Source organism: Stegostoma tigrinum, chromosome 22, assembly GCF_030684315.1.
Source record: "Stegostoma tigrinum isolate sSteTig4 chromosome 22, sSteTig4.hap1, whole genome shotgun sequence".
Lineage (NCBI taxonomy): Eukaryota > Metazoa > Chordata > Chondrichthyes > Orectolobiformes > Stegostomatidae > Stegostoma > Stegostoma tigrinum.
The window spans coordinates 53,780,989-53,906,584 of NC_081375.1; the positions used below are offsets into that span (position 1 = coordinate 53,780,989).

The 125,596-nt window shown below is 45.0% G+C and overlaps 5 protein-coding genes across 18 annotated transcripts; 2 read left to right on the top strand and 3 right to left on the bottom strand.

The window, feature by feature from the left end:
* Positions 1 to 2,877: 2,877 nt before the first annotated feature.
* Positions 2,878 to 15,613, bottom strand: LOC125463605 (BTB/POZ domain-containing protein KCTD2-like). Its single transcript, XM_048555087.1, has 6 exons — positions 15,381 to 15,613; positions 14,424 to 14,532; positions 7,924 to 8,015; positions 6,378 to 6,473; positions 3,794 to 3,919; positions 2,878 to 3,496 (listed from the first exon to the last, which is right to left on the bottom strand). Exons 1-6 carry the CDS (start codon positions 15,579 to 15,581, stop codon positions 3,467 to 3,469), a joined length of 654 nt encoding a protein of 217 aa, XP_048411044.1. The 5' UTR covers positions 15,582 to 15,613; the 3' UTR covers positions 2,878 to 3,466.
* Positions 15,614 to 15,636: 23 nt separating this feature from the next.
* Positions 15,637 to 25,109, top strand: atp5pd (ATP synthase peripheral stalk subunit d). Of its 2 annotated transcripts, none has more exons than XM_048555085.2 (6): positions 15,637 to 15,731; positions 17,379 to 17,509; positions 18,780 to 18,876; positions 20,115 to 20,186; positions 21,322 to 21,384; positions 24,899 to 25,109. In XM_048555085.2, exons 2-6 carry the CDS (start codon positions 17,388 to 17,390, stop codon positions 25,028 to 25,030), a joined length of 486 nt encoding a protein of 161 aa, XP_048411042.1. In that variant the 5' UTR covers positions 15,637 to 15,731; positions 17,379 to 17,387; the 3' UTR covers positions 25,031 to 25,109. The 2 variants fall into 2 exon arrangements, with proteins under 2 accessions (XP_048411042.1, XP_048411043.1); XM_048555086.2 differs by having other exon boundaries at positions 15,688 to 15,803.
* Positions 25,110 to 27,217: 2,108 nt separating this feature from the next.
* LOC125463829 (WW domain-binding protein 2-like) lies at positions 27,218 to 67,974 on the top strand. Of its 9 annotated transcripts, XR_009447090.1 has the most exons (7): positions 27,316 to 27,405; positions 31,662 to 31,718; positions 38,946 to 39,054; positions 39,615 to 39,753; positions 47,773 to 47,911; positions 52,260 to 57,020; positions 67,749 to 67,784. XR_009447090.1 is itself a non-coding variant. In XM_059653843.1 (6 exons), the coding sequence occupies exons 3-6, from the start codon at positions 38,953 to 38,955 to the stop codon at positions 67,856 to 67,858; spliced, it is 438 nt and encodes a 145-aa protein (XP_059509826.1). In that variant the 5' UTR covers positions 27,218 to 27,241; positions 31,662 to 31,718; positions 38,946 to 38,952; the 3' UTR covers positions 67,859 to 67,974. The 9 variants fall into 9 exon arrangements, 3 of the variants coding, with proteins under 3 accessions (XP_059509826.1, XP_059509825.1, XP_059509824.1); XM_059653843.1 differs by lacking the exons at positions 27,316 to 27,405; positions 39,615 to 39,753 and adding an exon at positions 27,218 to 27,241 and having other exon boundaries at positions 56,934 to 57,020; positions 67,749 to 67,974; XM_059653842.1 differs by lacking the exon at positions 39,615 to 39,753 and having other exon boundaries at positions 56,934 to 57,020; positions 67,749 to 67,974.
* Positions 51,438 to 85,295, bottom strand: LOC132210880 (proton channel OTOP3-like). Of its 5 annotated transcripts, XR_009447083.1 has the most exons (5): positions 85,217 to 85,295; positions 85,061 to 85,115; positions 82,447 to 82,815; positions 81,522 to 81,657; positions 51,438 to 51,581 (listed from the first exon to the last, which is right to left on the bottom strand). XR_009447083.1 is itself a non-coding variant. In XM_059653839.1 (4 exons), the coding sequence occupies exons 1-3, from the start codon at positions 85,263 to 85,265 to the stop codon at positions 81,566 to 81,568; spliced, it is 510 nt and encodes a 169-aa protein (XP_059509822.1). In that variant the 5' UTR covers positions 85,266 to 85,292; the 3' UTR covers positions 51,438 to 51,581; positions 81,522 to 81,565. The 5 variants fall into 5 exon arrangements, 2 of the variants coding, with proteins under 2 accessions (XP_059509822.1, XP_059509823.1); XR_009447082.1 differs by lacking the exon at positions 85,217 to 85,295 and having other exon boundaries at positions 85,061 to 85,210; XR_009447084.1 differs by lacking the exons at positions 85,061 to 85,115; positions 85,217 to 85,295 and adding an exon at positions 84,483 to 84,627.
* Positions 85,296 to 102,011: 16,716 nt separating this feature from the next.
* On the bottom strand, positions 102,012 to 116,732 carry LOC132210863 (proton channel OTOP2-like). Its single transcript, XM_059653561.1, has 2 exons — positions 116,073 to 116,732; positions 102,012 to 102,182 (listed from the first exon to the last, which is right to left on the bottom strand). The coding sequence occupies exons 1-2, from the start codon at positions 116,730 to 116,732 to the stop codon at positions 102,012 to 102,014; spliced, it is 831 nt and encodes a 276-aa protein (XP_059509544.1).
* Positions 116,733 to 125,596: the final 8,864 nt, after the last annotated feature.

The following is a 125,596-nucleotide window of genomic DNA, read 5'->3' on the forward strand; positions in this document are numbered from 1 at the left end:
AGGGTTTATGGAGAAATCGCAGAAGAGTTGAGGGTTGTCAGATCAGCAGTGATCTCAGGTAATGGCAGAACGGACTGTGGGCTGAATAGCTGAATTCTGCTCCTACTTCTTAAGGTATTATGGTCTTAAATTCTGAGCATTACTAACTCTTCCACCATTTATTGCCCCTAATTGCCTCTGGAGAAGGTGGTGATGAGCTGCCTCGGGAGCCAGGAGAATACGAAGGCCTATTCCTTGGTTGAGGGGTCCATTACCAGGGAACATAGATTTTGGCTAGGCGGTTTGAAGGCGAGTAATTTCACCTAGTGGATGGTGGGGATCTGAAACTTTCTGCCTGAAAGGGAGGGACAGAAACACTCAACATTTTAAAGCATTTATCACTTACTGGAGGTGCTGTAATATACAGGATGCAGACCAAGAGCTTAAAAAGTGGGTTTAAATGGTTTGACTGCTAGTTGGCTAATGTGGACAGTATGTTGTGTGCCAACAAGTGTTTTGTAGCTGTTCAGCATATTCTCTACTGTTGGAATCTAGGCCTCAGCTACTAAGGGAGAATGCCCTGTATGCTTCAGGTTATTCCATCACACTACTGTCTTGAACCATGTAGATGGGAAAGTTTTGGAAGTGAGTTAATTGCCAGAATTCCCAGACTCTGACGTGCTGTTGTAGCCACAATATTTATAGGGTTAGTTCAGTGAAGTGTTTGCTCAGTGGTTAACCCCCAAGACGTTGACGATAGAAATTTGTGGACACTGATATTGTTGAAAGTGACTTTCAAGAGAAAATGATGGCCAACACTAATGATGTCCAGAGGTAATCAGTTCAAATTGCAGCATGGTGACCTCTGACATGTTTAATTAAATTTAGTAACTTCTGGGGTCTTGGAAAGTGCTGGGTTGTACTTAAGGCAGTTTGATATTTAAAAATATCTGAATTTCATTTAAAAATGAAGGCTGCTGCCCCTGCATGGTCTCAGCCCACACATGCCTGGAGAGTCACACCAGCTGTGATTTAGGATTTTAATGTCTTCAGCAATGAGGTATGTGTTAAGGACAAAGTTTTGAAATGGCTCATCATGACCAGCACTGTCGAGCATTATTTTGTGTTAAACAGGCACAGTTTCTTCCCAGATATTGAAGAGATTCGTGCCAAAGAACGTGACAAATATAATGAAAAGCTGCAGGTGATCTTGGAACGGAGAGAAAAACAACTGCTGGAATTGGAGAAGAGGAAAACGCCATGATGAACTTGGGAAAGAGGAGTAAATTTTCCCAACTGAGTAGCCAGACGCAGTGCTCTAATCCGAGACACTGTAATCAGGCATCATGCTCAAGCATGACACTCAGATCGAGCAAAACAAAGGAAAACATTTGTCCAATTTACATATGCTTCTGAAATGCTTTTTGAAAGAATGAATTAAGGCTAAGGTCACACAACAATTTAAAAAATGTATATATGCTTGTGTTTATAATAAAAGTAAACTGTAGACATCAGATTATTTCTTTGTTGATACAGGATTTTTAATTGTTAACCCCAAAGGATTTAGTGACTTATTCAAATGCAGTATATAGGAACTGCAAACTCACAGGACATCAGCACCACTGTCAATAGCTGAGACACATACCGAAATGGGTCTGGTTTCAGCACATTTCGTTAGCAATGAGGAGTACTGGGAAAGATGGGTGATGCAGCTGGGCTCAGCACCATGCATCAAGGTTAAAGGGCAAAGAAAAACTCTTGATATTACCAAGGACCCACCAGGGGAAATAAGGTAACTTCTCTAGAGCTGAGTGGAATTTTTATTTATGCAGAGTGCTCATACTAGCAGATGTAGGAAACTGCCCAGCAAATTCAGAAACAATGAAGAAAGAACAAAAACATCTGACTTGAATGAGTTCCCTTTTGCTACATACTGTTTGGACCACATCATAGCTTACAGACATAGATACGGGATGAATCTTAGCTGGGTGTTTTCAAAGCATCAAATAATAGCGAGGCACTTAATACTCCATTTAAAACCAAAAACTTCCCCGAGTACAGTCAGTGACGTGGTAAAGCCAGCATTTATTGCTTATCCCGAATTGCCCTGAAGGTGGTGTGAAGACCTGATTTCTTGAACTGCTGTGGTCCATTTGGTGCAGGTACACCTGCAACGCTATTAGGAATGGATGTTTGACCTAGAAACAGTGAATGAACGTAATACTGTTCCAATTTAGGATGGTGTGTGGCTTTGAGAAGAGCTCTCATGCATCCGCTGCTCTTGTCCTTAAAAGTGGTGGAAGACGGGTTTGGAAGGTGCCTGTGGGAGGAAGCTTGACCAGTTGCTGCAGTGCATCTTACAGACAGTACGCACTATAGAGAGAAAGAGCTTTGCCCAGTAGTACTGTATTTGGATTATACCATGATATCTGTACCCATCAGCTATTGACCCATTGTACAGGGAGAGTGACCCATGGCCACCTGTGCAGAATTTCCATGTTGTCCAGTGATAAACCTGAACCCAACTGTGATAGACAGGCCTGTATCACCAAGTACTGTACCCATGCTATCTAGTGAGAACTGTCCCCACCCCTCCTGTGCCTTGGTATTATCCAGTGAAATACCCATACCTAACAATACTAGCTCCAAGTTATACAATGAGAAAACTGTACTGTACCTGTTTAGTGGCAGACCTGACCCAACTAGTACAGTATCCCAGTTTTGTACACTGACAGATCTGTCCTCACTCTGTATAGGTGTTATACATAGATAAACCTGTTCCTACCAGTGTTAACTTCAATAAAACCTACACTTTGAAGGATACGATCTAAAATTGTTGCTAGATAGTTTGAACAGTTTAAATTGTCAGAATTTAAAAATTCTATAAATGCAGCACACTTCAATGACAATACTGTGTGGTTTAATAATCCCATCATCATCTCATAAAAGTACAGTGATGAAAGAGGAAAAAAGATTAACAAGAATTGTGGAATTTCACAGAACTGTTTACTCAATAATTACTATATTGCATCATTCACCTCCCCTCAAAAGTCACTGAGTGAAATCCATGCACACAATGATCCATAGGAAGAACAGAAAGGAATTCTCACAAAGCAGATACAATGATACACTGGCTCTGCTTCCTAGTCGTCAAGGAATGAGCAACATCACAGGTCCATTAAAGGCAATTAAATGCATTAGTTGAATATATATTTATCACGCAACAACGAAAAAAAACCAAAACATGGGGAGATTTGGCAGCTTTACAATTAATTCTTGAGTACTGCTGTAAGCCTCTCACAGGCTTCAAGCGAAAGGCAGAGAGGTTGAGTTCTTCAGTAAAATGAGCCCACAGATCAAGGAGGCCCATGTGAATCAAAAGCATCAAGAGGCCGGTGTCTGAGTGTGGCAAAGGTTTGATGCCCCCAACTAGTGGAGGCTTCCTCCTCAAGGTTCAGAATTGAAACAGCAATTCCGATTCAGTAAGTCACATTCTTGAGCCTCGCTCTTGCAGAATCTGTTTCCAGAAAATAATATCGGGAGACAAGTTCATTAGAGGTTTTAAAGGGGTGGGAAAATTTGGTCAAGTAAACCCAAGTTGGTAGATCTCAACCCCACCGTGTCAAAATAGCCCCCATCCCTTTCGTCCAGCTGTCCAACCGTCTCCACTTTAGCACGTTCCACATTCTAACCAGTAACAACAAAATGCAAAGAATATCTCAAACTGTCGTAACTTGCCAGCATGAGGTCGGCATGTCTTGTGGCAGCGAGAGAGTGAGAGAGAATTAGAGGTGAATGGATGGCAGAGCAGTACCTTGGCTTTTTCACTGGGCTCTATGACAATTCCATTAGTCGAGTTATTTAGCTCCCTGGAGACAACACAAAGGAACTCAGCCTGATCTTCACTGCCATAGTTATATGAGGATCCAATGCTAATGAGCTGAAAGAACATGGAATTTAAATTAGGTGTAATACATTTATTGGTACACTAGGTATATAATTACACATACCTCCTGCTGCATGGAAGTTTTTTCCTGCAATGAGATACTGAAAACATCAGGAGAGATCTCCAGATGTATGTGCCTTCAGAGTTAAAGAATCAAGTTGCCTTTGTAGGTTTCTTTTTTAAGAACATTTCTTACAAAATTTAAACACTGCTAAAAGGAGACAAGTCAAAACTTGAGAAGAGTGCGCTGATTGGGCCATCATTGGCATGGAGATGCAGCAGGATCTATGAAAAGTTAACCTTAACTCTCTGACCACAGAGGTAGATTTTCTTTTATTCTTTATTTTGTCATGGGATGGGGAAGTCATCAGTAAAGCTAGCACTAGTTGCATATCTCTAAGTGCCCTTGAACTGAGTGGAATTTTGGGCCATCGCAGGTGGCCTGTTTAGGCTTATGTCAATCTGCACATGCAAGGGAGATACCTGTGCATACTTGTGTACAGAAGGGCCCATACGTGTGTATTCCTGCACTGGTGAGAAAGGGCCTGCATGCATGTCAGTGTGGGCACACAAAGGGAATTTGTGCATGCCTGTGCCTTGCAGATGGCTGTGCACACATACCAAAGAGGATGAAAGCATGTGTGCGCACCTGACAGAATGGGTAAATGCGAGTGAAAGGTTGTGTGTAAGTTTGGTATGGTGTGAATGAGGAAAAGATTTATGCAATGCAGTCTCCCCATGCGTTCCACACGTGTAATCTGCACACATGTGTGACCCTCCATCAAATGAGCCCATGTGGGGTGCACACTGGGAGGGTTGCCAGCAACAGTCGTACATGCACAGGAAAAGTTAAGTGCTGGTGGGAATTGGGTGGGTAGTTTGCAGATGTGAATGCGAGGGACAGTGGGTACATAGGTGCTTGTAATGAGGGACAGTATTCACATGAGTGACCGTATTATGGAGGGAGCAGGAATGCATATGCCTACGAGGGAGAGTGCATGAGATACGTGCTCTTGTGTGACAGGGAAAGTTTGTGAGCACTGTGCATGTAAGTGGCGGCACAGGAAAAAAGGAGGAAAGGGCGCAAATGTGCACATAGGAATGGGAGATCTTGGTACTGTGTGAGTCGAACACTGACCAACCAATCCCCTCAGACTCCGAAAAGAGAATTTCCCAAAAGTCCAGCTGGGAGAGGAATCCAATGCAGAAAGGCAACCTCCTTCTGACCTGATGCTTGAGGTGCCAGACGGCCTTCTCCTGATCCGAGTTTGTGTGTTCATATGACTTCACATGCCTACAAATTCTATTCAGGTCAGAATGTGCATCACCTGAGGTGAATAGCAGGTCAGTGCTAGTTTAACCCAAATTAGCTCAGTCCTGAGCCCCACCCACTTCTCCAGTGATCAGGATTTTGGAGGCTACCTGTCTCTATCTAGACCTGATTTTTTTTTAAAACTAAAAACACAGGAAAAAAGTTTGATTAGTTTGACCTGCTGCCTGGCACTTTTAACAGTCTCTTACTCATTACTTAAATTACCAATTTATATCTTCAGAATTGCTTATAATCTGAAATTCTGCTAAATGTTGTTACAAACCATCTCCCACAACCCAATGATTAAGAGATACAAATGAGCAATGCTGTACCACCACCCCCCCGCCCCCCCCCCCCGCAACCAAACCCCAGCCCCAAATGCTCCATGGGAACTAGGATGGGCAATGGGGCTTTATACTAAACCAATCCTCTTTGTTTAAAATAGCTTGGAAGAATTCCTCAGCACACCTGCAAGTTAATATTACATTGCAGAGCTATATTGTGACAGTTATCCTCTTCATATGGTGGTAAACTGAGTGCAGAACATTATTCAAAAGTTTATACAAATATTATTTCAAAAGGTCTACAAAGTAGACACAACAACTACCATCCTAGCTATGTTTGGAATGTAGAGGGATAAAGGAAAATTTTATACTTTAAAAAACACAGGACAACAGAGGCAGTCCTCCCTGATGCTTCAAACAAACTCAGACAATGCTCTGCCTTACACAACCCTCAACTGCCCTCATGACCAAACAAATTGACTTTATTTCAACTGAGATATGCTGACTGTCGACCTTGCATCACCTACCTGGCATTCTGCTGCATATATTCCCCACCCTTTTTTTTTTTCACTCCATTCTGCTTACCTTTTGAAATTAACCTGGGTTATTGTTAGTCCTACCTAAGGTTTGTGCTTATTTCCACTTTTTACTGTTTAGGTCCAACTGTTTTCTTTAAAATCCTGACACTCATTAACAGCTATCCTCAGAGTTAATATCTTCTTTAATTCAAATTCTGATTATGACTTCAGTTACCTTCAAAGACCTCTTGCAACTACAGTTGCAGTGTCTGTTAATGATTTCAATCTTGCCAAAACTGTAAATCCTATTTAACAATAACTGATAATTAAGGTGGTACCTGCTCAAACTTCCAGCCATCTGACATTGTTGAAACCATCTGGGTGAGCTCCTCCTCTTGACACTGCAGGACACGGTAAACATGTTTAACTGGACCCTGTGGAACATATATCAAACAATTAGAAATGCTAGCAAAGCAATCTTTACTAATTCATAAAGCAGTCAAAGGCAAAAGGAGACAAACCACCACCTTCTTTCCCTCTAAGGCAATCCTTAATGTTTTCCTATTTCTTTTTAGTTCACTTAAGGGACTGCTGGCTGGGCCAGCATTTATTTTGCATCCCTAGCTTCTCCTTGAGGTAGCATTGGTGAGCTGTGTTCTTGAACCACTGCAGTCCGTGAGACCAAATCTTCAGACATCCATTCTAATTACATGGCTGCATGTCAAATTTTATTTGATAACATTTCTATGAAGCATTTTGAGGAGTTTTCTGATATTAATGGTGTTGTATAAATTCAAGAGTGTTACTGCTGTCACCACTACCAATCACAACAAGTCTGAATGATACCCATGTCTTGCTGCATGAAGGCGAAGACTATTTTGTTATTTGACAAGTTCCAAATGAAACTGAACACTGGAACATCATTAGTAAATAACCACGTCAGAACATAAAATGGAGGGAAGGGAGATAAATCTGCTGAGGGTACGAGAGGGAACACCGGAATTCCTAAAGTGATTGGCCTCCAACAATCATAATCATTTTCCTTTGTTTTTAAGGGTGATCCAAGTCAATGGTGTGTTTTTCTCTGAGCCCTTGACCTCAATTTTGCTAAGAATCCTTGATGTCACACTTGGTCAAATGTATCTTAATGTCATTTTCACCTCACATACAGCACTCAGCTGTGTCCATTTATAGCCAAGACCATTTCCATACTGGCTGAGATAACCATTAAGGTCTTGCCTTTCCAACCTCTCCCGAGGCACAATAACCATCAAGTTAAACTCATCGCTAGTCATCTCTCTCTTATGAGAGAATAGGCTTACAGTTCTCCGGGACTTGGTGACTTAAATATAAGGCAATGTAGGAAATTTTAACGCCAACTGAGACACGGAGTCTATCTGATTACGGAGTCATACAGTCACACAATACAGAAACAGACTCTTTGGTCCGAATCATCCATGCTGACCTGGTTTCCCAAACTGAATTAGTCCCAATTGTCTGTGTTTGGCCCATATTCCTCTAAATCTTTTCTATTCCACTTTCAAGCAACGATTCATCTGAACCCTTAGGTGTCTCTGTCGACAACAATCCCCAGGGCCCTGTGAAACTAAAACAAATCTCTGATAGATCACCCAACGTGCTGACTACACATTTTGTGCCAAATTCCTGAGGAAGCTGCCAATTAGAAAAAAAGTAGACAAATTACTTCAGAATTCCCATTCCCAACTTCACTCTATGTCCAGGGTCCTGTAAAGTGGGCGATCCCCACATTCATGCTCTGCTTTTGTGAGTAAACAGAGACTGTTTTCAGAGAGCCTTGGCTGGAGCCATCTGGTTTCCAGTGAAATAAATGATCAAATGGTTAATCCTAGGGCAGGTTCTCACCTGTGAGGTCCTATTCTCCAGGTCCCTAATGCGTTCTTTGACCAACCGAACAAGTAATGCAATGTTATAAAACTCTGCCTCCTCCAGCACCCCTGGGAAAATAAAGTAGAGATTAGAAAGCACTCAAGCAGGGCCTGGATCATCAGAAGTAGTGTCATTAGTTCAAACGTTGCCTCAAGCTTAAAATTTGACCAGCCAGACAGTTTTCATGAACTCAATTGCACCATGAACATTCAGACATTTCAACAACTAAATGGCAACACAGTACCATACAAGTACACAAGTACCTGTTCAAACAAAATACTCAACATCTAACCCATCCCATGTCCTACAGCCAAACCCACACCTTGTTCAATTTTACTCAGTACCTGTGGTACTTTTCACTGTAACACAGGGAAGCACAAGGAAAATGTAGAAACATCACCACCCATCTGGAGGTGAGCTAATACAGCATCCAAATGAAACCTAGGAGTCTCTGCTTTGCATGGCTACAGGCTATTCAAAATGTACACTTAACACACGATTATTGGGCAGGGCCCATTGGTACAGTTGTAACCAGGGTCATGTTTTGCTCAGGAATGGGAGAAGGGTATAATAAATTGTAATTTGTTTTTCATTCAATCTCTACAGAGCGGAAGTAGGCCATTCGGCCCATCAATCAACACCGACCCTCTGAACAGCATCCCGCCCAACCAAAGCCCTTCCCTATCTCTGTAACCCAGCATTTCCCATGGCTAATCCACCCAACCTACACATCCCTGGACACCATGGGCATTTTACCACAGCTAATCCATCTAGCCTGCACATCTTTGGACTGTGGGAGGAAACCGGAGCACCCGGAGGAGATCCACGCAGACACGGGGAGAATGCGCAAACTCTACACAGGCAGTTGCCAGAGGGTGGAAATGAGACAGCAAGTGCTAACCAACGAGCCACCGTGTCTGAATGAAATCCATCTGCTATGGTCAAAGTGTAGCCTTCACCTTTCACTGTCTTATCAGCAGGAGAACTGACCAGCCTTCGTACTCAACTGTGACTCAGCTCTTTAATTCAGGCATTGGGCTTGGGAAAAATCTGACCTGTACACTTTTGTGACTTGCACAATATATGCTCAACCAAGGTATCATAAGGAATGTTCACGTTTTCACATAAGGGTTGGACTCTCAGTACATTTTGTGGTTGTACTGGCTCAGGCTGGTTAGAAGGCCCATCTCTATTCTTCAACACAGCAGCCCAGCTCCCAACATAATTTGAAAGGCCCCTGAACCTCAAGCTAGCCCACATTCCCCTCATTCTCACCCCATGCATTTTCCTATGAATTCTCGGTCTTCCATAGTCACTCTGCCAATGTGTAAAATGTACAGATCTCAAGAGCTATGTATAAACAGTAGAAATTATATTAAAATCATTGGACAACCATTAAACCTTGACCAATCTAAGAAATCGTTGAATTCAGGATCACCATTAAAGATACAAGGGAAAAATGTTGTCATCCTTTCATTGCCAATGAACGTGAACAAGAAAATATAACTAATAGACTCATAAAAGTTTCAATTATTCTTAGATCAATAAGACAACTTTCTGAGTTACAGCTGTTGAAACCCAGACAAGCATTCCTAGTAGAATAATTGCCTTAACAAAAGCTCGTAGCTCCTCTGTCAGAGCAGGCACCCTTTCTATGTTGAAGGAAAGTGTCTGACAATTAATGGAAGAGCATGGGAGGAGAGTAGGCGCTGATCATCTTTTATACTTTCCGATCCAAGCTTTTTAACCAGATTTGGCAGTCTAATTCAGAGAACAAATAGACAATGGCAGACAACATGTCTTAATACATATGCTCGTCAATCTGAGAGTCAACTTACCTTTTCAGGACACCTCTCACTCATGAATCACTGCATTAAACATCGGTAAAGTGCCATACTGTCAGAAGACCACAGGGCTGCTCTCTTACTGGAGAATGTTTTTTGGTGAAGTTTAAACCGATGGTCGCTACATCTCAGGCAAGGGGCAAGCAGGTAAGATTGTCATAACCTGTCAGTGCAGAATTTGAGCTAAACCGACCCCCAATAAATGTATTAAAATACACCTGTACTGTAACTGACATCTGAAGGTCTCACAACGTTTAAGATTTCTCAGCATGCCTTCGACTTTCTTCACAAACTCTCCAACCTGAAATGGTTTTGCTCAGTTTCTAAAACCCACATAGCCAGACAAAAATGCGCAAAGGATGGAACAGAATTTAAAACGGACACAGAATCTCAGCGGAAAGTGTATTTTGCCCACTAAGTATTCATGACTCGCAAAAAGGTGTGGGGTCGAGATTGCGTAGGAAAATCATATATCCTCTGAAAAACAAACCGAAGTGTGAGTCATTCACATATTGAAATGCACCTCTGCACTCAGATAGAATGTTTGGCTCTTTGTTTGCTGCAGCAATCTTCTATCTGTTCATCACGGGTGATACATTTTAGCTATTCCATATCATCCTCTTCAGCAATTTAGGCAAAGTTTCGTCAGCCCTAACAAATTAGAAACTCAGAAACCCAAAAACTCAAATCAAGCTCCACACTTTATCAGTGAAACTGCCACCTTCAATGTGCAAGCAATAATGACATCTCAATCTGGATCATTTGCCTTGTCTATTGGAATAGAGAATTTTAACTCAATTGTTCAAATCGTGCACATATTTTAGCTAAATATGTAACACAAATGGCAACAGCTATTATAGTGTTTAAAATAACATTTCCAGAGCACTTGCTTTTTCTATGATACTCATGCAACAGAGTCTTGACCTAATTAGTAAACAAATTCCTAGATTCTATCTCATGACACAACCAATCTCCTCGAGAACTGGACATATATTAATCATACCTCAAAATCAACTTGCTGCTCCGGATCCCTCCTTGTTCAGTATTTTGAGCATTTATCAATGCAAGGTTATTAGCGTTAGTTGATACATAATTTTTCATTTCAGGCACTCAGTGTTAGCATTACTGAATCAGCAACTGTCTACTTCTGGTCTACCAAATCAACCAATTTTATTCAGCATAACAATACTAATCATTGTGACCTATCTTTTCTCTCAACTCAGTCTTAAAAGCTCTACACTCATTCCTCCACCTACACCAGATTAACAGGTCCTTTTCTGCATGTGGGATGATGGAACATGATATGCATCAACCATAGCTCAGTGCTTGCACTCTCCTTTATTTTAAAGATTCAGAGTTCAAACTCCACTTGAGTGATTCAAGCCATGATTGAGGCACACACTCCAGCATCGTTCTGGGGATCCATCTACATTCTCAAGTGGATATAAAAAGGATCAAATCTTGACTAATATTTACCCCATAACTAAGACAAATTTATCTAATCATTAACATACTGTTTGTAGGAATTTTTTGTACACAATGAACATATGAATAAGAAACAAGAGTAGGGCACTTGGCCTTTCAAGCCATATTCAATAAGATCATATAAGATCATTTTATTTTAACCTCAACTCTCCATTCCTGCACATCCCCAATAATATTTCATCCCCTAGGTAATCAAGAATCTATCTAATTCTGCCTTAAAAGTATTGAAAGATCCTGCATGCAGTGCCTTTTGCGAAAGGCAGTTAAAAGACACTCAACCCTCCGACAGAACAAAATGTAATAAATGGGCATTCCTTCATTTTTAAATATTCTATAACTCCTTGTTCCAGATTCACGCACAATAGGAAACATCCTTTCAACATTCACCTGGTCAAGTCAACTTAGAGTCGTTACATGTTTCAATTAAGTCACCTCTGATTCTTCTAAACCCCAGATGACACAGGCCTGGCCTTTCACGATAAGGCAGTCTGCTCATTTCAGGTTTAGTCTAGCAAACCTTATCTGAATTGCTTCTCGTGCATTAACATCCTTCCATAAATATGGCAACCAATACCGTACATAGTACTCCAGATGTTGTCTCACCAATGCCCTGTACAGTTGAAGCATTACCTCCCTGATCTCGTATTTAATTCCCCTAATAATAAACCATAGCATTCTATCAGCCTTCCTGATTACTTGCTGTACCTGCATACCTTAGTTAGGCCACAGCTGAATTACACAGTACTATGATTGCCACACCATAGGAAGGATGTGATTACACTGGAGGGGGTGCAGGGGAGATTCACCATGATGTTGCCTTGGATGGAGCAGTTTAACTACAAAGAGAGACAGGATAGGCTTGGGTTGTTTTCTTTAGAGCACAGAAAGCTGAGGGAGGACCTGAGTGAGATGATGAGGGGCATGGACAGGGTGAATATGATGTGGAGGTGCCAGTGTTGGACTGGGGTGGACAAAGTTAGAAGTCCCACGACACTGGGTTATAGCCCAACAGATTTATTTGAAAATACAAGCTTTCGTGGCCTTGCTCCTCCTTCATGGTGGATAGGAAGCAGCTGTTCCCCTCAGTTAAAGAATCAATAACAAAAGTACATAATTTTAAGGTGAAAGGCAAAAGCTTTAGAGGAGATTTGAGAAAGAGTAATTTCATTCAGTGGGTGGTGGGAATATGGAATGCACTACTTGGTAGTGTAGTTGAGACTAGAAACTTTGCAACCTTTAATAATGTGTGGATGAGCACTTGACATAACATTCAAGAATATTGGTTGGTGCAGACTCAATGGGCCTCTTCTGTGCCATATCCCTCTGTGACTTACTTTGTGTGATTCATGCGCTAGGTCTCCCAGATCGCTATGCATCTCAGAGCTTTGCAACGTCTCACACTTGGACAATAATGCTTTTTAAACTCTGACGCCAAAATGGACAATTTCACACTTTCCCACATTGTACTTCCATTTGCCAGATCTCTGCCCAGTCACCTAACATATCTACATTTCTTGTGGGCTCCTTATGTGCTCTCCACTGCCCACTTCACTTATTTTTGTGTCATCGGCAAAATCATACCTTCAGTCTCTTCATTCAAATCATTCTGTAAATTATAAAGAGTTGAGGTCCTAGCACCAACCTTTGAGGCAGACCACTTGCGATATCGTGCCAGCCTATAAAAGATCCACTTAGTCTTACTCTCTGCTTCCTGTTAGCGAGCCAATCTTCTATCCTAGCCAATATATGTCATCCCTGCACCATCAACTTCTTTGTTCCACAGCAACCTTTGATGTGGCAACTTGTCAAATGCCTTCTAGAAATCTAAACAATAAAATTGCTGGTTTCCCTTTATTTACAGCATATGTTGCATCTTCAAAGAACTCCAATAAATTAACTGAACAGATTTCCCTTTGACAAAACACACTGACACTTATCCAAGTGGTCTGTTACAACATCTTTGGTAGAAGCTTCTAACAGTTTCCCAATGACAAATGTTAAGCTAACTTTCCCAGAATTTCCCATTTTCCACCCCACCCTCTTTTTGAATAAAACAGTTACATTACCTATTTTATAACTATTGAAACCTTCTCTGAATCTAACAAGACTTGGAAAAATTAAAGCCATGCACCAACCATTTCACTGACTACTTCTTTTAAGACCCTAGGTCAAAATCCATCAGCACCTGGGGACTTGTCACCTCGCAGTTCCAACAAGTAACTGTCCCTTCTTGAAAGATTTATGTAGAAAAACATATTTGACCACAAACCTATGAGTAATGGTCTGCAAAGAATGTCTATAACACCCTGCTTGAAAAGGAGATGACTACTCCTGTCACATGGTTCCCCAAGCAGCATTGCCTGAAGTTTTTTAAAAAATACCATGATATAACTTGGCTTGTGGTGACAAATTCTCTCCCTGCCAGGTCCTTCCTGTACACCTGGAGTCTCACTCTCTCTACACAATGCCTTCAAGAGGCAAAGGCATGGAAGAAGCTGTTGTTCACCTCCTTTGGATGCTCCTTTGCAGAGAAGGTCTAGAGAGAGATGCAATTGTCAAGGTCCAACTTGAGAAACACTGTAGGTGGTGACTGTGCACTCTTATGGGCTGTTCTCGAGAATGTGCTCAAAAACAAGCATGAACTTGTGTAGTAGAACATCAACTCAATGATTGACACGTTAGTTTTCTGAAATACGTTGGTCTTACAATGGATGGAGTGGTCCACGACTAAATGTTGCAGACCAGCGCATTACAAGGTCCAAGACTGTGAACTGAGGGATGTACTGAAGCTTGAGACAGGCACAGGAAGAGTTAATGGGAAAAAAAAACACTGTCTAAGGTTCTCCTTCCATGGAAACTGTGTGAAATCCTTGCATGGTATCTTTGTTAGGGAATGTATATTATAAACATCAAGTATAACTGAACATATATTGAAGCAATTCAGATTGGCACATGCCATATAGAAAGTATTTTCTCTAATGTCCATCTTGAACTACTATCAAGCATAATTGTACATTTGTTTAATAAATAATATATTAAGTTGGAGGGAAAAACGTCTGATTACACCCATATCCAGTCAACACCCTTGACATTACGTTAATGTCAGTCAGTATGGTAAGTCATATTTCAGCAGGTTTCAATGCTCACCCTCCTCTGCCAAGTCCTTGTTAATGATCAGTTTGCCATGTCGTAGGTAGTTGAGGATTGGGCCAAAGTAACTTGGGTCTCTGTCTATCAGATAGGCTCCAGTTTCATCCTGTAAAACATCAAGAAAAAGCAAAACATAACATAAACCGTAACATGAATTGATCCGACACAATGCAAAGTCAGACTCTGAATGTAGTAATAAAGTTTTGGTTTCCTATTTTTTTCATACAAACTGTATAACTTCAATTAAGACAGTGTTTGGTGAAAACCTGGCTGGGACTGGAGGCAGTTGGTGAGGATGAAGACTGCGGCGCCTTTGGCTCCCGTTCGTGATCTTTTTACCAAGATCAGATGATGATCAAGAATGCAGATATCGTCTGCGAGTCAGCGCTTACTCCATCAGGAGTGGTAGGTTATCCTGAGGAAGTCACTGCTAAGGAAATGTTCCTATGTCCAAGATAACATGGTGTGGAGCTGGAGGAACACAGCAGGCCAGGCAGCATCAGAGCAGCAGGAAAGTTGATGCTTCGAGTTGGGACGCTTCTTCAGAAATGGGGCCCTGAAGAAGGGTCCAGACCCGAAACGTCAGCTTTCCTGCTCCTCTGATGCTGCCTGGCCTGCTGTGGTCCTCCAGCTCCACACTGTGTTGTGTCTAACTCCAGCATCGTCAATTCTTACTCATTCTTCCCACGTCCAAGTAGAGGTAGAGGTGGTTAACGGGAGGACGGTTGGCTGCTGACCGGGAGAGGGGAGTGGGAACGGGCTGGATCTAGGTGTTTGGTCGGCGGGCAGAGCCACGCAGACAGTCAAGATGGTATTTGGCCCTGACTCCACCTTGTATGGAGGGTCTCTCATGTGAACTGACCCCAGAGCCAGGGGAGGTTACACACCGAACACCATGGAGATAATGGGATGGGGCGAGGGAAACAGGGAGGTCACCATGGAGACAACCATTACCTTATCCGAGTCTAGGTCCGGGTCCTCCTGACACAGGCGGCACAGGAAGGATTTGGGGTCCCGACACAGGGTTTGCTTGGTGCTGACAAAATACGTCCCTCCCACGTTCAGGCGAACCCATTTGTTGGCGGTTTTGTCCCCGGACCCCGGAGCGCTGGCGCCGTTACCGCCCAGAAGCCCCGAGTTCTGCAGCTCCGCCATCAGGCCGCCATTTCCGGAAGCGCCGGGTTAACCCCCACCCCGCCTCCGGAACCCCTCCAGGGGTTACCATGACGCAGTTCCGTTTCCGTTTCGCCATCTTGCTGTCCTTGGTAAATTAAGGAGTCGCCGTGGAGCTGTTTCGGGAGGCAGGTGAGTGGGAGAGAGTGAGGGGAAAGGAAGGGAGGACAGGTTGCAGTCAGCTGGAGAGAGTCAACTTTTCAGGTGGGTCAAGAGGTTGAAGAGCATCGACTATTTATAATTTATATCATAATTTAAACAAACTTGTGGTAACATGTCCGGGTTTGCTGACGAGACAATGCTAAGTAGGATTGTAAACTGCAAGGACCCAATAGACTGTCTGTGTAGATAGTTCAATTGAGTATATATAATGTGGGGGAGGGGTCAGGTTATTCATAAGAATAGAAATGCAGAATATTTTTCAAAGGTGTAATAATTCCTTCAATGGGAAGCATATTATTAAATTGGAAAGGATGCAGAACAAATTTACAAGGATATTATTGGGACTGAAGGGTTTGAGTTGCAAGGAGAGGCTGGGACTTTTCTCTCTGGAGTGTAGGAGGCTGAGGTGGTGACCTTAGAGGCTTATAAAGTCATTGAAGAGCATAGATAAGGTGAATAACAAAGGTCTTTTCCCCAGGGTAGGGGCATTCAAAACTAGAGGACATTAATTTTAAAGTGAGAGGGGAAAGATTTAAAAGGGACCTGAGGGGCAACTTTTTCCACACAGAGCATGGTATGGGATACGATAATGGAATGAGCTGCCAGATGATGTGATAGATGCAGTACAGTTACAACATTTAAAAGGCATTTGGACAGGTATGTGACTGTGAAAGATTTAGACAGATATGGGCCAAACCCAGGCAAACAGGGCTAGTTTAGTTGGGGAGGCCTGGTCAACCTGGATGAATTGAACCAGAGTGTCTGTTTCAGTGCTTTTGATTCTGTTTCCAAGTGTTGATATTCAGAGAGGGTTTTTTCCAAGAAGGACAATGATTTTCAGTGGGTTGGGGTGTAGGCAGCAAGGCAAGAATCGAGGATTAGGTGAAGAGGCCACTTAGGGAATGAAGTTTACAAAGGATGTGATTGGGTAAATTGTAGAGTTGTACATTTATACATTTCCTGTATAGTTCCCCTTAGCCATGTAAAATGTAGTGTTTCAAGTCAGGATGCTAGAAGGGTGAGCTGAGGATGACACAGTTTAAATTTAAACACAGGTTTTGAAACATTTGTGTTGTATTTGGCTTGTGGTCTCATTCCCAATAAGGTTTTTCAAAAAATTCATTTGTGAATATCGGTATCACTGGCTAGGCAAGCATTTATTGACCATTTCTACTTGCCCAGGTGCCAGTTGAGTCAATTACATTGCTGTGAATCTGCAATCACATGTAGACCAGACTTGGTAAGAATGGCACATTTCTTTGCTTCAAGGACGTTTGTGAACCAGGGGTTTTTACGTTATTTGACAATTGTAGGATATCCAGATTTTAGAGAGACATTAAGTGCAGATCCATAAGTTGATAGGTATAGGGGAGAAAGAAGGCAAAAGGTGATGCTTCAAACATCTTGAAAGCTGTAAATCAAGCTTATGCTACATGCTTGTGATATACGTAATTGTAGGGGATGTTTCAACAGACTGATTTATTATTCTATGCGATACAGTTCAAATTTTTTGTGCTATTGGGACAAATTGTACCTGAGATAAATACGTCAGGGTAATAGAACATAATGCAGAATATAGTGCTCCGTATCTCAGTCTCTGACACTCCGCTTTTCTAGACTGCAAAAATGTCGGGTCGGCGAGTCGCTATGAAAGCTGTTGACTGGTTGGCATTTGGCGAATGCGTCCCACCCAACCAGAGAGCTATGTTTAATGCATTGAAAACCCGAAGTGATGCTCTGGCTGGCAGGTCAGTGTTTTCCATACCTCAGTTCCTGAGTACTTGTCGGAACAGAAATGTGATTTGTTGTAAATCTGATTTGCCAACAAAGACTGTTTATGCTTTCTCAGTCAGTACACCCAGTTCACATTGCTGTTATTGCTACACCTGAACCTCTTCCTAACCTTCCTCATCTAGCTCCATCAACATGATGCTCTATTCCCTTGTCCCGCAGATGAATATTTAGTTTTCCCTTAAATGTATATATAAAATGCATCTCAGCTGATCTCTCTTGTGGTGAGTTCCATGTTCTCACTGCTCACTGGGGAAAGAAGTTTCTTTTGAATTCTGTTAATAACTATTGATTTCTAGATTTGCTAGAAAAACAGAATAAAGCTCCCTTTGATCTTATCCCTATTGACTGCTCCTGAGACACTCAGTACAGGATTAGACAGGCAATAAAGCTCCCTCCACATTGTCGCTTTTTTTTGTAAGTGTTTGATGGGGACTGTCCGGTGTTAGGTACAGAGTGAAGTTGCCTCTCGTCTTTAAACCGCAATTAAAACTTCATCTGTACTGCCTGCATCAAATACTCCCAGGACAGGGACATCAAGGGTTTAGATATGCATTAAGGCTCCCTTGCAACAGTCCCATTAAATGGTTGTAGGGCAGGTGTTTGAAACTGTACATAAGAATAGAAAAACTAGGAGTAGGCAATTCAGTCCCTAGAGCTTGCTGCACCATCTCATACAATCATGGCTGATCTCGTCTCAATCTCAACTGCACTTTCCTGTCCACGCTCGATAAATCTTCAAACCATTGCTGTTTATATAAAAAAAATCTGCCTATCTCTTCCTCAAATTTACTCAATGTCCCAGCATCCACCATGCTCGGGTAGTAAATTCCACAGATGTACAGTCCTCTGAGAGAAGTAATTTCTCCCCAGTTCAGTTTTAAATCTCCTACCCCTTATCCTAAATGGGGGGAAGCATTTTACATTTTTTGAGCTCCTGCAGTATTTGGGCCAAATGCTGACACTGCTTATAAATGGAAAGAAAGTGACAATGTGGAGGCAGTGTTCTAAAATCTAAGATTGTCAATATAACAATAGAAAGCACTAAAACCTTAGTATGATCAGGCAGCATCTGTGGGGAAAGAAAGAGGTCAGATTTTAGACTGATCCATATTGTTGAGCGCACAATTTTCAAAAAGGAAATGGATTTTCTCCCAGTGAACGTGCCTTCTTAAAATATGTCTATTTATAGGTCATAGCCAGCTGACTGTTTCTACTTCTCCACAGGCTGACTTCGCTTCATGAGAAGCCTCCAGCTATTGACTGGGCCTATTACCGGAAAGTGATTATGAAGGCTGGTATGGTGGACGAGTTTGAAAAGAAGGTGATGGAACAGCCCCACACGTGTTTTGCTGTGGGGGGACTTTGAACAGGCAGGAAAACCCAAAAAAAGGCTTTTGTGTGTGTTCTTTCAACCTGACCAACTTAACTTTTGAAAATGAATTAGACAGTTGCTTAAAGTAGAGTAATTTTACAGAGAATAGGAAGGATTAAAATGCGACTTAAAGGGGATGGATAGTAAGCTTGATATTAAGGGGAATCAGAAGTTGAGGGTGAGGGGTGAAGAAATTGTCAACTATTCCTGAGTTGAAGAAAAAGATTGGCCCAATAATTTGTTTTTGTGCTTGAACGCTGTCTGCTCTGAGACTTGTTGAGAGTCTGTATCTCCATCTCTATATAGGAAAGAAAATGTTCAGGTCAGCATCACTTGAGGGTATGCCAAGAGCAGCAGGACCACAAACCTGTTTGAGGACAATTAGACACGAACAACAGTGCTGTCCTCCCCGTGCTTCTAGTTAGTGTTCAGCATGAAGGAGGACTGATTCTTCAGTGCTGGCCTTATGAGGTAGTCAGTGATAATCAGTGATTTTATTGTCTGTATTTTTCTTGATAGCATGAGGCTTTATGGGCTCCAGAGTCAAAACTCTCAAGGCTGCTCCCTCAACTATATGACTGTGCCTCCACCATTGATGAGTCTGTCTTGCTAGTAGATGGGCAAGTGTTTGGAGCGTTGTCTTCAAGCCATGGTCCTATGATTCAAGCAGTTGTGTGACTAGTCCTTGGGATATCTTTCCCAATTTTGCAGTAGCCTCCAGATGTTAAAATGGAGGATTTTGCGGGGTCATCAGGGCTGAGTTTGCTGTTTTAATTTCTGGCACATATATTCATGCAAGTTCACCCTCCATTCTCATTCCTCAGCCCACAATCTGGTTTGACAAAATTGATGAGCTAGACCACCTCAGGTGTTGGATGTATCATAATTGTGGGCCTGGAGTCACCTTAGGTCAGACGAGATGAGGATGTTGGTAAGCCAGATGCATTATTACAACAGCTGTCCATGGTTTCATGGTCACAACTAGACAAAAGTTATTCACTGAATTCAAATTCCAATGGTGGATTACTATTCCTGTTATATTACCACAACATCATCACCTTCTCTTGTAAATCGGGTAATCTGTTAGGGGGGAGAAAAACTGCTGTGGGTTGCAGGAAGTATTTAGATTTAAATTTTAATATTATTATTTCTCTCACCTATTCCTCTATTCGTATGCTCCAAAATAGTACAATGCTGTGAAGATTCCAGAACCCATTGACACCCAGATGGAGAAGATCAATGCCCAGGAGCAAGAAGCTGTGAGTAGCAGACCCTTCTTGTGTTGACACTGGCTGATTGTCTTGTACAGACAAATGAACTGATCAAATACTGGGTAATAAAATGAGAGGCTGGATGAACACAGCAGGCCCAGCAGCATCTCAGGAGCACAAAAGCTGACGTTTCGGGCCTAGACCCTTCATCAGAGAGGGAACCCCGCCCACGGCCGACGACCTCACCGCTCCGCCCACAACCTCCACAGCCAGCAACCCCAGAGGAGACAGCCACACTGAGCCCTGCCGCATCTTCACCTCTACCCCCCCCCCCCCCCCCCCCCCTCCTCCCCAGACCTCCCACTGACTGAGGACTAACGGTCAGCCCTAAGTAAGGGGCTCACCTTTGTTCCCCTACAACCACACATCAACGAATACCAGTCACGGTTGGACGTAGAGCAGTTTTTCCGCCGTCTTCGCCTCCATGCTTACTACTTCAACCGGGAACCTAACCCTCCCTCCACTGACCCCTTCACCTGCTTCCAACACAAGTCCTCCTCCTGGACACCACCCCCAGGCCTCCTACCCTCCCTCGACCTCTTCATCTCCAACTGCCGGCGAGACATTAACCGCCTCAACCTCTCCACCCCTCTCACCCACTCCAACCTCTCCCCTGCAGAACGGGCAGACCTCCGCTCCAACCCCAACCTCACCATCTAACCCGCAGACAAGGGTGGCGCACTGGCCTCTACATCGCTGAGGCCAAACGCCAACTCTCCGACACCACCTCCTACCGCCCCCTCGATCATGACCCGAGCACCAAACCATCATCTCCAACACCATTCATGACCTCATCACCTCAGGGGACCTCCCACTCACAGCCTCCAACCTCATTGTTCCCCAACCCCGCACGGCCCGTTTGTATCTCCTTCCCAAAATCCACAAACCTGCCTGCCCTGGTCGACCCATTGTCTCAGCCTGTTCCTGCCCCACCGAACTCCCTCTCTGATGAAGGATCTAGGCCTGAAACGTCAGCTTTTGTGCTCCTGAGATGCTGCTGGGCCTGCTGTGTTCATCTAGCCTCACATTTTATTATCTTGGATTCTCCAGCATCTGCAGTTCCCATTATCACTGATCAAATACTGGGTCTGTATTCAGTTAATGGTTTCTTTTTATTCAACAGGACAAGAGCGCTAAGTCCTATGCCCAGGCTTCTAAGGATCGGATTTCCAAATATGAGAAAGAGGTAATGGACAGGGAGGAGAAGTAACCACCATTTGACAGATTTCCAACTTTTGAATCACAGAATCCCTTTAATTTGTTTCCCAGCTCTACCAGGCCCAAGACAGCCATGCTGTATATAATCTGCTGCCTTCTGAAACTCTGTTCCTGACAAAGCAATCTGTGCCTAATCCCCCACTCACCTTTAGACTCACGTTCCGACTCCAACTGTAGGGGAAGGAATGGGTGGTGGGAAGAAGGCAAAAGGTTCCAGCCAGCCACGGCTTCTGATCTGTTCTGTTCTCCACAGCAGCTGTGGCTGTGCACCATCTCTGGTTTGGTCTACTTAAGACTTTGCTGTCCAAGTGTCCAATGGCCACTACCTCCCCCTGCATTGGTGAGTGTGTGTCACTGGACAATATGGAGAGTTTGCCTGAAATCTGCATGAGTACATAAAAGTACTTTCCAAATGTTTTGGACCATACCCCTTCAAGACATGTCAAGGAGATAGCCTAGACCTGAAGATGTTTTTTAGTGGCAAATGCCCAGCATTGCATTCCAGATGCAGTTCGACTGGTCAAGCCATCAGGTTTGGAGCAAAACATGCCTTATTCATACACTGTAGTTAAAATACAGACAAAATAAAAATAACTGAAGCTATCTAGGTATACTCCAAAATAAACTACTCATTAACTGTTCCAATACAGTAGCATCCCAAAAGCATAATTTTGGAAAAAGTACATCCACGTTGATTGTCTCACATACAATTCTAGCAGCAGGATCAGAGCCCAAGCTTTTAGCTACAGCATAGAGAGAGAGATTTAGCAACTTTCATAACCTCAACAGCTACTGAAAGCTGAAACTAAAATCCTGGTTATATGGGAGCTTGACCCCGACCATTCAGGCTGCTTCTATTTTTCCAACTTTAAAAATAACTCTAGGTCTTACAAGCTGTTCACGTTATTGGCTTTGAGCAGACCACTTAGTGCCTCTGTCTCAACCTTTCCATGAAAAATACCAGGAAAAAATATGCCTCTTAAAGCCGTAGCATCATCACCCAAGTACTTGGAAAAACTCAGACTTAAGAGGGTTTTGTTTTTCTCACATCTGGGGTCAAGTTCTTTTTCTTAAGAGCTTTTTTAAATGTATGCAGGCCTTGGATAGGTGTCACTAGAAAAGCTAGCCTTTGTTACCCATCCCTAATTGCCCTTGAAGCTGGGAGAATAAACAGGGTGTCACATTGAAAATAGTTTGCAAAGCATGACTGTAGTCTTTCACTTGACTTTTATAATCTCGTGTGTTCATGTTTCTGTTGTTAATGCGAGCTTCAATCTGTATTACACACTTACTACATTCCATACTATGATCACTTTGGTGATTTGATACAGTTTTGATGGTAATCGAAGGTAAGCCAAGAAAACACAAATGAAGTCTGAATATTCCATCATATGAAGTGACTGAGAGTCATTTGCATTTCACTCCATGCTGTTAAAAGTGCTGTAGTTATATCATTTCTGGTAATAAACAGACTTCTTCTGTTCACCTAATAACTTTTAGACCTCAGCCAATCTCACCCAAATGTAACTGTATCTACCTTGGGTGCTCAACCTAGTTTTCATAAGGTCCCTCAGCTATAAGTGCTGTGACGCATTGTGGCTTTGGCCGTCATTACATGAATACCCATGGGCTACTCAGGTTTGGGGGCTTTACTGTAGTGACTGATCCATGTCCTCACTTAATGGTTGCAAATCATTTTTCCACCTGGGGTCACTGGATGGTTTGAACTCCTGTCTAATTCTGCTTTATGTAGAACTGGATTTAGGAAAATGTCTACTCCTGAGACATACGATGGTGAAAACAGGATCTGAAATGGGTGTCAAGTGTGCTGCTAATGCCTAGACTATAATCCAGTCAAATTGTTATCCAGGAGGCTGAGGGAGCAAAAGCCAGTGGGGTAAGGGTGTCAGTGGTACAGCCAGCATGTATTAATACCCAGCAGAATGGAAGGAGTCAAACCTGCAGAAATGTCCCATTTTGATGCAACAAACCAGTAAGACCTATTCAGTTAATGGTACGCCCTTGGGTTGCCCTTTCACACAGAAGGCGTTGCATGTATGGAATGAGCTGTCAGTGGAAGTGCTGGAAGCTGGTACGATTACAACATTTGAAAGGCATCTGGATAGGTATATTAAGAGGAAGGGTTTAGAAGGAGGGTCTAGGCCCAAAATGTCAGCTTTCCTGCTCCTCTGCTCCTTGGCCTGCTGTGTTCATCCAGCTCTACCCCTTGTTATCTCACGGTTTAGAAGGATATGGGCTAAATGCTGGCAAATGGGACTAGATTTATGTAAGATATCTGGTCAGCATGGATGAGTTGGACTGAAGGGTCTGTTTCTATGTTGTATACCTCAATGACATAGTCATACAGCCAAGGACAGATCTTCACTCCATGCCAGACATAATTCCAGATTGAACTGGTCTCACCTACCTGCTGCTGGCCCATATCTCTCCAGACCTTTTCTAGTCATATACTTATCCAAATGCCTTTTAAACATTGTACCCACATCCCACACTTCCTCGGGAAGTTTATTCCACACGCGATACACCCTCTGAAAAATTTGCCCCTCATGTCTTTAAGTGTCTATCCTCATTAAGTGTGCCCCGTCATCTTACAATCCTCCATCCTAGAGAAAAGACACCTATCATTAATCCTATCTATACCCCTCATTATTTTATAAACCTCTATAAAGTCACCTCTCAACCTCCTACCCGCCAGTGGAAAAAGAGCAAACTATCCACCTGTTCTTGATAATGCAAACCTTCCATATGTGGCAACATCCTGGTTAATCTCTTCTGAACCTCTTCCAGCTTAATATCCTTCCCATAACTGGATGACCAGAACTGGACACAGTACTCCAGAAGAGGCCTCACAAATGTCCTTAACGTGACTTCCCAACTCTATACTCAAAAAAAAACTGAGCATTGAAGGCAATCTACCCTGGCTGCATGTGATGCAAACTTCAAACTTGAGTACCTGAACTTGGTTCTTTCTGTTGTACAACACAACCCAAGGCCCTACCATTAATTGAGTAGGTCCTACCCCTATTTCTTGTCACATTTTGATACAATTCTACAGAGTCAAACTTTGGCTCCTTTTGTTCTGTTGGGTATTAATACATGCTGGCGGTACCATTGACACCCTTACCCCGCTCTCCCTCCTTTCCCCAGCTTCCTGGAGAACATAACCAGGTTTGATTGGATTATAGTCTAAGTATCAGCTGCACGCTCAATCCTGAATTTTAGATCCTGTTTTCACCATTGTATGCCTCCTGGACAAAGTGGAAAGTAGCCACAATGTGGCTCCAGTGCTCATGAGCACTGAGGAGGTTAGGTGGGTTATTTGGTGGCTGCTATGAAGAAACTTTTCTGGAGGGAGGAATGAGGGAGAAAATGGGTGTGGATTCCCAGATAGCAAACTTTCTGGTTATCTCAAGTGTGTTTGATCATGTGAATTTTCTCATTTCTCTCTTGCTGTTTTCCAGTTGACGAAATTCAAAAACATGATTCCATTTGACCAGATGACCATTGACGATCTGAATGAAGCTTTCCCTGAGACTAAACTGGACAAGGAGAAGTATCCATTCTGGCCACACAAGCCCATCAGTGAGCTGTAAATGTCCCCTGCTCCCCACTGTTTGTGCTTTCTACAGCTGTAACTATCTCTTGTAAAATAAAGCTCAAGTTCAGTGTTGAGTGAGTGCTCCCTTTGTGTTACTGTGTGTACAGCTAGCAACCTCTCTCCTCAAGCTAAATGAAGTACTTCTCGCGTCTCGAACGTGCTGACCCACGCAATAGCACAGATCTGTAGGGATTGTATGTTCTCCACTATGTCATCTAACTGGCTATGTCTGTAGTCTATATGAGAGTCAACAAAATATTCTGTTCCAGGCTGCCACAGCTGATCACCTGATATATCTCAATGAGTTCTAGAGAGTTGAGTGGGCAATCTAGTTGAGTTATATCTCCTTCTGTCTGTTGTTAATTGATATCAACAGTTTCCTAGTCCAGTTTCAGTTAAGATAATGTTTAGACTTCTCCATTTGTGCCTTTGTACTGTGAGAAATCCTTTCAAGGTGAAGAATTGTTTTGTTAGTATCATCTAAGATCAAAAACATAAGAGCAGATTATCTGGTCACTTTCTGATTTTGTGCATGTGCTCCCATGAACAGTAATGGCTGAACCTTTCCAACATCACCTGTGACACATCCAAAAGTGCTTTCAAAAAATCCTAAACTTGGAAAGGGCATGGAAATAAATAGAATTATTGCTGGCTGATTACTGAAGCTTCTCATCTTGCAGTCATCAGAACAAATACAAGAATGCCAATTTTCAAACAGCCCCAATTCATACTAAAGAAAAGGGTGCTAATCGTTTAGCAAGTTGTTTCTGAGACTGGATGCTGATCATTCTTTATTCCAGGGCAGTGGAATAGCAACCTCCTCGGTGTTAGGGACCAAAGGTAAACCCCTTCCCTGAGTCAGATCAGCTCACATTGCAAAAGATGGAAGTTGAATTTAATTTGAACTTCACAGTTTATCTTGCTTTTGCTTCTGCCCAGTCAGTTGATTCACTGGTGATGTCTTTTGAACATTTGGACAGGTAATAACTGGTCTCATTTTGTGAGGTTGTCTTGAGGTACAGGAAAAACATTTTTCTGGCTGAGAATGAAGTGTAAATGTGTTTCTAAATCCAACTTATTCTCTGGCTTCCTTGCTGCAAAATTGTGGGTATGTTTGGTTATCCTCCATTTGAAATGGGTTGTGCAAGGAAAAAATGAAAAAGGGTGAGATTAATTATGCCCAGTCAATAAAAAAACAAATGGTAGTGCTAAAGTAGTACAGGTTAGTAACCAGTGAATGAGGTCAAATCCCAGAACAGGATTATAAGAATTGGAATTTTGGTGAAAATAATGAATTATAAAGCTTGTATCAGTAAAAGTGATTATGGTAGTTAGATTCTTCTAAATTTATCTAATGTGCTTTTGGAAAAGAAATCTTGCCATTCTTGTGTGACTTCATTGTCATCATTAATGTGCTTGATTTACTTGGCTTCTGAAGTAGCATTGTAAACCAGCTAGTAATAGCACACACTGTATTTTGTCAGGGCAAGGGGTAGGTGGACATTATGTGCTGATAATGCCAGTGATACCCACCTCCTGAGAATGAATAAGGCTTATGAATAATGTTGGGCAGGCCAAAAGATATACCTTATTCCTGGGTTGGTGTTAAAGGGTTCGAGGGATAGAACATAGAACAGTACAGCACAGAACAGGCCCTTCAGCCCACGATGTTGTGCCGACCATTGATCCTCATAATGACTTTGGAGAGCCAAGAGCTAGAAGAATTGGTCATGTTTTCAAGTAGAAAGTAAGAATTAGAGAAGGCCCCCAAGGTGGTGGTTGTAGGGTCAGGAGTTGTGTCCCGCTAGTGAATTTATTGTAGATGTACTGTGGTTGAGAAATCAGACCCAGATGTGACAGTCGAGGGGAACCTAGCAAATGCTGTACTTGAGATGGGAGTATTGTACTGTGTTGGACCAGGGAGCTTTCACTTTGTATATAACTAGCGCTTTGCTTGAGGTAGGTCTGTTTTATGGCGTACTGAAGAGAGAGTTTTAATTTCTAATCTATGTGCTCTGGGAGCTTTTAATTAGATATTGAATGTTTGGTTTGGGAATTATTTCGTAATGTCAAAGATGTGCAAAATGTGAACGTTTCTGAGCTTTGAACTGGGGAGGCTTATCAAACCTTTTATACAGTTGAAGCAGAAGGTGCGCTGTTTCCTGAGTCCCACGTGTGAGGTGTATTCCGGTGGAGCCTGGGGGCGGTGAGTGTCCCTTTAAGAAGCTGCGGCCGCGGCTGAGGGGGAGCCTGTCCCTTTAAGGGGAGGGAGGGGGCGGTGCCCGGTGTCGCTCCGTTTCCAGACATTTCTGTCCGTCAGCCCGGTGGGGAGATGGCGATCAATAAACCGGGGCAGCCCGGTCACCAGAGGTACCGGGAGGAGAGCACCAGTACTCACAGGGTCTACCACCGCGGGTTGGGGGGGAAGGGACCGGTAACCGGAGGGTGTGATGCCCGGGGTGAGGGGTGATGGGGGGGGTGGGTGTAAGGAGCCCGGTAACCGGACGTACCCAGTAACCGGGAACGGGCAGCAATCCAGGCTCCGGCAGGGAGTTTTACTTTATTTATTCCTCGTGTCGGTTACACACAATAGCTGCGTTTCTGTTAACGGTTATTTGTTATCGGCACCGATTCTATTTTATCAATGACACAGAAACGACACGGCCCAGGGGGAGGCCATTCGGCCTATCGTATCCTTGCCGGCGTTGAAAGAGTCCACTTGCCCCGCCGTTTTCCCATCTCCCTGTGACTTTTCAACATTCAAATATTTATGCAGTTTCCCCTCTGAAAGCTAACGTCAAGTGATACTGGGCTCGCCCGCCTTAAACAAAATAAAAACTGGGTCTTCTTCCCAGTGGCCTGGCTGATGTTTATCTCTTCATCAACATCGCCGAAAGTACTAGTCCTGTCGCTATCCCGTTCCTGTTTGAGATAATATCGAAATAGGCATCCATGTACTCCCCTGAAGCCTGTTACAGTTTTCCCACTGTTTACTGCACTTCTGAGTCGTATGGCACCAGCAAACTGAATTATTAACTCAATAGTCTGCTCACTAACTCACAGAATACATTGGACAGTAAGATCCAGCATAAGACAAACGTTAAAATATGGATGTAAGTGATGCAATACACACGCTCTGAGGGAGTTGATGGTGCATTAATTATATTGCTGGGCTAACAATTCAGAAGGCCAGGCTGCTATGCTGAGACAGGGGTTTGAATCTTACTGCTCCGAAAGGTGAGATTTTTAATTTAGTTTATCATAAAAACCCAACTGGTTGATTAATGTCTTTTAGAGAAGATCTACCATCCTTATCTGACCTGGCCTATTTGTGACTCCGGACCACCGTAATGTGGCTGACTTTTAAATACTGTCTAAAATAGCCTGGCTAGCCACTCAATAATATAAAATTCTACAAAACCTCGAAGGGTCAGCCAGCATAGATGTTGACCCTGGAAATTATTTGGCAAACAAATATTGTTGAAGCATGGTGACTCACTGGGTGGCACTGCTGCCTCACAGCGCTAGGGACCTGGATTGGATTCCAGCCTGGGTAACAATCTTGTGGTTGGTTCGCTCACTGAGCTGGTTTGTTGTTTTTCCACAGACGTTTCGTTACCCTGCTGGGAACATCGTTAGTACAGCCTCCAATGAAGCACTGTTGTGTTTTCCCACCTGTTATTTAAACTCTGGAGTCCGTTAAGCTGGATTATCTCACTTCCGGTTTTCCTTTGCAATGGAGTGTGTATGGGGTCGATCTTTGTGTTTGTTGATGGCTTCTAGGAACTCCCATGCTTGTCTCTGCTTTGCTTGTCCCAGAATCTGTCTCTGCTTTGCTTGTCCCAGAATCTTGGTGTTGCCGCAGTCAAATTGGTGGTTCTCCTTATCCATTTGGATAGAGATGAGTGAGTATTGGTTGTGTCTTTTTGCAGCCAATTGATGTCCATGTACTCTTGTTAATATCCTTCCTGTTTGTCTGATGTAGTGTTTGTCACAGTCTCTGCAGGGAATCTTGTATATGACGTTGGTCCTGTCCGTAGTCGGTGTTTGGTTTGGGTGAGTAGTTGTCGTAGGGTTGATGTGTATTTGTGTGCTAATCTGATGCCCGGTGGTTGTTGGAGTCTTGTAGTCAGTTCAGATGTGTTCCTGATGTAAAGTAGAGTGATGAGTGTGTCGGCAGCCAACCTAACACACAAACAAAGTTGCATGAGAATACGATTTAAACAGGCAACAACACACTGCTACGGCATAGAGCTACGCCAAGAAGAAGAAGAGCACCTCTTCCAGGTATTCAAAGACAACGGATACCGAAAAACTGGGCCAAAAGATGTATTTTACATGAACAACACCAGGAAGATACTACACGCCCTGACACACTCATCACGCTCATCAATTGGCTGCAAAAAGATGTGACCAATACTCACTCATCTCTATCCACATGGATAAGGAGAACCACCAATTCGACAGGGACAAGCAAAGCAGAGACAAGCGTGGGAATTCCTAGAAGCCTGGTACTCCACAAAGAAAGCTATCAACAAACACACAGAGATTGACCCGAGATACACTCCACTGCAAAGGAAAACCGGAAGTGAGGTAATCCAGCTCAATGAACTCCAGAGTTTAAATAAGAGGTGGGAAAACACAACAGCTTTTCATTGGAGGCTACAATGATGATGTTACCCAGTAGGGCAATGAAACGTTTGCTGAAAAACAATGAACCAGCTCGGCGAGCCAATCAACCACAACATCCACAACCCAAGCTACAAATCTACTCTAAAACCTTGGGTAACAATCTGCGTGGTTTGCACATTCTCCCCACGTCTGCGTGGGTTTCTGCCGAGTGTTATGGTTTCATCCCTCAGTCCAAGGATGTGTTGGCTAGGTGTGTTTAGGCATGGTAAATGCAGGGTTATGGGGATAGGCTGGGAGGCTGTTCTTTGGAGGATTGATGCAAACTTGATGGGCTGAAAGGCCTGTTTCCACACTGTAGGGATTCTATGAAAGCCAGACCTGTCAATCCTGTAAAGCCCTCCTTACTAACATCTGGGGCTTGTGCCAAAATTGGGAGGGCTGTCCCACAGACTAATTAAGCAACAGTCAGTTGACCCTGGTTGAGGCGCAACTCTTCCAACAATAATCTGTTCATTTTGAAGCTATGGAACTGGAGTCAACTTACTTTGACCATAAGACATAAGAGCAGAAGTGGGTCATTTGGCCCATTATGTTCACTTAGATCATGATTAATGTGATAATCTTCAATTCCACTTTTCTGCCTTTTCTCATAACTCTTGAAACCCTCACGGATTAATGTCTATCTCCGCCTTGTATACACTATACAATCCAGCCGCTACAGTCTTCTATAGTAATGAATTTTACAGATTTATTACTATCTAAGAGAAGCAGTTCTCCCCTCTGGCCTAACTTGGTGACCCCATGCTTTGAGATTATGGCCTCCAGTCTCAGACTATCCCACAAGTGGAAACAACCTGTCAGCATCTACGCTGTTGAGTTCCTTAAGAATATTTTATGTTTTGATAAGGCCTTGCCCCATTCTTCTAAACTCCAATGAGTACAGGCCCAACCTACTCAGTCTCTCATTCAAAGAAATTTTTTCCATACCTGGAGACCAGCTAGTGAGCATTCTCTGGACTGCCTCCAATGCCAATATAGCTTTCTTCAGATGTGGAGCCTAAAACTATTCACACTATTCCAGATATAGTCCAACCAGAGCCTTGTGTAGCTTTAATGAGATTTCTCTACTTAATTCCATTCCCTTTCAAATTAAGGCCAATGTTCCATTTGCTTTCCCAATTACCTGCTGAACTTGGATACTAGCGTTTTTATGATTCATGCACGTGGATCCCCAAATCCCATTGTTCTGTAGCTTTCATATTTCTCCATTTAAATGTTATTCAGCTGTTAAATTCTTCCTGCCAAAGTGCACGACCCTCTTCACGTTTTCCCACATTATATTCCATGTGCCAAGTTTTTGCATGCTGAATTAACCTGCCTATATCCCTCTGCAGATTCTCCCATTCTCACCATATGCTTTCAAACCTATTTGTGTGTGACTGTCATTCGCCACAATACAAATTCACTTCTGCCATCCCAGTTATTAACATACATTTTATAAATAATTGTGGTTCCAGCACTAATCTCTGTGACATTCTCCACTAGTTATAGGTTACCATCTGAAAATGGATTCCTTGTCCCAACTTTCTGCCTTGTTAATAACCTACCCCCCAATATCATTGGCTCTTCATAGGTAGCCTTATGTGTAGTACCTTATGGAATGCCTTTTGGAAATCCAAAACTATTACACCTACTGCTTCCCCGTTATCCTGCTTTTTTGCCTTCTCAATGAATTGTTGTTGAGACATGGATTGGACTGGAAGACCGTAGTTCTGAACTTTTTATTTCTCCATTTTACAATTTATTCCTAAAATCAGCAGTGCTGGATATTTTAATTCTCTGTTTTTCTAAGAACTGTAACTGAAGAAGCTGTACGTAGGGACTTTTATATCTCAGATGGTGCTCTGCGTGATGACTTGTATACCTTTCACCATACTCATTTGAGTACTTGTGATAGTAAAGCTAATTGTAATTTGTATGATTCAAACCCACAGGTGAGGTGCCAGACGACAGGAGGTTGGCTAAGATGGTGCCATTCTTTAAGGAAAGTGGTAAGGAAAAGCCAGGAAACTATAGACTGGTGAAACTGACATCAGTGGTGGGCAAGTTGTTGGAGGTGATTCTGAGGGACAGATTTATACGTATTTGGAAAGGCAAGGACTGATTAGGGAGAGTCAACATGGCTTTGTGTGTGGGAAATCATGTCTGACTAAATTAATTGAGTTATTTTGAAGAAGTTCGATGAAGGCAGAGCAATGGACGTTGTCTATATGCATTTCAGTAAGATATTCAACAAGGTTCCACATGATATACTGGTTAGTAAGGTTAGATCACATGGAATACAGGGACACCTAGCTAATTGGGTACAAACTTGACTTGTAGGTAGGAAACAGAATGTGGTGGAGGGTTGCTTTTCAGACTGGAGGCCTGTGGCCAACAGTGTGCCGCAAGGATCGGTGCTGGGTCCACTGCTTTTGTCATTCACAGAAATGCTTTAGATGTGAATGTAGAAAGAATGGTTAATAAGTTTGAAGATGACACCAAAATTGGTGGTGTAGTGGGCAGCAAAGATTATCTCAGTGTACAAGGGGACCTTGATCAAATGGGCTAAGGAGTAGCTGTTGGAGTTTAATTTAGATAAACGTGAGGTGCTGCATTTTGGTAGGTCAAATCAAGGCCCTGGGGAGAGTTGCTGCACAAAGAGACTTTGGGGTGCGAGTTCATATTACCTTGAAAAACAGGGTGGTGAAGAAGATGTTTGGTATGCTTGCCTTTATTGGTCAGTGCACTTTGTACAGGGGTTGGAATGTCATGTTGCAGCTGTACAGGACATTGGTTAGGCCACTTTTGGAATACTGTTGCTAGACGATTAATTTGGAAACTCAGCTAACAATCTGAGTTCAAATCCTCCCAAGGCAGATGGTGGAATTTGAATGCAATAAAAAATATCTGAAATTAAGAATCTACCGATGACCATAAAACCATTGTTGATTTTTTTCGTAAACACCCACTGGCTCATTAATATTCTTCAGGGAAGGAAATCTGCCATCCTTACCTGGTATGATCTACATGTAATTCCAGACCCACAACACTGAGGTTACTTTCAGCTGCCCTCTGAAATGGTTGAGCAAGCCACTCAGTTATATCAATTACTACAAAGTCTCGACGAAGAAATGAAACAGGACGAATCAGAGGGCCTTGACCTAGGCTCTGAGAAAGATGATTGCAGAAACAGCCCTGTCGACCCTGCAGAGTCTTCCTTACTAACATCTGTGAGCTAGTGCCAAAATTGAGAACGTTGCCTCACGGACTTGTCAAGCATCTGCCTGACACAGTCGTACTCATGGAATCAAGCCTTAAGTCAATGTCCTGACACCACCGTCACAGACTGGCAGGTCAGACCCAGCAGAGGTGGCACAACAGTGGTATCCAGTTGGGAGGGAGTTTCCTTGGGAGTCCTCAACATGGAGTCTGGACTCCATGAACAGGTTAAACATGGGCAAGGAAACTTCCTGCTGATTACCGCATACTATCCTCCCTCAGCTGATGATTTAGTGCTCCTCTTGGAGGAGGAACAACACTTGGAGGAAGCACTAAGGATGGCTAGGGCACAAAACTACTCTGGGTGTGGGATTTCAATGCCCACCGCCAACAGTGGCTTAGCTGCAACACTACTGATGGAACTGGTTGGCTCTGAAAATAACATAGCTTCTAGACTGGGTTTGCGGCAGGTGGTGATGGAACTAACAAGAAGGAAAAAAAAACTTGACCTCACCCTTGCCAATCTACTGGCTGCAGATGCACCTGTCTTTGATTGTACAAGTGACCACTGCACTGTCTTTGTGGAGACAATACTCTACATTGAGAATGCTGTCCATTGTGTTGATGCTGTGATTCTGATTATCACTGTGCTAAGTAGCACAGACTTCAAATGGTCTAGCAACTCAAGATTGTGCATCTGAAGTGCTGTGGGCCATCAACAGCAGGAGAATTGTACTCCAGCACAATCCAGCTCAACCATTACCATCAAGCCAGGGGATCAACTGTGGTTCAATGGAACATGCTGGAGGGCTTGTGAGGAGCAGCTCCAGGCATAGCTAAAGATGAGGTGTCAAACTAGTGAAGCTACTGAATTGGACTATATGTATGCCAAACAGCATTGGCAGCAAGTGATAGATAAGCAATCCGACAGCTAATGGATCAGACCTAAACGCTACAGTTCTGCTACATCTCGTTGTAAATGGTGGTGGACAATTAAAAAACTCACAGGAGGAGAAGACTGCAGGAACGTTCCTAATCCTCAATGAAGGAAGAGCCTAACACAGCAGAGCAAAAGATAAGTTTGAAGCATTCACTGTAATCTTCAGCTAAAAGTGTTGAGTGGATGATCCATCCTGGCCTCCTCCAGTAGTTCCGAGCATCACAGATAACAGTCTTCAGCCAATTCGATTCACTCCATGTGATATCAAGAAACAGTTGGAGGCCCTGGATTGTGCAAAAGCTATGGACTCTGACAACACTCGGGCAATCGTATTGAAGACTTGTGCTTCAGAACTTGCCACTCCCCTATTCACGCTCTCCCAGTGCAGATACAACACTGGCATCTACCTGACAATGTACCCAAAAGTTGCCCAGGCACATCTTAGACATAAAAAGCAGGGAACATCCAACCTGGCCAATTATCACTCCCCCTATCAGTCCACTCTTGATCATGAGTAAAAGTAATAGAAATGTCTTGCAGAGTGCTATCAAGCAGCATCTGCTCAACATTTACCTGCTCAGTGATGCCCAGTTTGGGTTCTGCCAGGGCCATTCAGCTCCAGACCTCACTGCAGCCTTGATTCAAACATAGACAAAAGAGTCGAATTCCAGAGGTGAGGTGAGAGTGACAACTCCACATCAATGTCACATTTAATAGTGTGTGGTCAAGGAGCCCTAGCAAAACTGGACTCGATAGATAGTGGGAAGAGTAAAAGAGTGGGACTAACTGAGTCCCTATCCAAAACGTCAGCATAGACATTATGGTCCCTGAATTGGTTCTTTATATATTCTAATTATCTTATGATTCTGTATCATATAAATAAAAAGCCATGATATTCACCTTGATAATCCCCACATCAGTGCTGCCCTCATTTTGCTTTGAGGCTGTCGTTGTGGCTGCAGCAGCAGATGCCAGATTTTAGTTATTTTGTGAAGTGAAGATATCTCAAATGTTGGCTTCTGTTAAGGTTGAGGTAAAAGAATTGCTCCCTGAAAGCCCTGGGTGGACAAACATAGAAATATAGGAAATAGATGCAAGAGTAGGCCATTCGACCCTTTGAATCTGCACCACAATTCAATATGATCATGGCTGATCATGCAAGCTCAGTATCCCATTCCCACCCTCTTTCCATACCCCTTGATCCCTTTAGCTACAAGGGCTACGTCAAGATCCCTCTTGAATGATCTAATGAACTGACCCCAACAGCCTCCTGTGGGAGATAATTTCACAGGTTCACAACCCTGAGTGAAGAAATTCTTTCTCCTCAGTACTGAATGGCTTACCCCTCATTCTTAGACTGTGATGCCTTGTTCTGGACCTTCCCGATATTGGGAATAATTTTCCCACATCTAGCCTGTCCAGTCCCCTCAGAATTTCTTATGTTTCTATCAGATTCCACTTCATTCATCTAAATTTCAGCAAATACAAGCCCAGTTGACCCAGTCTTTCCTCATACATCAGTCCTTCCATCCTGGGAATCAGTCTGGTGAACCTTTGCTGGACTTCCTCAGTTGCAAGAATGTCCTTCTTCAGACTAAGAGACCAAAACTGTACATAATACTTAAGATTTGGCCTCACCAAGGCCCTCTATAACTGCAGCAAGACATCCTTACTCCGATACTCAAATTCTCTCACTATGAAGGAGAGCATGCCATTAGATTTCCTCACCGCCTGTTGCACCTGTATGCCAACTTTCAGCGACTTCTCCACCGTGACACCCATGTCTCGTTGCACTTCACCTTTTCCTAAACTGCCTCATTCAGATAATAATTTATCTTTCTGTTTTTGCAACCAAAGTGGATAACTTCACATTTATCCACATTATATTGCATTTGCCCATTCAGCCAGTCTGTCCAAATCACGCTGCAGCCTCTTAGCATCCTCCTTACAGCACACACTGCCACCCAGCTTAGTGTCATCTGCAAATTTGGAGATATGGCATTCAATTCCTTCATCCAAATCATTAATGTATATTGTGAACAGCCGAGGTCCCAGCACTGAACCCTGTGGCACCCCGCTTATCACTGTTTGCCACTCTGAAAAGGACCTGTTTATTCCAACTTTCTGCTTTCTGAGTGCCAACCCATTCTCTATCCATGTCAATGCATTACCTCCTATACCATAGGCTTTCATCTTTCTTACTGATTTTTGTGTGGAACCTTATTAAAAGCTTTTGAAAGCCCAGATTCGCAACATCCGCTGATTCGCCATTTTCTACTCCACTGGTCACATCCTCAAAAAATTCCAAAAGACTTGTGAAGCATGATTTCCCTTTAGTGAGTCCATGTTGACTAGGACCGATTCTGTTACTGCTTTCCAGATGCTCACTTATTACATCCCCAATGATTGACTCCAGCATTTTCCCCTCTACCCCAATGTCAGGCTAAATGGCCTATAATTCGCCATTTTCTTTTTTTTTAAAGAATGGAGTTACATTAGCTACCAGTCCATTGTAACTCTTCCAGAGTCTACAGAATGCTGGAAAATGATCACTGATGCATCTATTTCTAGGGCCACTTCCTTAAGTACTCTGGATGCAGAGCATCAGGCCTGAGGGACTTACCGTGTTTTAATCCCATCAATTTCCTCAGTACCATTTCCTGACTAATAAGGATTTCCTTCCGTTCCTCCTTCATGCTTGAATCTCTGTCCTCTGGCATTTCCTGAAGATTATTTGTGCCCTCCTAAATGAATTCAGATCTGTAGCATTTGTTCAACTGGTTTGCCATCTCTTTGTTGTCCATTCTGAATTCTGCTTCTAACTGGAAATGATCTGCACCTGTCTTCACTAGTCTTGTTCTCGTCACATATCTATAAAAGCTTTTGCAATCAGTTTTTATGTTTTCTGCAAGCTTACTTTCATATTCTATTTCCCTTTGTCCTCTGCAGAAGTTTACATTTCTCCCAGTCCTCTGATTTGCTGCTTTTTCTGGCCATTTTCTATGCCTCCTCTTTAGCTTTAACATAGTTTCTGATTTCCCATGTTAGCTATGGTTGCAGGTACAATTTTTGAAGTTCATTCATATGTTCTTTACATGTCTTTAAATAAATCCTCCTGGTAAGACCTGTTCTCTCCCTCCTCTTCCCCCTTTTCTAACAGTTTGCCATGCTTTGTGTGGCCTCTTTTTGTTCCTCTAGTTATGCTCAGTTCCCAGAGGAAGACACCGATATGTGCAAGCAGTTTGATTCAACACAGGGTTTTAAACAAATAAATATTTCAGCATCACTTAGACCACTTTTCCGCATCATCCAGACTTAGTCAAATACAGGAAAGTTGCAAAATTGCATGAACAGCTACAGGATTTAATCCACCAGCTAACGTATAAGTAGTTCATGATCCCTTTAACTAGCATTGGTGGGAATTTCTTCATGCCATTTAACATGTCTTCAGCTATATATGATTACAACACAGTCAAAAATCACACAATACCAGGTTATAGTCCAACAGTTACTGTTTTCAATAAACCTGTTGGACTATAACTTGTGTCGTGTGATTTTTGACCTTGTCCACCTCAGCCCCGCACCAGCACCTCCACATCATGATTGTAACACAGAATAGGTTGGAGACTAGAAAACAAAATTTCATCCTTCTGCTTTTGGTATGATATGGTGCACTCAACATTTTTGTTCTGATGTGGGTATCACTGGCAAAGAGAGAATTTATTACAGACTTCTAATTTATTTTGCAAAGGTAGTGGTGAGGAGCCTCCTTTAACCATTGGCATCCAACGATGTTGTTGGGGAGGAAATTCCAAGATGTTGATGTAGTGACACTAGCGATATTGTTTCATGTTAGCACGATGTGCAGCTTGGAGGGGAACATGTAGATGGTGGTGTAACCATATATTTGCTGCCCTTGTCCTTCAAAATAGTACACTGTGCTTGTATCAGTGGTGGACGGGACAATGATCAACTGGGCTACTCTGGTAGGATGGTGTGAGCACCTTGATTATTGTCGGAGCTGGACCCATCCAGGAAAGTGGAAAGTATTCAGTTATACTTCTGACTTGTGACTTTTAAATGGCAGAGACATTTTGGAGAGTCAATATATAAGCTACTCACTGCAAAAAGCCTTGATCTGCTGTCATAGCCACAATATTTATTTGCCTGTTATGTTTTTGTTAGGAACATGAGTAGGCCATTCAGCCCAGTGAGCCATTCAGTAGGATCATGGTGATCTGTGGCCTAATTCCATATTGCCTGCCATGAGTCCAGAGCTCTTGAGCCAGCCAGCCAGCCAGCCAGCCAGCCAGCCAGCCAGCCAGCCAGCCAGCCAGCCAGCCAGCCAGCCAGCCAGCCAGCCAGCCAGCCAGCCAGCCAGCCAGCCAGCCAGCCAGCCAGCCAGCCAGCCAGCCAGCCAGCCAGCCAGCATATGGACTCTGACCAGCCAATGCAGGGCCAATCTCACGAGTAAGGCGAGTCCTTGAGACCCCTTATTATATCTGTCAGCCAGCACTGCCTGATTGGCCCACATTAACAGCCCCAATCAGGAACTCATACTCAATGAGATCCACCTGGCCAACCTCATAACAATCACTACAGCAACATAAAACTGTTTAACCTCAAGTTGCCAGTGTAGTCGTTCATTCTCTTATGTCCCTCTACCCTCCTTTCCTACAACCTTTTTGTCTATTTATAACTAATCTGCCTCAGTAATCGAAACGAATTGCATATTCCAAAGCCTTTCAATCATCTTGAGTTGAAAGAATTCTCCTAAATTCTGACCTAAATCCAAAATGTAATGTCTCTGCCTACTAACTGTGGACTCCTCAATCATTCCTGGTTGCTTTCTAGCAATCTTTGCCAGAAAGCACATGTGTGGAGATCAGGTAATCCATAAACTACACAGCATTCATTGTCTACACTGTAAACCTGAATGAGATAGTGGAGAAGTTTATTGTGAAGCTGCCTTCTAAACCTAGCTATCTAGGGTGATCAACTTGGTCAAAGGAGGTAAGAGGTAGGAAGCCCTGCTTGTGTGTGGCATGGCATTACATTCTGTTTCTTGTGCTTGCAGTTTTCTGATGTTTTATGACTATGTGGAGCTGTCAGTCAAGAACAAGAGTGCAACATTGGAGATTTTCAACAGTTCAAGGAAGGGAACTCTTTACCTGTTGCCACATCAAGTAAGTAATGTTGCACCTTCCACACCTGAGAAATGCTGAGAAGAAGTCCTGTCTATTTCTACATTAAATAAACACACAGGCTGTGAGCTTCATATTACATTAACGGCAGTCATCACTTATGGGCATTAAAATCAGAATAGAAAAGCCTATTTCATTGACCAGAGTTCATGTCCAGTTAAGAATAATATCATGAAACTCTTCTATGCCTCAATACTGGCTGCTCATTGCTCAGACTATACAAAATAAAACTTCCTTCCTACACTGACTATTTGATGGAAGTGCAAAAGAAGATTACATATGTAAATAATCTATGCTTTGCGAGCCTCACAAACATTTAATAAGATAACATAACATTTTGCTGTACTGCATCAAAACTCTGTGATACTTGACTTGGAATATTGGATAATTTATTCCTCAGCAATAATGTTTCTTAATTGAGAATTGGTGGGATGGGGAATGATGCACCATTTTGTATAGTTTTAACCTAGTGAGGAAAATTTGTAATTCCATTAAAATGATTTTATTGCTTTTGAGTATGTTTAATTTTCCTGGTTATTAAGAAATACTGGACAAGTAGGGGTGACGACACTTGAAATGAAAGCAGTACCAACAGAAGCAAAGTTAAGACACAGACACTATGTGATCAAACACAGTGAAGAGCTGCAGATATAATGTACTTGATCCTGTTGTGCAGCTGAGGTAAGGAAAACATTAACTTTATTGAAAAAGAAATATTACTGTGGCTTCATTCTTGTCACAAGGTTGCAAGTGAGATAAAAGATTATGTGATGTTCCATCACTTCTGTGATCATGTATACTCTTTTTCATTTGCATATCTCACAGTCATACCTAACCATTTACACCAATTCACATCCACATGTATCATTCCATCCATTGTATTACACCTTTTCTGCATGTCTATAACTTCAATTTCTTTTTTGCAGGAATATCAAATACGATGGTTTCGCTAGTCAACCCAAAAACATTCTCAGTTCCTCTAGAAAAGGTTGTGTGGCACATATGCTGGCCATGTGTTGAAGCAGTATTCAATGACTTGGGCACATTTTCCTCATGTTTTTTGTGCATCTTTGATTTTGTTTAGTTGATGAGTTGCTGGTTGAGTTGTGGTTCTTATTAAAAGTTTTCACCTTTTCAATGAAACTTTTTGCCGCAAGGGCTGAAAACAAAGTATCTTCTATTGTCTATTGTTTTCCCAGACATACTCTGTCTTTGCATTAAGCCATATCATTCTGAGTCTGAATTGTTGTAGTTGTGGTGGCTTTTTTCCTAAGTCCTTTGAATTTGAATGTCTTTAAGGATTTGTGGTTTGACTGTGTCTTGAAGACCAAGAAGATAGGGTGGCATGGTGGCTCAGTGGTTAGCATTGCTGCCTCACAGCACCAGGAATCAAGTTCAGTTCTACCATTTGGCGACAGTCTGTGTGGAGTTTGCAAATTCTCCTCATGTCTGCATGGATTTCCTCCAGGGGCTCCGGTTTCCTCCCGCAGTCCAAAGATGTGCAGGCTAGGTGGATTGGCCGTGCTAAATTTCCCATAGTGTTCAGGGATATGTAGATTAGGTCGAGTATAGGGGGAAAGGACCTGTTTCCCTTTGGCCCAACAAGTTTTCTAGTTTTAAGTCTGATCTTCTTGTTTTTTCAGACTTTCTACTCTGCAAGTCAGATGTAAATTAGTACAGGTTTTCCTGGTTTGGAGTGAAACAACTCGGGTTAGGATAAAATGTATGGTTTCAGAGATTTTTCTCTGGAGATATATTGAAATGTTAGATGCTATTGACCCATGGACTGAGTTCTATGACTCCTGCCCATACAGTTTTTAAAGCATGATGGCTGAAGAGAACATTTCTTCAAGTATACTTTCTTAAGTATCAGAAAGAATTGAAACTGCTGCATCTCTGTCTAACTTAAAGCATGTGTTTTATCTGTCTACATGGTTATCAGCATCACAGTGGATTCTGCTTAGTTCCTTGAACTTGCCAAAATAAAAGACATCTCCACAACATTTACGTCTTCTATTCATGGATCTTACCATGTTTTGATGGTTTCCCTTTAGTTTGATCTCTACAAGCTTCTTGCTGTGATACAGAAATTGTAAGTGATCCTACTTGCAAAAATGGCATTCGATCTTTGTTTCGATTTATTACTGTCACATGTACCTAGGTACAGTGAAAAGTTTTGTTTTGCGTGCAATACAGACAAATCATATCATACAAGTTCTTAGGGTGATAGAAGAGGACAAGGAATACAATGTTATGGTTGCAGGGAAGGTTCACAGAAAGCATGATCAACATTAGATTTGAAATTTGAGAGGCCCTTTCAGAAGCTTAATAACAGTGGGGATGAAGCTGTTCATGAACCTGTTGGTACATGTGTTTAAGCTGTAGTATCTTCTGGAGGAGATTATAACCGGGGTGGGAGGGGTCTTTGATGACGTTGGCTGCCTTTCCAAGGCAGTGAGAAGTGTAGATGGAGTCAATAAATGGAAGGTTAGCTTACTTGATGGACTTGGTTGTGTTCACAATTCTCTGTAGTTTCCTACGATACTGGGCAGAGCAATAGCCATACCAAGTCGGGATGCATGTGGATAGAATACTTTCTATGGTGCATCTATTAAAGTTGGTGAGAGTCCTTATGGACATGTCGAATTTCCTTAGCCTCCTGAGGAAGAAGAACCGTTATTGTGCTTTCTTGACCGTCGCATCAATATGGGTCCTCCAGGACAGATTGTTGGACATTGTCACTCCCAGGAACTTGATGCTTTCGACCATCTCCACCTCAGCTCTGATGTGGATAGGAACATACCCTCCACCTTGCTTCTTGAAGTCGGTTTTGTTCAATTTTGCTGATGTTGAAGGAGAGTTTGTTATCTTTATACTATGCCAGCAATGTTTGAGATGTGGCCTGCAATGGTGGTGTCATCTGGAGACTTATAGATGGAGTTATGACCGTGTGGCCAAATTTCGTCCTAAGTGTACAGGGAGTAAGAAAATTGCAAGAAAAGGAGTTTGTGGAATATCTATGAGATGGCTTTTTGGAGCAGCTCGTGGTGGAGCCCACGAGGGAACAGGCAATACTGGATTTAGTGTTGTGCAGTGAGGCAGACTTGATGAGGGAGCTTAAGGTAAAGGAACCCTTAGGAGGCAGTGATCATAATATGATCGAATTTACCAGCAATTTGAGAGGGAGAAAATATAATCAGAGGTAACAGTATTATAGCTGAATAAAGGTGACTACAGAGGTATGAGGGAGGAACTGGGCAGAATTGACTGGAAGAGGAGCCTAGCAGGAAAGAGAGTGGAACAGCAATGGCAGCAGTTTCTAGGAGTAATTTAGGAGACTCAGCAAAAATTCATTCCGAGGTAAAAGCAGCATGGTACAGGGAGGATGAGGCAACCATGGCTGACTGAGGAAGTCAGGGATAGCATAATGGCAAAAGAGAAAGCATATAACGTGGCGAAGGGCAGTGTGAAACAGAGGTCTGGGAAGCATACAAAGACCAACAGAGGGCAATAAAAAAAGAAATAAGGAGGGAGAAGATTAAATATAAGGGTAAGCTAGCCAGTAATATAAACGAAGACTGTAAAAGTTTCCTAAGGTATATAAAGGGCAAAAGAGAGGCAAAAGTGGACATTGGACCACTGAGAAATGACACTGGAGAGATATTAGTGGGGAACAAGCAAATGGCTGAGGAACTGAGTAATTATTTTGCGTCAGTCTTCACGAGTAATCTCCCAAAAATTTCAAGAGAGTCAGGGGGCAGAGCAGAGTACGGTGATCATCACCAAGGAAAGAGTACTAGTAAAACTGATTGGCCTAAAGGTGGATGTCGCCTGGACCAGATGGACTACACCTCAGAGTTTTTAAGGAGATAGCTGAAGAGATAATGAAAGCTTTAATGGTGACCTTTTAGGAATCACTAGAGTCAGGGAGGGTCCCAGAGGACTGGAAAATGGCTAATGTGACACCTCTGTTTAAAAAGGGAGTGAGGCAAAAGACAGAAAATTACAGGCTGATTAACCTAACCTCAGTTGTGGGTAAGATTTTGGAATCCATTGTGAAGGATGAGATTTCTGAGTATTTGGAAGTGTATAGTAAAATAGGGCAAAGTCAGCATGGTTTCACCAAGGGGAGGTCATGCCTGACAAATCTGATAGAATTCTTTGAGGATGTAACGAGCAGGGTAGATCAAGGAGATCTAATGGATGGTATCTACCTGGACTTCAAGAAGGCCTTCGACAAGGTGCTGTATAGGAGGCAGCTTTGTAAGAAAAGGACCCATGGTGTTAGGGGCAAGGTGCTAACATGGATAGAAGATTGGTTGTCCGGCAGAAAGCAGAGAGTGGAGGTAAAAGGGTCTTTCACAGGATGGCGGCTGGTGACAAATGATGTTCCACAAGGGTCAGTGTTGGAACCACAACTTTTCACTTTATACATTAATGATCTAGATGAACGAACTGTGGGCATTCTGGCAAAGTTTGCAGACACTACAAAGATAGGTAGAGGGACAGGTAGTATTGAGGAGGTGGGGAGACTGCAGAAATATTTGGACAGGTGAGGAGAGTGGGTAGAGGAGAGGTAGATGGAGTACAATGTGGGAAAGTGTGAGGCCATGCATTTTGGCAAGAGGAATAAAAGCATGGACTGTTTTCTAAATTGAGAGAAATTTCAGAAGGCTGAGGTACAAAGAGACTTGGGAGTTCTAGTCCAGGATTCTCTCAATGTAAATTTGCAGGTTGAGTCAGTAGTCAGGAAGGCAAATGCAATGTTAGCATTTATTTTGAGAGGACTTGAACATATACGCAGGGAAGTACTATTGAGGCTTATTAAGGCCCTGGTCAGACCACATTTAGAGTATTGTATGCAGTTTTGGGCCCTATATTTCAGGAAGGACGTACTGGCCCTGGAGCAGGTTCAGAGGAGGTTCACAAGAATGGTCCCAGGAATTAAAAGCTTAACATATGAATGTTTGAGGACTCTGGGAGTTTAGAAGGATGAGGGGGTCCTAATTGAAACTTACAGAATACTGAATGGCTTGGACAGAAAGGATGTTGGGAATATGCTTCCATTGGTAGGAGAGACTAGGACCCGAAGGCACAGCCTTAGAGTAAAGGGAAGATCTTTTAGAATGGAGATAAGAAGAAACGTCTTCAGCCAGAGAGTGGTGAATCTATGAAATTCACTGCCACAGAAGGCTGTGGAGGCCAGGTCATTGAGTGCATTTAAGATTGACATAGATAGGTTCTTGATTATCAAGGGGATCAAGGATTGTGGAGGAAGGAGGGAGAATGGAGTTGAGGAACTTATCAGCCACGAGTGAGCAGACTTGATGAGCCAAATGGTCTAATTTCTACTCCTATATCTTATGGTCTTATGGAGTACAGTAAGACGCTGAGTATGTTTCCTTGTGGGGTGTTGGTACTGTTGTCTATTCTCACTGATTGTGGTCTGTTGGTCATGAAGTTGAGGATCCAGTTGCAAAGAGCGGAACAGAGACCGAGGTCTCTGACCCTGGTGTGACAGTTTTTGCACCTGTGATTTTTATCTCCTGCTGTACTATTAACAGTTAGCTGGAGCTGTTAATGCACACACTTCCTGCTTCCAGTGTATTTTGTTCAATGAGCTTTCTGCTTTTAAACTTAACATACTCTACTGAGTCAGCTGTTTTGGGATTTTGATATCTGTCATGCCATATTATAAATAATCTTGCTTCCTGACCTCTGCTTGGCTGCTCCTTTGAATTGTCTTTGCTAAGGTTAAATTATTCACTGACTGCAAGTGATCAGGCAATGCTTCCTGCGAGATATTGACAGTTCAGCCCCTTTTTTTAAGGAGCTGTACTCACAGCTGTCTGCAAGTCTGGAACGGGTATTGATACTTTCTCCCTGTTGCTGCGAATATTGATTAAATTTAGTGTGCTTGACAATGGGTTTTTCTCCTGCAGATTTTGTTTATTGATTCATGCAATGTGGGTGTCACTGACTGGCCAGTATTTATTGAAAAAGGCATCAAATGTTTACTTACTTCTAGGTTTTATGTTCAGCAATCTCTTGCCTGACTAGGACATCAGATGCACAGACAACCATTGGGTGGAGGTGCTGACACAATGGTAATGTGACTGTGCTGGTAATTGAGATATTCAATGTAATGGTTGAGAAATATGGCTTTGAATGCTACCAGGGTGTATTGCGAAATTTGAATTCGGTAAATATTTGGAATCAAAAACTAGCTGAAGGGAGACCATTTAACCACAGTTGGTTGGTTGCTGGTTCATTAATGTGCTGTAGGAAAGAAAATTGCTATATCTACCTGGCCTGGCCTACATTTGACTCCAAATCTCCACAATGTGGTTGGCTCTTAAGTGCCCTTCAGAATCGCCCTAGCATGATGCACAGTTCAAGAGATAACAAAGGATGAGCAACAAATACTCATTGAGTATTTACAGAGTCTGATCAGGTCAGGAAAACTTTAACTTTATTTAGGCAATATTTTACCATGGCTTCATGTTGCCACGAGACTGCAGAAGAGGTCAAATTCATGAAATATCACAACACTTCCTGGGATGATGTATACCGTCTTTCATTAGCATATCACAAAATCAGACTTAATCTTTTAGACTACAGTAGATACAGAGGAGAGACATAGGCAGAGTGATGGAGAGTAAAAGTTGAGATGTAGATACAAACAGAAAGCAGATATAGACTGAAAGAGGAATGCTGAGAATTCTTGAAGAATACAATAACTCAACATGAGGTCAGCTTTTCTATTTGACAAAAAAGACAAGAGGTACTGTGCAAACGGGCTAAAGTCTAAAACTCAGAAAGCTACATGAGATGCTAACTAACTGAGCAATTTCCCCAAAGTAGCCAAACTTTGAATTGGGATGCCAATTGAAAGGGATCCAGAAAGCTACACCATCAGGCTTGTTGTGAACTGAGAGAGAGAAAGATGGTTTGTAGAGATGTTTTTTGCAGGAGATATAATCACACCCATGAAATTCAAGAATGTAGGCTATCGACTGATTGAACTGATTACCCGGCATAGATAAAGACAGCATATAGTGAATCTGCATACAAACTCTTGCGGTTGTGTATCTATTTCTGTATTGACTGTTTAATGTTATCTCTTACATTTGAGATATCATTTGTCTGTTTCACATGTAGTTTGTTTTGGTCTTGATTGGTGTTTAAGTAAAAGCTGCAGAAAGTGGAGTCTGTTTATAATTTCTTCCTCTTTGGACATCAGTCATTAAGTAAATTTGATAAATTTTATATACAGTTTTACCATCTGCTTCATTAGTTCATAAGAAATCGAAGTAGGAGTAGGCCATTTGGCCTGTCGAGTATGCTCCACCATTCAATAAGGTCATGGCTGATCTATCTGGTCTCAGCTCCTCCCACCTGCATTATCCCCATAATCCTTAATCCCCCATGCATGCAAAAATCTATCCAACAATGTCTTAAATATATTTAATGAAGCTGCCTCTACTGCTTCCTTGGGCAGAGAATTCCAGAGATTCACCACTTTCTGGGAAAAGCAGTTCCTCCTCATCTCTGTCCTAAATTTACTCCCCCTAATCTTGAGTCTATGTCCCCTAGTCCTAGTCTCTCCCACCAGTGGAAACAACATGCCTGTCTTTATCTCATCTATTCCTTTCATACTTTTATAAGTTTCTATAAGATTCCCCAGTTTCAAATAGTTCCATACTCCAGCATACTGTATACCAGGGTTATACAATGACTGATCTGTTCCCACCAGTACTGTAGCCCAGTGTTATACAGTGACAGACTTGACCTCACCAGTACTGTGCCCCAGTGTTATACAATGACAGACCTGTCCCTACCAGTACCGCAACACAGTGTTATACAGTGACAGATGTTTCCCCACCAATACTGTATCAAAGAACAACAAAGAACTGTACAGTACAGGAACAGGCCCATTGACCCAACAAGACTGCACTGACACATGATATCTTTCTAAACTAAAATCATTTTGCATCTATGTTGTCTATCTCTCTTACTGCCTATTCACATGTTCACATATTAGTCAGGATGCCTCTTAAAACATTGCTATCATAACTGCCTCCACCACCACCTCTGGCAGTGCACTTACAACCCTCTGTGCCAACTGGCCTCTCTCGACTGCTTTTAAGCTTAACCCTCTTTACCATTAACCTATGGCCCCTAGTGATTGACATTTCTGCCCTGGGAAAAGACTCTGACGACCCATTCTACACATGCTTCTCACAATTTCGTTAACTTCTGTTAGGGTGCTCGTCATTCATTGACATTCAATGAAAACAAACCAGGTTTGTCCAATCTCTCCTCATAGCTAATACCCTTCAAACCAGGCAACATCTTGGTAAACTCCAAAGACCCCGCATCTTTCAGGTAGTGTGTAACGACCAGAGCTGTACACAATATTTCAAATTCCTCATCGTGTATTCAGCAAATGACTTATGCCCGCCAGTGCTTACCCAATGTTATACAGTGACAGACCTGTTCTCATCAGTACTGCTCCACAGTGTTATACAATCACAGATGCATCCTGTCCAGCTCTGCAGTCCTTAGTTACCCCAGGACTAACATATACTGTGTTAAATTATTTCTTCATCCAGAAGTGATGATGATGTACAGATGGAACTGGATTGACTTGTTTCATATATTCTATGTCATGAATCTCATTGTTTCTGTGCTTCCCAGGTTCTCTTTTTGTCAAAAGATCTCAAACAGGCGCTGAAATCCTTCACAATGCCCCTTTCTCTGATGAAAGACTGTAAAATCAAGCAGCCAAAGTTCAGGCCAGGCTACATCAAAGGACATATCGAAGCTGCACCAAATGGTAGGTGGGAGTAAAGAATGTTCCAGTGTCCTCCAATGTGTGTTACAACAAGGCAGAAATTGGTAATGATTAACAGCTGATCACAGAATTGCTTTGTTGGGTAAAGAAATTTGAGGTCCTGCTTCTTAAGTTCTTTCTCAAAATCAACGCTCCTCCCTGAGTCGTTGGTTTTGACATGGTACATGACTTCTGACTGTTCATCTGCAGAAAGTTCTGCTTCTTTTCCATGATGTCCTTTATGCTGGCATCAGGAGGCAACAGTATGGGGTGACGTCAACAGTGAGGGATGATGAATCACTGGTTAGTACCGCTGCCTCGCAGTGCCAGGGACCCAGGTTTGATTCCAGCCTTGTGTGACTGTCAGAGTGGAGTTTGCATTGTTCTCTCCATGCTGGCGTGGGTTTCTGCTTCGTGCTCTTATTTCCTCCCACAGTGCAAAGATGTGCAGGGTAGGTGGGTTGGCCATGCTAAATTGTCCATAGTGTCTAGGGATGTGCAGGCTGGGTGGGTTAATCATGGTAAATGCAGGCTTATGGGGATAGGATAGGAGTTTAAGTGGGATGCTCTTCAGAAGGTCACTGTAGACTTGGTGGGCCAAATGGCCTCTTTCTACACTGTAGAGATTCTATAACTCTGTATTCTATAACGTTATCCCACTGATTGTTAAATATCCGTTTACTGTTGAATTCTGACAGCTTTGTAGTGTGCCCTGCCCAGACTTTCGTCTCATCATTCCAGGATCCTTCAATGTGTCATCATTCTCAACATTGTTTAATATTGGTGAATATTGGTTTGAAAATTCTGCACTTTCAGGGAATCCTGTTCTGCTTGCCTCTTTCAAGCCTTCCAGGAGGCCACCCACTTGTAATTCTGAAATGTTTCTGGTCATGGGGCAACTACTTCCTGAAACAAAAAACAAAAAGAAGCGCGGATGCTGTAAATCAGGAACAAAAGTAAAGTTGCTGGAAAAGCTCAGCAGGTCAACAGGAATCTCCTGTAGCTCTTCCCCTGCAAACCAGATGTACTGTTTTGGATACTGTTGAGGGGAATGACCTCTCAGGGGATAACAGCAGCAGCCAAACTCATGGCCAAATTTGGCTCTGCTGCAGAAGGATGGAGAGAAAGGAATAGAATTTCTATAGTTGTAGGGGATTCAATTGAAAGGGGAATCAGTAAGGCATTTCCATGGCCACAAATGAGAGTCCAGGAAGGTGTGTTATCCCCCTGGTGCTAGGGTCCTGGATGTCAGAGCGGTTGCAGAGAATTATTGGAGGGAGAGGGTGAACAGTCAGTGGGAGCATTTCAGGATAGTGACCATAATACTGTGAGTTTGAATATACTCATGGAGAGGGAGAACAGCAGTCCACAGGTGAATTGGGGAAGGCGAACTGCAACGATATTAGACAGGAACTAGAGAATTTTAATTGGAGGTAGCTGTTTGAGGGTAAATCCACATCAGACACGTGAGAGTATTTCAATTGGAAGGAGCATCATGTTCCTGCGAGAATGAAGGATAGGTATGGCAAGTTACATGAACCTTGGATTATCAGGGATGTTATGACCTTGGTCAGAAAGAAAAAGGAAGTGTACATAAGGGCCAGGAGCATGGGAACTGACAAAGGCCTTGATGTATACAAGGAAAGTCGGAAAGAATTTAATCAAGGAATTAGAAGGGGTAATGAAAAGTAGTTAGCAAACAGGATTAAGGAGAACCCAAGGCTCTCCATCCTTGTATAAAAAGCAAGAGTGTAGCCAGGGAAAAGGTTGGCCCACATAAGGACAAAGGAGGGAATCTGTGTGTAGAGCCAGAGAAGACAGGTGAGGTCCTAAACAAATTTGGGATGGTATTCATCAAAGAGGAAGAATTGGTAGACGACGGTCTCAGAGGGGAGTGTTGAGTTTCTCATCCAAGTTGCAATTAAAAAGGAAGAGGTGTTGTGCATCTTAAAAAGTATTAAGGTCTTGATGGAATTGATTTCAGAATATTGAGGGAGGCAAGAGAACAAATTGCTGTTGCATTAACAGGCATCTTTGTGTCCTCTTTGGCCACAGGTAAGGTCACAGACGACTGGAGAATAGCCAATGTTGTCCCATTGTTTAAGAAGGATAATCCTGGAAATTAATGCTCAGTGAACCTCGCAATGGTGGTCAGGAAATTGGTGGAAAAGATTCTCAGGGATAAGATCTGTGTGCATTTCAAGTCTGTTAGCGATAGATAGCATGGTTTTGTGCGGGAGCGATCATGCCTTATTAACTTGATCGAGTTTTTTGAGGAGGCGATGAAGATGATTGATGAGGGAAGAGTGGTTAATGTTGTTTGCATGGACTTCAGTAAAGCCTTGACAAGGTCCCTCTTGGCAGACTGGTAGAAAAGGTAAAGTCACATGGTATCGGGTGAGCTCACAAGAGGGATACAAAACTGGCTTGGTCATAGGAGACAGGGCAGTGATGGAAGGAAGCTTTTCGGAATGGAGGGCTGTGATTAGTGGTGCTCCACAGGGATCAGTGCTGGGACCTCTGCTGTTTGTGATCTACGTAAATGACCTAGAGGAAAACGTAACAGGTCTAACTAGTAAGTTTGTAGACAATGCAAAGGTTGGTGGAATTGCAGATAGTGAGGAGGATTGTCAGAGGATACAGCAGGATGGAGATCAGTTGGAGGCGTGGGCAGAAAAATAACAGATGGAGTTTAATCTAGACAAATGTGAGGCATTTTGGAAGGTCCAGTACAGGTGGAATGGCAGAACCCTTAGGAGCATTGATATGCAGATGGATCTGGGTGTTTAAAAAAGCCATGGCATGCTTTTCTTCAGTAGAAGGGGCATTGAGTATAAGGATAGATAAGTTATCCTTCAATAAGAGATAGCAAGGTGTAGAGCTGGATGAACACAGCAGGCCAAGCAGCATCAGTGGAGCAGGAAGGCTGACGTTTCGGGCCTAGACCCTTCTTCAGAAATGGCCCGAAACGTCAGCCTTCCTGCTCCTCTGATGCTGCTTGGCCTGCTGTGTTCATCCAGCCCTACACCTTGTTATCTCAGATTCTCCAGCATCTGCAGTTCATGTTATCTAAGTTATCCTGCAGTTTATTTAACTTTAGTTAGGCCACACTTGGGATATTGTGCACAGTTCTGGTCAGCACGCTGCCAGAAGGATATGGATGCTTTGGAGAGGGTATTGGAAAGGCTTACCAGGATGTTGCCTGGTATGGGGGAATTTTAGCTATCAATAGACAGGTTTGTTTTCACTGGAATGTTGAGGGGTGACCTAATAGAAGTTTATAAGATTGTGAATGGCATGGACAGAGTGGAAAGTATGAGGCTTTTTCCCAGGATGAACGGGTCAAGGCGCATGGAGGGAAGTTTAAAAGAGATGTGCAAGGCAAGATTTTCACACAATGGGTGGTGAGTACCTGGAACATGTTGCTAGAAGAGGTGGTGGAAGCAGACGCAGTAGCAGCATTCAAGAAGCACATGGACGAATACATGAATTGGAAATCAGTAGACGAATACGAATCCTGTAAGTGAAGACACTTTTCGTATGGAAGGGCAAAATGTTAATGCAGGCTTGGAGGGCTGAAGGACCTGTTTCTGCTCTTTTGTTCTTTGTTCTTCTTTGTTGATTTTCTTTGTTCTTTGTAAGTTCTTCATGCATATTGTTGGAGGTGAAGGGTCTGCGGGTGTAGGGATTGAATAGACGGTTAGTATTGAAGAAAAAAAGCAGAGGGTTATCTTTGACCTACAGTTGATCCCAGAGTCATAAGTGGAGTTGACAAGAAGGACAATACTGGATACTTAGGCTGTAGCCGAGCTTTCCAGAAAGCCAGTGATGAAGCATAGAGCTAAAGGTAATGTTTTTCTGTTTATTTTCAGAATTTAACTTGACAAACATATGGTTCCTAACCTTGTGGTTCTTATGGTGTAGAGGTAGTGCACCCAACCCAGAAGATCCATGTTCAGTTCCAATCCCCTCCAGAAGTATATTACAAAATGTCCATAACAAGTTGACTTTAAGGAAAGTATGCAGCTCCTAGCCCAAAAGCCAGATTTATAGAAGATCATGTTAATGTCTGGTCCGTGCACACCACCAGCATGCAATCAAACATTATTAATATACAACTGATATTGTGGATCAGTGGTTTAGCCATCTCATGCTGTTGGGCTATACTCTCCTCTGCGAACCTCTTTGACTTAGGGATTGAAGATAATGTCATGTAAAGGGAAGGAGGTAATTTGTAGATTTTTCTGGAGGTGGAAATGGGAAGAAGGAGGGTATTTTTTTCCACTGATCAGAACTGGCCTCTGGAGACAAAACTAATAAAAGTTTAAAATTTTCACGTGTTTAAACACAGGGCGTGAGACAGGTTCCCTGTCCGATTAAGGGGGGTACACAGCATGTCAACTGGATCAAAGGGCTTTGAACTTCAGAGGAATACCTGACTAAAGGTAAGTAACTGAGAGAACACTTGAATATGAGATTGTCCTGTCAGCAACGGAAGTTTAAAAAACTTAATTAACAAACACCTAAGCAGCCAGACCAACAATGTGAGCAGGGAACTCTTCTACAGCACAGCCTTTGGGGGTACACAGAAAGCAGAGAGGGCCTGTAGATTCTGGCTCCTGTCGTGCTGTTATGTACTCTATTATGGGCACATGATCTGTTCCGCACTGCATTGAAGAAATGGGTGCTTGGTTGAAAAATACTGGTTGCCATCTTAAATGTATCTTTAACACAGTTCTCAGTGAGGCAAACTGCCTTCCTACCTCATTAGATGATAAGAAATAGGAACAAGTAGGTCATTTAGACTCTCAAGCCTGCTGCTCCATTCAATAAGATCATAGTTAATCTGACATTCATCATGTCCACTTTCTTCCCCTTTCCCCATAACCCTTGATTTCGCTACTGATCAAGAATCTAACTTTCTCAATATTATATATAAACAAGGACTCTACTCCCATAGCTTTCTGTAGAAAGGAGTTCCAAAGACACTTAGCCCTCTGTGAGAAGAATTTGTTTCCTTGTCTCAATCTTAAATTGGTGCCCCTTTATACTGAAACTGTGCTCTGTGGTCATGAGGGGATGACAACCGCTTAGCATTTACCCTGTGAATCCCCTGAAGAATCACCTTTCATTCTTCTACACTCCAGTGTGTAGAGTGTCAAACCTGTTTAGCCTTCTCCCATAGGACAGTGTCCTAATGCACCTTCTCTGAATTGTCTCCAGTGAAATGATACCTTTCCTTAAACCAGGGGACCAAAACTGCTCATAGTACTCCAAATGTGGTTTCATCAGTACTTTGTACAGTTGCAGTAAGACCTCCAAGCCCTTTGAAATAAGCCTTCATGCTGCAACTGTGTTCTAGTTTTGTGTTTCATGCACTGTTACCCCCAAGTCCTTTTATGTTGCAGCTTTCTGTTGTTTTCTCCATTTAAATAATACTGCTCAATCCGAGATGAACAACTTCACATTTTCCAAAGTGTACTCAATTTTCCAACTCTTGCCCACTTACTTAACCTGTCAATATTACTGTAAACTATTTGTACTCTCTTGCACGTGACTTTCCAACTATTCTAGTGCCATCTACAATTGTGGCAATACTACACTTACTTCCTTCCTCCAAGTCATTTATACATTTCGTAAACAGTTGCAATCCCAGCACTGATCCCTGTGGAATCTCATTGCTCAGAGGTTGCCAACCTGAAAATAAAAATCCCTTATCTCCAGTTACAGTTTCCTGCCCATTTGCCCAATTCTCTCTTCATGCAAATTTACTATCTCCATGGGCTTTTATGACTTAACGTTTTGTGAGGTACTTTGTCAAATGCCTTCTGGAAGACCAAATACAACACATTTACTGATTCCCCTCTATTCACTCTGGTTGACACTTCTTTGATAAATTAGTGAGACAGTACTTCCCTTTCATGAAGCCATGCTGATTCCTTGATTGAATTATGATTTTCCAAATGTTTTGCTATTACTTCCTTAATTATTGATCAAACATTTTATGAACAATAGATGTTAGGCTAATCGGCCTAGTTATCCGCTTCTTGCCTACCTCTGTTTCTAACTAAGAGTGTCACATTGGCAGTTTTCCAATTCTCTGGTACTTATGCAGAATCAAAGATTTTTTAAAAATTACAGCCAATGCATCCACTGTCTCTGTAGTTACTTCTTTAAGGATCATAGGATGCAGGTCATCAGGGCCAGGGGACTTAACTGCCTTTAGACCCATTAATTTGTCTGATACTATTTCTCTAGCAATAGTAATGGTACTTAATTCCTTCCCTCTATTCTCTAGTATTAATGGAATGTTTGGAATATCTTCCACAGTAAAAACTGATGCAAAATATCTGTTTAGCTGTTCTGCCATTTCCTTGTTCCCCATAACTAGGAAGTCTCCCCAGGTTCTTTGTCTAAAGCGGCCAATGTTCAATTTGATCTCTGTCTTCCTATTTTTATATTTTAAAAAGCTTTTAATGTCAGTTCTTATATTCCTAGCTTGTTTGCCCTTATAGTTTATTTTCTACCTCTTTAGTCGTCCTTTGCTGGATTCTGAATTTATCCCAGTTCTCTGATTTTTACCTCCTATATGCTTTTACTTTCAAAGTTATGCTTTCATTAACTTAAGATTAGCCATGGTTGGTTTATCCCTCGGTTAGAATCTTTCCTGCTTACTGGGATATATTTTGCTGACAGCCATAAATTACCTCCTTAAATATCTTGTGGGGTGAATAACATTATCAAGCCTCGAACAGTCTCACCGAAAATGGTTACTGTTTCCCAAAGCTGATATTCTTTTCCGGCCACCTACTTCAACCTGACCTCTGTTTACTGACTCCAAAGAGCCTGAAAATTCAGTACATCTTATTTCCAGAGATTAACATTGTAATCATTGTAAGTTATGGAACGCGTCATCAACAGTGCTTTCAAGCAGCACTTGCACAGCAATAACCTGCTTGCCGAATCTCAGTTTGGGTTCCGCCAGGGTCACTCAGCTCCTGACCTCATTACAGCTTTGGTCCAAATGTAGGAAATAGAGCAGAATTCCAGAAATGAGGTGAAATTGACTGCCCCTGATATCAAAGCCATATTTAACGGAGTTGGCATCAAGGACCCTCAGCAAAACTGGAGTCAATGAGAACTGGGGGAAAACTGTGCACTGATTGGAACTATACCTAGTACAAAGGAAAATGATTGTTGTCATTGGAGTTTAGTCATCTAAGCTCCAGGGCAAGGTGTAGAGCTGGATGAACACAGCAGGCCAAGCAGCATCATAGGAGCAGGAAGGCTTCTTCACCTGCTGTGTTCATCCAGCTCTACACCTTGTTATCTCGGATCCTCCAGCATCTGCAGTTCCTATTATCTCAGATCCAGTGCATCTTTGCAGAAGTTCCTCAGGGCAGTGTCCTAACGAAAAATATCTTCAGCTGCTTCATTAATGACCTTGCCTCCAAAATAAAGTCAGAGGCGGGGATGTTCACTAATGTTTGCACAATGTTCAGCTTTGTTTGTGACTCAAATGCGATGGCCGTTTCAACCAAAAGAGAATCTAACCAGTGCTTCTTGACATTCAATGGTGCAACCATTGCTGAATCCCCCATTAACACATGCTGGGGAGTTACCATTCACCAGAAACTGAACTCGACTAGGCATAAACAGAAACTGCTGGAGAAACTCAGCTGGTCAAACAGCATCTCCGGAGAGAAAGCATAGTTAACATTTTGAATTCAGTGACCCTTCTTCCCTCTCTAGCAATTTCCATTTTTGTTTGAGATTTCCAGCATCTGTAGCTTTTGTTTTATTTTAGTAGTGTGTGTTCTGGCTTTACAAACAGGCTCGAGAAGAATCTTGCAGTGAGTAAATCATTTTCTGACTTCCTTCCAATACTCATTAGCTGCAGTGTGTACTGTCTACAAGATGCACTGTAGAAATTCACCAAGGAGCCTTACATAGCACCTTCCGAACCCATGACCACCATCATCTAGAAGGTCAAGGGTGGCAGATACTCTGGAACACCACCACCTGTCTGTTCTTCTCCAAGCCACACACCATCCTAACTTGGAAATATGTCGCAGTGTCACCCATGTCAAAATCCTGGAATTTTGGTCTTCCAGCAGCACGTGGATTGCAGCATTTCAAGAAGGCAGCTCTCCAACCCCTTCTCAAGGGCAGCTAGGGCGACAAACACTGGCCCAACCAGAAACACCCACATCTGTAAGTGCGTTAAAAAATCACCCTGTTGAAATAAATTGATTGATTGGTACATAAGTTGAAGGATTCAAAAGTTGTGAAGGCTTTTCATCGGACCGGGGTAAGTTACCATAGTGCAGATGTAGTGTTAATGGAAACTAGGCAGTTGGAAAGATAGAACAAACTGATGAGAAAGTTGGTAAATGGGGTGTCATTGGTGGGGCAGGTAGGGATTTGGATATGCTGGGAGGATGGGAATGAGATATGGGAGAATGCAACTGGAGTATGTTGAAAAATTGTGTAAGTAAATTGAAGAGTGGGGGATGTGGGGTCAGTTGAGTATATATTGGAAATTAGGAATATGGTGAATTGTTGGATATGAGATATTTGGTATGCGATGAGGGAATAGTGTGGAGAGAATATCTGAGGGTGAGGGATACAGTGAGATGATTTCTGAGCTGTTGCCACATTTGTTGGGCCTATCCTGATGGAAGTTGGAGGAAAAAGAGTGGGTGGTGGAGGAGATGTAGAATGGGCAGGAGGAGGCAGGGATGATGAGTGGAGAAGGGTTGATGATGTGGAGTGTTGGAGAGGGAATGGAACTTGCTCACCGCCGCCACCACCTGTTCCCCCGGCTCAGAATAAAACCTGGAATTAACACATCCTCCTCAAAGTTTTACCTAGGGTCATGTGAAGTCTGAAGCATTAAAATGAGTTCACATTGGCAAAAAGATTGGGAAACACTAGCTTAGAACTTAGTCTGAGAAAATCAGAAAAACTTTGATGGATTCTTGTTTTTTTTCCACTTCATTCTAATCCTCTTTCTCTTCCACAGGAGGGTGGGTAGGTTCTGCAACATTTAAACTTACCTTTCACAATGGAGGGGCCAACGAATTTGGACAGTTGATGTTACAGTTACAAGGTAGGTCTTCACTCATTTACTCAGCAGGTTCCAGCGCTGTCCCTTCTGGCTGTAGATGGTCTCCATGACTTTTCCCCTTCATTTATATTTTAAACCATAAGGAGCAGGATCACGCCATTCAGCCCATCAAGTTTTCTTCACCATTCAGTCAGGCTGTTTCTCAAACCCATTCTCCTGCCTTCTCCTCATAATTTGATTCCCTTATCTCCGTCTTAGACTTGGCCTGGACAGCCTTCTGCAATAATGAGTTCCACAGTTCAACCACCTCCTAGCTGAAGAAATTCCTCTTAATCTCAGTTCTTAAAGGCCATCCCGTCACCCTGAGGCTATACCCTTGGGTGCTAGTCTCTCCTACCAGTAGAAACGTCTTCTCCATGCCAATTCTATCCAGGCCTCCCAGTATTCTGTAAGTTTCAATGAGATACTCCCTCATCCTTCTAAACTCCATCACATACAAAGTCAGAGTCCTCAACTGCTCCTCATTTTATGAGCCCTTCATCCCTAGAATAGTTCTTGCTCCCTTAATTCTCAGATCTGCTGAATCTGCTAGGGTTCTAGTTTTGAGAAGATTTGTAGCTCAGGTTGAGGTTCTGGATGTGAGTTTGCTCGCTGACATGGAAGGTTCGTTTTCAGACATTTCATCACCATACTAGGTAACATCATCAGTGAGCCTCCGACGAAGCACTGGTGTTATGTCCCGCTTTCTATTTATCTGGTTAGGTTTCCTTGGGTTGGTGATGTCATTTCCTGCATTGGTGATGTCATTTCCTGTTCTTTTTCTCAGGGGATGGTAGATTGGCTCCAAATCAATGTGTTTGTTGATGGAGTTCCGGTTGGAATGCCACGCTTCTAGGAATTCTCGTGCATGTCTCTGTTTGGCTTGTCCTAGGATGGATGTGTTGTCCCAATCAAAGTGGTGTCCTTCCTCATCTGTATGTAAGGATACGAGTGATCGTGGGTCATGTCGTTTTGTGGCTAGTTGATGTTCATGTATCCTGATGGCTAGCTTTCTGCCAGTTTGTCCAATGTAGTGTTTGTCACAGTTCTTGCAAGGTATTTTGTAGATGATGTTTGTTTTATTTGTTGTCTGTATAGGGTCTTTTAAGTTCATTAGCTGCTGTTTTAGTGTGTTGGTGGGTTTGTGGGCTACCCTGATGCCAAGAGGTGCGAGTAGTCTGGCAGTCATTTTGGAAATGTCTTTGATGTAGGGGAGAGTGGTTATGGTTTCTGGGCCCGTTTTGTCTGTTTGTTTTGGTTTGTTGCTGAGGAATCGGCGCACTGTGTTCATAGGGTATCCATTCTTTTTGAATACGCTGTATAGGTGATTTTCCTCTGCTCTGCGTAGTTCCTCTGTGCTGCAGTGTGTGGTGGCTCGTTGGAATAATGTTCTAATGCAGCTTCGTTTGTGGGTGTTGGGATGGTTGCTCCTGTAGTTCACTATTTGGTCCGTATGTGTTGTTTTCCTGTAGACGCTGGTTTGAAGTTCCCCATTGGCTGTTCGCTCTACTGTGACATCTAGGAATGGCAGTTTGTTGTTGTTTTCCTCCTCTTTTGTGAATGTTATGCCAGTAAGGGTATTATTGATGGTCTTGAAGGTTTCCTCTAATTTGTTTTGTTTTGTGATGACAAAGGTGTCATCCACATAGCGGTTTCTTATCTTACCAACCATTAACAGACACTGAAAAAGCCGTCTTAGTAAGAGGATTAAATTACAACTTCCAGGATGCGGACAAGAAAGATTTCTTAGCAGCGTTAGAAGCAACACTGAAAGACAACAAACTCTCAGAAGAAACCCAGCAAACCATCAGACAGACAGTCGCACCAACACTAAGCAGGAAAAAGGAAGAAAACACACTCAATACACAAGAAAGGAAAGCCCTAAAAGTACTCAAAAAAGATAAAAACATGGTTATCCTACCTGCAGACAAAGGACGCTTGACAGTCATTTTAAACCGAACAGACTACATTGAGAATCCGACACTTACCAACAGGTGGTGATAGACCAGACCCCACAACTAGAGAAACGAATCACAGCCTTACTCAAAAAACTTGCAAAATCTGGAGAATTAAACAAGAGAGACTTCCTTAAAATGGAACCAGATGGATCCAACACACCACGCTTCTATGGACTACCAAAAATTCACAAACCAGGAGCTCCCCTCAGACCCATAGTGTCACTACCTGGAACACCAACCTACAGATTAGCCAAGGAACTACACCAAAGACTAAAACACCTAGTAGAAAACTCCCACCACTCCATACGCTCCACCCAAGAATTCCTGAACACCATCAAAGACACCAAGATAGAAGAGGATGAAATAATGGCCTCCTTTGACGTAACAGCCCTGTTCACATCCATCAACATCAACCTGGCCAAAGAAACACTGACTACACTATTAGAAGAACCAAAGACACACACCAGACACCACCAACCTCATCAGCAAGGACAACATCATCAAGCTAGTGGACCTATGCCTTACCACCCACTTCACTTTCAATAACAAAACCTACAGACAAACCAACAGTACACCCATGGGATCTCCGATATCAGGGTTCTTAGCAGAGGCAGTAATGCAGAGACTCGAACAAACAGCTCTGCCAATCATCCAACCCAAACTTTGGGTCCGCTATGTGGATGACACCTTTGTCATCACTAAACAAAACAAATTAGAGGAAACCTTCAAGACCATCAATAATACCCTTTACTGGCATAACATTCACAAAAGAGGAGGAAAACAACAGCAAACTGCCATTCCTAGATGTCACAGTAGAGCGAACAGCCAATTGGGAACTTCAAACCAGCGTCTACAGGAAAACAACACATACGGACCAAATACTGAACTACAGGAGCAACCATCCCAACACCCACAAACGAAGCTGCATTAGAACATTATTCCAACGAGCTACCACACACTGCAGCACAAAGGAACTACGCAGAGCAGAGGAAAATCACCTATACAGCATATTCAAAAAGAATGGGTACCCTATGAACACAGTCCGCCAATTCCTCAGCAATGAACCCAAACAAACAGACAAAACGGGCCCAGAAACCATAACCGCTCTCCCCTACATCAAAGACATTTCCGAAATGACTGCCAGACTACTTGCACCTCTTGGCATCAGGCTAGCCCACAAACTCACCAACACACTAAAACAGCAGCTAATGAACTTAAAAGACCCTATACAGACAACAAATAAAACGAACGTCATCTACAAAATACCTTGCAAGAACTGTGACAAACACTACATTGGACAAACTGGCAGAAAGCTAGCTACCAGGATACATGAACATCAACTAGGCACAAAACAACATGATCCACTATCACTCGTATCCTTACATACAGATGAGGAAGGACACCACTTTGATTGGGACAACACATCCATCCTAGGACAAGCCAAACAGAGACATGCATGAGAATTCCTAGAAGCATGGCATTCCAACCGGAACTCCATCAACAAACACATTGATTTGGAGCCAATCTACCACCCCCTGAGAAAAAGAACAGGAAATGACATCGCCAACGCAGGAAATGACATCACCAACCCAAGGAAACCTAACCAGATAAATAGAAAGCGGGACATAACACCAGTGCTTCGTCGGAGGCTCACTGATGATGTTACCTAGTATGGTGACGAAACATCTGACAACGAACCTTCCAGCTCAGCAAGCAAACTCACATCCAGGGTTCTAGTTCTTGGACTCATCAGTCCATATGTTTAATGAGGCCAACCATGGGAATGTACTGTATCAGTTGAAGTTGTGCGGATACCTCCATAGCCTTCATTAAAAAAGTTAAAGCTCTGCCTGTCACCTCAAGTAGCTGTACTTGTCTATGACCCTACCTGGAAGGGGAGCAATGTTCTCCATTTATCCCTCGACTGATATCACTAAAAATAAATTCTCTTGTCATTTATCATATAGCTGTTTGTGGGAACTTACTTCAGGACAAATGGCTGCTATTATCCTACATTGTAACCTTAACTGTACATTAAGCAGTGGTTATTGTTTCATTGACTGTGAAGTATATTGGGACATTCCAGGCCATTAAAGCTGCTCTATTAAAATGAAAATTTGTTCATCTTGAGGTTATTATACCAGCTACAAGTCTTTCATTTTGTAACGCTGGGGTAGTGTACTGGTGAGTGCAGGACACTATCGTATAACATTGAGATACAGTAATGCTGGGGTAGATCTGTCTTTTTCGAACGCTGAGGTAGAGAACTGGTGTGTCATTGCATAACACTGGGATACAGAATTGGTGGGCACAGGTCACTCAGTATAACACTGGGTTACAGTACTGGTGCGCACAGGTGACACTCTGTAAAACATAGGGATAGACTACTGGTGGGAGGCCAATCTGTCGTTGTACAACATTTAGGATTTGTGTTCCAAATCTAAAAGGAAAGTGATGAAACTGAATGTAGACCTACAGGTCCAGTCATGTGTACGTTTCTCAGGCACTGACGTTATGTACGCATAACTCCCATGGGTTCAGGAAGTTTTCTTATATAGTTCAGTGTCGAAATTGTTCAATGAGTCCCAGCAACCTATTCAATTATGGGTTCTTTCCTGTTTTGTCTTACACTGTGGAAATAGTTAGGCCTTGCTGCAACCTTCAACTCTTCAAGATTTCCTCCTCAGATCAAAATTTACAGCTACCCCTTCTCTACCCTGGCTATTTGCCTTCCTTGTGGGGGTCAGTTAACTAAGTTGGCTGGTTGGCTGATTTGATGCCAACAACATGAGTTCAATTCCTGTACTGGCTGAGGTTACCCTGAAGGACTCTCCTCAACCTCTCCCCTAATCTGAAGTGTGGTAACTCTCAAGTTAAATCACAACCAGTGGCCCCTCTCTAATGAGAGAGCAGCCCCGTGGAATCATAGAATTGTGGCGGCTTTCCGTTTACTTGCTTTCCTTGTACTCTCTCACCATTTATCTTTTTTCTGTTAGTATGGTGATGCAAAAACACTTAATTTACAGAACTGCTCATAATCCTCAGTCATTCCTGCTGGCTGTCTTGCGGTTGCAATCTTGTATTCAATATTGGTTCTCATGACTAAAAGGAGTGAGCTTTTAAATCCTTCTCAGAGAAAGATCTCTTTGGTGTCATTGTTTATTCCTAATGCTTGTATCTGATGGTCAAAATACTTTGCTTTGCCTTCTCAAATCAATTTAGGTTTACCCGGGCTATTCCCTTAAATCTTGAAACCTTTTTCCTATGTGTTTCAGGACCTAACGTGTAGCACCCAGAACAGCCTTTATTACAGCATTAAAATCCATAGGTGACTCCTCTGAAAGACATGCATAAATTTCTAAGGGCACATACGTGCCACAATGATTCCCTTTCTGGGCTATTCTGCAAGGCTCTGTCAAAGTGGTTTGGACATTGTAATCACATCTTAAGGAGGCTCTTGGTCTATTCCAGTGGAAGTGTAATCAATGTCGTATGTTTGTTCTGTGATAGCCTGAGGATTTTATAAAGGTGTCACGAGCGATTTCCAGAGGAGTACCTCTTGCTTCCTAGTAGCCATCCCCATAGCACCCTTTGAAAAGAGACAGGAACCTGAGAATACTCTAATGTGCAAGAGTTATGGCAGTTCCCAGAATCTCTGATGCAGACCTGTCAATATAGCACTGCACCTGGGGGAAGCCAGTGATGGTGGAAAGTGCCAGGGCCTGAGCCGCTGGACTTTCCTTGTCACTGGGATATGAAGATTGGTGATCTGGTGAAGATGGCATCAGTTTTATGCCAGGTGCATGTTTGAGTTGAGGATTGAGAGATACATGCAGGTCCCAGTTTCTCCTTGAAACAAGCTGCTGACATACAAATTCAGATCAGCTTATACATTGATGACCACCAGGATGAGATTGTCACCCAGTGCTGCTCCAGCAGGAGACACAGTTCTGTGATGATGGCCTGAGACATTCTTAATATCTAACTTAGGATATGCTTACAATATCAGTCATACAGTTGAAGAAAATGATGGTGAGATCTGTAGATCTGGGTTCTCATCATTGTTCTCTGTATCTTTGGTAGATCCCCCTCCTGCTTCTCCCAGTGGAGGCTGTGCAGTAACTCCTAGAGCTTATTGTTTGCTGTACTTGTTGGCAAAGTAGTAGTCAGTATCTTTTTTGTTATCTTCATAAATGGTTTAAGGACACAAGCACTCCAACTATGGTGATCTTTATGTGAGATATGTCAGCAGATAATCTGTGCAGATATCAGAAAGATAACAGTTTTACTGAAAAAAACTCCTGAGCTTTCACATCCATATTGATGAAGCTTTATGTTAAGCGTTCACAAAATATGACATGGAAGCTTCCCAAGGCGGTCATTATCATGCCTCAGTCAGAGGTACCTCAGCTCATCCAGTGTGCATTTCTGAACCAAATTTTTCATGCTGCTCTGGGGAGTAGAATTCTGCCCAGAAGGCACCATGATAGAAACCCAACCCAAAGAAAAAGACATCCTTCTATACCACATACTATGCCCTTGGATACTTGCTGTGCAAAGTGAGTGTGACAGCTGCGAGACACTGTCTGCCAGTGCTAGCTATAGAATGAGTTTGTGAAACGAAAATTTCAAGTACTATTTTTAAATGCGTTATTCTGATGCCCAGCTGACATGTTAAGGAGGTAATTACTGTATACTGTGTAATGCTCATGATTGCTTGAGGCCATAATTCTTTATGTAAAACATTGGATAAGTAACAACATGCCAATGAAATGCAAATTGAAGACAGGTAGATGACATTACCGAATCAATGGAGGCATGATTACTGCAGTTTCCCCTAGCAGGGCCTCAGATGCCAAAAGTTTTAATGCACTTCTGAAAAGGGAAGCCGCCCCTTGCTCCACCCACAATGCCTGTGGTGTCAGACATTTTGTGTGGTTATTAGCAGTTGACTTTTGATCTGACATGGAAGAGTTCTAACGTTATTTCAGTAGAGTGTCTTACACGTGCTGCCTGTGACACCCTAATTTCATCACCTTGCCAACCTTTATTCTCTTTTGAGTTGCTGTTCCTGTGGCCTGTATAATCTTTCAATTGCTATAATCTCTCAATTGCTTTTGATAAGCCGATTTATATGTGGGGCTGAATCAGTTCATGGTCAAATGCAACAAGACCTGGACAACATCTAGGCTTGTGCTGAAAAGTGGCAAATAATGTTTGTGCCACACAAATGCCAGTTAATGACCATTTCCAATAAAACACAATCTACCCACTGCCCCTTGACATTTAATGACTTTGCCATCACTGAATTCCCCACTGTCATAATCCTGGGGGAATCATTGCCCAGAAACTCAAATGGACTTGCCATATAAATACAATGGCTACAAGGGCAAGTCAGAGGCTAGGAATACTGCAGTGAGTAAGTCACTGCCTGACTCCTCAAAGTCTGTCTACCCTCAACAAGGTACAAGTGTAATGGAATACTGGGTACAGCTGTAACAACACTCAAGAAGCTTGACACTGTCCAGGACAAAGCAGCTCATTTGATTGGCACTACATCCGCAACTATTCAGTCTCTCCACTACCGATGCTCAGTAGCAGCAGTGTGTACTATCTACAAGATGCCCTGCAGAAATCCACCAAAGATCCTTGGAATAGCACCTTCTAAACCCACAATCACTTCAATCTAGAAGGACAAGGGGAAGCTGATGCCAGGTATTGAGGGACCATCTCATGAGGAAATGTTGAGTAGGTTCTTTAAATTTGGAAGAAGGAGACACTATCTTATTGAAACATCCAAGATTCAAGGAACTTGACAGGGTAGATGCAAAGAGATTGTTTCCCGATGTGGGACAGTCTAGGACCAGACAGCATAAACTCAGAATAGGAGGTCACACATTTAAGACAGAGATGAGGAGGAATTTCTATTGTGTGCATAGTCTAGTCTGAGGAAGGACATTCCTGCTATTGAGGGAGTACAGTGAAGGTTCACCAGACTGATTCCCGCAATAGTAGAACTGACATATGAGGGAAGACTGGGTCAACTGGGCTTGTATTTGCTGGAATTTAGAAGAATAGGGAGGATCTCATAGAAACATAAAATCCTGATGGGACTGGACAGGCTAGATAATGGAAAAATGTTCCCAATGTTGGGGAAGTCCAGAACTAGGGATCACAGTCTAAGAATAAGACGTAGGCCATTCAGGCCTGAGACGAGGAAGAACTTCTTCACTCATAGAGCTGTGAATTTGTGGAATTTGTTAGATATATTCAAGAGGGAGCTGGACATGGCCCTGCAGCTAAAGGGACCAAGGGGTATGGGGAGAGGATGGGAATGGGATACTGAGATTGCATGGTCAGCCATGATTATGTTGAACGGTGGTGCAGGCTTGAAGGGCCAAATGGCTTATTTCTGCACCTATTTTCTATGTTTCTAAGTCTCTTCCTTCAGAGGGTAGTGAACCAGATCAGTGTGAATTTGCAATTCTTTATTGCAGAGAGCTGCAGCAACTTAGTCATTAAGTATATTCCAGACTGTAAGGGAATCGAGGATCACGGGGAAAAGCCAGGAAAGAAGAGTTGAGGTTTATCAGATTGACTATAATCTCACTGAATATTAGAGTAGACTTGCTGTTAAGTGGCCAGTTTCTGCTCATGTGTCTCATGGTCTGCCCCAGTTGACTACATGATCTTGTCCCCTGGACTAATGTCACCACAGCACACTGACTGTCTTGTAATCCAAGTGTCCCCGTGACTGTGCTGTATAGCTTCGATTAATTATGATGGCTCAGAGATGGTGCTAATTCCACTGAATTGTCTGATGATCTGTACTAATTGATGGCTAAATGTCAGTACTGGTGGAAGATCATGGTAACCAACCACTTGTGTACTAAAGAATTCTGTTAATTTATTTTGGCATGACCTAAGTACTTGACTGGTAGGACTGACAGTGACCCAAATCTCAATGCCAAATATCTGGATCCCCATATTCTGGTAGTCCCTAGAGGTCAAACCACTTGACTGACTGTGGTGGTACTTTGACTGATGTCTTCTCCCCAAAAAGGACTTTCATATGGCCACTTATTTGAAATGCTAGTAGTATGTTCACCACATAAACAGACAGCATTGCTGCTGATGTGATTTTGATGTAACATAGTGTCAAACATTGATGTGTCCATCCACTTGACAGTACAGTGCTCTGAGCCTTGACAAGCTGCTTGCCTATCTCTTTGAAATAAAAGTCAATGTGACACATATAGAAGCTGGCAATCTGTGACTGAGAACTGAAGATCAGCGCACTAAGAAAGTAAAGTGAGCTACCAAGAAACTGGCAGCTCATGAGTCAATGCTAACATCAGTGTATGCACTGAGAAAACAAAACCAAGTAGAAAGAGGCTGACAGCTCCAAGTAGGTAAATAGTAAGTCATTGTTAAGAAAACAAGACCCATAAAATGGTGTAGACTCATGAGGCACGTCTGTGTACCCGCATGTGAAGAATCTAGCAGAAACATGCAAGTTGTGTGGGTTCCTGAGCTCCAAATTAAAGTGTTGAAGGGCTGAAATGGTGTGTAAATTGGTCCACTAGTAGGCATTAAACTGTGGGGGTGTAGGTTCTTTGCAAGTGCTAACTCACATGTACAACAGATGGAGGACAATGGTGGTCATGTAGCATGCAGGGACATCGTTGCAGAAACATTTCCATGGTGGCCTGGGACAAGCATTTGGTAAGCTGCAGCTATCAAGTACCAGTTCTGAGATAATAAAATGTGAGGCTGGATGAACACAGCAGGCCAAGCAGCATCTCAGGAGCACAAAAGCTGACGTTTCGGGCCTAGACCCTTCATCAGAGAGCAGATTACAAGAGAGTTGCAATGGGAGAGAGATTCCCTGAGGTTGGTCCGGAGGGAGGAGGGTAACTTCTTCAGGCTAGGCATCCCTGGAAGAGGCTTCGCAGTGAGGTTAAATAGTATCAGAGATAATGGGAACTGCAGATGCTGGAGAATTCCAAGATAATAAAATGTGAGGCTGGATGAACACAGCAGGCCAAGCAGCATCTCAGGAGCACAAAAGCTGACGTTTCGGGCCTAGACCCTTCATCAGAGAGGAAGGCCCGAAACGTCAGCTTTTGTGCTCCTGAGATGCTGCTTGGCCTGCTGTGTTCATCCAGCCTCACATTTTATTATCTTGGAATTCTCCAGCATCTGCAGTTCCCATTATCTCTCAAGTACCAGTTCTGACTTACTCATCAAGAATTTGTGCTATCTCGTTTCTCGGGGAAGGAGAGGAGTATTGGGTAAAGCATATCATAAATAAAGTGTGTTTGGGTTTTAATGAGATGTAAATCATGGAGAATAAGGTCAACTGCAAGGTTCTGAAGTTGCACTTTGAGGCTTCAGGGGAAAATTGCAAATATTTTTCATGATATTGAGCCTCTGAACTTTTTCTTTTGGTTCTCTCTGTATTTTCCTATATTTCTTGCCATTGCTCATGCCACTCCTGGGAGGGGATACTTCCACAATGTTTCAATCCTGTTCTTGTTTCTGACCTCACCAACTTGTACATATTTTACTTACAATACACAGGCAGAATGCAAATTAGAGCCCAGGACTCCAACACAAAGCAAAGAGTTTGTTGGGTTTTATAAGGAGGTTTTATGTTGGTGAGGGGGTAAGTGGGTGTGGATTTTCAGAGGATAGACCTGTTCTGTTTGATTGTCAGTGTGCTAGACCATGTATATTTTCTCATTTGTTCTGTTCCCTTACTGTTTTCCAGCTGACGAATTTAAAAAGCATGGTTTGGTTTCAGATCAAACTCAAAAACACGATTCCATTTCAGCAGCTGAGGTTCAAAACCGTGATTCTGTTTCACCAGATGACCATTGAGGATCTGAACAATGCTTTCCCTGGGATCCAGCTAGACAAGAAGTATTTCTTCCAGCTGCACAAGACAATCAGTGAGCTGTAATTGTCCATGTTCCAGCAGGATCACTCTTGTTGCACCTAACTATCTCTTGTGAAATAAAGTTGAGTGTTGAGTGAGTGCTCTGTTTGTGTTACCAGGATCTGTACAGCCAGCAAATTCTCTACGAGATCTAAATGAAGTAAAATAAACACAAAGAGAGATGATTCCCAGTGTGAGACAGGGAGTAAACACATGCCTTATTCTCATTCCCAAATCTTAGAATTTACGATCCAGATCAGAAAATACAACCCAGATCAAAAAATAAGTTGTCTACTTATTTTACTGGGAATTTTCAGGTTTGACCTCCAAAGCAGGATTCATCCCAATAGATGTAGCCCAGCAAAGAATTCAGGCAGCAAGGGACGGAATCTTTTAAAAAAGCACTTTTCTTTTTTACAGCAATAGCTGCTGCTTTCTAATAAGTCAGTCAATGGAATTTTTTTAAGAGGTCCCAAATCCTGTTGATACCTACTGAAAGCAGGTAATTGTGTAAGTGGGTGAGAAGTAGGGTGCCTGGTGGTTAAGAGATTAGTCTGGCATGTGCTTGATGGGGTCCATAAGGAGTTTGTCAAAAGGGTATGTTCATGTGTCCAGCAGGAACCGGTCTGTTATCACGGTGGGGTGAATGGATAGGCATGGGATTGAGGGAGATTTAGAAGTTTGGATTAGAAACTGCCTTTCTGTAAGAAGGCAACGAGTGCCAGTAGATGGAAAATATTCAGCCTGGAGTCCTGTTGCTAGTGGTGTTCCTCAAGGATCTGTTTTGGAACCACTGCTATTTGTCATTTTTATAAATGACTTGGACTCAGGCATTGGTGGATGGGTTAGTAAGTTTGCAGATGACACTAAAGTTGGTGGAGTGGTGGGCAGTGTGGAAGAATGTTGCAGGTTGCCGGGAGACTTGGATAAACTGCAGAATTGGACCGAAAGGTGGCAAATGGAATTTAATACGGATAAATGTGAGGTGATTCACTTTGGGAGGAATAATAGGAAGGCAGAATACCGGGTCAATGGAAAGATTCTTGGTAATGCAGATGTGCAGAGGGATCTTGGTGTCCATGTACATAGATCCCTGAAAGTTGCCATCCAGGTTGATAGTGTTGTTAAGAAGGTTTACGGTGTGTTGGTTTTATTGGTAGAGGGATTGAGTTCCGGAGCCGTGATGTCATGCTGCAACTGTACAAAACGCTGGTGCGGCCTCATTTGGAATATTGCATACAGTTCTGGTTGCCCCATTACAGGAAGTATGTGGAAGCATTGGAAAAGGTGCAGAGGAGATTTACCAGGATGTTGCCTAGTCTGGAGCGCAGGCCCTATGAAGAAAGGCTGAGGGACTTGGGTCTATTCTCATTGGAGTGAAGGAGGCTAAGAGGGGATTTAATAGAGACGTACAAGATGATCAGAGGATTAGATAGGGTGGACAGTGAGTGTCTTTTTCTGAGGATGATGACTTCAGCTTGTACAAGGGGGCATAGTTACAAATTGAGGGGAGATAGATTTAAGACAGATGTCAGAGGTCGGTTCTTTACTCAGAGAGTGGTAAGGGCATAGAACGCCCTGCCGGCCAATGTAGTTAACTCAGCCACATTAGGGGCATTTAAACAGTCCTTGGATAAGCATATGGATAATGATGGGATAGTGTAGGGGGAAGGGGCTTAGATTAGGTCACAGGTCGGTGCAACATCGAGGGCCGAAGGGCCTGTTCTGGGCTGTATTGTTCTATGTGCTATGTTCTAATTAGGTATTCACAAGATGTAAATATGAGTGATTTTAGAGAGAGATCAGTTTTATACTTAGCCAGGAATTAGCACATGTTTTAATCCCTCTAATATTTCCTGGTTAATTTCAGGTAAGTAAATTGGAACCCTCTGAAGTGTCCATCTCAGAGTTGGGTACCTTGACAGAGGTCCCAGATGCTGAATAACTGTGCATTGAAATTTATACTTTCTGACATTTACCTTGCAATCTGTGAATTTCTGAGAGGTCCCAACATGCATTGTTCGGGGTACGTCCGGTCTGACAATCCAATCATTATCTAATTATTGTTTGAGAGAATGTGTGCAAATCCTGGCTATTCATAGGAGATACATTTCAGTAAAATCAGATGAACAGCAAAAGAATGAAAATTGGTGATTTTCCATAAGAATTAATGAATGAACCTTTGGCAACATGCCAATATAACAACCAAAGTACAAAACAAGCTGAAGAACCAGAATTGTTCCCTAAATTAATTGAGTTGTACATATGAAATAATGAATATCGGAAAAACGAATAGTGCAGACCTCCTATTATGCTGACACTTCAAAACATACATAATTGGCTATAAAGAGCAACCTGAACTTGTGAAAGGAATTCTATAAATATGTTTTCCCCTTTTGATTGCTTCTGTATAAAACAGTAGATTACTGAAATGGTATAAAGCATGATTGCAGCTAATTTATATTGCAAACCCTATTAATGTCACATATGAGCCCTTCAGAAGTGGCTATTGCGGAATGTCAGTCCCTGTCCTGGCAGGACTGTACAATATGATATTTTAATTCTGCATTTGTTTTGGTTGTGATCTGGAATCATCAATGATCTGGGATTGATATTATTGCAGTCACATAACTGTTTTATGCAACCATGATTTGGCGGGGCGGAGGTGGAGGGGAGGGGGGGAGGGTGGGGGGTGCGGAGATCAACACCAGCCACCAAAGCTGCCAGTGTCTGGAAATGTTCATTTGCCTTCAGCCATTTTGATTTTAACATTTTCTCTTCAGTTCCTCAACCAAACAAGACTGCAAGAAGTAGGAACAGAAGTAAGCTGTTCAGCCCCTCGTGCCTACTCCACCTTTCAATAGGATCATGGCTGATCCAACATTGCTCACATCTACTTTCCTGCATTTTCCCTATAAACCTTGATTCCCATACTGGTCAAGAATCTCTCCCTCTGCCTTAAACATACACATGGAATAGACACTCTTCTGTCAGACAGACAGGATGCTAAGAGGTTCTTTGTCATTTTCTGACTAAAATGGTATAAATGATGCTACAGATCCAAATGATTCTCTACTTTAGCGAGTTTTGAGAAGATTTGTAGCTCAGGTTGAGGTTCTGGATGTGAGTTTGCTGCTGAGCTGGAAGGTTCGTTTTCAGACATTTCGTCACTTTTTTTTTATTTGAAAAAATATACTTTATTCATAAGATGTACAAAAAATAAAACATATTTATACGCCTACCCAGTCATGCAAGCCGCTCCGGGTTACCCAGGGGGTATGTACACCAAATAAAGGAAAAAAAAGAAGAAAAAAAAACAAAACAAAGAAAATACCCCAGCAGTCGTCTCCCTGCACAGTCTCCGTTGGCCCCCTGACCAGTTGGGGAAGGCACCAGCTGGGCCCAGTTACCACATAGCGCCCTTTTTTCTATTCTGGATGAGGGGTTTCATACTGTGATCTTTCCCCACCGCGCCTTGGCGGCGGCTGCCCGAAGCTTTAGCGCGTCCCTCAGCACGTAGTCCTGGACCTTGGAGTGCGAAAGTCTGCAACACTTGGTTGGGGTCAGTTCTTTCAGCTGGCAGACCAAAGAGCGTCTTTCACCGCGTCATGGACCTGCTCAGGACGAACCTTGACAAATACCACTGCATCCCCCTCCAGACCTCCTGCGCATAGGCACACTCCAGAAGGAGGTGATCGACAGTCTAGTCCCCCCCGGCAGCCACCTCGAGGGCAGTGTGCGGTGGCGCAGAGATTCCGGGCATGCAGAAAGGATCTCACTGGCAGAGCCCATCTCACCGCCAGCCAAGCAATGTCCTTGTGCTTGTTTGAAAGTTCTGGCGATGAGGCAATCTGCCAAATGACTTTGGCAGTCTGCGTGGGGAACCACATGACGGGATCCACCCTCTCCTTTTCCCGAAGGGTCTCGAGGATACGACGTGCTGACCACTGCCTGACGGCCTTGTGGTCAAAGGTGTTTCCTTTCAAAAATTTCTCCACGAAGGACAGGTGGTACGGAACAGTCCAACTACTCGGAGCGTTTCGCGGCAACGAGGCCAGGCCCATCCTTCGCAACACCGGGGACAGGTAGAACCTCAGTAAGTAGTGACACTTGGTGTTTGCGGACTGAGGATCTACGCACAGCTTGATACAGCCGCACACAAAGGTAGCCGTCAGGGCGAGGGTGGCGTTCGGTACGCCCTTTCCCCCATTTCCCAGGTCTTTGTACATAGTGTCCCTGCGGACCCGGTCCATCCTCGTCCCCCAAATGAAGTGGAAGATGGCCCGGGTGACCGCAGTGGCACAGGTCCAGGGAATAGGCCAGGCCTGCGCCATATACAACAGTACCGAATGCCCCTCGCACCTGACAACCAGGTTCTTGCCCACGACGGAGAGGGACCGGAGCGTCCACCTGCCCAGCTTCTGCTTCAATTTGGTGATACACTCCTCCCAAGTCTTAGTGCATGCCTCAGCTCCACCAAACCAAACACCCAGCACCTTCAGGTAGTCTGTCCTGACGGTGAAGGGGATGAAGGAGCGGTCATCCCAGTTCCCGAAGAACATGACCTCGCTCTTACCCCTATTGACTTTGGCACCCGAGGCCAGTTCAAACTGGCCGCAGATGTCCAATAGTCTACTCACCGACCGACGATCAGTGCAGAAGACGGCGACATCATCCACGTACAGGGAGGTCTTGACCTGAAGGCCTTCGCTGCCTGGGATAGTCACGCCCTTCAGGCTCACGTCCTTCCTGACGGATGCGGCGAAGGGCTCCACACAGCACACGAACAAGGCAGGAGAGCGCGGACAGCCCTGCCTGACTCCAGATCTGACGGGAAAACTGTCCGATTCCCACCCGTTGATCGAGACTGCGCTAACGATGTTGGCGTAGAGCAGCCGGATCCAATTGCGGATGCCCTCCCCAAACCCCAATTTGGAGAGGACGTCCCTCATGTAAGCATGAGAGACCCTGTTGAAGGCCTTCGCCTCATCCAGGCTGACGAGGCAGGTGTCCACCCGCCTGTCCTGTACATAGGCGATCGTATCCCTGATGAGCGCGAGGCTCTCAGCGATCTTCCTGCCCAGCACAGCACAGGTTTGGTCAGGGTGAATCACCGACTCCAGGACAGACCTGACCCGGTTGGCTATGACCTTGGCCAGGATTTTGTAGTCCATGTTCAATAGTGAAATGGGACGCCAATTCTTAATTTCTTCTCTCTCCCCCTTCCTCTTGTAAATGAGGGTGATGATGCCCTTCCTCATGGACTTGCACATTTCCCCTGCCCGAAGTGCACTATCATACACCTCCAGCAGGTCCTGGCCGACCAGGTCCCACAGAGCAGAATACAGCTCGACCGGTAAGTCGTCGCTCCCGGGAGTCCTATTCCTCACCAAGGACCTGAGGGCTGTGGTCAGCTCGTCCAGGGATATTGGCCGGTCCAGCCACTCCCTCGTGCCGTCGTCTAAGACCTCCGTGATAGACGACAGGAACGACTCGGAGGCCGTGCTGTCCGTGGGCTTCGTGTCGTACAGTCCGGCATAGAAGGATCTGCTGATCCTCAAAATGCGGGCCGAGACGACGTCACTGAGCTGTTGTCCTCCTTCAGCCGGCTAAGCACAGAGCTCTCTTTGTGCACCTTCTGAAAGAAGAAACGTGAGCACGTCTCGTCCTGCTCCACGGAGCGGACCCTGGACCGAAAGATTATCCTGGAGGCCTCCGCAGCGAAGAGCGAGGCTTGCTGGCCCCTCACCTCGCGGAGGTCCTCCATGACATCGACCCCCATCAACTGCAGAAGGAGCAGGTTCTGCACCCTTTTCTGGAGTCGCGACAGCTTTCCCCGCCTCTCTCTCACCTTCCGAACACCCTTGAGGACAAAGAACCTCTTGATGTTCTCCTTCACCGTCTCCCGGAGACTCAAAAAGGGGTTTCATGGTTCTCCAAACAGCGTACTCCCTCTTAAGCTCCTCGACGTTCTCTGGGGTCAACAGAGTCGTGTTGAGCTTCCACGTCCCCTCGCCGGCCGGCTGGTCGTCCTGTAAGTGACAGTCGGCCAGCAGGAGGCAGTGGTCAGAGAAGAACACCGGCTCAGCGCCGGTGGACCTGACCGAGAACGCCCGTGACACAAACAGGAAGTCTATCCTTGAGCGGATAGACCCGTCTGGCCACGACCAGGTGTACCTCTGCTGCGCTCCGTCTGCAGGGGTGCTGAAGACGTCGAGCAGCTTGGCGTCCTTCACCGTGCCCATCAGGAATCTGGACGTGACGTCCAGTTGACTCCCCCCACCCGCTGTCCCCATGCCGGATCTTCCATCTGTATCGATGATGCAGTTGAAGTCTCCGCCTAGGATGACCGGCCTGGACGTAGCCAGCAGGGGTGGAAGCCGCTGCAGGACGGCCAACCGCTCATTCCGTACCACTGGGGCGTACACGTTGATCAGCCTCAGGGGAGCGTTCCTGTAGGTGACGTCAGCCACTAGGAGGCGCCCCCCCACCACCCCCTGAACTTGAGAGATGGTGAAGTCGCGCCCCCGCAGCAGAATAGCCAGGCCCAAGGAGCGACAGTCGTTACCCCCCGACCAGATCGAAGGCCCACAGGTCCAGGCGCCGGACCATTTCCCGTACCTGCCGAGGTGCGGTATCCCGCACTCCTGCAGAAACAGGAGGTCCGCCTTGATGGTGGTCAGGTAGGCCAACGTGGATACACATCTTGCGGTGGACCTGACACTGCACACATTAATACTCGCAACTCGTACCCCCATTGTGGGCAGTGACCGCAGTACCCTTCCCAAGCCCAAGGTCCAGCCCCTCCATCTGCCCCTTCATGCCCATTGCCCGGGCTAACTGCTGGACGCTCTCCGGGCTCAGGAAACCGTCCGTGCTGCCTTCCGGGTGGCATCCCCCCGTCAGGGGTGCGGAGGTAGGAGGTCCGGCTCTGGATCAGGCTGGGGACACGCTGTTTCCTCCTTCCCGCCTGGAAGTTCCGGGGGGCCCTCCAGTGCCCCAGCGGCACTTGACTGGGTGTCGGAGGGAGCCTCAGGACGCCACCCATCACCTGGAAGTGGGGTGCTGCTTTCCTTCTCCCTGGAGATCTTTAACTTCTGCTTCGGGCGGGCCGTCTCCAAATCCCCCTCGTCAGAGGAGCTCTTATAGCCCCCCTGTAGCTGCCTCTTCCTGCCTGATGGTTGCGGTTCCTGGGCCCGTCGGCGCACCTTCCTCCTCGCTTTCCGGACCGTCGTCCACTCCCCTGGGTCGCCTGTCGCCGCCTCCATCGACTCTGGGATGTCGGCGGGGAGCAGAGCCTGCAGGGGCGCTTTGCTGGCCTTGGGCCCATCCTGCGGGGCTGGGCCCTCCTGCACGACCTGGCTCTCCTGCACATTAGTGGGGTCCTTGCTGGGTCCTGGTGCCTTCCTCTCCTCCGGGGGGGCTAGCCCTGCATTGCCCCTGCCGGCGACCTGGGCGTAGGTGGTACCCCGCTGCGGGCAGGCCGTATAGAGGTGGCCCGCTTCCCCGCAAAGGTTGCAGCTTTTCTCTTGTGGGCAATCCTTTGCAAGGTGTCCGTCCTCTCTGCAGTTCCTGCAGATGGTGGCTTTGCAGTCGGCCACCACGTGACCTGACCTACCACAGGCATGGCAGACTTTAGGTTGCCCTGCATAGGTCAGGTAGCCCTTGCTCCTGCCAATCGCGAAGCTGGACGGTGGGTGTATGACATTCCCGTCCACGCCCATCCTCAGCGTCACCTTGACCTGCCTCTTACTGGTCCAGATCCCGAAGGGGTCCATGATGTCAGTTAGGTCCCCTTCCACCTTCACGTACCTTCCAAGGAAGGTCAGGACATCAACTGCTGGCACATGCGGGTTGTACATGTGTACAGTCACCATACGGCTCCTCTGCGCTGGCATCACAAACAGCGGGACTGCAGTCAATACAGAGAGGGGGCCCTCACCTCCTTTCTCCTTGAAAACCTCCAGGAAGCACTCGCAAAGCTTGGCACTCCTAAAGGTCACACCGTAAAAACCTCCTCCGGGGAAATCCTGCAGGCAGTAATGTCTGCAGCAGCGAACCCACAACAGTCCAACAGGACCCTCTTCATGAAGAAGGTGCGGTCCACAGGTGCACCTTCATCCACCTTCTTTACGGAAACACGGATGGTGTTCCGGACCCCCTGACCTGGGGCACGAGCGCTTGCCGCAGCCATCGTTGCAGGTTGGCTGCTCCCCTGAACCAGCGTTAGGCCTAAGCCAGCATTAAGTTCCACCAGTTGCAAGGGTGCACAGCAAACCCGACGTCTTCCTTCCACCTCCAACACAGTGCTTTCCTTCTCCCGGTCCACAACAGTGTGGGTCTTTATTTTGTTCCAGATGTAAGCTGGTTCACTGAGCTGGAAGGTTTGTTCCTAGGCAATCAGTCACCATTCTAGGTAACGTCATCAGTGAGCCTCCGATGATTCGCTGGTGTTATGTCCCGCTTTCTATTTATCTGGTTAGGTTTCCTTGGGTTAGTGATGTCATTTCCTGTGTTGATGATGTCATTTCCTGTTCTTTTTCTCAGGGGGTGGTAGATTGGCTCCAAATCAATGTGTTTGTTGATGGAGTTCCGGTTGGAATGCCATGCTTCTAGGAATTCTCGTGCATGTCTCTGTTTGGCTTGTCCTAGGATGGATGTGTTGTCCCAATCAAAGTGGTGTCCTTCCTTATCTGTATGTAAGGATACGAGTGATAGTGGGTCATGTCGTTTTGTGGCTAGTTGATGTTCATGTATCCTGGTGGCGAGCTTCCTGTCAGTTTGTCCAATGTAGTGTTTGTCACAGTTCTTGCAAGGTATTTTGTAGATGACGTTTGTTTTGCTTGTTGTCTGTATAGGGTCTTTTAAGTTCATTCGCTGCTGTTTAAGCGTGTTGGTGGGTTTGTGGGCTACCCTGATGCCAAGAGGTCCGAGTAGTCTGGCAGTCATTTCGGAAATGTCTTTGATGTAGGGGAGATTGGTTATGGTTTCTGAGCCTGTTTTGTCTGTTTGTTTGGGTTTGTTGCTGAGGAATCGGCGGACTGTGTTCATAGGGTACCCATTCTTTTTGAATACACTGTGTAGGTGATTTTCCTCTGCTCTGCGTAGTTCCTCTGTGCTGCAGTGTGTGGTGGCTCGTTGGAATAATGTTCTAATGCAGCTTAGTTTGTGGGTGTTGGGATGGTTGCTCCTGTAGTTCAGTATTTGGTCCGTATGTGTTGTTTTCCTGTAGACGCTGGCTTGAAGTTCCCCATTGGCTAGATAACAGCCAATGTGGGGAAAAAAAAACATTGGTGTAGATTAAGGCTTAGAGGTTGGGGTTGGGGTAGGGTTAGGGAGAAAGATAGGCTGAATGTTAGGGGTAGGGTTAAGGTTGAGGCAAGGTTGAGGGTGAGGATGAGCTAAGTGTTAAGGTTAGGGCTATGAGTAAGGTTAGGGTTAGGGTCAAGGTGAGTGTCTGGTTTAGGGATAGGGATAGGGTTACATTTAGGGTTAGGGTTAGGGCAAGGGAAATGATGAAGATGAGTTTGAAGGTTAGGTTTAAGGTGAGGATTAGGTTTAGCAGATGATTCAGGGCAAGTGTTTGGGTTGGGTTAAAGGTTAGGGTTAGGGATAGGTCGAAAGTGAGGGTTATAGTTAGGGTTAGAGTGACGGTGAGTGTTCGGGTTAGATTGGTTAAGTGTAATGAGTGTAAGACTTAAGCATAACTTTAGGGTTTACATTAGGGCTATATTAGAGGTACAGTTAGGGTTAGAGTTAGGGTTGGGGTAAAGTTTAAAGATAGCATCAGTCTTAGATTTAGGGTTAGGTTTAAAGTTAGGATGAGGGTGAGGGTGAGGGTTGTGGTTAGGGTGAGAGTGAGGATGGGTTTTGGGGTTTCTGGTTAGACTTGGGCTTAGGGTGAGGGCAAGGATGTGGCACAGGGTTAATTTAGGGTTAAGATTTGAGGGAAGGGTGAGGGTCAGGGTGAGGGTTAGCATTGGGGTTATGGTGAGTGCGAAGGTGAGGGTTCGGGTTAGAGTCAGGGTTAGGGTTAGGTTTACTGACAAAGTATAAGGTTAGTGTTAGAGTTAGGGTAAAGATTAGTGTTAGGTCAAAGGTTAGAGTTTGAATTAGGATTAGGGTTAGTGTTACAGTTAAGGTTAGGGTTAAGTTTAGCTTTAGAGTTAGCCTGAGGATGAGTTTGAGGGTTTGGGTGAGGACAAGGGTTAGAGTTAGGGTTCGGGTTAGGGCTAGGGTTAGGGTGTGGTTGAGGATTAGAGTCAGTGATACAGGTAGAGTTGGAGTTATAGTTTGTGTTAGGGTTACTGTTAGGTTTAGGGAGAAAGGATAATGTTCGGATAAAAGTTTAGTTAGTTTTAGAATTCTGGTTCGGGTCAAGGTTGGTGTCAGGATTAGAATGAGGGAGAAAGGATAAAGTTAGGGCTAAGGTTAGTGCTGGGGTGAGCGTTGGGTTAAGTTTAGTGTTAGGATTGGGTTAAGTTTAGTGTTAGGGCTCGGTTAAAGTTGGGTTAAGGTGGGGTTGAGGGACAGGGTTAATTTTAGGCTGAGGGTTACGGTTAAGGTTAGGGTTAGAGTTTGGATAAGGATAACATAGAACATAGAACATAGAACATAGAACAGTACAGCACAGAACAGGCCCTTCAGCCCACAATGTTGTGCCGACCATTGATCCTCATGTATGCACCCTCAAATTTCTGTGACCATATACATGTCCAGCAGTCTCTTAAATGACCCCAATGACCTTGCTTCCACAACTGCTGCTGGCAACGCATTCCATGCTCTCACAACTCTCTGCGTAAAGAACCTGCCTCTGACATCCCCTCTATACTTTCCACCAACCAGCTTAAAACTATGACCCCTCGTGCTAGCCATTTCTGCCCTGGGAAATAGTCTCTGGCTATCAACTCTATCTATGCCTCTCATTATCTTTTATACCTCAATTAGGTCCCCTCTCCTCCTCCTTTCCTCCAATGAAAAGAGACCGAGCTCAGTCAACCTCTCTTCATAAGATAAGCCCTCCAGTCCAGGCAGCATCCTGGTAAACCTCCTCTGAACCCTCTCCAAAGCATCCACATCTTTCCTATAATAGGGCGCCCAGAACTGGACGCAGTATTCCAAGTGCGGTCTAACCAAAGTTTTATAGAGCTGCAACAAGATCTCACGACTCTTAAACTCAATCCCCCTGTTAATGAAAGCCAAAACACCATATGCTTTCTTAACAACCCTGTCCACTTGGGTGGCCATTTTAAGGGATCTATGTATCTGCACACCAAGATCCCTCTGTTCCTCTACGCTGCCAAGAATCCTATCCTTAATCCTGTACTCAGCTTTCAGATTCGACCTTCCAAAATGCATCACCTCGCATTTATCCAGGTGGAACTCCATCTGCCACCTCTCAGCCCATCTCTGCATCCTGTCAATGTCCCGCTGCAGCCTACAACAGCCCTCTACACTGTCAACGACACCTCCGACCTTTGTGTCATCTGCAAACTTGCTGACCCATCCTTCAATCCCCTCGTCCAAGTCATTAATAAAGGGTGAGGCGTAGGGTTAAGGTTTGAGTTGAGTTAGAGTTATGGTTAGGTTTAGAGCTATTCAGAAAGGAAACTTTAGGGTGAGGGTGATAGGGTGAGGGTTAGGGTTAGGTTTAGAGTTATTCAGAAAGGAAACATTAAGGCTAGGGCTCAGGCAAAGAGCAACAGTTGGTGTTACAGTCAGTTTTAGGGTTAGAGTTAAGGTTATGGTTGGGTTTAGACTGAGAGAGGAAGAATAAAGTGGGATTTTGGTTAGATTAAAGAGGTAGAAGTCACTATTACTGTTAAGGTTAGGGTTAGGGAAGGGGCTAGGCTGAGAGTGATGCAGACAGTTAGTATTAATATTAGTGTTGGAGTTGGATTTGGAGTTAAGGTTAGGATTAGGATTAGGTTGAGAGAGAAAGGCTAAGGTAGGTTTTGGAATAGGTTAGAGAGTTAGAAGTCAGTATTATAGTTAGGGTCAGGGTTGGGGCGATGGTTAGGCTGAGGGTTAGAGATTGGTTGAGAGGCATGGTGAGGATTATGGCTCAAGTAAGGGTTAGGGTGACGGTAAGAGATATGCTTAAGGCTAGGTGTGAAGTGAGGCTGAGAGTTAGGGTTAAGGTCAGAGAGGAAAGATAGTGTTACAGCTACAGTAAAAATTAGAGTGATAGGGTTAGGGTTAGGGTTAGGGTTAGGGTTAAGATTAGGGATAGGGTTAATGCTAGTGTTAGGGTTAGGGTTAAGATTAGGGATAGGGTTAATGCTAGTGTTAGGATTACAGTTAGGGTTGGGGTTCAGGTTCGGTTGAGGCTGAGGGTGAGGATCACACTTAGGGTTAGGATAAGTTTGAGCATTTAGGTTAGGATTAGGGGCAGGATTAGGATTAGTATGAGATTTAGGCATGAGATTTAAGGTTCGGATTAGGGTTAGGGCTGGGGTTAGGGTCAGGGTTAGGTTTAGGATCAGGTTTGTGCTTAGGATTAGTGTGAGGGATAGTGTTAGGTTTAGACTACAGCTGAACGATATGGTTAGGGTCAAGGTGAGGGTGAAGGTTAGGGTTACAAGTAGGTTTAATGTTATTAAGAAAGAAAAAATTAGCATTAGGGCTGAGGTGAAGGGTTATGGTTAGTCTTAGAGTCAGGGTTAGGGTTAGGGTTTTGGTCAGGATTAGTTATTAGGTGAAAGGATATGTTGATACAGATGGATGGAGCCAAATGAGAGGGATGAGGCTGATTTCATTTCAACAAATGGGTGACTATGTGTATGAGAATAATACACAGTGTAATGCTTCTGTTGTTGATGGTTGGTATTTGATTGTGCAAATGGTTTTTGGGAGTGTCATGATGTTGACATTACAACAGTCAAGGTTCTGTAATAGTCAGGATGGGGAGAGGCTTAGAACAGGACTTACAAGCATTGTTGTTCCCATGTATTTGCTGCCCTTGTCCTTCAAGCTATTGGATGCTTTACCTCTATCTTATTCATGTCAGTCTCAAAACATTCTCAGTTCTCTCCTTGCCAATGTGAAGCGTGTTAGTGTATTCAATCTTTCCTGCTGGGTGTAACCCCACAGTTCGGCTATCATTCTGGTAAATGAATTTGCATTGTTCCCAGTGATTCTATATCCAGCTAATATTGTGGTGGGAAACCATTAAAAACAATTATGCATTTTACAATGTCTTGGCCATCCAGAGTAAATCTGCTTGCTTTAAATTTGAGCAAGTTTAGCAGTTAACTGTCAGTAATTATCTAACAGGTGCATTCTCCATGGCACTGCTTCCACCAATCAGAGTCCACTCATCAGCCAATCAGTATTTTCTTTTCTTACAGTATAAGTGTTTTCCCCCTATGTAGTGGAATTCTTGTGAATTGTCCTGACGAGTGCAATCTTAAAAATGTTCAAAAAGGGGGGATTTATTCAGCAATATTAAAGTACGTGTGTGCATTTACAAAATTATTCGTTGGTTGGTAGGTAGATGATTTGATGGTTGCATGGTTAACATGCCACAGGAAAGGTGCAGTGAACACTGGGCCAGGTGATAGTTAAATTCCCCAACAATGTCATTGAAACTGGCTTGAGACTCACCTGTGCACTGATGAAGACTGCTTCTACAATGGGATAGACCACCTTCATTGTATCGGCTTTGTCAATATTCTGAAGGAAATATCCACCTTGAAAATGTCAAGCACACCACTGCAGACTCCAAACAGGAACACTGCTCCTGCAATCACACCAAGAATGTAACTGATTTCTACAGCTTCGATAGGGAGCATATTGAGACTGAGGTCACAATGTGATGCCTGAATTCTGCCTGTGGTGGGTAGTGGGTGAGTTTGCCTGACGTGTGTAAAGGGATAGATTGACGTAAGGCTTTAAGGACAACAGATAAGTGGGGAACATGAATTGGGAGCGAGTTGATGCAGAGATTGGGGCTGACATGGGGACCGTGTGGTGTTGCAGTGATGGGTGGGGGCTCACGGCTCTACAATGGAGCTACTGGGCCAAAGTCTCAGAAATGAGAGGTGGGCTTTGGGCCAGCCCAGGTTGTTGGTGTTTGGGGGTGTTGGGTGTGATGAATGTTGTTGGGTCACCAGTGCCAGAGTATGAGAACATGGGGGGGCGGTGTGGGAGGAACAATAGAAGTTTCTGGAATCTGTCCAGGTGGAGTTGAAAACACCATGATCTTCCCTCATTGGGCAATGCCTATATGAAATCACAAGGACATGTTTCACAGCCTAGACACTCAGGACCCAAGAAAGGGAAATTTACCCTCCCCTGAAACTTCCTGCCTCCTCATATCTAAACAAAGCATAAACTGCCAGCATTTCTTATCAGTTTGCGACCTTCCTCACTGGCCTCTCCTACGTTCTTCATCATTTTTTCAGTCCTTTGCTTCCTTCACTGAAGCCTACACCCCCACAGCACAATGTACCACATCCAACCCTGGACAAAATCTCCATGTGGATACTGTAAACTGCTAACAGGTCATGGCTGTAATCTCTTCACTCACCCCTAAGCCAGATGGCACCAGCGTGCAGGTCCTGATGAGGAACAAAATGGTTCATGGATTTGTGAAACGTCATCCAGCCCACTGCCAGGGCACTGAGGACCATGAGGAGGATCAGGACGTGGGTTCCTGGGACAGACGCAGTGTTGAAGATGGCGCTGAGCGTGATGGCAACTCCCAGGAGCACAATGTTCATGGCCAGGAGGCCAGACAGGAGCTTGCTGCTTTTCTCAGCTGCTGGCCGAGCCTGTTGAGCTGACTCATTTCTCCCTTTCCCCACCATCGTCTCGTCAGGCAGGTTCGCTTCCGTTGTTCCGGCTTCCTCTTTTCCTGCCACTTTCTGAGCTTTCCCACACTCTTGAGTTGCTGCTTCTGGAAGAGAGATAGAAGCTAGGGAATTGCCTGTAATAATCAGGAGGGGATAGACAGAGAGTGAGCAATTGTAACAGGGCCTCCTTGTATCACACAGTCATACAGCACGGAAACAGACCCTTTGCTCCAACCAGTTCATGCTGACACAATCCCCGACTAAGATAATCCCACCGGCCTACATTTGGCCCATATCTCTCCAAATGTACTTATCTAAATGTCTTTTAATTGGTGTAATTGTACCCACACGCACCACTTCCTCTGGAAGTTCATTCCACACGCAATCCACTCTGTGTAAAAAAATTACCTCTTGTGTCTTCTTTAAAACTTTCTCCCCTAACCCAGGGACCCGGGTTCAACTCCACCCTTGGGCAACTGTCTGTGTGGAGTTTGCACATTCTCCCCGTGTCTGCGGCATGGTGGCTCAGTGGTTAGCACTGCAGCCTCACAGCGCCAGGGACCCAGGTTCAATTCGAGCCTCGGGCAACTGTCTGTGTGGAGTTTGCACGTTTAGATTAGATTCCCTACAGTGTGGAAACAGGCCCTTCAGCCCAACAAGTCCACACTGTCCCTTGAAGCAGCCCACCCAGACCCATCCCCCTATAACCCACACACCCCTGAACACTACAGGCAATTTAGCATGGCCGATCCACCTAGCCTGTACATCTTTGGACTGTGGGAGGAAACTGGAGCACCCAGAGGAAACCCACTCAGACATGGGGAGAATGTGCAAACTCCCCATTCTCCCCATGTCTGCATAGGTTTCCTCCGGTGCTCTGATTTCCTCCCACAATCCAAAGATGTGCAGTTTGGATCTATTAGCCATGCTAAATTATCCATAGTATCCAAGAATGTGCTGGTTAGATGGATTAGTCATGGAACATACAGGGTTGGAGGGGTTGGAGTGGGTGGGTGGGTGGGGGGTGGTTTGTCTGTGTGACATGATCTTTGGAGGGTCACTATGGGCTTGATGGCCCAAATAGCCTGCTTCCCAAATGGAGGGATTCTTGGATTCTTATTTTAAAAATATGCAGCTTAGCCTTGAAATCCCCCACCCAATGGAAAAGACACCCTCCATTCAACTCATCCATGCCCCTCATGATTGGAACTTCTGGAGATCCTCCTGCTAGCTAATTGCTAGGAACAGGCCTTTCAGCCCATCTGTTCCCTCGATCTATGAGATCATGGCTAATCAATTTTACTCACCTTCTTTAAGGAATTAAGAATGAGGAGTGGGAGTATGTCATTTAACTCCTTAGTCAGAAGGAAAAGCTATCCATTTCAGACTTAAAACAGCAGGAGGTCCCCAGCACACAGGGATTTTCTGGGAGTCAGAACTCCAGGTTTCTATTAGCGTCATGTGAGGAAATGCCTTCGAACATCACCCCGTCCCTTCCCTGAATGGCTTACTCTCGTTTTAAGATTCTGCTCCCTAACCTGCTATGGACACCCTCCATCAGACCAAATTGCTTCTCCCTCTCTTCCCCTCCCCGGTGCGGAATCCTTCGAACATTTCCAACACCTCGATGAGATCCTGCAGCACTGGGTAGAATAGGGATGGCTGGAGGGAGAGAAAAGGAGGGAGAGGAGGAAGGAGAGAATAGAGGCAAGATAAAGACTTAACTACATTCTTCAAACCTTTGGACAGTCCATCTATTCAGATCATGTACCTTAATCCCAGTGTTTCACCATTACTCCATACCCTCTTGTAACAACCATCAATGAGTCTCCATTGTGGACATTTCAATTGATCTTAGCAGCTTTAGTGAGATGTTTCACAGGGACACTGTGACTGTACGAAGCAAGACATCACCTCACTCCTCCTGCACTCCATCCCACAGTCGACTCTTCTTCAAAAACCAGCTTCACCCCACAGCCTCTTGGCTGTTGCTGTCTGACCCAGGCTGAGGGCCAGACTCCTTTGGGCTGACTGTGTTGAACTGAGGGTTTTACCTGTGCACAAGATCGGTTATTGAAAAGGGGAGCAGGGAACATAAAATTCCGTGACTCATTCACGTTCCACAACACAGGATAAATCATTTCCAATGACACTGACTGGTCAGCAATAATCTCATCAAACAAATGCCCTAATAGATCGAACGCACGCGCATAGACTCTGAACACGGTAGAAACTACACACAAAATTAGCGTGAAGCTTCCATGCTGTATATGTGAAGGGACTGAACATTAAATACGCATTGGAAGGTAACATTTGTTTTTCTGAACAGGAACAAATCACCATGCCTACCTGTCTCCACAGCCTGTACTAATCTGGGTGTGTTGCAGGAGAATGCTCCTTAATTCTGCCAAGATAAAAGGGAGTGCTGTTCTGGAATCAATCAGTGAATAGAATTGTCGCTGTGACAATTACCTGTTCCAACATGACAAGTTTCAGTCAACAAACCTGTCTCTCTTCTTGTTTCTCCGCGACAGAGCGCCAGTTGGAGCAGCATTGCAGAATGCGATCTTCCTCACCTCTCGACTGCGCCCGCCTCTCTCCCTGCTCTCCCTCCCAATCCCTGAACTGCATTTCCCCTTCCTCAGACTGCCGTCCATCCCCCACACTGCCCTCTGCTCCGATAAATCACAAAATGCATAAAATAATAGTTTAGAGGAATGATTACGCACCATGTTAATAATAAAGCAAGTCATATCACAGCGTGTGGCAATCAGCTGTAATTGAGCTGCTGATTGTATGTAGATTTGTAATATCAGGCTGTGTTTTATGGGGTCTCACATCCGGCCTTGGCCATTGATCACAAGTTCCATAGACCGAGTGCGTTAATCACTTCACCAGTGCCAACATCGAAAATCCTGAGAACTGAGCCAAGTGAGAGGCCATTCAGTCCTTTGAACCGGCTGTACTGTACAACAGCTCATCCACCGTCCTTCAATCTAAATCCTTTCAAAACATTGGTAAAAATCTATCAATTTCATGAATTAAATAGCAACGTCTACTGTTTTCTTGGAAGAGTTCCAAACTCCTACAAGCGTTAATGTGTAGCAGTGTATTCTAAACTTCATATGGAACAGTCTGACTCTGATCTTAAGTTCATTTCCCCCTCCTAGACTGGCTGAATTAGTTTTCCTCTATCCATCCTGTTCATTCCTTCCTTACCCTGAAACACGTGATAGAGTCATAGAGATCTACAGCACAGGAAAAGACCCTTCAGCCCATTGTGTCTGCACTGGTCAAAAGCACTTGGCCCAAAGCCTTGTAAGCCTTGGCATTGTGAGTGCGTATCTAAACACTTCTTCGATGTTTCAGGTTTTCTGCCTCTACCACCCTCCCAGGCAGTGAGTTCCAGATTCCCACCCTCCTCCGGTGGGAATGTCGTGCCTCACAGCCTGCCTAAAATTCCTGCCCTGTACTTTAAATCTATGCCCCTAGTTATTGATCCCTCCAACAAGGAGAAATGCTTCTTCCTGCTGCTCTGTCCATGCCCATACTAATTTTATACATCCCAATCATGTCTCCTCTCAGTCTTCTCTGCTCGAAGGAAAACAACCTCAGTCTGTCCAAAATATCTTCATAACTGAAACTCTCCAGCCCAGGCAACATCCTGGTGAATCTCCTGTGTGCTCACTCTAGTGCTGTCACATCCCTCCTTTAATGTGGATTCCAGAACTGTACACAATACTCTAACTGTGGCCGAACCAACCTTTTATTCTGTTCCAGCATAACCTCCCTCCTCTTAAACTCTTGCCTTAACTAATAAAGGCAGGTATACTATTTACCTTCTTTAATATTTTGTCTGCTTGTTCCTGGAGCCTTGAGGGACCGGTGTACATGTACATCAAAGTCTCTCTGATCCTTGGTGCTTCCCTGGATCCTACCATGTACCATTTATCATGTAGTCTCTCACCTTGTTCATCCTGCCCAAGTGCATCACCCCACATTTATCCAGACTGAATTCCATTTGCCACTGATTAGTCCATCTGACTAGCCCATCTATATCCTCTCGTAGTCGAAGGCTCTCCTCCTCATTATTTACCACCCCCTCAACTTTTGTATCATCTGTAATCTAACTAATCAGCCCTCCTACATTCAAGTCTAAGTTATAAATATAAACCACAATCCAATTACCCCTTATCTTTGGTGCACCAGGGAACCAGTGCACCGGTCTGGTTGGCCATCCCTTACTGCCTGTTAAAACTCTCGTGCATCTATGCAGAAATTTTCAGCCAGAAGTGCTGAGTGGATGATCCATCTTGGCCTCCTCCAGTGGTCCCCAGCATTACAGACACCAGTCTTCAGCCAATTCGATTCACTCCACGTGATATCAAAGAGCAGTTGGAGGCCCTGGATACGGTAAAGGCCCTGAGAACATTCCGGCAATATTATTGAAGACTTTTGCTCTGTAACTTGCTGCTCCCCCAGTCAAAGTTCCTCCAGTGCAGTTACAACACTGGCACCTAGGCAACAATGCGGAAAATTGCCTAGGTATGTCCTGCATGTAAAAAGCAGGACAAATCCAATTCAGCCAATTACCGCCCCATCAGTGTACTCTCAGTCATCGGTAAAGTGATGGAAGGTGGCAGTAACGGTGCTAACAAGCAGCAAATGTTCAGTAATAACCTGGTCAGTGACGCCCAGTTTGGGTTCCACCAAGACTATGACCTCTGACCTCATTACAGCCTTGGTTCAAACATGGACAAAAGAGCTGAATTCCAGAGGCGAGGTATAAGTGCCAGCTGGTGGCATTACTGCATTTGACTGAGTGGGCATCTAAGTGCCCTAACAAAATTGGAATCAATGGGTATCAGGGAGAGAGCTCTGCTGGTTGGTGTCATACCTCACATATAGGAAGATTTTTTTTTTAATTTTTAAAATTTTTAAAAAAATTTTTTAAAAATCTGGAATTAAGAATCTACTGCATTGCATTTATTCTGTCTGGTCTTCATCTGAATTCTGTAATTGACATTTTTCTGTTTTAGCTACAATGTCCTAATCTGCCTCCTTGTGCAAATGTACTTTGACTTGGAATCTAAACTACCTCTTTCGTGAAGGCCTACCATATCTCATTTACTATTTACTTGGCCAGGATTAATTCCAATCAACCTGAGCTGGAAACCTTACTGGCATGATCCCCCATCCATTTTGCATTTCTGATTTTTCTTTATCTCTTTCCAAAATACTTTAAACATGATTAGATTATGATCACAAAATATCAGCTTTCCTGCTCCTCTGATGCTGCTTGGCCTGCTGTGTTCATCCAGCTCGACACATTGTTATGTTAGATTGTGATCATGATTGACCAGATGTCATATTTGCTCCGCTTCATTCTTCAGAATCCAGTTTTGCTTCATTCCTCATTGGATTAAAAATACAATGATTAAGGAATGTTTCCTGTAATATTGTAGCTGTTTACCTGCTTGCTTCTTACTGTCTCACTTTTGTCCTCCCCCACCCCACCAACCCATAATTACTCTTGCACTATTTTAGGCCCTTCCAAGCTTTACTGAGGGATTTTCCCGCACCCCGTCTCTTTCCCATTATTTCACTCAAGAGTAACTACAGATTCTTTTAACTCTCTGGTATATCCTGTGGCATTCCAGATCGGTCCTGTCACCTGGCCCTCTTCTTAAAAATTAATTTGTGGGATTTGGGTGTCACTGCCTGGGCCCAGCATTTCTTGCCCGTCCCTAGTTGCCCTTGAGAAAGTTGGGGTGAGCTGCCTTCTTGATCCGGTACAGTCCACATGCTGTGGCTTGGCCCATGATACTTTTTAGGAGGGAATTCCAGGATTTTGACCCAGTGACGGTGAAGGAACAGCGATATATTTCCAAGTCAGGATGGTGAATGGCTTCGAGGGGAACTTGCAGATAGTGCTGTTCCCATGTACCTGCTGCCCTCATCCTTCTAGAGGAAGTGGTCGATGGTTTGAAGTGTGCTGTCTGAGGATGTTTGGTGAATTTCTGCAGTGCATCTTGTGGATAGTACACACTGCTGCTACTGAGCGTCAGTGGTGGAGGGAGGGGATGCTTGTGGATGTGGTGCCAATCAAGCGGCTGCTTTGTCCTGGATGGTGTCAGAGCTTCTAGAGTTGGGGCTGCACCCATCCAGGCAAGTGGGGAGTATTCCATCACACTCCTGACTTGTGCCTTGTAGATGGTGAACAGGCTTTGGGGAGTCAGGAGGTGAGTTACTCACCACAGTATTCCTAGCCTCTGAGCTGCTCTTGCAGCCAGTACATTTATGTAGTGAGTCCAGTTGAGTTTCTGGTCAATGATAATCTCAGGATGTTGATAGTAGGAAATTCAGTGATGGTGACACCATTGAATATAACAGGACAATGGTTAGATTGTCTCTTATTGGTCATAGCTTGGCATTTGTGTAGCACAAATGTTCCTTGCCATTTGTAACCCCAAGCCTGGATATAGTCCAGATCTTGATGCATTTGAACATGGACTGCTCCAGTATCTGAGGAGTTGCGAATGGTGCTGAACATTGTGCAATCATCGGCAAACATCCCCACTTCTGACCTTATGATGGAGGGAAGGTCATTGATGAAGCAACTGAAGATGGTTGGGCCTAGGACACTTCCCTGAGGAATTCCTGCAAAGATGTCCTGGAGCTGAGATGACTGACATCCAACAACCACGATCATTTTGCTCATGTTTAACCTGATACCACGTGACTTTCTGGGGTCTGGAGTCAATGATGAGGACTCCCAGTGCAACTCCCTCCCAACTGTATACCACTATGCCCCCACCTCGACAGGCTCTGTCTTGTCAGTGAGACAGGACATATCCGGGGATGATGATGTCAGCGTCTGGGACACTGTCTGTTAAGTATGATCACTTAAATATGACCACGTCCGGGTGTTACTGGACTACTCAGTGAGACATCTCTCCCAATTTTGGCACTAGCCCCAGATGTTAGTGAGGACGACTTTGCCGGGTCAATAGGACTGTCTTTTCGTGTGCATAGTTTGATGCTGGGTAATCTGCCCGGTATGATCTCGTTGAGACTTTGTAGTGATCGGTATAACTGAATGGCTTGCTTGCCATTTCAACGGGCAACTAAGAGTCAATCACATTGCTGTGGGTCTGGAGTCAAACATAGGCCAGATCACGTAAGGATGGCAGATTTCCTTCCCTGAAGGGCTTTAATGAACCAGATGCACTTTTACAACAATCAGCAGTGGGTTCATTGTCATCAGTAGATTCTTAATTCCAGATTTTTAAAAATTGAATTCATCTGCCGTGGTGTTATTAACTTCCCACTCCACTTATCCTGTCACAGTCAATGATCAGGACACAAATACCCCAGGGTCTCAGTGCTTCTCTTCCTCTGTTAGAACTGTATCCTCTATTTGATATTGTTCTTCAATGTCATTCCAAGCAAAGTGCATCACCTCACAGTATTCTAGTTTCTGCCACTGATCCACATTCTCCACCAACTTGTCAATGTCCTTTTGGAGTTCCGCACTGTCTTCCCTACAGTTACAATTCTTCCAAGTTGAGTGTCGTCTGAAAGCTTTGAAATTGTTCCCTACACACCAAGATCCAGATAATTAGTGCATATCAGGGACAGCAAGCTAGGGGATCAATCCTGGTTCAGTGGAGACTGCGGGAGGGCAGGACCAGGCATACCTGATAATGAGGTGTGAACTTGGTGAAGCTCCTAAACAGGACAACTTGTGCACCAAACAGCATTAGCAGGGAGTGACAGACAGAGCTAAGTGATCCTACAACCCAATAGATCAGATCTAATCTCTGCAGTCAAGCTCTGCAGTCCTGCCACATCTGGTCATGAATGGTGGTGGACAATTAAACAACTCACTGCAAGAGGACACTTCACAGGTATCCTTGGTGACAAAGTAAAATTCATTGGACACAAATGCCAGGCAATGACCACATCCAATAAGAGACCATATAATGTCACCCCTTGACATTCAATGGTGTTATAATCACGAAAACCCCATGATCAACTCCTGGGGGTTACCATTGATCAGAAATTCAACTGGGGTCACCATATAAACATGGTGGCTAAAAAAGCAGGTCAGACGCTGGGAATCCTGCAGCAAGTAACTTGTCCCCAGGCTCCCCAGGGCTGGTCCACACCCTACAAGGCACAAGTCAGCAGTGATAGAGCTATACTGTACTAGAAGAGCTTGGCTAGGGATTCAACACATTCTAGAGCAAAAATCTTCTTGGGTACTGCCAGAATATTGTTAGGGCCCATAGCCTTTGTGTCTAGCCATTTCCTGATATTATGTGGAGTAAATTGAATTGGCTGAAGACTGTAGAACTGTGGACCACTGGAGGAGGCTGAGATGGGTCATCCACTCAACACTTCTGGCTGAACATTGCTGCAAATGCTTCAGCCGTATGTTTTGCACTGATGTGCTGGGCTCTTCCGTCATTGAGAAAGGGAATAATTGATATAGATGATCAGCTGTGATTAGAATGAATGGCAGAATAGCCTCCAAGAGCCAAATGGTCTATTCCTGCTCCTATATCCTATGTTTCTATTGATATGTATAGGATTGTGAGGGTCTTGAGTGAGTGGATACCTGGAGAATTTTTCCTATTGTAGGGGAGATTGGATCTGGGCACGATAGCTTAAGAATTAGGCATCTATCTTTGAAGACGGAGACAGGGAGCAATGTTTCCTCTTAAAGGCATGTTAGAGTGTAGGACCCTGAAGCTGTGGATGATGAGTCATCACATTTATTCAGCCTGAGTTACGGAGATTACTGATTGAAGGAGCTCAGGAAGATGGGCTGCAGCCACGAAAATGGAACTGACACCACAATCAGATTACCCATGGTCTTATTGAATGGTGGGGTAGGCTCGAAGGCCTGAATGGCCTACTCATGCTCTTATATCCTACGTTCATATTCTCTCCATCACAAAGACCAGCTACCTCCACTTCCAGAATATTGCCCATCTTGGTCTCCACATCTGCTCCACCACAACTGAAACATTCCTTTGTCACCTCCACACTCAGCTATTGAAAAGATTGAGTATTTGTTCACCTGTCTTCCACCCTCTATTAATGTAAACAGGGGTTAGATACAGAGTAAATCTCTGTCTATACCATCCCCATCAAACATTCCCAGGTCAAGGGCAGCACAAGGTTACATTTAGAGTGAAGCTCTCTCCTCATCGTCGCCATCAAACACTCCCGGAACAAGGACAGCACCGGGTTAGATATCGAGTAAATCCACCTCTACTCAGTCCCCATTCCACAATTCTAGGTCTGCATACCTGTGAACCTGTGAAATATTTGATGTTTCAATCTCTCTTTTCCAATTTCTTTTTAACTTTTCTTTACAGTATACGTTAGCTACCAATTCTGTGCGAGCATTTGGCCTTTAATTAATGGACTGCCTCCTTTGAACTGAATTTACGGCGATGTCATCAATGCAGGGGATAAATTGAAAAAGAAATATGAAAACCAGGCAAACAGTAACAATAATGATTGCTGCCTTGGGAATTGTTTCAAATAGTTTGAAAATAGTTAGCTAGTGTACTTTGTTTTCAAATTAATATTTAATATCGGCGCCCAACTGAACAGAGGAACCATAAAACCCCTATAATTGATGTAGAAATGCCGAAACAGCAAATAACTTCAAGGATCAATATCGAGAATGCGTTTAGAGACACAGCTCTTGCCAAGCCTTAATTTAGGACTAAACTTTGACCCAAACTATTCATGTTTCTGCTGTTGCAAAGAAGGGAACTATCGGTATTTACGTACTGCTTCTCGCGCTCATCAGATATTTCAAAGTGTTTTATTGCCAGTGATGATGTTAGAAACTCAACAATTAGGGCCTCCCAGTCAGGACTGGATTTCAATTTGGGGGTGGAGTAGGACTCCTGACCCAGGATTTTTCTGCTCTGTCTATTTCTTTTCTCTTTTTTTCCCTATGTTCTTGTGTTCTTTCTACCTACCTCTGGTCCCTGGACAGCATCAGTGGTAGCGAGTTGAGGCCCAGTGCAGTCTCGTGCAGGTGGGGTCGCTGGTTGAGACAACATAGCGCTGAAGATTGGCAATGGGGTTCTACAGCTGCGCACAATAAGGGCAATCGAGGCAGGTTGACTGCTTAGTGCTGGCGATGGCCTCAGTGTTGGGGTGGAAGAGCCCAGATCCAGGCCCATGGCTAAGCAATGACTGTAATGCTGACCTTTCAACTTCCTTTCTTTATTTTTCTGCTTTATGAGGTTTTGTACCGAGGTACATTTGTATCTAAGATGGTGTTGGCAAAGGTGACCTCATACACTTTTCACTGTACTTCTGCATCCCTGTAACACAAACACATGTGACCATGACATCTAATTCAAATTACAGTGAATTTATGCTCAGCAACTCCCAGAAACAGCAAAGTGGCCCTGGCTAGGCAGTCTGCTTTCTGTTTCTGGTGTTTTTTTTGAGCAATAAATATTGCCTGGACAAAAGGGATACTTTCCCATTGCAATTCTCAGGAGTAGTGCCCTGAGGACTTAATGCATTTGCCCAGTTAGGATAAAACATCCTTGGATCAATGTTTGGTCCAAAGGACTGCATTTCTATCAGTGCTGCACTCCCTCAGCACAGCTTCACGCTTTTTATTGAAACCAAGATCAAAACAAAGGTACTTTTAAAACTCAAGGAACTGAGAGAGCATGTGGGAGGTGAGAAAAGGAACACTGACCTTTTACGGCTGCTGACCAGGCAGTGACCTTTCACGGCGTCTGGTTAGTTTCAAGCTTCTCTGGACATTGGTGGTCTGTCACCGATAAACAAACAAACACGGCACAACATCGCGGGCCGAAGGGCCTGTTCTGTGCTGTACTTTTCTATGTTCTATGTTCTATGATTGGGAACATGGGAATGGGATATCATAGCGATCACAGAGACATGGTTCATGGATGGACAGGACCGGCAGCTTAATGTTCCAGGGTATAGATGCTATAGGAAGGATAGAAAGATTGGGGGGTGGGGGTTGTGGTGGTCGTGGTGGGTGGGTGTGCGAGAGAGGTCCGGGCATGGCATTTTCAATTATGGATAACGTCATGGCTGCACTTGGGTACAATATTTCAGGGAGTATGTGCAGTGAATTTATTTGGGTGGAGCTGAGAAATAAGAAAGGGATGATCACCTGATTGGGATTGTACTACAGAGCCCCCATTAGACAGCTAGAAATTGAGAAGCAAATTTGTAAGCAGATCTCAGTTATCTGTAAGAATAATAGGGCGGTTATGGCAGGGGATTTTAAGTTTCCAAACACGGACTAGGACCACCGTGGTGTGAAGGGATTGGTTGGAGACGAATTTGTTCAGTGTGTACAAGAAGGTTTTCTGAGTCAGTATGTGGATGTACCTACTAGAGAAGGTGCAAAACCTGACCTTTGCTTGGGAAATAAGGCAGGGCAGGTGACTGAGGTGTCAGTGGGGGAGCACTTTGGGGCCAGTGGCCACTATTACTTTTAAAATAGCAATGGAAAAGGATAGGCCAGGTCTAAATGTTAAAGTTCTAAATTGGAAGGAGGCTAATTTTGACGGCATTCAAAAGTTGATTGGGGGCAGATATTCGAAAAGCCTACAAAAATGGGACAGTATGTTCATCTAGACTCAAAACATTGGTTTACTTCCTCTCCAGAAATGCTGCCTGGCCCACTGTGATCTCTAGCATTTGCTGTTTTCACGACAGTATGTTCCTGTTAGAGTGAGGGGCAAGGCTGGTAAGTGTAGGGACTGCTGGATGACTAGATAAAGTGAGGTTCTGTCCAAGAAAAGGAAGGAAGCATACGTCAGGAATAGTCAGCAGGGATCGGGTGAATCCCTTGAGGAATATAAAGGCATTAAGAATATACTCAAGAGGGAAATCAGGAGGGCACAAAGTGAATATGAGATAGCAAATAGGATTAAGGAGGACCCAAAGGAATTTTACAAATACATTAGGAACAAAAGGGTAACTAGGGAGAGAATAAAGATCAGCAAGGCCGCCTATGTGTGGAACCGCAGGAGATGGGTGAGATACTAAAACAAAGAACAAAGAACAAAGAAACCTACAGCACAGGAACAGGCCCTTCGGCCCTCCAAGCCTGCGCCGATCAAGATCCTCTGTCTAACCTGTCATCTATTTTCTAACGGTCTGTGTCCATTTGCTCCCTGCCCATCCATGTACCTGTCCAAATATATCTTAAAAGACGCTAACGTGACTGCGTCTACCACCTCCACTGGCACCGCGTTCCAGGCACCCACCACCCTCTGCATAAAGAACTTTCCACGCATATCTCCCTTAAACTTTCCTCCTCTCACTTTGAACTCATGGCCCCTAGTAATTGAGTCCCCCACTCTGGGAAAAAGCTTCTTGCTATCCACCCTGTCTAAACCTCCCATGATTTTGTAGACCTCAATCAGGACCCCCTCAATCTCCGTCTTTCTAATGAAAATAATCCTAATCTACTCAACCTCTCTTCATAGCTAGCATCCTCCATACCAGGCAACATCCTGGTGAACCTCCTCTGCACCTTCTCCAAAGCATCCACTTCCTTTTGGTAATGTGGCAACCAGAACTGCACACAGTACTCCAAATGTGGCCGAACCAAAGTCCTATACAACTGTAACATGACCTGCCAACTCTTGTACTCAAAACCCCGTCCGATGAAGGAAAGCATGCCATATGCCTTTTTGACCACCCTATTGACCTGCGTTGCCACCTTCAGGGAACAGTGGACCTGAACACCAGATCTCTCTGTTCATCAATTTTCCCTAGGACTTTTCCATTTACTGTATAGTTCGCCCTTGAATTAGATCTTCCAAAATGCATCACCTCGCATTTGCCTGGATTGAACTCCATCTGCCATTTATCTGCCCAGCTCTCCAGTCTATCTATATTCTGCTGTAATCTCTGACAGTCCCCTTCACTGTCAGCTACTCCAACAATCTTAGTGTCATCTGCAAACTTGCTGATCAGACCACCTACACCTTCCTCCAAATCATTTACATATATCACAAACAACAGTGGTCCCAGCACAGATCCCTGTGGAACACCACTGGTCACAGGTATCCAATTTGAGAAACTCCCTTCTACTACTATCCTCTGTCTCCTGTTGCCTCGCCAGTTTTTTTTATCCATCGAGCGAGCACACTCTGGACCCCATGTGACTTCACTTTCTCCATCAGCCTGCCATGGGGAACCTTATCAAAAGAGTATTTTGAATCAGTGTTTACTGTGGAGAGGGATATGGAACCTGGAGAACGTGGGGCAATAGACAGTGACATCTTGAAAAGTGTCCACATTACAGAGGAGGAGGCGCTGGGCCTCTTAATATGCATAAAGGTGGATAAATCTCCGGAACCTGATCAGGTATACCCTAGAACTCTGTGGGAAGATTGGGATGTGATTGCTGGGCCCCTTGCTGCGATATTTGTGTCATTGAGAGCCACGAGTGAGGTGCCAGAAGACTGGAGGTTGGCTAACGCGGTGCCATTATTTATGAAAGGTTGTAAGAAAAAGCCATGGAACTATACACCAGTGATCCTGGCCTCAATGGAGGGCAGGTTGTTGGAAGGGATTCTGACATACGGGATTTACATGTGTTTGGAAAGGCAAGGACTGATTGGGGATAGTCATTATGGCTGTGTATGGGAGATCATGTCTCATTAACTTGATTGAGTTTTTTGAACCAGTCATGAAGAGATTTGATGAAAGCCGAGTGGTGAATGTGATGTATATGGCCTTCAGTAAGATGTTTGACAAGGTCCCTCATGGTAGATTTCTTGACTAGGTTAGTTCACACCGAACAGAGGGAGAACTAGCTATTTGTATATAGAACTGACTCAAAGGTAGGACGGTTATGATGGAGGGTTGCTTTTCAGACTAGGGGCCTATGACTATCAGTGTGCCACAGGGCTAAGTGCTGGGACCACCTCTTTTTGTCATTTATATTAAAGATTTGGATAGGAACTTAGGAGGTATTGTCAGTAAGTTTGTAGTTGGCATCAAAATTGGAGGCGTAGTGGACAGCTAAGAAGGCTATCTCAAAATACAGCTGGATCTTGATCAGGTAGGCCAGTGGGCCAAGGAGCCCTGTAGGTAAATGTGAGGTACTGCATTTTGGGAAGGCAAATCAGGGCAGGACTTCGACACTTATTGGTAAGGTCCTGGGGAGTGTTACTGAACGACGAGACTTTGAGATGCAGGTTCTTAATTCCTTGAAAGAGGAGTCACAGGTAGACAGGGTAGACAGGACAAGAATGTGCTTGGCACGCTTGCCTTTACTGCTCAGTGCATTGCGTGTGGGAGTTGGGAGGTCAAGCTGAGGTGGTACAGGAGATTGGTTAGGCTACTACTGGAAATCTACGTGCAATTCCGGTCTCCCTGCTGTAGGAAGGATGTTGTGAAACTTGAAAAGTTTCAGAAAAGATTTACAAGGATGTTGCCAGGGTTGGAGGGTTTGGGCTATAGGGAGAGGCTGACTAGCCTTTCCTCCCTAAGGGCATTGTGGGCCAACCCATAGCAGGGGGACTGCAGTGGTTCAAAAAGGCAGCTCACAACCACCTTCTCAAGGGGCAACTAGGGACAGGCAATAAATGCTGGCTAAGGCAACAACACCCATGTCCCACAACTGAATACAGCGTCAGAGGCTGTCGGGGGAGTGGTGAGGGTGGCCTAATCGAAGCTTATAAAATCATGAGGGACATGGATGGGGTGGATAACCAAGGTCTTTTCCCCAGGGTGGGGGAGTCCAAAACTAGAAGGGCATAGGTTTGAGGTGACAGGGGAGAGATTCATAACGGACCTAAAGGGCAAGATTTTCATACAGAGGGTGGTGTGTTTATGGAAGGAGCTGCCAGAGGAAGTGGTGGAGGCTGGTACAGTTACATCATTTAAAAGGCATTGGGATGGGTACATGAATAGGAAGGGTTGAGAGGGATACTGGCCAAATGCTGGCAAATGGGACTGGATCAGTTTAGAATATCAGGTCAGCATGGACGAGTTAGACAGAAGGGAATGTTTCTACACTGAACATCTCTATGACTCTGTGAGTGTTAAACAAGGCACTTATCTCACAAAACAATTTGGTTTATTGCACAGTAGCACAATATAAAGTTTAGCGTAATGATTTAGGGCCATGAGAAGCACACTTCAGCCCTCTTGGGAATTCATGCTGATCTCAATTACTATCATGCAAAGACTGTGTAACATCCTCAGATGTAGTGGAACTCAATGTGACACAAATGTTAACTCCTTCAGAACGATCATCCTACACACCATCCGTGTCCGTAGTTATGCTTTAGGTGTATAATTTAGTGCGGTGCCGAGGGAGTGCTGCATTGTTAAGGTGCTGATATTCAGATAAAATGTTCAATCACAGCTGAATGTGAATCCTGTCAGGAGGTCGTGAGACATCCCATGGGCACTATCCTAGCAAGAGCTGCAGGAGTTTTTTCCTCCGAGTGCTGGCCAATATTTATTCCTGGGTCAATATGGACTAAAACAAATGATGACATTTCTGTTGATGGGATCTTGCTGTGCACAGATTGGCTTCAAATTTCCCAATATTGCAACAGCGGCAATACTTCAGAAAAATGCATTGTTGGCCGTAAGTTGCCGTGGAACAGCCAAGGGGTGTGCTATAAATGTAAATCTTTCTTTTATCGATACAGTCTCAGTTCACCAGAGGGCATATCGGTTATTTACGCCATCCCTGGTCATACTTCACCAGATTTCAGGGGATAACAATAAGCTGCTGAGAGCCAGAGCCGAGGCTCCAGTTACAGCAGAGACCGGAGACAGGATGCTTGGTTCTGGAATTTGAGAGTCCTGCCGAGTGTACCAGTGTACCAGTTCCCCATCCTGCTCCCCCAGAACCAGTCCTACCGACAAGGACAGACTTCGAAACTAGACTCTGACTCACGTCCAGCAGCACAGAGACATGGCCACATGGCATTTTAGAGACAAGTTTTATTTCACAAAGAATTAATCGTTACAATTAAAAACCCTTTGCATTATTTTGCCCGTTACATTTCAGTGTCTTTGTAGTTAATTATTTTATGGACTTGAGTTTGAGGATTTGTAGAAACTGGGAGTTTTTTTAAAATGAGGTCAATGAAAGATAGTGGATTTTTTTTTAGCAAGGCATTTCTCGAAAGCCTTGTTTCCTGCCACTTCCCTCTAGGGTTAATGACTCAGTGCTTCCACATTTGTTTCGATTTTTTAGTTGGTGGCCAGACTGGGGCAGGAGAAGAACCTGCCTGCTCAGCTCTCCCGCTACTGGAAATAAAATCCGCTTGCTGTTGTTTCAGTGTGCGACCCACAATGATCCTGGTCCCATCTGAAGCCTGACTGTCCCCTGATGAGCACATGGAAAAATCCCCGCTACTGGGTTTCTGGATGAAGATTTATTGGCAAGGGACCCAGACAGTTATTTCCAACTACTCACCCCAGATTGACAACTGTCTGAACACGCTACACTGCCTTTCTCTGGCCTCAAAGACTAAGATTTATTGGACAGATAAGTTTATTTTGTTCTAAAAGTGGATCACCTCAAAGTGGAAGCAGTGATCTACCCTGTACCCATTGTATTTGTGAGGGTGTGTCTGGGGTTTAATTGAAGATAAACATTTATACTTTCATATTGTAAATAGTTAACCACTTTTTCCATCTTCACTGATTGCATTTTATGATAAATGAACAATTCGGAGATTAGGAAATAAATCTGCTCGAAGGCTCTTCTAACATCGAGAAAGTAGAGGATTGGCCATACTGGGAACGGGGTTAAAGAATTACATTGGAGTGTTGGGATTGGAGTGAATCAGTGCACTTCCTCCAGCCTCAACCATAATAGTTATGATCACTGCGGGGCTGAAATTAATCTCTTTGGAATTTGCCAACTGATCTTTTCCTCTGTGTATTGTGTTCAGCTTGTGACAGGTTGATCCACAGTGCACTGTTTAAACTGTTCAGGGGCATCAACACAACAGGACACATTTGCAGCCTGATGCCTTCTGCCTCAGCTCCAAACCTCAAATGAACACACTGTACCTGAGAGATGAATAGCTAGAGGAGTGGAACCCTATAACTTTTCATTCTGTTCTGCTGAAACCTGTCAAAGGTTTGGGGATGAGGTGGCCTGGAGGGATAATAACTCAGGGGATATATGTATTGGTTCTAACCTCAGAGACTAGAATCAGTAACTGCCAGCCACTCGATTCTCCAACAGTCTGAGCTCCTCTGATAGGTTTGGCTGGGCAGTTGCCGATGCCTTCTGTGACTTGGTGCATTCTGGGGCAGTGGTGATTGGTGGTACTATTGAACCATGGGAGGAATCACTGTCAGGCTCCATTCTGTCCTCATCACATGTGCCAATAAGACTAATGAGAATGCTGAGCAGCCAGGAACTGTGGTTCTCCTGTTGCTCCTGTTCCTTCCGATAAGATGGTGATGGCGTCTGCGTCCGATGCAGATTCAAGGTGGCATCAGCAGAGGTGTGTTTGGGACCATAAGGAGACCCAGCAGCATTGGCAGCAGCTGCATTGGTGATGTCCAGTGCGCACTGATAGTGGCAAAGGGTGCCAGTGGAGGTGAAATGGCACCGGAGATTGGCAACTCGCAGAAGCATAACAAAGGCCGTGCTGGAGCACTTAATAAGAAGAAATGTAAAGTTGAGCACTTTTTCTTTATGTCTCCATTTTACTGCCTTTATATTCCTTATTTTGGTTTATTTTCCTGTGTTTTGCGGTGGCGCCAGAGGGAGGGAAGACTATACAACACCTTGCACTGCATTTTGGAACAAGATACACGTGACAATAAATAAACCAAATCAAACTCTGCTTAATGTGTCTTTAGCCTCCCGACCCACAGTTCGCCTTTCATGGGATGAGGGAGCCTTGGCCAGGGCAGCATTTTTTGTCCATCCTTTGCCCAGAGTCAACTACGTTGCTGAGGCCTGGAGTCACATGGAGGTCAGACCAGGTAAAGATGGCGGCTTTCTTCTCTAGAGTGAACTAGATGGTTTTTTGTGACAATAGGCGATGTTTCCTAGTCATCATTAGATTCATAATTCCAGATTTCCACTGAATTCAAACTTCACCATGTTCTATGGTAAGATTTTAATTTGGATTTCTAGGACGTCCAGATTAACAAAAAAAGCCAAAGGAACTGCGGATGCTGTTAATCTGGATCAAAAACAAAGTTGCTGGAAAAGCTCAGCAGGTCTGGCAGCATCTGCGGAGGAGAAAACAGAGTTAACGTTTCAGGTCCAGTGACCCTTACTTGGAGGAAGGGTCATCGGACCCGAAACATTAACTTTGTTTTCTCCCTTACCGATGCTGCCAGACCTGCTGAGCTTTTCCAGCAACTTTGTTTTTGATCCAGATTAACAGCCCAGCGATAACACCACTGGGCCATCGCCTCCCCTTCTATTGTTGAGCTCCTAGTATTTGACCAACTCTAGCAACTGATGAAGGTCAGTGCTGGTGCAGCTCGAGTGGCCAGGCAAAGGGGCGGGGAAGAGTGGTGGAAGCAAATTTTGGAAGAATGGCCACTTTGATTCTGAAAAAATAGAGAAAAATCCTGCTGTCAGAAGTGTTGTGCTTTTCCTCAGTCTGTATGTTGGCCTTTGTAGCAAGACATTTCGAGTACAGGAGCAGGGATGTCTTGGTGCAGTTGGACAGAGACCACACCTGGAGTACTGAGTAGTTTGGGACTCCTCATCCGAGGAAGGATGTTCAGACCATTGCTGGAGTGCAATGAAAATTCACCAGACTGATTCCTGAGATAGCGGGACTGATGTGTGAAGAGCGACTGGTTCAGTTAGGCCAATGTTCACTGGAGCCTGGAGGGATCAGGTTCATAGAAATATATATCGAACAGGAGGAGACAGAGTAAATGCAGAATGGATGGCTCTGATGAGTAGGGAGTCCTGAACTAAGGGCCACAGGAAACTGGGATATGGGGAAATGTCTTCACTGAGAGTCTGTGGAATTTCTTGCCACAGAAAGCAGTTGAACCAAAAAATGGAATGTTTTCAAGAAGGAGTTAGGGCTAAAGGGATGGAAGGGAAAGGGGTAGAGCGGGAACAGTGAGTTGGTTTATCAGCCATGTTCATATTGAATGGCAGACCAGGCTCTAAGGGCCGAATGGCCTGCTCCTTTTTTCAAGGTCGCTATGCCAAGGTTTTGCCCATTGCCTTTGGTTTTGCACCAGGTCAGACCGTGAGCTGAAGCTGATTTTTGATGAATCTCTTGTATCTGTTCTAAGATATGAGGTAGACCTCAAGCAGGCAGGTAGCTGAGTGCATCCTGTAGAAGATTCCCAATGGAAGGCCAATATTGACGACCGTTGCCCAGATTTGAAAACCGTAAAACTTTTCTTCAAGACCATTCGCGAAATGTGGTCGAGCCCCAAAAGCTGGCAGGATCCAAAACTAAGGAAACAAATTAAAAATTCAAAATCCTGCTAACCCTCAGAAAAAGCAGTCCAGGATAAGCCCTGAGGTAATCTCTCTCATCTAACCCACTATAACCTGGTTCCCTACATTTCTACAGACAAAACTCAAATTAATGGGCTTCCCTCAGGAAAAATTTACATTTAGATAACCTCTTCAACACCATAGAACCTCCAAAAGAGCTTCACAACTTTTTATTAGATGCAAATCACTTAAGAATACCAGAGGCCAAATGAGTTCAATCTTTCTCAAAGAGGGTGCTGAAGGAAACCAGAGAGAGGGTGTGAAGCGGAGAAGTTTGAACATGGAATTCCACAGCTCCGGAACTCTGAGAGTTGAAGGAAGGTTTGCTGGCAGTGGGGCAAAGGAAGTGGAGAATGGATGAGGAGGATGTTAGAGAGATATGAGGGATTAGGCCATGGTAGAAATACATACAAACCAGGGGTAAATGTAGGCCATTCAGCCCCTCGAACCTGCTCTGCTATTCAATACAGCCAAGGCTGATCTGATTGAACCTCAAATCCTGTTTAACCTGAGAACCTGCCAGGGCCCTTGTCCATCAAGAGTCTATTCCGACTCTGCCTCACAAATATCAAGGACACTGCTTCCACTGTCTTTTCAGAAAAGAGTCACAAAGACTCACCCTCTGCCTAACCTCTATTTTAAATGGGCAGTCCTTGATTTTTTAACAGGTGACTCCTATTCTAGATTCTCCCAAAAGAGAAAACATCCTCCTCACATCCACCTTGTCAGACCTCACAGGATCTTATATGTTTCAGTCAAGTCATGTCTAACTTTTCTAAATTCCAACTGATGCAAGAGCTATCTGTCCAACTTTTCCACAGGTATTTGCCTAATAAGCCTCCTCTGAACTATTTAGAACACATTAACATCCCTGTGTAAGTAGGCTGACCAGTCCTGTACACAGTACTCCAGACACGTTCTCACCAATGCCCTGTATGACTGAGGTGTAACCTCCATACACCTGTATTCAATTCCCCTCACAATAACCATTGACAAAACCACTGTGACTCTTCCAGATTTACTTGAGTCTTTCGATGTTGTCTTGTATTTTAGCTTTGAGCATTTCTCTCTGACAGATATTAAGCTAACTGGCCTGGAGCATCCTGCTTTCTGTCTCCCTCCTTTTTTAATATAAAGAAGTTGTGTTTGCTTTCTTCAATCCAATTGAATCTCTGTATCGACTATTTCTGGAGTTTCATCTTATAAGACCCTAGAGACCCATCAGGACCAGGCACTTGGCAGTTTCAGTAATTTACTCTGTAACTTCTCAGGTGATTGTGATTTTGTTCCCCCCGTCTTCCACTTTCTGATTTATTGCTGCTTCTGGGATGTTATACAGTGCAACAACGGAACAAACCCTTCGGCCCAGCATGTCTATACCAACCATGCTGCTATTCTAAACCAATCCTACCTGCCTGCACATGGTCTGTATCTGTCTATTTCCTGCCTGTTCATGTGTCTGTCTAAATGCCTCTTAAATACTGCCATTGGATCTGCTTCTGCACCTCCCCTGGCAGGGCGTTCCAGGCACCTACCACCCTCTCTGTAAAAAAGTCCCCTCACACATCTCCTTTAAACTTTCCCCATCTCACCTTAAACATTTGTCCCCTAGTATTTGACATTTCTCCCCTGGGGAGAAGACTCTGACTCTCCACCTAATCCATGCATCTCCAAATACTTCCATCAGGTTGCCCCTCAGCCTCCGCTGCGCTAGTGAAAATATTCCGAATTCGTCCAATTCCTCCAGTCCAGGCAACATTCCAGTAAACCTCTTTTGCACCCTCTCCAAAGCCTCCACATCCTTCCCATAGTGTGGCAAACAGAACTGTACGCAATAGGAGACAACTGATGCAAAATACCTCGTCAATCCATCAGCCATTTCCTTAACTTCCATGATTAATTCCCTAGAGTCACTATCCATAGGACATATGTTCATAGAGTTAGCTCAGGCTGAGTTTTACGAGAAATTATTTTGCGTCATTTTCAACGCGTTCTGTGTAAAGGAGTCACCAATCGCGGTCACAGAGGGTACATTTTGTTTCTCACTAACCATCCTGGTCCCACCAACATGGGGGGAGCCTGAGAGTTTTCAAGAATATAGATCTCATGGCAGCTTGCATGGAATCTTGCATAGACCTGTAATACTTTGGAGAGATGTTCGCGATTTATTGCTCATTGACGGGGGTGGAGCCCTCTCCTATGGATGGACTCCGCTCCTTTGGTCCTCTCTGTGAGGTGAGACAAACCCTATGCCCCCACTTCCTCCACAGGCAACTACCTTACTGAACCCTCCCGTCTAGCACTGACCCCATCACAGGGGGAAACAAGATGAAGTGATTTGGCACAAATGGCTCACAGCCTTGATACATTTAGAACATAGAACATAGAACATAGATCAGTACAGCACAGTACAGGCCTTTTGGCCCACGATGTTGTGCCGACCTATTATCCTACTAAGATCAATCTATCCTGCATGCCCTACATTTTACTAACCTCCATGTGCCAATCCAAGAGTCGCTTAAAAGTCTCTATTCCCCTCCACTATCACTGCCGTCAGTGCATTCCACACACCCATCACTCTTACTCCAGCATCTGCAGTTCCCATTAACTCTTAAACCCATACTGAGTGAAAGATGCACATCTGGAATTGGTTGTGGCATTAATTCCTGAATTATTCACATTGTTATTACATTGTTCTGCTTTGTTCAGTCTTATTCTAACTGGTTATTCCAAAAAGATGTTTTCTGTTACTGAAATTAATCTTTTGTTCCCCTCCTTTTGGCCCATGGCTGAGAGATAAGAAATATCGGTGGGGTCACTGCTGCCAAACAGGTAATCTGTAGCAACCCTCCCCCCACCATTTCCTGGTGAAAAGTGAAAACAAGGACTCACAGGTTTAATTCTGTTGTGGTTTAAAATGTACAATCCAGACTGTGTTAAACAAAGTGCCTTATTAAATATAAGGGTCCCAATGCCTCTGCGGCTTATTGTCCCTATCAGGTTTCAAAGAAAAGAAAAATCAATCCACTGGATTCAAGTGTCACTAACAAAGCTGGCTTTATTGTGCATCCATCATTGCCCTCAGAAAAATGTCATACCCTGGATCACTGATTCATGTTTGTTTAATGTGCCCCCAGTTGTGTTAGTTTCAAGATTCCTGTCCAATGCTGAAGGAAAGGATTGCTTTTCTCAGTGTTTTCACACTGCATCATGTCAGCAGAAGTGACCATGTAGTTGCTGGATTATTCGTGAAGCAATTGGGGTTTTGCATTGTCCTTTAGGAAGGAAAATCTGACATCTTTACCAGGGCAAGTGTATGCTTGGCTGACTCTTCACTGGTCTCAGATGTGGCTGAACAAAGCTATTTGTGGGTGGCCTATTGAGAGATTCCAAACTGTTCCCCCAGTGGCTCTCTAGAACGAGTCAGTCACAGAAAAGTTCTGCAGGGATAGAATGGCCACCCCGCTACATGGTTTGCAACATCAGGCACAGCTCAGTCACTGTACCCTGGGACAGTCTGTAGTGGCACTGCCCCTCGCTCAGCTGCAGGAAATACCACCGCGGACAGGCCCTCCCTGTACCTCCTGAGGGGCTGTTCTGCTGTGACCTCTTTGTGGTGACACTGCTTACGTTCTGCTGGATGTTACTGCAGTTCTAGGTGTGTTGCTGCATGGTTCCCCTGCTACATTCCTGCACCTCCAATACATCACAGCAATAGCAACCAGCAGGCCTGCTGGGCCTGGGCTCAGCCTGTTTCGGGACGTGGTCAGCAGAAGAACCAGGGAAGGCCCTTAGCTATGCAGCAACCAGACTACACCCCATTTACAAATGAAGGCTTCACATGTTCCTCAATGCAGTGGGACATGGAGCGTTCTGACAGGGAGGGCCTTGCATTGACTACGATTGACAATATCAGATTGGATCTTATTCTGATGAAAGCATCACCAATCACGTGGCAAATGATTGGCTGCAGAACTAGTGAGCACCGACTAATGCCTTTTCCTCCCGGCCCCACATCACCCACTAAAGGCAGCGCTGCGTGTCAGCGAGCCTTGGAGATGAGAGATGTAATTGATTGCAGGCCCCTGTGCACACCAGGAGGTCTTGTATCAGCACTGTGCAATGTGTTCCAGAGAGGTCTCTTTAAGGTCACCCTGGATTACTGCTTCACAGAGATAATGGCCTTCACTCTGCAATCACCGAAAGCATTGCTCACAGTTGGTGTGAGCAGCATTTACAGCCCACGCAGTCAGACGTTGCCCACACACACACGCACACACACACACACACACACAACACACACACACACACAGTCACAGACGCATACATAGGCACACACTCTCTCACACACACACATACACACTGCCTCTCTCTCTCACACAAACATGCGCACACACACGCGCACAACAGGCGTTCTGCAGGGATCTGTTCTGGGACCTCTGCTCTTTGTGATCTTTATGAATGACTTGGATGAGGAAGTGGAAGATAACAAAGTGTGAAGCTGGATGAACACAGCAGGCCAAGCTTTTATGCTCCTGTGATGCTGCTTGGCAGCTTTTGTGCTCCTGAGATGCTGCTGGGCCTGCTGTGTTCATCCAGCCTCACATTTTATTATCTTGGATTCTCCAGCATCTGCAGTTCCCATTATCTCTGAGGAAGTGGAAGGGTGGGTTAGTAAGTTTGCTGATGACATGAAGATTGGTGGAGCTGTGGACAGCGTGGAGGGCTGCTGTGAGTTGCAATGGGATATTGACAGGATGCAGAGCTGGGCAAAGAAGTGGCAGATGGAATTCAACCCAGAAAATTGTGAAGTGGTTCATTTTGGAAGGTCAAATTTAAATGCAGAATACAGGGGTAATGGCATAATTCTCGGCAGTGTGGAGGGTCATAGGGATCTTAGGGTCCATGTCCATAGATCCTTCAAAGTTGCCACCCAAGTTTTTAGGGTTGTAAAGAAGACGTATGGTGTGTTGGCTTTCATTGGTAGGGAAATTGGGTTCAAGAGCCGTGAGGTTATTCCGCAGCTCTATAAAACTCTGGTTAGACCACACTTGGAATATTGTGTTCAGTTCTGGTCATCTCATTACAGGAGAGGTGTGGAGGTTTTACAGAGGGTGCAGAGGAGATTTACCAGGATGATGCCTGGACTGGAGGGCAGCTCTTATGAGGAAAGGTTGAGGGAGCTAGGGATTTTCTCACTGGAGCGAAGAAGGATGACTGTTACGAGGGACCTAATTTTAAGGTGATTGAAGGAAGGTATAGGGGAGATGTCAGAGGTAGGTTCTTCACACAGAGAGTGGTGGGTGTGTGGAATGCACTGCCAGCAGTGGGAGTGGAGTCAGATACTTTAGAGACTTTTAAGCGACTCTTGGATAGGCACATGGAGGATAGTAAAATGTAGGGTATGCAGGGTAGTTTGATCTTAGTAGGATAATAATTCAGCACAACACTGTGGGCCGAAGGGCCTGTACAGTGCTGTACTGCTCTATGTTCTATGTTTAAACCTGTCATGACAGATACTTTCAGCCTTCAGGAGCAGGATTGATGTAATTGCCCCTTGAAGGAGCACACAGCCATTATCCAATCACATTACACCTTTAGGAATGGGGAGACTATGGTCACAATTCACATTGTGTTGCCCAGGCTCAGCCGGCTCATCAGGGACTCAACCCCATCCCCCAAACCTCCACCTCCAACCCCACCCTGCCTCCACACCCCTCTCCCTTCCCCAAACCTCCACGTCCATCCCCACCCTGCCGCCACACCCCTCTCCCTCCCCCAAACCTCCACGTACATCCCCACCCCACCCCCACACCCCTCTTCCTGCCCCAAGTCTCCGTATCCATCTCTCTCCCCTGCCCCCACAACCCTCTCCCTCCCCCATACCTCAATGTCCATCTCCCTTCCCTGCCTCACACCCCTCTCCGTCCCCCAAACCTCCATGTCCATCTCTTTCCCCTGCCCCCACACCCCTCTCCCTCCCCCATACCTCCATATCCATCTCACTCTCCCCCACTGGATCACCCATTTTACCATGCCCAGCCCCCACCCCCCAGCATTGTGAGTGTAACTCTGAATCTCAGCCCCTGAGCCTCATTTCTACTGCTTACTCCCACCTCCTCCCTCCAGCATGAGGTGCACCCCCCCAACCCTCCCTGCCCTGCACACCGTATTGCTGTCTGTCAATAGCCATATTCCCCTGCCCCTGCCTATTATCCCATGTTTTCCCATTCTCTACTGCCTCTCCCTATTACATTGAAAGATCCCCCTTCACCCTTTGTCTCCCTGGTTGCTGTCTCTAGTCCCCAGCACTGAGTTCCCATCCACCCTCCCTCCCATAGCCACGACCCCCGATGATCCTCACCACATAACTTTCACTCCACTGAACCTCCCAGGTCTGACCTTGGCTGATCCAGCTCTAGATGATGGCTGACCTGACAACTGATAACTCTTTGGACTGGCCCTGGCCCACTGGACAGACTGGCAGACCCGCGGCCCTGAGTGAGGCTGCGGGAGTCAGAGCAATAAAAGACAGGACCAAGCTGGGATTGTGTGAGTGTCCAGGAAAGCAAGAAGTGAGCGTGTGATAAGTATGTAACTCTATAGCCCTGAGATGCTGCCTGGTCCAATCCATAAAGTGATGACCTGAGCCTGTGCAGAGGGCCCTGGCAGCAGCATTACAGTGAGAGGTGCTAGTGCAATGCGAAGTGTAGCATGGCATTGCAGATGTGGACTGTAAATGGATCATTGACATTGGTGCCAAAATTGTGCAGTGAGGCCGGCACGTGGTGGATGCGAGGTGTGCATGTGTGAGCACTGCCCATGGAACAGACCCTGAGCTATCACTGTCCAAGATGGCAGTCTGGAGAGCGAGCAGTGAGCTGAGGTCACTGACTGAGGTGCCGTAGTTTGGAAAGGCAAATCAGGCTATGACTTATACACTTAATGGTAAGCTCCTGGAGCGTGTTGCTTAACGAAGGGACTTTGGAGTGCAGGTTCATAGTTCCTTGAAATTGGAGTTGCAGGTAGATAGGATAGTGAAGAAGGCATTAAGCATACTTTCTTCATTGGTCAGTGTATTGAATTGGGAGTTGGAAGGTCATGTTGCGGCTGTACAGGACACATCAGTTAGGCCACTTTTGGAATACTGCGTTCAATTCTGGTCTCCCTGCTATAAGAAGGATGTTGTAAAGCTTGAAAGGGTCCAGAAAATATTTACAAGGATGTTGCCAGAGTTGGAGGGTTTGAGCTACAGGGAGTGGCTGAATAAACTGGGATTATTTTCCCTGGAACGTTGGATGATCATTTGGAGGTTTGTAAAATCATGTGGGGCATGGATAGGCTAAGTAGGCAAGGTGTTTACCACAAGGTAAGGGAGTCCAAAACTTGAGGGTTATAGGTTTAAGTGAGAGGGGAAAGATCTAAAAGGGACCTAAGGGGCAACATTTTCACACAGAGGGTGGTGTGTGTACGGAATGAGCTGCCAGAGGAAGTGGTGGAGGCTGGTACAGTTACTATATTTAAAAGGCATCTGGATGGGTATATGAGTAAGAAGGGTTTAGAGAGATATGAGCCAAATGCTGACAAATGGGACTGGATTAATTTAGGATATTTGTTGGCGTGGATGAGTTAGACTGTAGCATCTGTTTCCATGCTATACAGCTTTATGGCTTTCTGACTCTTTAAGCAAACTCTCATGAATAATCAATGTATTACCACTGGCTAAAACTGTAACCCCTTTATATACTCACTCCCCTACACACACATACAGACAGAAAAAGAAACAAGACTGTTCAAAAAATGATCTGTCTTAATTTTAAAACAGTTAAAGGAAGCCTCAGTTATTTCACTGGACAGGGAATTCCACAGATTCATAACCCTTGAGGTGAAGAAGTTCCTCCTCAATTCAGTTCTCCCCTAATTTTGAGGCTATGCCCTCTTGTTCCAGTTTCACCCGCCAGTGGAAACATCCTTCCTGTTTCTATCTTATCTCCTGTCTTCATAATTTTATATGTTTCTGTAAGATCCCCCTTCATTCTTCTAGATTCCAATGAATACAATCTAGTTTACTCAGTCTGTCCTCATAAGCCAAACCTCTCAGCTCCGGAATCAACCTGGTGAGCCTCCTCTGCACTGCCTCCAATGCCAGTAAATCTTTTCTCGGCAGAATTGCAATCCCGGTGTGGCCTCACCAGCACCCAATACAGCTGCAGCATAACCTTCTTCTTCTAAATTCAATCCCTCTGGCAAAGAAGGACAAAATTCTATTTTCCTTCTTACTTACCTGTTGTAGCTGCAAACCAACCTTCTGTGATTCATGCACAAGCACACCCAAGTCCCTCTGCACAGCAGCATGCTGCAATTTTTTTTACCATTCAAGTAATAGCCCCTTTTACTATTATTCCTATCAAAATGATGACTTCACATTTATCAACATTGTGTTCCATCTTAAAGATCTTTGCCCACTCTCTTAAACTATCTGGATCGCTCTGCAAACTTTCAGAGTCTTCTTTGCTATACCACTCATCTTAGTGTCCTTGATCCATTTGGTTTGTCAGAACAGTGCTCCTCAAACTTCCTAGGAGTGGACTCTGGGTGTGAAGGGTATCACGGCAGAACCTATTGTCAAGGGACAGTTTTCCTCCATACACCACATTACCATAGTGTTTCCATCCCTCCATCCTCCTTGAACCAAAACAAAAGGAAGAAGCAAAGCTCAGAGCAGAGGAGATAGAATATCAGCATCTACGGATGTTAGTGAGGTGGAGAGTGTCATGGATAGCATGTATAGAGAGGTGGACACACTGCAGATTCAGACTCCACAGGCTGGAAGGAAATGGGTGACCACCAGGCAGAGCAGGAATGTTCAGCAAGCAGGAATCTCCTGCAGCTATTCCCCTGCAAACCAGATGTACTGTTTTGGATACTGTTGAGGGGACTGACCTCTCAGGGGACAACAGCAGCAGCCAAACTCATGGCCAAATTTGGCTCTGCTGCAGAAGGATGGAGAGAAAGGAATAGAATTTCTATAGTTGTAGGGGATTCAATTGAAAGGGGAATCAGTAAGGCATTTCCATGGCCACAAATGAGAGTCCAGGAAGGTGTGTTATCCCCCTGGTGCTAGGGTCCTGGATGTCAGAGCAGTTGCAGAGAATTATGGAGGGAGAGGGTGAACAGTCAGTGGCCATGGTACACATCGGTACTAATGGTGTAGGTAAAAAAAATGGAATGAAGTTCTAAAAGCAGAATATAGAGAACTAGGAAAAAAGTTGAAATGTAGGATCTCAAAGTTAGTTATTTCAGGATATATTATATCAGTGTCAACAGCTACTCAGAAAAAGGCAATGTGAGGGGGAGGGTTTCAGATTCGTGGGGCATTGGGACCGATTCTGGGGGAGGTGGGACCTGTACAAACTGGGCAGGATCAGGACTGATGTCTTTGGAGGAATACTTGGTAGAGTGGTTGGGGAGGGTTTAAACTAGTGTGGCAGGGGGATAGGAACTAGACGAGTAGGCCACTAGATGCAGAAATTGAGGGAGAGGTAGGAACCAAGGCAAACATTACTAAGAATAAGAACAGGCAGGGTTGGTGGCTGGAAATGTATGTGTTTCAATGCAAGAAGTATAATAGGCAAGGTAGACGAACTTAGAGCTTTGGTTAGTACTTGGAACTGTGACATTATTGCAATTACAGATACTTGGCTGAAAGAGGGACAGGACTGGCAGCTGAATGTCCCACGATTTAGATGTTTCAGGTGCGATAGAACGGGAGGTAAGGGAGGTGGGGGAGTTGCATTATTGGTAAAGGAGTATCTCACAGTTGTACTGAGGGAGGATACATCAGGGGACTCATGTGGCGAGGCAATGTGGGTAGAACTCAGGAATAGGAAAGGTGAAATCACAAAGCTAGCGGTGTACTACAGGCTTCTAACAGCCAGTGGGAGGTACAGGACAAAGTATGTAGACAAATTTTAAAAAGATGTAAAAATGGCAGGGTTGTTGTGGTGATTTTAACTTCCACGATGTTGGCTGGGAATCACTACGTGCTGGGGGCTTGGATGGGGCAGAATTTGTAAGGACCATTCAGGAGGGATTCATGACAAAGTGTGTAAACAGTCCAACCAGGGCAGAGGTTATGCTGGACCTGGTTTTGGGAAATGAGCCTGGCCAGATGAGTGAAGTTTTGGTGAGGGAGCATTTCAGGAAAGTGACCATAGTACTGTGAGTTTGAATATACTCATGGAGAGGGAGAACAGCAGTCCACGGGTGAATTGGGGAAGGTGAACTGCAACGATATTAGACAGGAACTAGAGAATTTTAATTGGACGTAGCTGTTTGAGGGTAAATCCACATCAGACACGTGAGAGTATTTCAAATGGAAGGAGCATCACGTTCCTGCGAGAATGAAGGATAGGTATGGCAAGTTACATGAACCTTGGATTATTCCAGATGTTATGACCTTGGTCAGAAAGAAAAAGCAAGTGTACATTAGGTCCAGGAGCATGGGAACTGACAAAGGCCTTGATGTATACAAGGAAAGTTGGAAAGAATTTAATCAAGAAATTAGAAGGGGTAATGAAAAGTAGTTAGCAAACAGGATTAAGGAGAACCCAAGGCTTTCCATCCTTGTATAAAAAGCAAGAGTGTAGCCAGGGAAAAGGTTGGCCCACATAAGGACAAAGGAGGGAATCTGTGTGTAGAGCCAGAGGAGACAGGTGAGGTCCTAAACAAATTTGGGATGGTATTCATCAAAGAGGAAGAATTGGTAGAGGATGGTCTCAGAGGGGAGTGTCGAGTTTCTCATCCAAGTTGCAATTAAAAAGGAAGAGGTGTTGTGCATCTTAAAAAGTATTAAGGTCCTGATGGAATCGATTCCAGAATATTGAGGGAGGCAAGAGAACAAATTGCTGTTGCATTAACAGACATCTTTGTGTCCTCTTTGGCCACAGGTAAAGTCCCAGACGACTGGAGAATAGCCAATGTTGTCCAATTTTTAAAAGGGTTAATCCTGGAAATTAATGCTCAGCGAACCTCGCAATGGTGGTCAGGAAATTGGTGGAAAAGATTCTCAGGGATAAGATCTATGTGCATTTAGAAGCAAAAAGACTTATTAGAGATAGGTATCATAGTTATGCACGGGGGAGGTTTTGCCCCACTAACTTGACCGAGTTTTTTGAGGAGGTGATGAAGATGATTGATGAGGGAGAAGCAGTTGATGTTGTCTACTTCAGTAAAGCCTTGACAAGGTCCCTCATGCCAGACTGGTAGAAAAGGTAAAGTCACATGGTATCGGGTGAACTCACAACAGGGATACAAAACTGGCTTGGTCATAGGAGACAGAGGGTAGTGGTGGAAAGATGCTTTTCAGAAATGGAGTGCCTTGACTTGTAGTGTTCCACAGGGATTAGTGATGGCCTCTGCTGTTTGTGATCTACACAAATGATAGGGAGGAAAATGTGGCTGGTCTAATTGGTAAGTTTGCAGACGATACAAAGGTTAGTGGAATTGCGGATAGCAAGGAGAATTATCAGAGGATACAGCAGGATGTAGATCAGTTGGAGGTGTGGGCAGGAAAATGGCAGATGGAGTTTAATCCAGACAAATGTGAGGTGATGCATTTTGGAAGGTCAAGTACAGGTGGAAATTATATAGTGAATGGCAGAGACCTAAGGAGCATTGATATGCAGAGGGATCTGGGTGTACAGGTCCATAGATCACTGAAGGTGGCAGCGCAGGTAGATAAGGTAGTTAATAGGGTTATGGGATGCTTGCCTTCATTGGAAGGGGCATTGAGAACAAGGATAGACAAGTTATGCTGCAGCTTTATAGAACTTTAGTTAAGCCATACTTGGACTATTGTGCACAGTTCTGGTCACGACATTCACAGAAGGATGTGAATGCTTTGGAGAGGGTACAGGAAAGGTTTATCAGGATGTTGCCTGGTATGGGGAATTTTATATGAAGGAACTTTGGATAGACTTGGTTTGTCTTCACTGGAACACAGGAGGTTGAGGGGCGACCTGATAGAAGTTTATAAGATAATGAATGGCATGGACAGAGTGGAATGTATGAGGCTCTTTTTCAGGGTGGAGGCGTCAATTACTAAGGGACACAGGTTCAAAGAGTGCGGGGGGAAGTTTAAAAGAGATGTGTAAGACACATTTTTCATACAAAGGGTGGTGAGTGCCTGGAACACGCTGCCGGAGGAGGTGGTGGAAGCAGACACAATAGCAACATTGAAGAAACACCTGGATGAATACATGAACAGGAAGGGAAGAGAGGGATATGGATCCTGTAAGTGAAGGCATTGTTGGTATGGAAGGTGAAAATGTGTTGGTGCAGGCTTGGAGGGCTGAAAGACCTGTTCCTGTGCTGTATCGTTCTTTGATCTTTGTTCTTTGAGGCACAGAGCAACTGGTTCACAACTTATGAAGTCTCTGACTTTTTGGTAAAAGCAACAGCTTATGGCAACTGGTGAGACAAAATAAACTGGCTTCCTTCAACCCAATTGGATATTTTCTACTTCAGAGAGACATACCACCTCCCCTCCTGGAGATCCAAAGGCTTCTGGTTGTATCACGCCCACAGACAGTTTAGTCAGTAAGCCAAGAGCCAATCACATCATTGTTGAAAGGTGGACAGTCATTGTCATCCACAATCAGCCACAACTCCACAAATGAATCAGCTAATAATGTTGGCTAAATCTCACTTTGCATGCTGTCCCAGTACCAGCCTGTTTGCAACCAACTTTGCCCACTACTTCAAAACAGCAGCAGTGTAAACACCACTCACAATGAGTTACACTAACTTGCTTTTAAAAGCTGTAGTAACCCCTCACATAATCCCTAGTTTTTAAGACAGACCTTTGCCGATTTCAGTTCACAAGTATAAACATGGACAAATGAAAAGATACGTCTTTACGTCCATTGTACAAACTTACTTCCTGTTAAGAGGCATATACATCACAATGTCTTTGATAAATCATTTCTCATTTCTATTCAAACACTTTCTGATTTCCTGAGCTTAGGTCATCCATTTCTACAGTGCTAATCTCATCATTAATGAATAGAACCACCCCTCCACCTTTCCTCAAGTTCCTTTCCTTCCTAAATTTACTGTACTCTTCAACATGCAGATCCTAACACATATCATCCTGAAATCTGAAACTCCTTCCCTAAAACATGCTACTGAGGGTCTACAGAAAACATCATGAGCAAAGTTGATCAATCTTTTTTGGGTAAGGCAAATGGATTGAAGATTGAGGAGTTAAGGCATAAATCAGCCATGACCTCATTAAATTGCAAACAGGCTAGAAGGATTGACCGGCCTCTCTCTGGCCTTGTGCTGCTCTAAGTCTATGTTGAAAAGGAGGAGACAGTGCCAATCACTGGAAAGGGTGAGAAAGGTTTATTTAGCTAGCTGTCCTTTAGAGAGACCCTCCTCAGAAACAGATAGACAGGTCATTCACCTCAATCACCACCTACAAAATCTTGCTAACCCTCACCTCTATGACAGTGACCACACTGTGAAAACAAAGTCATTGGTCGTCCTGAGGTTGTAAAAAGCTTATGTGCTTAAACTTACAATGACATTGGACAAGAGCAAACATGCAGACACTTCTTTCAGTATCCTTCGCTTGGAGCTGAGCCTGTTGGTAGGGGCAGAATGCTGACCTTCCTGGATATGGGACACACTCTCCAGATGGCTTGAAACAGTTTCCTGATCAACGGTGATTCCAGATGGGGTGGAGCTAATTTGGGAAAGAGTGTTCTGGATGCAATATGCGACAGCATCCCCTGGGATTCAATGATTGTTGGCATGGCCATCACAGTTAGAAGTCATGACATCTGGGTGACTTCCTTCCACAAATGGTTTCCTGCTTAAACCTTCCGCAATGAAGGCATTCTGCAGAATGTGCTGGGCGATGGTGAGGATAGAGAAGAGAAGGTTCAGGGTGTTGAGCAGCTCGAAGGGTTGGATGGATACAATGGCCACCAGGCTGAAGTATGAGATGAGAAACTGGCCCAAAGCTGCCCAAAGCAGGAGTGCCATGTCCAGATGCCTGGCTGGGTTCTTGTCTCTGTTACTGCCCCTTCGCTCAAACTGGTGCATGCAGAAGCCCACCAAGGCACTGATGGAGGTCAGCGCAAGAGCCACAATGTTAAAGAGATAATAGGCAGTCAGAGCCCAGCTCTGTCCCCCTTCATCCGTCACTTCCACCTCGTAGAGAATAAAGATTGCCAGGCCAATCAGGATCTCAGCTATCCCAAGGCTTGGGCCCAGCAAGAGGCCATGGAAATGGAGTTGGAGGTGGGCTGGATGATCCTGTTCCTCAATCAACCTGCCCACGTTCTTCCACATCACACCAAGCACGGCCGAGGCAAACAGGCTGTACTCAATATTGAAGGGGTACAGATAGTAGTAGCCCGTCTGAAAGATGAGGCAGACATTGGTGGAGCAGAAACATCCCTCATCCACACCATCTAAAAGGGCAAAAGACAACATTGCTTTCAATAGGCAGCTTCTAATATTCACAGAGGAGGTCGACACGCTGGCTGAGGATTTCAATTGGGATGGTGAGGCACATTGAGATTAATAAGGAGGAGGTAATAGGCGTTTTAACGGGCATACAGGTACACAACTCCCCAGGGCCTGATGAGATGTATCCCAGGCTGTTCAGGGAGGCAAGGGAGGACATCGCTGGGGCCCTGGTGGAGGTACTTAATACTTTGCTGGCCACAGGTGAAGTGTCAGATGCCTGGAGGATAGCGAATGTGATTCCTTTGTTTAAGAAGGGCAGTTTACAGACCAGTTAGTCTAATGCCAGTGGTAGGGAAATTATTGGAAAAAGCTCTGAAGGTCAGGATTAATCAATACTTGGAAAGGCAGGGATTGATCAGGGATTGTGACATGGATTTATTAGAGGGAGATCCTGTCTGACTTGTTTGTTTTGACAAGGTGATTAAATGTATCGATGATGGTGGTGCACTTGATATGGTTTACATAGTCTCAGTCAGGCCTTTGACAAGGTCCCACATGGAAGGCCGATCCAGAAGGTAAGAGCCAATGGGATCCAAGGTAAACTGGATCCAAAGTTAGTTTACAAACGGGATGCAAAGGGTGATGGTGGAATGTTTTGGGAAACGGTGTACTAGAGAGTTTGATGCTGGGACCCTTGTTGTTTGTTATGTACATTAACAATGGGGATGTACATTAACAGTAGGGATGTGAATGTAGAGGGTATAATTCGTAAGTTTGGAGACGACATGAAAATAGGTGCTGTTCTTGTTGGCAAGGTGGATGGTCTCAGGCTACTGTCTGATGTCGATTAGCTGGTAAATTGGGCAGAGAGGTGAAATCTAATCCCAATAAGTGTGGTGTGATGTGTTTTGGGAGGTCTAATGAGGGAAGGAAATACACACTTAACGTTACGTTCCAAGGGTGTACTGAGGAACAAAGGGACCTTGATGGACAAGTCCATAGATCTCTGAAGGTGTCTGCACAGGTAGGCAGAAGGTAAAAAAGGCAAACTGGATGCTTGCCTTCATTGACAGGGGCATAGGATATGGGACTAAGGAAGTCTTGTTACAATTTTACACAACATTGGTTGGGCCACAGATGGAATACTGTGAGCATTTGTGGCCACCACACTCCTGGAAGGGACATGATTGCACTGGAGAGAGTGCAGAGGAGATTCACCAGGATGTTGCCTGGATGAAAAGTCTCAGTTATAAGAAAAGACTGGATCAGCTGGGGTGGTTTTCCCTGGAGCAGAGGAGGCTGAGGGAATATCTAATTGAGGAATGCAAAATTATGAGGGGCATAGGCAGTGTGCATTGTGAGAATCGCTTCCCGATGACCGGAGGGCATGGGTTTAAGGTGAGGAGCAAGTTGTTCAGAGCAGATCTGAGAGAACTTTTCACCTGGATGGTGGTAGAAATATGGAATGAGCTGCCAAAGAAGGTGGAGAAAGCAGGAACTCTCACAACATTTAAGAATCATCGGGATGAGCATATAAAATGCCCGGGCATGGTAGGCCAAGGACCAAGTGCAGGTAAATAAGATTAGTGTGGTTCGGTGTTTGTTGGTGTGCTCAGACGTAACAGGCTGAAGGGCTATGCTGGATAATGATGACTTTTTGACTTTAGTACTGGTAGGCTTCGGTCTGACACTGTATAACACTGGGGTACAGTACTGGTGGGCTTCGGTCTGACACTGTATAACACTGGGGTACAGTACTGGTGGGCTTCGGTCTGACACTGTACAACACTGGGGTACAGTACTGGTGGGACAGGTCTGTCACTGTATAACACTGGGGTACAGTACTGGGGGACAGGTCTGTCACTGTATAACACTGGGGTACAGTACTGGGGGGACAGGTCTGTCACTGTATAACAATGGAGTACAGTACTGGGGGGACAGGTCTGTCACTGTGTAACACTGGGGTACAGTACTGGGGGGCACAGGTCTGACACTGTATAACACTGGGGTACAGTACTGGGGGGCACAGGTCTGACACTGTATAACACTGGGGTACAGTACTGGGGGGGACAGGTCTGTCACTGTATAACGCTGGGATACAGTACTGGGGGGGACAGGTCTGTCACTGTATAACACTGGGGTACAGTACTGGGGGGACAGGTCTGTCACTGTATAACACTGGGGTACAGTACTGGGGGGCACAGGTCTGTCACTGTCTAACACTGGGATACAGTACTGGGGGCACAGGTTTGTCACTGTATAACACTGGAGTACAGTACTGGGGGGACAGGTCTGTTACTGTATTACACTGGGGTACAGTACTGGGGGGGCACAGGTCTGTCACTGTGTAACACTGGGGCACAGTACCGGTGGGGACAGGTCTGTCACTGTATACCACTGGGGCACAGTACTGGTGGAGACAGGTCTGTTACTGTATAACACTGGGGTACAGTACTGGGGGGGTTGGGTCTGTCACTGTATTACACTGGCGTAGAGTACTGGCGGGCACAGGTCTGTCACTGTGTAACATTGGGTTACAGTACTGGGTGGGGACAGGTCTGTCACTGTATAACATTGGGCTACAGTACTGGGTGGGGACAGGTCTGTTACTGTATTACACTGGGGTACAGTACCAGTGGGGACAGGTCTGTTACTGTACTACACTGGGGTACAGTACTGGTGGGGAGAGATAATGGGAACTGCCGATGCTGGAGAATCTGAGATAACAAAGTGTTGATCTGAATGAGCACTGCAGGCCAAGCAGCACCTCAGGAGCACAAACTCTGACATTTCGGGCCTAGACCCTTCTATAACACCAGGGTACAGTACCGGTGGGGACAGATCGGTCAATGTGTAACATTGAGGTACAGTATTGGTGGGGTTCACTGCTTATGATTACTGTCAATGATTTCTGCCATTGAATTTTGTCATTACCTCAGTCCCATTCCAGCCTCTGACATGGGCTTCATGGGTAAATACATTGAGTCAACTGATGGATATAACCAGGATCCAGTCCAAATCAGTGTGTTTTGTTAGGACTATTTTGTGTCTAAGCCTATGCCGTTACTGTCCTGGAAGAATTTGATGGTGACAGCGTCGAGGCTGCTTTATGTTTAGTTTGAAAGTGTGTAGGCAGCTTATCTCTGTTTCTAACCCTGTGCTGTCCCTGTTCTAGGAGTATTTGATGGGAACGGTTTGGAGTGAGCTTCACTCTATATCTAACACAGCGCTGTTCCTGTCTGGTTGACACTGAGGAGCAATGAGACTTCATGGATGTAAGTTTGCTCGCTGAGCTGGAAGGTTAGTTTTCAGACGTTTCGTCACCATTCTAGGTAACATCATCAGCGAGCCTCCGATGTTGTCCCAATCAAACTTTGGGTCTGCTACGTGGATGATACCTTTGTCATCACTAAACAAAACAAATTAGAGGAAACCTTCAAGACCATCAATAATACCCTTTACTGGCATAACATTCACAAAAGAGGAGGAAAACAACAGCAAACTGCCATTCCTAGATGTCACAGTAGAGCGAACAGCCAATGGGGAACTTCAAACCAGCGTCTACCGGAAAAAAACACATACGGACCAAATACTGAACTACAGGAGCAACCATCCCAACACCCACAAACGAAGCTGCATTAGAACATTATTCCAACGAGCTACCACACACTGCAGCACAGAGGAACTACGCAGAGCAGAGGAAAATCACCTATACAGCGTATTCAAAAAGAATGGGTACCCTATGAACACAGTCCGCCGATTCCCAAACAAACAGACAAAACGGGCTCAGAAACCATAACCACTCTCCCCTACATCAAAGACATTTCCGAAATGACTGCCAGACTACTCGCACCTCTTGGCATCAGGGTAGCCCACAAACCCACCAACACACTAAAACAGCAGCTAATGAACATAAAGACCTTATACAGACAACAAGCAAAACGAACGTCATTTACGAAATACCTTGCAAGAACTGTGACAAACACTACATTGGACAAACAGGCAGAAAGCTAGCCACCAGGACACATGAACATCAACTAGCCACAAAACGACATGACCCACCATCACTCGTATCCTTACATACAGATAAGGAAGGACACCACTTTTATTGGGACAACACATCCATCCGAGGACAAGCCAAACAGAGACACGCACGAGAATTCCTAGAAGCATGGCATTCCAACCGGAACTCCATCAACAAACACATTGATTTGGAGCCAATCTACCATCCCCTGAGAAAAAAAACAGGAAATGACACCATCAACCCAAGGAAACCTAACCAGATAAATAGAAAGCGGGACATAACACCAGTGCTTCGTCGGAGGCTCACTGTTGATGTTACCTAGAATGGTGACGAAACATCTGGGAACAAGCCTTCCAGCTCAGTGAACCAGCTTACATCTGGAGCAAAATTAAGACCCACTCTTTTGTGGACCGAGAAGAGGAGAGTGCTGTGTTGGAGGTGAAAGGAAGACGTCGGGTTGGCTGTGCACCCTTGCAACTAGTGGATCTTAATGCTGGCTTCGGCCTAACGCTGGTTCAGGGGAGCAGCCAACCTGCAACGATGGCTGCAGAAAGTGCTCGTGCCCCAGGTCAGGGGTCCGGAACACCATCCGTGTTTCCGTAAAGAAGTTGGATGAAGGTGCACCTGTGGACCGCACCTTCTTCATGAAGAGGGTCCTGTTGGACTGTTGCGGGTTCGCTGTTGTGGACATTTACTGCCTGCAGGATTTCCCTGGAGGAGGTTTTTACGATGTGACCTTCAGGAGTGCCAAGCTTTGCGAGCGCTTCCTGGAGGTTTTCAAGGAGAAAGGAGGTGAGGGCCCCCTCTCTGTATTGACCGCTGTCCCACTGTTTGTGATGCCAGCGCAGAGGAGCCGTATGGTGACTGTACACATGTACAACCCGCATGTGCCAGCAGTTGATGTCCTGAACTTCCTTGGAAGGTACATGAAGGTGGAAGGGGACCTAACTGACATCATGGACCCCTTTGGCATCTGGACCAGTAAGAGGCAGGTCAAGGTGACGCCGAGGATGGGCGCGGACGGGAATGTCGTACACCCACCGTCCAGCTTCGCGATTGGCGGGAGCAAGGGCTACCTGACTTATGCAGGGCAACCTAAAGTCTGCCATGCTTGTGGTGGGTCAGGTCACGTGACAGCTGACTGCAAAGCACCATCCGCAGGAACTGCAGGGAGGAGGGACACCTTGCAAAGGATTGCCCACAAGAGAAAAGCTGCAACCTTTGCGGGGCACCGGGCCACCTCTATAGGGCATGCCCGCAGCAGGGGACCACCTACGCCCATGTCGCCGGCAGGGGCAATGTGGGGCCAGCCCCCGCCCCGGAGGAGAGGAAGGCACCAGGGCCCAGCAAGGACCCCACTAATGTGCAGGAGGGCCAGGTCGTGCAGGAGGGCCCAGCCCCGCAGGTTGGGCCTGAGGCCAGCAAAGCGCCCCTGCAGGCTCTGCACCCCCCCGACAACCCGGAGTCGATGGAGGCGGCGACAGGCGACCCAGGGGAGTGGACGATGGTCCGGAAAGCGAGGAGGAAGGTGTGTCGGCGGGCCCAGGAACCGCAACCATCAGGTGGGAAGAGGCAGCTACAGAGGGGCTATAAGAGCTCCTCTGACGAGGGGATTCGGAGAAGGCCCGCCCGAAGCAGAAGTTAAAGATCTCCAGGGAGAAGGAAAGCAGCACCACGCTTCCAGGTGACAGGAGGCGTCCTGAGGCTCCCTCCGAAACCCAGTCAAGTGCCGCTGGAGCACTGGAGGGGCCCCCGGAACTTCCAGGCGAGAAGGAGGAAATAGCGCGTCCCCAGCCTGACCCGGAGCCGGACCCTCCTGCCTCCGCACCCCTGATGGGGGGATGCCACCCGGAAGGCAGCACGGACGGTTTCCTGAGCCCGGAGAGCGTCCAGCAGTTAGCCTGGGCAATGGGCATGAAGGGACAGATGGAGGGGCTGGACCTTGGACTTGGGGAGGGTACTGCGGTCAGTGCCCACAATGGGGGTACGAATTGCGAGCATTAATGTGCGCAGCGTCAAGTCCACCGCAAGATGTGTATCCACGTTGGCCTACCTGACCACCATCAAGGCGGACCTCCTGTTTCTGCAGGAGTGCGGGATACCGCACCTCAGCAGGTACGGGAAATGGCCCGGCGCCTGGACCTGTGGGCCTTCGATCTGGTCGGGGGTAACGACTGTAGCTCCTCGGGCCTGGCTATTCTGCTGCGGGGGCGCGACTTCACCACCTCTCAAGTTCAGGAGGTGGTGGGGTGGTCGCCTCCTAGTGGCTGACATCACCTACAGGAACACTCCCCTGAGGCTGATCAACGTGTACGCCCCAGCGGTACAGAGTGAGCGGTTGGCCGTCCTGCAGCGGCATCCACCCCTGCTGGCTACGTCCAGGCCGGTCATCCTAGGCGGAGACTTCAACTGCATCATCGATGCACTTGGAAGATCCGGCGTGGGGACAGCGGGTGGGGGGGAGTCAACTGGACGTCACGTCCAGATTCCTGATTGGCACGGTGAAGGACGCCAAACTGCTCATCGTCTTCAGCACCCCTGCAAACAGAACGCAGCGGAGGTACACCTGGTCGCGGCCAGTCGGGTCTATTCGCTCAAGGATAGACTTCCTGTTTGTGTCACGGGCATTTTCGGTCAGGTCCACCGGCGTCGAGCCGGTGTTCTGCTCTGACCACTGCCTCCTGCTGGCCGACTGTCACTTACAGGACGACCAGCCGTCCGGCAAGTGGACATGGAAGCTCAACACGACTCTGTTGACCCCAGAGAACGTCAAGGAGCTTAAGAGGGAGTACGCCGGTTGGAGAACCGTGAAACCCCTCTTTGAGTCTCCGGGCGATTGGTGGGAGACGGTGAAGGAGAACATCAAGAGGTTCTTTGTCCTCAAGGGTGTTCGGAAGGCGAGAGAGAGGCGGGGAAAGGTGTCGCGACTCCAGAAAAGGGTGCAGAACCTGCTCCTTCTGCAGTTGATGGGGGTCGATGTCACGGAGGACCTCCGCGAGGTGAGGGGCCAGCAAGCCTCGCTCTTCGCTGCGGAGGCCTCCAGGATAATCTTTCGGTCCAGGGTCCGCTCCGTGGAGCAGGATGAGACATGCTCGCGTTTCTTCTTTCAGAAGGTGCACAAAGAGAGCTCTGTGCTTAGCCGGCTGAAGGAGGACAACGGCTCAGTGACGTCCTTCTATGCCGGACTGTACGACACGAAGCCCACTGACAGCACATCCTCCGAGTCGTTCCTGTCGTCTATCATGGATGGCACGAGGGAGTGGCTGGACTGGCCGATATCCCTGGACGAGCTGACCAGAGCCCTCAAGTCCTTGGAGAGGAATAGGACTCCCGGGAGCGACGACTTACCGGTCGAGCTGTATACCGCTCTGTGGGACGTGGTCGGCCAGGACCTGCTGGAGGTGTACGATAGTGCGCTTCGGGCAGGGGAAATGTGCAAGTCCATGAGGAAGGGCATCATCACCCTCATTTACAAGAGGAAGGGGGAGAGAGAAGAAATTAAGAATTGGCGTCCCATTTCACTATTGAACGTGGACTACAAAATCCTGGCCAAGGTCATAGCCAACCGGGTCAGGTCTGTCCTGGAGTCGGTGATTCACCCTGACCAAACCTGTGCTGTGCCGGGCAGGAAGATCGCTGAGAGCCTTGCGCTCATCAGGGATACGATCGCCTACGTACAGGACAGGCGGGTGGACACCTGCCTCGTCAGCCTGGACCAGGAGAAGGCCTTAGACAGGGTCTCTCATGCTTACATGAGGGACGTCCTCTCCAAATTGGGGTTCGGGGAGGGCATCCGCAATTGGATCCGGCTGCTCTACGCCAAACATCGTTAGCGCAGTCTCAATCAACGGGTGGGAATCGGACAGTTTTCCCATCAGATCTGGAGTCAGGCAGGGCTGCCCGCTCTCTCCTGCCTTGTTCGTGTGCTGTGTGGCGCCCTTCGCCGCATCCATCAGGAAGGACGTGAGCCTGAAGGGCGTGACTATCCCAGGCAGCGGAGGCCTTCAGGTCAAGACCTCCCTGTACATGGACGATGTCGCCGTCTTCTGCACCGATCGTCGGTCGGTGAGTAGGCTGTTGGACATCTGCGGCCAGTTTGAACTGGCCTCGGGTGCCAAAGTCAATAGGGGTAAGAGCGAGGTCATGTTCTTCGGGAACTGGGACGACCGCTCCTTCGTCCCCTTCGCCGTCAGGACAGACTACCTGAAGGTGCTGGCTGTTTGGTTTGGTGGAGCTGGGGCGTGCACTAAGACTTGGGAGGAGCGTATCCCCAAATTGAAGCAGAAGCTGGGCAGGTGGATGCTCCGATCCCTCTCCATCGCGGGTAAGAACCTGGTTGTCAGGTGCGAGGGGCTTTCGGTACTGTTGTATGTGGCGCAGGCCTGGCCTATTACCTGGACCTGCGCCGCTGCGGTCACCCGGGCCATCTTCCACTTCATTTGGGGGTCGAGGATGGACCGGGTCCGCAGGGATACCATGTACAAAGACCTGGGAAATGGGGGAAAGGGCGTACCGAACGCCGCCCTCGCCCTGACAGCTACCTTTGTGTGCGGCTGTATCAAGCTGTGCGTAGATCCTCAGTCCGCAAACACCAAGTGTCACTACTTACTGAGGTTCTACCTGTCCCCGGTGTTGCGAAGGATGGGCCTGACCTCGTTGCCGCGGAACGCTCTGAGTAGTTGGACCGTTCCGTACCACCTGTCCTTCGTGGAGAAATTTTTGAAAGGAAACACCTTTAACCACAAGGCTGTCAGGCAGTGGTCAGCACGTCGTATCCTTGAGACCCTTCGGGAAAAGGAGAGGGTGGATCCCGTCGTGTGGTTCCCCACGCAGACTGCCAAAGTCATTTGGCAGAATGCCTCAT

Bases quoted from the DNA above. Each gene is read 5' to 3' on its own strand.
- LOC125463605 (XM_048555087.1), bottom strand. From the start codon at position 15,581: ATGGCGGAGCTGCAGAACTCGGGGCTTCTGGGCGGTAACGGCGCCAGC. The intron at 14,533-15,380 runs GTAATGGTTGTC...GATGTTTTACAG, and splicing joins CGGACCTAGACTCGGATAAG to GATGAAACTGGAGCCTATCT. The intron at 3,497-3,793 runs GTACTGCTCTGC...TTCTGGAAACAG, and splicing joins AGCCCAGTGAAAAAGCCAAG to ATTCTGCAAGAGCGAGGCTC.
- atp5pd (XM_048555085.2), top strand. From the start codon at position 17,388: ATGTCGGGTCGGCGAGTCGCTATGAAAGCTGTTGACTGGTTGGCATTT. The intron at 18,877-20,114 runs GTGATGGAACAG...GCTCCAAAATAG, and splicing joins TGGACGAGTTTGAAAAGAAG to TACAATGCTGTGAAGATTCC. The intron at 21,385-24,898 runs GTAATGGACAGG...GCTGTTTTCCAG, and splicing joins TTTCCAAATATGAGAAAGAG to TTGACGAAATTCAAAAACAT.
- LOC125463829 (XM_059653841.1), top strand. From the start codon at position 27,368: ATGGCGATCAATAAACCGGGGCAGCCCGGTCACCAGAG. The intron at 27,406-38,945 runs GTACCGGGAGGA...TTGTGCTTGCAG, and splicing joins GGGCAGCCCGGTCACCAGAG to TTTTCTGATGTTTTATGACT. The intron at 39,055-47,772 runs GTAAGTAATGTT...TGTGCTTCCCAG, and splicing joins TTTACCTGTTGCCACATCAA to GTTCTCTTTTTGTCAAAAGA.
- LOC132210880 (XM_059653839.1), bottom strand. From the start codon at position 85,265: ATGCTGCTCCAACTGGCGCTCTGTCGCGGAGAAACAAGAAGAGAGACA. The intron at 82,816-85,216 runs GTTTGTTGACTG...TCTCTCTTCCAG, and splicing joins AGAAACAAGAAGAGAGACAG to AAGCAGCAACTCAAGAGTGT. The intron at 81,658-82,446 runs GTGAGTGAAGAG...GTGTGATTGCAG, and splicing joins TGGTGCCATCTGGCTTAGGG to GAGCAGTGTTCCTGTTTGGA.
- LOC132210863 (XM_059653561.1), bottom strand. From the start codon at position 116,732: ATGTTGTCTTTTGCCCTTTTAGATGGTGTGGATGAGGGATGTTTCTGC. The intron at 102,183-116,072 runs GTCATGACTTCT...TTGTTTCCTTAG, and splicing joins TGGAAGGAAGTCACCCAGAT to TTTTGGATCCTGCCAGCTTT.